At 44.2% G+C, this 144179-nt stretch overlaps 5 protein-coding genes, 1 long non-coding RNA gene and 4 pseudogenes across 6 annotated transcripts; 4 read left to right on the top strand and 6 right to left on the bottom strand.

Annotated features, from left to right (window-relative positions):
* Window positions 1–54643: 54643 nt before the first annotated feature.
* On the top strand, window positions 54644–57517 carry LOC136469147 (uncharacterized). Its single transcript, XM_066467458.1, has 2 exons — window positions 54644–55584; window positions 56638–57517. The coding sequence occupies exons 1-2, from the start codon at window positions 54644–54646 to the stop codon at window positions 57515–57517; spliced, it is 1821 nt and encodes a 606-aa protein (XP_066323555.1).
* A 5028-nt stretch (window positions 57518–62545) lies between these two features.
* On the top strand, window positions 62546–62912 carry LOC136478539 (uncharacterized). The gene is made up of 3 exons (XR_010764269.1): window positions 62546–62592; window positions 62679–62771; window positions 62864–62912. It is a non-coding gene; the product is annotated as an uncharacterized lncRNA (long non-coding RNA).
* A 755-nt stretch (window positions 62913–63667) lies between these two features.
* LOC136472220 (zingiberene synthase-like) lies at window positions 63668–66952 on the bottom strand. Its single transcript, XM_066469950.1, has 7 exons — window positions 66795–66952; window positions 66458–66710; window positions 65731–66094; window positions 65430–65648; window positions 64926–65061; window positions 64395–64646; window positions 63668–64173 (listed from the first exon to the last, which is right to left on the bottom strand). Exons 1-7 carry the CDS (start codon window positions 66903–66905, stop codon window positions 63883–63885), a joined length of 1626 nt encoding a protein of 541 aa, XP_066326047.1. The 5' UTR covers window positions 66906–66952; the 3' UTR covers window positions 63668–63882.
* Window positions 66953–91035: 24083 nt separating this feature from the next.
* On the top strand, window positions 91036–91798 carry LOC136475343 (uncharacterized). Its single transcript, XM_066472877.1, has 3 exons — window positions 91036–91139; window positions 91279–91352; window positions 91484–91798. Exons 1-3 carry the CDS (start codon window positions 91079–91081, stop codon window positions 91796–91798), a joined length of 450 nt encoding a protein of 149 aa, XP_066328974.1. The 5' UTR covers window positions 91036–91078.
* Window positions 91799–99451: 7653 nt separating this feature from the next.
* On the bottom strand, window positions 99452–105185 carry LOC136469145 (transcription factor MYB35-like). The gene is made up of 3 exons (XM_066467457.1): window positions 104928–105185; window positions 99651–100388; window positions 99452–99463 (listed from the first exon to the last, which is right to left on the bottom strand). Exons 1-3 carry the CDS (start codon window positions 105183–105185, stop codon window positions 99452–99454), a joined length of 1008 nt encoding a protein of 335 aa, XP_066323554.1.
* LOC136469144 (protein CHLORORESPIRATORY REDUCTION 6, chloroplastic-like) lies at window positions 100369–124248 on the bottom strand (annotated as a pseudogene).
* An 816-nt stretch (window positions 124249–125064) lies between these two features.
* On the bottom strand, window positions 125065–128373 carry LOC136469143 (uncharacterized; annotated as a pseudogene).
* A 2423-nt stretch (window positions 128374–130796) lies between these two features.
* On the top strand, window positions 130797–133765 carry LOC136475385 (uncharacterized; annotated as a pseudogene).
* Window positions 133766–135781: 2016 nt separating this feature from the next.
* On the bottom strand, window positions 135782–138730 carry LOC136472219 (protein CHLORORESPIRATORY REDUCTION 6, chloroplastic-like; annotated as a pseudogene).
* Window positions 138731–139504: 774 nt separating this feature from the next.
* LOC136469142 (putative UPF0481 protein At3g02645) lies at window positions 139505–140386 on the bottom strand. The gene is made up of 2 exons (XM_066467456.1): window positions 139709–140386; window positions 139505–139522 (listed from the first exon to the last, which is right to left on the bottom strand). The coding sequence occupies exons 1-2, from the start codon at window positions 140384–140386 to the stop codon at window positions 139505–139507; spliced, it is 696 nt and encodes a 231-aa protein (XP_066323553.1).
* Between the last annotated feature and the right edge of the window lie 3793 nt (window positions 140387–144179).

Raw genomic sequence — 144179 nt, 5'->3', positions numbered from 1 at the left:
GCCATTCTTAGAATGAAGTTTGCCATTCAGTTGCTCTTTTTTTCTTCCCTTCCTTAACTATAGTATGCGCCAGTCTTTCGTATGTCCTGAGATCAAGACATATGTACTTTCTCCAAAACCTCATTCTCTTGTTTACTTTGAGAGAACACTATTTCATCAACCCATTATGGATTTCTCGTTTGAACACCCGAATATTTCCAAGAAGAATATTTTGTATCAAAAGCGGTATGGCGGTGTAACTTGGTAAAGGTACTTGGTCAACAACCTCGATACCAGCACGTGCCGAGCAGCATCACCATGTGGCAGCTATTCCACAGGGGCCCTCGGTTTCATCGTGGCACCATAAGCTATTAGCCAGGCCACTTTACCAACTTACACACAGTGAAAAATAGTGGGGTCATAGACCACAAAATAAAAGGAGTATTGCAAGGGAAGATTCAGACAATAAGGGTTCCTTACACAACAAGGGACAATGAATTCAAATTCCACAACAGATTTGATTTAAAGAGATTCAAGTGTTCTGCTGGGACATCCACAATTAGTTGATACAGTGTTCTATGTTATTCCATCATGGCTGATCTGTCGGCATCTGAATAGTAACTTTTCTTGTAACCCACTTAACATCATCCTTGAAAACCCTAAGCACGTCTAACGAGACCTAAAGGTAGATGGACGCAATAAACACAGCAAAATAAATAAAATGCATATTCCCAAATGTCCTTATGCTGGTACAATATATAGGCACTCACTCTCGCATTCTCAACACATCGTTCACCTTCCCTACGATCGGACGATCGCAACAACTACGGACGAAATACAACGAAAAGATTACAATTGTAAGGAAAATGGACCCTAGGCCCATTTACTTTGGATTTTGATGTTTGATGACCAACACAACCAAATTGGACTAATGAATTTGCAAGTGTTTGCTTTGAAGTTCAATAGGGTGCAAGACGTGACTTGGACAAAGGCGATGTGATGATCCGATGATCAACACCACAAGCAAGACCTTAGGACCACAAGAGAAGACCCAAGATATCAAGCAAAGTCCAAGCACGAAGATAGGAACTAAGCCACACGCAAGATCACAAAGAAATGAGCTCACATAGTTGACCGGACGCTGGACCAGACGCTGAAGGAAAGCGACCGGACGCTCTAATTAGGAGGCTCAGCAACAGCAATAGTGAGCGGACGCTAGACCGGACGCTGGCGGCAAACCAATCGGACATAGGACATCAGCATCCGATCGAGTACAGAGAGGTTCTAGAGCGGCGAACTTGTGACCGGACGCGTCCGGTGGCAAGTGACCGGATGATGGCAGCGTCCGATCAGTTGTTCATGGCTCCAACGGTTGGGACGACCGGACACGTCCGGTCAGGACGTGATCAACGTCTGGTCAGTAGAAGAAAAGCAGGATTTCATCCCCAACGGCTACTTTCTCAGTGGGGCTTATAAATACAACCCCCAACCAACCATTTGAGGGGTGTGGAGCTGAGGAAACATACCAAGGATGTTGATACACCACTTTAGTGATCTCCACTTGTATAGTGCTTAGTGATTCATTAGGTGATTAGCGTAGGTGCTTTGTGAAGTGCTTAGGTTGATTAGACCACCACTTATGCCCTTGCTCTAGGTTTAGGCCTAGTGTTTAGTGAGGTTTGCATACCTCTTACCACTTGGTGCTTACGCGCACCATTGTTGTACATCAGAGGGGCTTGTAGTCTTGTGAGATCACACCAACCATGTTTGTGGTGTGGCCGCCACCGTGTACTAGAGGGAACAAGCCCCGCGGCGCTTCGATCGGAAGCTTGATAGTGAGGACGGCGGGGAGCATCCAGGAGAGGCTTGCCGGAATGCACGTTGGAGACCCACTTGCGCGTGCGGAAGGCCCGAGGCTATCCATGGAGTTACCCGACTGGGAGCTTGGCCCTTGTGAGAGATTCCTTGCGAGGGGCTCCAACAAGGACTAGGGGAAGCTTGCGCACTTCTCGATACCTCGGTAAAAATACCGGAGTTGTCGATGGGAGTTTGTATATCTCTACCTTGCTCTTTAGCTTCCGCATTTACATTGATTATATTACTTCTTTTGCGGTAGAGATAGCAACACACTAGCAAAACCTTAGTTGCACATTTAGATAGTTTATCTTTTGCATAGGTTTTGCTAGGGTTAGAAAAAGAGGCCATAGTTAAGTGTTAGATTTTTAAGATTGCCTAATTCACCCCCTCCCTCTTAGGCGTCACGGTCCCCTTCAATTGGCATCAGAGCCAGTTGGCTCAATTTGGACCTTTGGCTTAAACCGCCATTGAGCAGACGCTATTTAGAGTGGTTGGGATGGATACCTCTAGGCCTCCGCACTTTGATAGCACTAACTTCCCCTATTATAGAGCTAGAATGGCTTGCTACCTTGAGGCGGTTGATTTGGGAGTTCGGAGAGTCACTCGTGACGGGATGAAACCCATAAAGAATCCCGATAAACCCACAAAGAGTGATGAAAAGGAAATACATTTCAATGCTAGAGCTAAGAATTGCTTGTTTGAATCTTTTAGCATGGATGTTTTTAACCAAGTATTTACTTTAAATACAACACATGAAATATGGTTAAAACTCCAGGAGCTCCATGACGGCACATCTAATGTCCGTGAGTAAAAACATTGTCTAGCTAAGCAAAATTATGATTCCTTTACAATGAATGATGATGAGCTTGTTCGTGATATGTATTCTCGTTTGAATCTAATTATCAATGAGCTCCATTCTATAGGATTAACAAAGCTAGATGATGCGGATATTGTGAGGAAGATCATCTTCGTGCTACCACAAAAAAATATGCAAGCATCATTACCATCCTTCACAACATGGAGGACTTGAGCACCATGACCCTGCCCATAGTCATTGGCAAGATAGTGGCATTTGAAATGTCATGCAAGATGGGTCAAGAAGAAGCCTCTTCATCAAGCAAAGGCAAAGCTCTCGCATGTAGCGTGAAAAAGAAGATGAAGAGCAAGCAAGTTGAGACAAGCTCAAGCTCAAGCTCCTCTAGTAAAGAAGAAGATGAAGATGAGGATGATGAAGATTCAAGTGATGATGATCAATCTTCCTCCTCCACCTCCGACCTTGATGAAGAATCAATCAAATTAATCAACAAGGTGGAGAAGATGATCCAAAAGCTCAATGTCAAGGGTGTGCCCATCCAAATCCAAGATCTCATTTTTACAAATCAAAGAAACGAGCAAAGAAAGAGAGGATGCTATGGATGCGGCGAGTTGGGGCACTTTGTGGAAGCTTGTCCAAATAAGCCCACTCCCAAGACAGAAGAAGGCATGCAAGAAACAAGCCCTCACATCAATAAGGACATAGGATGATTCTTTAAGTGAAGAAGAACACCATCACAAGAGGCGAGGGCGCAAACACTCATCATCAAGCTTTTCTCGTGTGTGCCTTATGGCATGAGGTAACGAAAGCTCATCCTCTAGTGAGAGTGATAGTGATGATGAAATGCCTTCTTATGAAGAAATTGTGCAACAAAATCTTAATTATGCTAAAGTTTGCACTAGTCAATAAAAAAGCTAGGAAAGATTAAAGAAAAGCTAGATAATTCACAAGAAGAATACAAAACTTTGCTTGAACAATATGAGAACTTTGCTAATCTTAATATTGAACTATCTACTAAAATTGAGCGACTTGAGACTAGTGCAACAACAAATGCATGCACAATCAATGATGAGCAACTTGTAAAGAAAAAATGAAAAACTAAAAGAAAAGTTAGCTAGCTCACAAGATGCTTATAAAAGTTTGCTTGCTAAAATGAAAACCATGTGCAAATATTGTGATGAGCTAACTAATAAAGTTGCTAATCTTGAAGCCATTAGCACAACCCCTACCAAGGCATCAAAAAGGAAAAGTTCTATCATTAACATGTCTAAAAAGGATGCCTCCACTTCTTGTAATGATTTATGTTTAGACTCACCTTTGTGCAACCAAGTTTGTGTTAAGAAAGTTGTTGTAGATACATGCACACAAGAGGTTGCAAATAAGAATGAGTAACTCAAGCAAGAAGTAGCTCGCCTCACCAAGGACTTGACTCAAGTGAAAGGCAAGGCGAAGCAAGCCCAACTTCATCAAGATAACACCATCAAGGGAGTGAAGAAGCTTGATGAAGGACAAACCATGGTTTGCTATGTGTGCCACAAGGAAGGCCATAAGTCCTATGAGTGCAAGGTGAAGAATGGGGGAGGAGCAAAGAAGAAGGAGAAAAAGCAAACAAGCAAGCTCTCCAACACCTACACCAACAAGATGGACAAGAAGGCCTCCACACCTTATCTATTGAAAAAGAAGAAAAATGACAAGGTGGTGGCCATCAAGGTGAACAAGCAAGCCAACAATGGGGTCAAACGCTTTTGGGTGCCAAAGGAGATCATTTCCAACATGAAGAGCACCAAGAAGGTTTGGATCCCGAAAGGGAAGTGAGAAGTCCAATGGACTTCGGGGAATTTGGAGACTTGGCAAAGTATGGGTGCATTTCATGGGGTGCATCATGATGGTAAAAATCATTGCCAAGTGGGTTAGTGAATACTATGGACCCAAATTCCCCCTCCCATATTAGGTAACTAGATTGTATCTGCTTCAATTGGTACTAGATTTAACTTTCTTACAAATTGGTATCTTTAAGCATCTAATTACACTTCATGCCTAGGTTTGCATTTGCATGCTTATAATTTTTTGTCATGCATACACTAGGTATATCTTATGGTAGGCTTGCTCGGTTTCATTCTTATTCATTGGAGCAATTCTACATGGTTTAAAATTGTTTAGGAGCACGGCACATAGCTTGTCTTTAGATGGTTCATCTAATATGCGCCAAAGTCCAAATTGTAGATAATTTCTCCGGAATATTGCCTTCGAAAATGGCTCTCACATTTATGTGGTGTCACCTTTCAAGTGGTATTTTTTACTCTAAAATCAAATGTGCATGATTCCTACAAGTATTCCATGCTTGTATGCACAAATTTAGGGAGAGGTTACTCTATAAGTTGGATGCTTTGAGACTAACACTTTTTCAAGCTTATCATGTGTGTAGTAGTCTCATTGCAAGGAAAATGGAGTCCCCGGAGTTAAGCATCATACTTCAAATATCCACCACTATTGCAAGTGGTAGAAATCAAATTGGTTTCCACATGTGGTATTTCTAAACTGATATCATCACGTTGATTTCATTTTGATATTTATATGCTTTCTCCATGCATTATATAGATTAGATTCCCTTGAGCAATACTTTGTCAAATATGCATATGCTTTGCCTTCTACCATATGTATGCATATACTTAGGGGGAGCTTAATCTATATAATGTGAGAGTTAAATTTTGTGACCTATTCCACTCTACACACAAAGGATCACAAAGTTTGACCCTCCCTTGTGCTACTAATGTCTTTCTTTTTGGTGTTTGATTCCAAAGGGGGAGAATTTAGAGGACCAACAGCAAGCATTAATAAGTAGGACCAAAAGCTAGATCATTTACAAGTGGTAATGGTCTACAACTACAAGTAGTGTCTACAAGTGGTAATGGTCCGAGAAAGGGAGGATAGTGGATTATAGATTAGCCTATGTAATGGGAGAATTTATAGGAAGCAAGGCTAAAATCCATAATACCACATGGGGACATTTGTAAGGGCAAGATAAGTTCTTATGTAATCTTACAAGTAGTATCATTAGCATCATATAATCTTGTCCCTTGCATTGCATCCTAGCAAGTAGGTAGTTTTTGAATTTCAAAATTCTATTATTTGCTTGCTTTGGTCGTGTTGTCACCAATCACCAAAAAGGGAGAGATTGTAAGGAAAATGGACCCTAGACCCATTTACTTTGGATTTTTGGTGTTTGATGACCAATACAACCAAATTGGACTAATGAATTTGCAAGTGTTTGCTTTGTAGTTCAATAGGGTGGAAGACATGACTTGGACGAAGGCGATGTGATGATCCGATGATCAACACCACAAGCAAGACCTTAGGACCACAAGAGAAGACCCAAGATATCAAGCAAAGTCCAAGCACGAAGATAGGAACCAAGCCGCACGCAAGATCATGAAGAAAAGAGCTCACAGAGGTGACCGAACACTGGACCAGACGCTGAAGGAAAGCGACCGGACGCTCCAATCAGGAGGCTCGGCAACAACAACAGCGATCGGATGCTGGACCGGACGCTGGTAGCAAACTGACCGGACACAGGGCAACAGCATCCAACAGAGTACAGAGAGGTTCTAGAGCGGTGAACCTACGACCAGATGTGTCCAGTGGCAAGTGACCGAACGCTGGCAGCGTCCGATCAGTTGTTTCACGGCTCCAACGGTTGGGACGACTAGACGTGTCCGGTCAGGACATGATCAGCGTCTGGTCAGTAGCAGAAAAGCGGGATTTCATCCCCAACGGCTACTTTCTCAGTGGGGCTTATAAATACAACCCCCAACCGGCCATTTGAGGGGTGTGGAGCTGAGGAAACATACCAAGGGTGTTGATACACCACTTTAGTGATCTTCACAAACGTGCTTAGTGATTCATTAGGTGATTAGCGTAGGTGCTTTGCAAAGTGCTTAGGTTGATTAAACCACCGCTTATGCGCTTGCTCTAGGTTTAGGCATTGTGTTTAGTGAGGTTTGCATACCTCTTACCACTCGGTGCTTGCGCGCGCCATTGTTGTACATCGAAGGGGCTTGTAGTCTTGTGAGATCACGCCAACCGCGTTTGTGGTGTGTCCGCCACCATGTACCAGAGGGAACAAGCCCTGCGGCGCTTTGGCTAGAAGCTTGATAGTGAAGATGGCGGGGAGCATCCGGGAGAGGCTTGCCGGAAGGCACGTCAGAGACCCACTTGCGCGTGGGGAAGGCCCGAGGCTATCCATAGAGTTACCCGACTGGGAGTTTGGCCCTTGCGAGGGATTCCTTGCGAGGGGCTCCAACGAGGACTAGGGGGAAGCTTGCGAGCTTCTCGATACCTCAGTAAAAATACCAGAGTCATCGATGGGAGTTTGTATATCTCTACCTTGCTCTTTAGCTTCCGCATTTACATTGATTATATTACTTCTTTTGCGGTAGAGATAGCAACACACTAGCAAAACCTTAGTTGCACATTTAGATAGTTTATCTTTTGCATAGGTTTTGCTAGGGTTAGAAAAAGAGGCCATAGTTAAGTGTTGGATTTTTAAGATTGCCTAATTCACCCCCCTCTTAGGCGTCACAGTCCCCTTCAACAATACTGGAGGACTGTGATGAAAGACACCACTAACTATGACATCTTCCTAGGGCAACTAATCTACTTTGTCAGACCACACATCTTCATTCTTGGGCTCAGTGGATTCTTCTACCGCCCAGGCTATGGATCTACCTCCACTCTGGGCAGTGGCTGAGTGAGGGGAAGCAAGGGCTCTACTTCTGACACTTTCAAGGGTGGAGGTGCTAGCGGCACTGCAACACCGATTTTCCTTCTTTCCTGCAGGTAGACAGGGATTCCCTCCAAGATCAAGGGATCTTGCCTTTTAATAGCCAGTGTCCTATGCTTGGCCCTAGTGATAAGGTAGGCCTCTCCCAACTGATGGGCATGCCGATCTTTAGCCTCCTTTAGGGCTTTTGACATGGTAGTCTCCTGACTCTCTACGGCTGCCACACTGGCGTGTGCTTTAGCGAGCTACACCTGGAGCATCTTGGAGAAGATCTTGACTTCCTCGGCTCGCTAGAGGCACTTCTTCAGCTCCAAGGCTTGCTGGTTATACTACTCGTCTAGAGCAAGCAGGTATGTGGTCAAGTGCACCATGGTTAGACTGTCTTCTTGAGCATCCTACCCCTACAAAGCCTTCATATGAGCTCTCCATACCTATCGATTCTTTTCCATAGGTGGAAAGAACCTCATGGGGGTACAAGCAATGGGCTCTTCATAGATCTGGCAAAGGTACCTCAAGGCTTAGGTGTCGATGAAGCGAAACCCACTTGTGGTCATATTCCAGGCTTCAGTGATGTCGAGAAACTCCTCACTCTTTCCAATATAGACGGTAACTTCACACTGCTCAGTGCCATGCTTTTCATACTCACGACCCTCATACTCGGGATGATCCTTAACTTTGAGCTTTTGTAGGGTGGCATACAGGATTTTGGGAAAACCCTCAGTGTTCAGGCAGTAATTGCTAATCCAGGCTCCTAGCATCCCTAGCAGTGGTTGCAAGGAAGGGTTGAGCAAAAAGCTTGCTCAAAAGGAAAAGCTAGGAGAGCTGGAGAGCACCGGGTGGTGGTACTAATGGCTAGGCTAGGCTTTGCTTATAATGACAGAGCGATCAGTGGTCCTAACATAGTCTACTAAGGTTCCTACGTGGGATTACTACAATGAATCGACCAAATTTTTTGCGTGTTCAAGGCGAGCGATGTCCGAGGCCATTAATGACTAGTATGACTACAGGGCAAGGGTCCAACATGAATGCAGAAAGGAGTATGGAGAGACATGGGTCATGATAGATGTGAACTATAGGCGAACGTGAAGCACGAAGCCACAGTTCAGCAGTAACTCCTGAACAGGGATGAGTCAGTCATGCACCATATGACTCGCGTGACACCTACGAAGGGCGCATCTACCAGCAATACGGTCACGATGACTTAAAATAGTACCAGCGCGACCGACTTAAAGATTGTATACTACGCAAGAGTCAGTCCACCAGAGAGAACCTAGTTAAACCTATTCCGTATGTTCAACTATAGCAATAGGGCTACTTATATACTTCATAGTTAAATGCCCTAACTTTTTACAAACATAGGTTGTCAAATTTTAGTTTAGAAAAGGATTTTGAAGCTTTATTTCCTCATTTATGCTCTAATACCACATGTGACAGAACCGCCTAAAATAACTCACTTTCGGAGGTGCTTGTCTTCCATTAGACACTAAACACCCTAAGAGTGAGCTAATTTAAACAGTTCTGTCGAGCACACCCCATGGAAGAATCCGAAAATCCACATTTTTCAATAGGATCATAAATGGGAGAATAAAGCTTACATTATTTTAGCCATTTCTTACATCACTTTCCATGAAACATTAGAGTATAATATTTATTGTTTATAACAACAGAATATAACCATGTTATCAGAGTTTTCACGGAAATAAAATAATTTAATGACAAGTTAAACATTAACATGATGATCTGTTATATATATCATGACAGGTTATAAGTTTTTTCCATTATAAAACATTTTGGGTGGAAGTTTCAAATAAACTCTATGTCCGCAATGTTAAGGAAATCCTCGCTGAGACCACCAGTAGGTTTCCACACACAAGTGTCAGCTCCACATGTTCCTGTCACCTGCAATAGGGTAGAACAAACCCTGAGTACTCAATTGTACTCCGCACAGCTTACCCGTTAGGAGGAAAGAAAAGACTCCAAGGATATGCAAGGCTATCTGGTTTGTGGGTTATTGCATCTGTGGAAGCAATACTAAACATGCATCCTTATATTCAATTTCATTAGTAGTCATCATTAGTTCATTAATTAACCATTCTATGTAAGCACCTGTGCTACTTTCAAGCAGGTGGTAAGCAATCAGAAACATTTTATCATCTTTCATATTCCAGTTCTTACTACAGTGCTAGATCATAGCCAAGTCGTACCATATCACATGGCGATTCATGAACCAATGTATCCTAGCTAGGTACCCTGAAACACACGCCCCACTTGTACCCTAGGGGTCTAGGGCCTCATCCAAACTTGGACTCCAAGCCCCCACTCTGGAGTCCCGGACTTAGTGTGGTGCTTAGACCTCCACCATCTCTACCTCCAATCAATCGGTCCGAAAAGAGCTAGAACCCACGACAAGAGAGCAATGAGCCTTCCCGCTCCCATAAGCAAGTATGTGCTTAGGATAATAAGTCTATGACCTGACTAGAATCCAATGCAATGGATGGTCCTCAATTGACACAGGCGAGACAAACGCAACCAAAGCCTCGATCGGTTACCTAACCAAGTCCAAATCCAAATCCAAAGTATGGTCCCGCCTGGTCTCCAATTATTATCCACATATTCCATGTGATAGTAACATGATAATAGTAACAATAATATATATTTTTATCTCTCGTGAGTGACAGACAATCACTCAACTTCTACCAGAGTCCTGTAGCATAGCAATCTACACGATCTTGTCATACTAGTAAGGATATATATATGCAAGTGGGTTTCATTCAACTCCTTAAACTTAATGCACAAGCATAAATAAAGTGCAGAATAATAGGGGTTATGCACCAGGGCTTGCTTGGGTAAGATATAACCAAGTTAGCTTTCATCTTGGTGGCATGATCATCAAGTCACCATCTGCTTCCGCTACTCTCGATGACTCCGCGATCCAACATCGCTCCTATCATGAAATACGTGGATGCAATGTAGGGACGTAAATAATCAACGGCAACCGCAACTCTAAAATATGATTACGTCTCGCAAGCTAACAAGCTAGCTCTAATGACTAACATACTAAGCCATGTATCCAAGGTGTCGAACTAGGCGCTAATTTCCCACAATGTTTTAGTTATAAACTCCCTAGGTGTTTCTTTATTTCCTTTTATTTACTATATATATAAACTTGGGATCATTAGTTACCTCAGCAAACTAATTATTCTAAAGCTACAAAAATTATAGATGGCACATAATAATACTATGGAGCTACTATAAAATTTTCAAAGCTAACACTACCATCATTCTATCACAAAAATTCCCACATATTTGCATCTTAATAATATTAAGCATCTTAGTTTAATTTAAGAACTCCTACAAATATTATAGAACTTTGTGGATAAGATATACTGGCAGATGGAGCATGATTTTAGGAACCTAACAAGATTAGTTTCATAATTTTTGGTCCACTACACAAATTTATATTGAATTTACAATTTTAGCTTAGAAGTTAAATTAGCAAATACTTGGAAAAAAGAAAAGGGCCGACCTTAACCCAATCTGGCCAGACGGCCCAGCGCGGGGTACGGGCGCGTGCGCACCGCGATGGCCCAACGCGGCCCAAGGCTGGGACGCCCACGCGCGGTGGCATTCTTGCAAAAGAGACCCTATTCTTCTACGTAATAGCACAACCTCCCAACATACTATTCTCCTAGGCATCTTTTTTGCAGATGGGCCCCCGAATGTTGCTGACTTCACCATGGGGAGGTCCCTAGACTCCCCGCGCTCGCCACCAAGGCGGTTGACAGCAGAGGGCCGCTATGCCAGCTACCAAGGATTGCTAAGACAGGAGTAAGGGGCTGACCTCAATCCACGGCTAAACGCACACGGCTAGGTGGTGGTTAGGGGCTTGGGGACATAGTACTACGAGCTACAGCGGCGAGGGGCCATTTGTGACAGCGGCGTGGCCATTCCCCCGAACCTATGCGCTCACGGGAGAGTGAAAGTGGTGGAGAAGCATTAGGATCTCACCAGGGTTTGCGCTACGGTGGCGGTTAAAACGGAGGAGCGACGAGGTGACCCAGCCACGTGCACCCTGTAAGGTTGAGATGGCGACTAGAGGGGGGTGAATAGTCATTTCTAAATATAATCGCATCAGCTAAATGAAAACAAATGTGGAATTAAAATAATCGGTCTAGCCAAGACTACACCCCTCTATCTATGTTCTCTAGCACCATGCAAAGATCTTAATTAAGCAACTAAGGTGCCAGGCTAGCTAGATCTCACCTTACCAATTCTAGAAGCAAGGTCACACAAACCTATGTCACTAGTACTTCAAGCAATGAGGGAGCTCCTACACATGCTAGTAAGCAAAAGCACAAAGCCACCAAAGCTCACTAGCAATGCTCAATAACAAGGCAACCAATGCCAAGTTAGAGAGCACAAATACTTAGATACACAAACTAAGCAATGTGACTAACAAGGTTACACAAACCAAATTAGCCACGCAAGGGAGCTACTTCTATGCTACACAAGCAAGAAGATAACTAGTGAGCTACACAAGCTAACTAATTACAAGAGCAGCTACACAAGCATAATGTATATGAAAGTAATCACAAGCTTGTGTAAGGGGATTGCAAACCAACGAGAAGAACAATGTTGACACGGTGATTTTCTCTTGAGGTTCATGTGCTTGCCAACACGCTACGTCCCCATTGTGTCGACCACTCACTTGGTGGTTCGGCGGCTAATTGGCACCACCCGCCAAGCCCGCACATCGGGCACCACAAGAACCTACCCTAAAAGTGAGGGTAGCTCAATGACACGCTCAACTAGAGTTGCTCTTCACGGCTCCCGAGGGGCGAGCACAATGCCCCTCACAAAGCTCTTCTCCAGAGCACCGCATAAGCTTCTTGCGGGCTTCAACGGAGACCACCACCAAGCCATCTAGGAGGTGGCAACCTCCAAGAGTAACAAGCACCACCGGCTTGCAACTCAATCACCTAGTGCCACTCGATGCAACCTCATGATGCAATCGCACTAGAATCACTCTCTCACACAATCGGATGATCACTGTCAAGCATATGTGAGATGGAGGGCTCCCAAGCACTACCACACAAGCCACCAAGGCTCTAGTATGCTTAGCAACCAGCCCAAGGTTGAGACCCCTTTGATTTATAGCCCCCACAAAAATAGAGTCGTTGTACCCCTTCACTGGGCACAGCTCAGGGTGACTGGACGCTCCGATCAGATCAACTAGATGCATGACCTCAGCGTCCAGTCAATGGATGCTCGCCATATGTCGCCTCTGTTCAACCTCAGTCGCTTGATCTCAATGGTCAAATGATGACCAGATGCAGCACAGTGCCAAGATCGGACGCAGGACCTCAGCGTCCAGTCACTTCCAATATGCTCCCAGAGCTGCTCAACCACGACCGGACGCGTCCGGTCGGTCACGATCGGACACAGCATCAGCGTCTAGTCCTTTCTCCTTTTCTCTATGCCACCACGTCAGTGACTGGACGCACCTACCCAGCGTCTGGTCAAAGACCAACGCTTACGCCTTCACTGCTGCCACTGACCGAACGCAGGACCCAGCATCCGGTGCACTATGTGAAACCCTGTCTTTTCTGTACAGGGCGCCGGTGGCACCATCAGACTATCTGCACTCTATGGGTGGACACTCCACCGGTGAAGTTTCGAACCCTTGCTCCCAAGTGCTAAACACAATGTGTATCACCTATCATCTTTGTTTCTTCACCGAGTTGATCCACATCAACTCTAACTTGTTCTCCTTTGCAAATGTGCCAACACCACCAAGTGTACACCACCATATGTATGTGTGTTAGCTTTTCACAAACATTTTCCAAAGGATTTGCCACTCAACTTGCAACGCCACTCAATCCTAGCGATGATGCAAAGTTAGATCACTCGAGTGGCACTAGATGACTGTCGATGCGGGACCCATAGGATACCCTACAAGGGAGAGAGAAGATCTAGTCCAACTAGGATTCTTCCCATGTAATCTTAGTAGTAGTACTATTCAGTAATCCTACTAGGAAATCTCATTGTAAACCGACTAGGACTCTGCCCTCCTGACTATATAAAGGAGGGCATGGCTCCTTAGATCAGAAGAAGAGAGCAATTGTACAACACAACACTTCACAATCAATCCAACGCAAAAGGCTAACGCCGACTGGACGTAGGGTTATTACTCGATCTACGATCGAGGGCCTGAACCAGGATAAATCGACTGTCTCTTGCGTTCACCATCGAGTTCAGCATACGCTGAAGCCCGAACATACTGCCTCGGGTATTCTCATGGCAGGCTATCGGTGGTAAAACATCGACAGCTGGCACGCCAGGTAGGGGCTTTCGGCGACTTTGCATCCGAGAGCTTGATGGACCTCGATAACATGATCTTCCCGATGGGATCGACTTTCATCTTCGGCTCGATGGACCTCGATAACATGATCTTCCCAACGGGATCGACTTTCATCTTTGGCTCATGGATCTACGAGGCGGACAACTACGGCAAGCTTCAAAGCCATCTCCTCAAAGATCCGGATCATCATGAAGAATTTCCTATTTCGACAACTACGACGGATCAGCTCACAATATCCGATTCAAATAAGATTTCACGGCTACGCGCATCCGACTCGAATTCAAGTTTCGTGTCCAAGGTGAAGTCTTATTCGAGTACTTTCAAGAAACCGAGTTCTTTTGGGGTAGGATTCCAGAGCACAACCCAAAACAACTCGGATTACCCTCAGGGTTCTTTCAAGAAGTTGAGTTCTTTTCCATTTGGGCTCGACAACATGGCAAAATCCTATCAGGGACAGTTCGAAAGGTCTTTCAATCCAGTGCTTGGGATACCACTGGCAGGAGCCCAGGAGGGTCTCGTGCTAATGATAACATCGCAAGATTGTGTCATCCACTGGCCAGGTTCCATTCCTGAAGATAGCGGAACCCAACTAGTCGGCACAACAACAACAGCTATTCTACCTTACCAAGAAGGAGACTCGATCTACGACATCGAAACATCTACTGAAGTCATCAGCAACTCCGACAGTATGAAAACTAACACCAATAACAGAACGGCTCACGCACGGGAAGTACTCATGGTTCGACGTCCTCGGTCACCATTAAATCCCCCAGAAGCACCCGATGTCAGGTCATCGGATGAATCAGAATCCAACATATCACCCTTTGCCTAGGGCTACGATGGAGAAACCGAGAGTCAGAAACAAGCTAGAGAAAGGAAAAACAAGTTGAAGCAAGGGTGTCAACACCGTGCTAGGCAGCGTAGGGAAGCCTGGATCAGATATGAGTCAGAGTTGGCTGAATACGACAGAAGGAAATCACAACGAGAAGTCGAAGGAAGACGCACGGCGAATACGCCTTACGATAAGATTCAAGAAGCATTAGAAGAACTCAGGGCAACTTCATATCCCGGTGAGAAGTATGAATAGCTCCAAGACTTGTTCCGGTCGATGATCTTGAGAACGCATGAAGAGAGAGCCCAATCAAGACTACCCGCCAGATCAACAACCCATAGGCAAGAAGACCAAAATCAAAGGAAGTCCGCTTTCGAAAGACTTGGGCCAGGTGGAAGCCATAACGGAGGAAGTAGGAAGGAACATAATCAAGGCCACCAATTTGAACAACCAAGGAAGACCAGGAGTAGGGTGCCTACCTAGACAGCCTCGCAGACTTATTCCCATCAAAACAACAGTTGGCCAGAAGGAGGTGCCGAATCTGAATTCAAAGAAGCCGGAACACACGACAGATTCCCCTGTTTCGCGAACAGGCTTGTATCGGTACGATTACCTCACAAGTTCAAACCATCTAACCACTCCAAGTACGATGGCAAAACTGAACCAAGGCAATGGCTCAGAATATATTCACAATCAATTGAACTAGCCGGAGGAGACGACGATATCAAGACCCTATTCTTTCCCATGGCACTAGAAACGATGCCCCTCCAATGGTTCGATAAATTGAACCCAGGGTCGATCAGAAATTGGGAAGACTTGCAAAGAGCTTTCTGTGAAAATTTTGCGGGTATCATCACACACCCGATCACTCATGCAGAACTAAAAGGACTCAAGCAAAAGGGAGGCGAAAGTCTCAGAAATTACTATCGATGATTCGGCGAACTGCGGGCTTAAGTGCATGACATCACCAAACGAGAAGTAATTGAAGCTCACGCAAGCTTCGCCACTATTTCGAAAGCCACAAGATTACCGTGGTGATAGACTTCCCGCTCAGAGACATCTTACACAACAGAGATGCGACGGGACGCATATCAAAGTGGGCAGTTGAACTCGGAGCTCTTAACATCGATTTCACCCCGTGGAAAGCAATCAAATCTCAAGCCCTTGCCGATTTTGTGGCTGAGTGGACAGAGATTCAACAACCTTTTTTAGATACAATCCTTGACCACTGGAAGATGTATTTGATGGGTCACTCAAACTAGGCAGAGCCAGTGCAGGCGTTCTCCTCATTTCTCTAGAAGGAAAACAACTCAAGTACGTCCTTTAGATATTATGGCAAGCTACAAATAACGAAGCAGAATATGAAGCCCTCATCCACGGGCTACGAGTGGCAATTACCCTCGGAATAAAGAGATTACTCGTATATGGCGATTCAGCAGTAGTCATCAACCAAGTAAACAAAGATTGGGATTACACAAAAGAAAACATGGGTGCTTACTGTGCTGAAATACAGAAACTTGAAAAACATTTCCAAGGATTAGAAATTTTACATGTCCTGCGCGATTCCAACATTGCAGCAGATGTCCTTGCCAAGCTCGGATCAGACAGAGCGAAGGTTCCACCCGGCGTATTCATAGAAGAGCTATCAGTTCCCTCTATCAAACAACCCGGTGAAACAACCCATGAAATTTAGGCTAAAGGCATTCAGATCTTGGTAATCAACACTTCATGGAGCCAAGTTTTCATCGACTATATCAAAGAAAATAAATTGCTAGCAGATAAAGCAGAAGCCACCCAAGTTGTTCGTAGAAGCAAAAACTACGTTCTAGTAGGAGATAGACTTTACAGAAGAGCAGCATCATCAGGAGTACTCCTAAAATGTGTCTCATTTGAAGAAGGCAAAGAGATTCTAGACGAAATACACTCAGGTTGCTGTGGAAATCATGCCGCTTCAAGGACACTGGTTGGCAAAGCATTTCGCACCGGATTCTACTGGCCAACCACTTTGAAAGACGCAGAAGAACTTGTTAGAAAATGCAAAGGTTGCCAAATGTTTGCAAGACAAGCCCATGTACCAGCTCACAATCTTATCTGCGTCCCACCCGCTTGGCCTTTTTCCTGCTGGGGGCTAGATCAAGTAGGACCCCTGAAGAAAGCAAAAGGCGGCTTCGAGTACATCTTTGTAGCAATCGACAAGTTCACCAAGTGGATTGAATACAAACCACTCGCGAAATACAGCGCAACCAAAGCAGTCGAGTCCATCCAAGACATTACACACCGCTTCGGCATGCCCAATCGAATCATCACAGATCTAGGCTCCCCCTTCACAGCTACAGAATTTAAAAGCTGGGCACAAGACTGTGGTTTCAGTATAGACTATGCGTCTGTTGCACATCCAGAAGCCAACAGACAAGTAGAAAGGGCTATTGGACTCATACTAGCCGGATTAAAACCAAGGTTATACGAAGAACTAGTGGACTATGGGTCCAAATGGATTGAAGAATTACCGAAAGTAGTATGGGGGCTACGAACTCAAATAAGCAGAGCAACAGGCTACTCACCCTTCTTCCTAGTTTATGGGTCAGAGGCCGTACTACCTGCCGACTTGATCTGGACATCACCAAAGATAGAACAATATGATGAAGGAGAAGCAGAACACACAAGAAGATTAGAACTCGACAGCTCAGAAGAAGTCAGAGTAAACGCTACCCTCCAATCAGCCAGATACCTACAAGGTTTAAGATGACACTACAACAAGGGTACCCATCCTCGATCATTACAAGTCGGAGACTTAGTGCTAAGAAGGATACAAAAGACTGATGGACGACATAAGCTACTCAGTCCATGGGAAGGTCCGTTCATTGTCACAAAAGTCACCGGACCAGGCACATACAAGTTAATAACCGAAGATGGAAGAGAAGTCAGCAATACATGGCACATCAGCCAGCTAAGAAGATTCTACGCGTAAAAACAACTCAAGAAAAAACAGATATGCAAGCCACAAGGGACCAACGTTCACAATCGACGAAGGACAATATTCTTCGACAACATATGTATTAGTTTATATTCATGATCAATAAAGATGATATTCATCCACAGCATGTCTTGTCATGACTTTCAACGAGTTGTTTTCATGAAACAAAAAGCAAAATGGCTGAAAACATGCCTGAGCATCCTGGCCGAGAGCAAAATAGCTGAAAAGACGCTTGAGCTAGCCGATGAGGGTAGCTAAAAGCTAACACCCGAAACAAAAAGCAAAATGGCTGAAAACATGTCTGAGCATCCCGACCGAGAGCAAAATAGCTGAAAAGACGCTTGAGCTCGCCGATGAGGGTAGCTAAAAGCTAACACCCGAAACAAAAAGCAAAATGGCTGAAAACATGCCTGAGCATCCCGGCCGAGAGCAAAATAGCTGAAAACACGCTTGAGCCCACCGTTGAGGGTAGCTAAAAGCTAACACCCAAAACAAAAAGCAAAATGGCTGAAAACATGCCTAAGCATCCCGACCGAGAGCAAAATAGCTGAAAAGACGCTTGAGCCCGCCGATGAGGGTAGCTAAAAGCTAACACCCGAAACCAAAAGCAAAATGGCTGAAAACATGCCTGAGCATCCCGGCCGAGAGCAAAATAGCTGAAAACACGCTTGAGCCCGCCGATGAGGGTAGCTAAAAGCTAACACCTAAAACTAGTCGACCGAAATTGAGCTTCAAAAGACCCTCTAGCTCTTCGTTCCGAAAAGCAAGAGGCTCGGGGGCCACATCCAAGCGCCACTCAAAAAAGCACTCGGATGCTGAAGTTTGTCAAAGCAACATTCCATGCCGAGTCGTTTTACATAGCGCAAACGAAAGGTTGTCAACACAAAGATCTACATCTAACAAGTCATAGCGTGGACAAAGCACTTGATGGGTCACAAAAGAGGAAGAAAAGAAAAGTACTCGACAAATCGAGGGATTTCGTCAGGATAACGCACAGAGTTGTTTATAGAGCAGAGACGAAAACGGGACAAAGTACTCAGCAAGTCAAGTAACTCCGACCACACCCGAGCAAAGAATACATCAACGAAAATAAAGAATCTTCATTTGAAGAGGAGTATAATATTACAAGAGGCTGGTCAATTGGATCAGCCATTGTCATCAGGAAGGGAAATATCAATATTAAGACTATCTACAACCCTACTGGCTAAATCTTCGACCTCAGGCTCCATCCTCTCAACAGCATCAAGGTATTCTTAACTATCAGCTTCCTCCGCTATCTTGGATAGAGGCGTCTCTGGAGCAAGGACCCGGACCTGGGCTAGCACATTCTTGGTACATACTTGAGCGCACTTCTTCGTGAACTCTTGGAAACGAGTCAAAATCCGAGGAATAAACTGAGCCCAAGATTGCCCGTCATCCGCTAGAGTCCGGAGAACATCAGCTACTGAACAAAAGGATTTCCACAAAACGTTCCAATTTTCAGTAGCCGTCGCCAGCTTCCCAGACAAGTCTTCAATAGTTTTTTGGGCCTGCACAAGATCTTTATCAGCTCCACGCCTGATCAACTTAGCAAGTGCAAGTTCTTTTCAGCACGAGTAGTTACCTCCTCAGCCTTGTTATGACTGGTACGAACAAGAGTCTTCATTTCATCAATGCCCTCCGAGAGCTTTTTTCCTTCAACTCGGAGAGCTGGACAAAACACCAAACAACAAGTCAGTAGAAGGGAAAGGTTTGAATACTGAAAGAAACAAAAAGAACTCGGAATACCTTTACATTCTTTCTTCACGGCTTCCAAGCTCTTCATGGTCTCCGAGTTCTTTGAAGCCTCCCGGATAGCAGCATCTTTCTGTTTCTCCAACTCCTGGGCAGCAATATCTCTCTGTTTCTCTGCCTCTACCACCCGGGCACGGAGAGCTTTTTCCTCTTTTTGATGCGTCTTACGCTCAGTCTCCAACTTGGCCCGGAGGAGGTCAAGGTCAGTCTTCAGAGAGCTTACCTCGGAGGACAACTTCTTCTCGGTTTCAGACGAAAAGAAGAAGCCGGTATGGTCACGAGAGAAAGTCTAAACAATTAAAGAAAGAGAAAAATAAGGCGTAAGGACGAAGGCAAAACAAATGGACTAAGAAAGAATCTCAGAAAAACTTACGTGAAGCTTCTCCCCGAAAGAAGTCGCAGAGGACGCCAAGCTCCCCCAGGCTGCGGTCAGCTCCGATAGACGGTGGGTGGCATCGAACTGTTGCACCACGTCACCAGTAAAAGAGGGACCGCCGGAAGAAAGAGAAGGGGAAGGAGAGGCTGACTGGGGCGAAGAAGGAGCGACCAAAGCAACTTCCAGGGAAGTCGAAGCCAATCCCTCAGAAGGACCTGACGCGATGGCCACAGTCACCTCCGGGGCGGCCAAGTCCGTTACTTCGCTAGGTAGCTCCGAAGCCCCCGCAGCAACTTCACCAACAGTATGTTGCGAGTCCTGAGGCTCGGAACTCGAGGGCACGGTGGGAGGCTGAGAAGAAGTCGACAAAGAAATGAGAGAAGACGAAACACTGAAAATTGATAAAAGAAAGCACCGATGAGAACTAGAAGAAGGAAGACAGAAGCAAAAAGATGAAGCCAGAATCTACTCACCCAACCACCTTCTTCCTCGTGAAGCCAAAAGAAGGCCTCGCAGGGGGGACTACGACGGCGAAAATGTCCCCGCCACCCGACGACGGGAGCGGGATAGCAGATAACGGAGCCACGGAGGAAGCCGGGGCTGGAGCCATAGAAGAACTCTGCACTGGAGGGGCGGTAGAGCTCGGTGCCAAGGCTACCAAAGAACTCGACACCGGGGCTTCAGAAGAAGTCGGCGCGGGAGCCTCAGAAGAACTCATACCCGACGTCCGGTTACTTCAAAAAAGTTTAAGACTAAAAGTCAAGACAAAGAAGAGAAATTCAATGCAACAGGAATATGAAAACAACTCACCGTCGCATGATGAGGGGTACTTCGTCATCCTCCTCTCCCTCAGCCAAGGAAACCAGAGTACCCGCTGAAAAAAGAATAAAAAGTACTCGGTTCAAGAGAGAAACAGGAAAACAAAGGAACTAAGAGTATTAAATGTGCTCACCTAAGAGCATGCTAGCAACAACTGGAGTACCTGAGAGAGTACTTGGTTTGCGAGGCTTCTTGGAGACAGGCAGGCCAGATGAAGACCCATCCGTTCGCCCCCTCTTCTGGACACTACGAGGACCGCGAGGGACTAGACGAGGAACATATTCTTCATATACATCAATAAATCCAGAAGAAACTCCAGGAAGCGCTGTGGAGGGTGGGGACTTACTAGTTGCAGAAGTTCCAGCAAGTTTATCCCCAGTCTCCGCCACGGTAGGGAGAACATCAAGAGGGATCGGGTTAACAAAGTTTCGCCCAAGCTCCTACGAAAAAGGATAAAATAGCAAGACAAGGAAAAGCTAAGCAAAAATGGATGCAGCGAGAGTACATAAAGTATCCAAACAAAGAGATAAACAACTCACCGCTGGGGCAGATTGTTGACAGAAAACTCGGAGACAGCAGGAGGAATAACGCTCACTCCTTTCAGCATCTTCTGAAGACGCTCGAGTACCTCCTCATCGGTCAGCTCAAGGGCTGGGACCATGCGTGAGGGATCCTCGGCCCCAGAATACTCGAAGCCAAGGTGCTCCCGCTCTTTCAAGGGCTGAACTCGGCGACGAAGAAAACTCGAAATAATGCCGAAACTGGTTAAACCCTGCTATTTCAGCATGCTAATCCTATCAAGGAGTGGCTGGATCACTTGAATCTCAGTAGGCGAATCAAGTTTCTTGTCCCATCGGTCATTCACCACAGGACCAGATCCAGAGGGGACGACAAGGGAAGGGATCAAATTGGCAGCGTAAAACCAGTCGGCACGCCAATCTTTTACAGAATTGACTAGGTCATAGTCAAAAAACTTAATCTTAAGACCCTGGCGAAACTGAATCCCGCAACCGCCAAGAACACTGGTTTCTTCGCGGCGGGGTTGAGGTTTCAGACGAAAGAAATAGCGAAAAAGAGATAGAGCAGGAGGGATTCTGAGGAAGGCTTCACAGAGATGAACGAAAACGGAAAGATGGAGAACTGCATTAGGGGTTAGATGGTTCAGACGAACCCCGAAATAACCAAGAAACTGATGAAGGAAGGAGGAAGCAGGAAGGCAAAGTCTGGCGTGGACAAAGGAAATGAAGAGGACAATCTCACCAGGACCCAGAGCAGGAACCCGATGCTCGCCCGGAACTCTCCATTCAGCGATGACTTTGCTTTGGATCAAGCCGTCGCTGACGAGCTCGCGCAGCTGATCTTCGCTTGTTGTTGGAGCCGGCCAAACTTTTTGAGCAGCCCTCATTGCCACGAACTCTTGGTTCTCGATCAAAGAAAGGGATGACTCCTCGTCCATGAAGGTCGCCTAGGACTTGCTCGCGGTTTTCTTCCTACCCATGAACTAGCGGAAGCAAAAAGGTACTGGAGAAGATGAAGCTAGATGGTGGCGCTAAGGACGGCGGCGGCAACGGCGACGGCAGATGATTAAGAGCTAGGGTTTGAAGGCAAAAGAAAGGCAGTAAGGAAAAAGAGGACGATGGGTCTATAAATAAATTTTACAGCATTAGAAATGGCCCACCAGGCCCGTTAAAACACCGTGTGAGAACGCAACGGTCCATTTACCAACGCAGCTAAAACGACGGAGGGCACAAATCCACACAACGGTACAATCCAATGGGCAGATTTCAGACTTATCCGTCCAGCGCCACGGCAGGGTTATCAGATCACTACAAGAACAACCCGTCAAATAGGAAGAAACAAAGGGCTACTTCGCAAGGAACAAAAGAACCCAGTTATTTAAGAAAGAACTTGGTAATCTCATGAATGACAGGGATCACAGTAGAAAAGTAAAGGACAACTCAGAAGACAAGATTCGTTCCATTACAAGCGACTTCAAAAATAGAAGATTACAAATCTTACAAGACCCAACGAACTCGGCACCACGAAAAGCAAAGTAGCAAAGAGGAACATGGACACGGCTAGGCTCTGGAACGACTACGTGTCCCAAATTGCTACTCGGAAGGACAAACCGCCATCAACTACACTGTTTTCTTCAAAGGACGGACGCAGTGCATCCAAGGCGGAAATCGGCAGCACGGCAAGACAACATGGAGCAGAGAAGGCCGGCAGGCATCTATCTACCCAAGACCGATGTGATGCTGGATATGGTGTTGATCTGCACCGAACAGTCTCAAGACAGGCAACGAGGATCAACCCAGAACTGCCAGATGAAGAAACGAAGCCCACATCACAAGACTTCCTCCAACTACCACCACATACATCCTGGCACAATGCTATCGCGGGATTAGCCTACCTCTAATCCCTATCACAAGACTTCCTCCAGCTATGACAAGACACACAGGAACTACAAAATATGCCCGGGGGCTGCTCTACTTCACAAACTACCATGTTCATGACCATGAAAGTTTCAACAGAAAGTCCAATGGATGAAAACAAGCACTCCGGGACAGTATTTATAGATCAAAGGAGCGGTGCACATGGACTAGGAGTACCAATGAAATAAGCCTAACAAAGGACACAGTGAAAAGACAAGACTCAATAATGGATGACTCAGGCGAGAGGGAACGGTACTCGAAGACGGGCATATTCAGAAGAATATACCAGCACAGTACAACCCGTGAACAAAAGGCATTTACACTCAACCACCACCATACAACCACATCTGGCAACAGCAGACTATCAAAGAATACGCCAAGACCTCGCATCCGAGTTCTTCCTGAACAAAACAACAAGGATATACGCTCGGAGGCTGCATGCTGCGAAACTACTCGGATGATGGTTTAATCCAAGACTAAAGGGCTACTTTGGAAAGATGCCACAAAACTACTCAGATGATGATATAATCCAACTCTCAGGGACTACTTCAGAACACAAATTTTCAAACAACATAAAGATTCAAGACCCTCCAACTTTTTGTTCCAAATAGCAAGAGGCTCGGGGGCTACACTCAGTGAGTGCCCTTTTTCTTCGAAAAAGCGCACGTCACCAAAAGACTTCCTCAACGCAGACCACTTCAAGACATTACGACAAAAAGAACCCAGAACGAGCCATATTCGAGTTCTTTTTGATAAAACTTCAACGAACAAATAGAGCAACTTCAAGACAAGATCCTCCAGCTCCTTGTTACAAATAGCAAGAGGCTCGGGGGCTACAACCAGATGGATGTACTTTTTCTTCAAAAAAGCACTCACCACTCAAAGGTCCCAAGAGGCGCTACAAGGTTTCACTCCAGAAAGCAGTCGGATGACATTTGTTCCTACTCAACAAGACTTGAAGGAGCAAAACGAGACTTTCAGAGCTCAACCATGAAGTGCTCGGGGGCTTGTCGATGCGGGACCCACAGGATACCCTACAAGGGAGAGAGAAGATCTAGTCCAACTAGGATTCTTCCCATGTAATCTTAGTAGTAGTACTATTCAGTAATCCTACTAGGAAATCTCATTGTAAACCGACTAGGACTCTGCCCTCCTGACTATATAAAGGAGGGCATGGCTCCTTAGATCAGAAGAAGAGAGCAATTGTACAACACAACACTTCATAATCAATCCAACGCAAAAGGCTAACACCGACTGGACGTAGGGTTATTACTCGATCTACGATCGAGGGCCTAAACCAGGATAAATCGACTGTCTCTTGCGTTCACCATCGAGTTCAGCATACGCTGAAGCCCGAACATACTGCCTCGGGTATTCCCGTGGCAGGCTATCGGTGGTAAAACATCGACAATGACCGATATGAAAATAAGTTTGCCCCTCTTGATAGTACAGCCATCTATCCTAAACCCAGTCATCAACTTCTCTACACACCTATGACCGGTGAAATGAAATGCCCTAGGTTATACCTTTGCCTTGCCCATTCCATTCCATCTCCTCCAATGTCGATGCAACACATGCACCAACACGATCAACAATGATATGATTCACTTCATATCATCACATGATCATATTGGTTCATCGATCTTGACTTCACTCACTTTTCACCATTGCTTTCGTCCATCAGCGCCAAGTCTTGCTCAAGCTTCACTGCCATGCGGTCCATCGCTCCAAAGCCTCTGACTTGCCCTTCACGCTTGCAACCAGTCCATCAAACCAAATTATGTCTTGATCTTCTTCACCTTGATCACGTGACTTAATGTCATGTCTCATGTGCAATGAGCTCCTTCATTATCACATGTGTGAGCTTTGCAACATTTCCAAGCCATTTCCACCTTCATGGCATGTGTTGCTCACACACATGTACCTATGGACTAATCACCTGTGTATCTCATATAAACACAATTAGTCCACCTAGGTTGTCACCCAATTACCAAAACCACACAAGGACCTTTCAATCTCCCCCTTTTTGGTAATTGATGACAACTTTACAAAGATATACTCCCTCCGTTCCTTAATATAAGCCATATAGATTTCTAAAGAAAATTCCAAAATATAGGTACGTATCAGCTCCCATGCCGATTAGTTTAGAAATCTTCCCACCGTACATAGCACATGCCCCAACTAATCTCTTAGATTTAGGAAGCAATCTGATTGGGAGAGAGAAGATGGCCTGATTTTCCTTTTTTTCCTCGGTCTTACATCCTTCCCCAAGCCGTGCGTTAATATTGGTGCTAAAAACTATATGGCTTATATTAAGGAACGGAGGGAGTAGAAATTAAGCTCTTTTGGATTCATGTTGGTTGCCCAAACAATTTTACCATGTGAAAATGATTTTGGACAAGTACCACAAACCCGAGATGGTAGTATTAGCTCCCCCTACATATGTGCTAGAGTGTTTGGTTTGAAGTTCGCACATATGCATAGATTGGAAACATGGGAGAGCAATTACTACCAAATGATGCTAAGGTGTATAGAGTAAACCTTTGAAGCATGATACCAATCGGAGTTGCACCTTTAAGTTCATCCTTAGCACCATGGTTAGCTAGATAACACTTGGAAATAAAAGCACTAGATACCTCGTGAGATCAACATTAAAAGCAAGGTACTAGCATTACTTGAAAAGCATACCAAGTGTCTAGCTATCATCCTATGCATGCTAGTTTTCATTTCATCAATCAAATTCTACAACTAGCATACATCACACAAGCATGCATATTGAATTTAGGAACTTATGCAATGCAAGCAAGTACATGAATATGCACATATCAAATGCAATCAATCAAAGTTCATGAGCTTGCTCCCCCTACTTGTGTGCTTCTCTTGTCCAAGAATTTTGATCCATCTCTTTTCTTCAATTTTGCACCCTCTTTGTCCATGTCCATGTCCAACCTCTACTTCTTTGTCTCAATCTCTCCCAAAGCTTTCATATCTTATCTCTCCCCTTTGTACAATCTCAATCTCAAGGCTTTCATATCTGTGTACAATCTCTCCCCCTTTGTCATCAATTTCCATAAAAGGTGTGCTTCTCATTGATGCAAAGGTATGCATTTGGGGTAGATGGTTGAGGCTTGAATCTTGCATTTTTTATGGACATCACTTGATTGTTGGAATGACACCACTTGTAGATACCACTTGTAACTTGTACACTAGAGCTCTTGTAGGTGAGGGATGCATTCTTCATTTGATGATCACTTAAAGTTGAGGATCACTTGTGGAACCATCGTCTTGCGTGATTGATACCACGTGTAGATGTGATACCACTTGAAAGAATTTTCTAGTATAGAACCACTTGTTGGATTTATCAATAAAAACCATTTCTTGAACATTTGCTATCTTTATGAGTACAACTTATAGGATATCACTTATGAGTTGATCATGTGTGAATTCTTGATGAAATACTTGAGTCTAGATACCACTTGAAACAAATAAACTAGATATCCATTTGCATTGTTGTCTTGTGCTTGTACTCTTATCACTATCATGAGCTTCTATGGTTGACTTGAACTAAATTGATTTGCCTAAGCTACCAAGTCTGGTTTGAACCAATGACAAGCTTCTTCACACCTCTTGCAAGGGTTATCTTGCCAATGTTGTACTTGTCACTTGTTGGCAATCCAAATTAAATCAAGTACTTGGGTTTACTAGCTCATGAACAAAATTCATATACTAACCACTAGATCAACTAATCATTCAAGCAATAGTGGTAGACTATGAATTTAAACATTTCATTTGTTATGCATGATCCTATGAAGCATGTACTATATGCACTATCTGCATACTAGTAAGGGATGAAATGATCATGCACATTACAATGATACCTTTGCTATATTGGAGTAGAGGATAGTCACATAGATTCCAATTTATTACTCCAATAGCAATGTGAAGTCCGATTATAAGCTTGGTGAAGACCAATAGACACCATTTTGAATTCCATTCTTCACCCATATGGAATGAATACCACTTATGATCAAGTGTACTTTCTTATTGTGGTTGACTTGCTTCATCTTTTGATTAATGCTTTCATGAGAGCATCAAAGTGAGAATACCACTTGAAATAACATGATTAACTCTCTTTTGGGTGTTTCTTCTTTTCTTGATCAATCCTTTTGATTGCTTCAACTAAGCATCTCAAATGTCCCTCGGATCATCACTTTCATGTTAGCCTTCCAAGTACCACACTTGGTTTACCTACACATAGGCGGCAAGCCCCTACACTAGGGAGAAGGGACCTCTCTCCAAGAAACATCCTTGACACTCACTTGAAATGACTTGATTGATTGATCCAAGTGAAGGACTTGACTTGATGAGTAACATTGATTCCTTCTGTAAGTCCTTTTCTTTCTACTTGTTTAAGTCCTTTTCTTTCTATCAAATGATCTTCAATAACATCTAGAACTTAACTTTATCTTCATCTTGACTTTGATCTTGATCTTCCAATTTGAGTACCAAATGTGTGCAAAGTACACTCTACAATCAAATATCCTTGTACTCTTTGCTTGTCATGCTTTTAGATCATCTCAAAACCAAACTTAGGTGCCTCAATTACTTATAAACATATTTCCAACTTGAGGACCTTTCAATCAAAGTGACTCCAAATAAATCCAATAATTGTCACTTTTTTGGCAGATTCTGTACTCTTCAAAGAAAAATGCATATCTCCCGAAGTACATATCCAAATACCACTAAATTTGGTGGAGATGTGCTTTACTAAGTTATCTAGCAACTGTAAAAATTTGAGCTTTATTTTACTTCTGTATTGCTACTAGATTTCAATTCTTCCACCACTGCTACATGCTAAAAACTGCCGCACAATAGCTGACAAGATCCGGTCGAAAACTGAAGCATTTCTTATCCAATTCCCATGAAATTTGTACAGAACCTTATACCAAAAGTCTCGAGCATGTATACAATTTCTTATGCCAATCCAATAAGTTTTGATCACTCAATCATGGCTAAGATTATAGCTCACTCAGATTTTCAATATAGGACATATTTCAATCACTTGAGCTATACTTCATCAAATATGAATCAAACTTGAAACTAACTCGTTTAAATACTTTCACAAGACATAAATACATTCAATCCACTTACTAAATATCATCTTATGAACTTATCCAACACAAATCAATCCAAACTTGACTACTAATCAATTATCCATTCAATCATCTCATAGCAAGCAACATTGTATATTTATCCAATTCAATCAACTCATATGCACCCAAATAAAATGATCAACAAGAGATATACCTTGGATAGCTCATGATCATTAAACTAGCAAGCTTCAACTCAAATAATTTTGCAAGCCATCAAATAATCCAATAAATCACCACAACTTGAATATGACACTTGTATGTTGTAGCATATTTGGACTTCACTCAATTAGTCATGGCATTGGGATGATGATCATCACTTAGCAATACTTGGATCAACTACATGATCAACAAGATGAATACTATTTGAACCAAGGCTCCAATGGCAATGGTACCTACAAACAGTCATCCACTTTTTGATGGTACCTAAACAAGTTTGGGTCCTCTCAAGTTAGGAGCAACATACTTAGGCAAAGCCTTAGTATGAATAGTTGGATGTTTTGCAATTGTAACCAATGGGGTACCATTGCCATCCTTCCTAAGCATAGAATCATCATCAATTGAAATAGGCTTAGCAGTGTTACCTAGAGGACATGAATGTGCCATGTGTCCCTATCGATAGAATATCATCGGCAGTCCTCTAAGGGGTATCCCACGAAGGTAGATTGATCGGTTATGCATGTAATCGAGAACAAGAAGGCAATGGAGACACACGAGTTAGACAGGTTCAGACCATCAGTATGACATAATACCCTACTCCTGTGGTCTGTTGGATTGTATTGGCTATCGTATGATATTGCGTGAGTTTGGAGGGGGTCCCTGCCCGCCTTATATAGTTCGGGGGGTAGGGTTACAAGTCGGTTGATCTAGGAGATAACTAGAAAGTAATAACATATTATAGGAATCATAGGATCATATGTATCCTAATAGATCTCATAGTATCTTCAAGATATCTTCCCGGTGTCTTGCGGGAGGCACCAAGCAGCGTCGTACCCCGTAAGGCTTCGTCTTGTGGGCTAGGCCGCCCCTGGGGGCGCAGCCCATGTGATCTGCCATGGGTATCCGGGGTCATGCCCCCACAGCTAGTCCCCGAGCACCTTGTATCTATTGTGCAATGCTGACTTGAGCTTGTCCGAGCAGTTGCAAACAAAGCCGAGCACACTACTATAGAATTGATTTTTAGGAGCGGCTCATAACCCTTTGTAGGGGTGGTTTGGCCAGCCGCCCCTACCGAACCATCTCTACAAATCATGCATTTGTAGGGGCGGTTCCCAGGCCACCCCTACAAATCGATTTGTAGGGGCAGCTATAGTACCAGCCGCCCCTACAAATACCTGTTTGTAGGGGCGGTTAAATCTAGAACTGCCCCTACAGTACGTTTTCCCGCCAAAATTTTTTCAAATTTACAATTCACAATCGCATTGCCGAACGCCCCGCGACTAACGTTCCGAACCGCGTTCGCGTTGCCGAACGCCCCACGACCAACGTTCTGAACCACGTTCGTGTTGCCGAACGCCCTACAACCAACGTTTCGAACCGCGTTTGTGTTGCCGAACGCCCCGCGACCAGCGTTCGTGTTGCCAAACGCCCCATGACCAACGTTCTGAACCACGTTTGCGTTGCCGAACGCCCCACGACCGTGACTACAAGCACAAGAGTATTATATAAACTATAATTACAAGTTCAATTTACAAGAATATATACAATCCATCATTAAATATACAAATTCCATACACATTGTTATCAACGTCCTAGAGCTAGCCTTTCAGTCTCACGAAGGTGTTGGTACTGAGGATTTGTACCTAACTCAGACTCTCGGTCATGGTAGGCGCCTTTGACGTGTACAATCTAGTCCAATATGAAGTTGCAAAGGTCGTCGATGTGCTCTAAGAGTTGGTCATCCTTGTATGGGTCTCTTTTCATTCCTTTCTCTTCTCTCCACTACAAGAGAACAAGTTTTGGTTTAGTATTTCATACCATGTATGAAGTTTTTATACTACGGGTGAAGAGGTTCAAACTTACCCTTAAGGGGTGTCTCCTGTAGGCACCGGTGTTACTCATCATAGAACATATATAGTATCCACAATGTACACTCCTAGGCTTCTGCTTGGGGCACTATGTGTTTTGCATATGAAAATGTTAAGTAATGCTTTTGACAGCCATGTAACGGAGTACTGAAGAAGTTACACTTACCGCACATAGTGTTTTTATAGCCAGCTTTTCCTTCCTTGCTGGATCATGCCTTCCGTGATGATTAGTGACATAGAACCTAAATGCCCTGTTCGAATTATTTTAGCAAATACAACTTGTTAGAATCCAAAAGTGAACGTTACAAGTACATATACAAACATATAAGCTAATGAGGATTGTCGATATGTATAAGTCTTGAATCAATATGAAGTCTTTGTATGTCACCGGGTCCCTATTTATTGAATCAAAGACCCATGCCATGCTCCTCCCGACATCAACGGCTATACAAATCTAGTGGTTGCTGCATGGATTTAATCATAGAACTAGATAAGCTCTTTTGCATCGAATAAAATATATTGAACAAAGCTTTAAGTATGGAGTTGAACTTACTCAAAGTTGTATGGTAGCCATATAGTAGAGTGTTGTTGGAGAGTTTTGAAAGCCAGGGCAATGTATGCCACAACCTTAAGGGACTCTTCCCTTAGTTTCACCATACGGATGCGCTCTTTCTCCCGAAGAGTCTTTGTAGCAGCTAGCTCTTTGGAATCCAGTGTCCACCGTTTAGGGTATTTAAAATTTGTTTGGGCTATAGCTTGAGGGTCTAGATACCTGGCTTTCACACTTGGCATTTGTTTGACAATGTGCACTTGCATTCTACAAATCATGGCATGGGTTAGTTACAACAAAATTCAAAGATTACATTCATATCATATCGGAAGGACAAGGACTTATAGGCACCACGTGTGAATTAGATTCATCTCCATTTCTCCTAGGTGAAAGCATGTGTGCATGTCATTGAAGTCAAAGACAATTTTCCTGGTTGGGCTTCCAAATATGCCGGTGGGGAAGCATGCTTGTATGAGATCTATGCTCGTTGGGAGAACACGCAAGTACCAATCATGGAACCTTCTCATTCCAAGTGGTAGGCATTGGATGTCCCGGTTTGGTAGGAAGGGCTTGCCTCTTTCATATGTTTTTGGGAAATCCTTTGACCATTTGATGGCATCAACATTTGGATACTGCTTCGCTATTTGGTGGAGTTTGCTAGTGATGGCCTCCTCAGAACCCCATGATGGGACATTTTTAACTTGGTTCTCAGGCTTGAACTGGTCATGGGAAAACCACATGGACACTAATGAGACGTCTTTCATTGGAACATAAACTGGCCTTATGGTGATTGGATGCTTCTTTCGAAGTTCCCATTTAGGCATGTCCTCATCTTCTTGTGCATCACCTTCTTTAGGAGGCACTCATTGTTCATGTATCGGCTATGCTTGTTGAGAAGACTGTGGCATCTCATCATGCACTTGCTCGATACGAGCTGGAGAAGGTTGTGGCATCTCATTAGGCACATGCTCGCTAGGAGGCAGGGAAGAATGTGACATCTTAGTAATGTGGTGGTCATGAGATGGTGAAAATATCTCCTCGACCTCAACAACTCGCTCCAAATTTGGGAGAGGGGAGGCAGCGAAGAAGTAGTCGATATAATGTCCTGTTTGTGCCAGAGGATGAACTGCCCCATAACATTTTCGAGTAACACCAGCCCCTCGAGAGTTGCGTAGTCTATTCTCCACTGCATGAACTCGAGCTTCACTGTATGCACCTCGACCCTAGTATAGTCTGGCGGTATCTTATTATTGTGGTGTAAGCCACCGGGAGGATGTGCCACACCCATTGCCACCTCCATCACAGTGTTCTACCGGCCGCTGAGAAACACCAAGGTGCAACTAGTTGGTTCCCATATGCGATCGACAGGGGTTGTGGCTGTAGTGGAACCTTGGCTGCTAGGAACTTTCGAAGGGCTACCAACTAATGCTAGTTCTCCCGGCGGCGTCACTAATAACCGTGGCTCCGTAGACAGTCCTTGCTCCTCCAGCACCTTCGCAACTAGAGCATTCACTTGGAGCTCAAGACTAGTCTCCCAGTCTCTACCATGTCTCTTGTACATGTGCCTGTCCTCTTTGAATCCTTGCTTCCAGGTCGTCCTTTTCCCTAGCCCCCTAGTGCGGCCTGTGTGCTCCTTGTTTCTCAAGCCAAGGCTAAGCTCGTCCCTCTCTCTGGAAGGATTGAATGAGCCCTTCTCCTTGTCTTCAGTATATTTCAATACCCTTGATACTGTCTCTTGGGTCTCTAGCTTATCAAACTTAAGATTACCGCCGGATGATTCTGTACTCCTCGCATATATCCAATTCCTTGAGCATACCTTTAAATTTGTTACATCGATATTCCCAGTAGCTGTGGCCTCTTCGTCCATCTTTCTAAACTGCTCTTCCTTGGCATAGTAGCCACCAGGGCCTAGATGATGGTGGTGTTTGTTCCTTTTTGCCAGCTCGGTGTTACGGGCACTGAGCTCCAATGCCTTCGGTGAAGTCTTCTGAGCCACGAGCTCCTCCCATTGACTAGGAGTTATTTTGTCGAACTCGTTGAAAGGAGTTAACCCCTTTTGGATATACTTTGTGTTGAGCTCCGACCTCCAACGTCGGAATGACTCTCCCATCATCTTGAAAGCATTTTTTACCAGTTCGTGCTTACCCTTCGGAAATCTAAAATTGAGCTTCAGCTACCTATCCCATAGTTCATTCCTTTTGTTCTCTGGTACCTCTTTCCAGTTAGGGATTGCTAGGTTCAATTTATCTCTTACTAGGGCTACTTATTCAGATATATATAAAAATGAATCAAATTAATAATTACTTGAGAATAATTGTATATACTTTAGATATATATGAATATAAATCTAATATAATTACATGAAGCATACAAACACACCATGGTAGAGGAAAATTAATTAATGGCCCATTTATCCATAAATAATTAAAATACATATTTATTGATTACAATAAACAATTTCAAAGACAACAATTAGCAACAATTATACTTTACCCAATATCATTCATACAAACCCTAGTCCAATTTTATCAAACATAAATTTACAAAAACAAAATTAATAAAAAAACCAAACCCTAGATCTAGATCTACATGCACATGAAACATGCATAAAACTAACTAATTGTTCACTAAAATCAAGAAACATGGACCAAATAAGGGTATGATCTTGTTCTCCTCCCTAATTTACCCTAGTACATTTAAAACTTGGGTCTAATTTGCTTCATAAGTAGCTCAAGCACCATAGAAGAGAGAAAAACAAAATTTTAATTACTCACTAACCAACCATTAAAACTTCAAAAAAAGTGTGGAATAGCATTTTCTTACCTTCTACAACCTTTCCACCAAAGGATTTGAGACTAAAACCTTCCCCCTTAGTAGAGCAATTTTTGGGAGGTGCCCAAGGCCTCCCCACCTTTCTTTCACGGGTTGGAGTGAGTGAGCCGAGGAGGAAGAAGGTGCTGCAGTTGTGCTATATGTGGGTCATTTGTAGGGGTGGCTGGTGATTGAGCCGCCTCTACAAATCAGAGGTATTTAATATGGGGGCATTTGTAGGGGCGGCTCAATCACCAGCCGCCCCTACAAATAGAAATGCCGGGGGTGGCTGGTGAGTGAGCCGCCCCTACAAATCAGACCCATTTGTAGGGGCGGCTCATATCACCAGCCGCCCCTGCTATTCCATTTGTAGGAGCGGCTGGTGTTTGGGCTCCCGAGCACGCCACTGTAGGGGCGGCTCCATCACCAGCTGCCCCTATAAAAAATTCATCCCATTGCTAAAAATCATTTTCTATGTAGTGGCAGTCAAACTCATGGTCCGACCACTGTGATGAGTTGCCGAGCAGTTGTGAGCCATCGCTGAGCAGTGTGAACCATCGCCGAGCAGTGTGAACCGTTGTCGAGCAGCGTGAACCATCGCCAAGCAGAGTGAACCATCGCCGAGCAGTGTGAACCATCACCAAGCAGTGTGAACCCAAGTATGGCTTGCCATAAGGGTGTAAGGAGCTTAAGTTCAGAATCAAAAATTTCCTCGTGGTGGACCAAGTGTGCCCACTTAGTGTCCGACCACGAGAAAGGGAGATAATCTTCTTCAGCTTCAAGTGGCATGGAGTCTTCTAGATTAAAGCAAACACACTCACCACGAGGTGAAGTGTTCCCACTTAGTCCCCGAGCCTGATAGTAGGTGATGCAGTCATGTGGTGCTAGGGTCCATAGTAGGAGAAAAGTAGAAGACTAGCCGAGCAGGCAGCCAGTCTCCGAGCGTAGCCTTGAGATGAGAAAAGCACATTCACCGCAAGGTGAAGTGTGCCCACTTAGTCCCATAGCCTAACAGTAGGTGATGTGGTCACATGGTGCCAGGGTCAGAAACAACAGTCAACAAAAGAAAGTCCCCAATGTGGTGAGGAACCAAGACGTAGTGCTAACGCAGTCCCCGAGCCACAAGAGGAAATCTTGGAGAAAACAAATCGCGGAGAAAAAACCAGAGTAACGGCTGTATAGTAGTATTTACTGAGCCGTAACAGATGGCGGAGATGTCAGTGAATATTTGGTGAATAGTAACAACTTGCAGCGATAAATGGGCAATATGGGCTGTAGTTACATGAAAGCCTAGGTAGCGGCCCACCATGCCATTTCAAAAAATTTAGAGAAGCGCAAATCACGGAGCAGTTTCCCAAAAACCATCATATGCAAAGAGGTGGGGGAGTGCTTTATAACTGCGCCACCACACCCCACGCTCCCACCTTTGCCACTTTGCCACTTCATCTTCCTCCTCAGCTGTCACACTTCTAGATTCATACATGCTTCCGCCGCCAATCCTAAATCAGATCTGAGAAATGGTCCTAAAGAAGGGAGTTGTGAAACCAAAGAAGGCGGCCGCCGTAGCCAGCCGTGACGAGGAATGGGTGCCATCGAGGATGGACGAGGCAGAGATCAACAGGATGGTGGAGGCAGGTGTTCTCTCTGACCAAGTCACCGCTGAATGGTGGCCAGCCAGCGGTGAGCCCTTCCCAATGCCTCATACTGATGAAGTACTGGTGTTTGAGGATTATTTCTGGCGTGGGTTGGGATTTTCTATTCATCCTTTCCTGACGGATCTATTGGAGTTCTGGGTAATTAGTCTATGCAATCTCCACCCAAACACCATCTTGCACATCTCGATCTTTATCCACTTTTGCAAAGCGTATCTAGGGGTTCTTCCGCACTTCAACCTCTTTAGACACATATTCTGGTTGAAGAAGAAGAGCGGCAGCAGTTCCAAGGTGGTCGGTGGCATATATCTACAACTCTGGGATGGGACGGCGAGCGAGTACATCATTGTATTGCTGAATACTTTGCTGAAGGGGTGGAACGCTAGGTGGTTCTACATGAAGCAGAGCCACCTTGCAATCCGCTACGACGTCGACCACATCTCGGAGAGCCAAAAGAGTTGGTCGGAGAAGCCGAGCAGTGCTGACATGGAGCAGGTGAGGGAGCTCCTCAACCTGATAAAAGGCATGGAGATTAACGGTGGGCTGGTGGCGGCGAGCTTCATAGTACACCATGTCCAGCCATGCAAGGAGAGGGCCCACCTAGGCTTTGACTTCAAGGGTGACAACAACGGCACCCGGGAGAGCATTGGGAGGTTGTTGAGGGATGGCGTGCTAGAGCGGGCCATAGAGCTATTCGCTCCAAATGCCTTGTTTAGCGTGTCAAGGCAGACGAGGGCCTTCAACTATACAAATCTGCCTCCTCAGGTAACCAGCACAATTGTTTTGTTCGTGATTCTTTTTATCCATTACCATTGTCGATCAGTGAACTGATTCACTTATGCAAAGATCTATTCGTAGGAAAGAGCGGTATACTTCTCGAGCATGCTGAGGGGTGATTGGCCGCAAGCAGTAGACGCCCAGCCACTGGCTTGGCCTAAAGAAGATGAGGCTAGCACCTCGTTAGAGTTCAAAGGCATAGATGCTGGTCGGACGGAGAATACCCCCCCCCAGTGTCAGAGAAAGTCCGGGGGAAGAGGGTAGGGGTAGATGAGCCAGCCCGAAAGAAGAGGAAGATGGTGGGTGCTGTTCCCCGCAAACCGAGTGGCATCTCGCTTAGCGGTGACCGGACCACCCAGACATGAAGTGCGACAATGTTCGAGTGGTCGAATGATGATGGGGCTCTAGTAGCTCCTTCTCCAAGCATGGAGGCGCCTCCATGCAACACGCATGTGGAGGAGCAATCGAAGGAAGGGGAGGGAGTCCCCAAGCAACGGGCAAAGGGAGTCCCCAAGCAGCAAGCAAGGGGAGTCCCTGAGCAACAGGCGGAGGAGAGGCCGATGGTGGAGATCGTGAGATCTTTCCCCCAGGGCGTGCAAGTTGACCCTAGGACCATGCCTGGGGGCTCTAGAAGGCAATGCTGGTTCAAAAAAATATACCAGCAAGACGACACGTAAGTATCGTTGTCTTGAAGTTAATCTATTGTCAAATCCTTATCGCGGTGGCAATTGATGAGATAATCTGATGCAGAGCGAGGCGTACAGAGGATTTGAATCCATCCATCCAGACCGACGAGTAGCCAAGGGCTGGTCCTGACATGGAGGTGACATCGGTAGCTCCCTTCCTAGAGTCCCCAGTTGCTCGACAGCCTATAGAGGAGTCAATCGCCCCTGCTGGTGGACTTGGCAGCGGTGAAAGGTTGGCGTCGATGATAGATGGGTCGGTGGTAGTGCCTAGGGCAATGGTGGAAGTCGCCGAGTCCTCGGGAGTGGAGGCTGGAGTATCTCACACTGTGCCGGAGTCTAGAACAGAGAAGCCTACGGTGCCAGGGGAGCATATGGCGCTCCTTGAAGTGTCAGAGGGCGTGGTCGGACATGCTATCCAGACACCGAGCCCCCTGGTGGTGCCTCTAGCTGTAGAGGAGGACGAAGTGGAAGAGATTGAGCATGAGGAATCATGACCTCAAGCTGTCTGAATCCTCCACAAGCTAGGTGACGAAGTGGTGGTCGTTGAGGAGGAGGACACCACTAGGGAGCTTAGGAGGCTGGAGTCTGCCCTTTCCACAGTGATGAAGCAGATCAAGGTCAGTACTACATCTGCAATGGTCATCTTTGACGTTGGAGATCAGAGTTCTTCATAGTCTTGGTGCATTTGTAGGGGATAGCTCAGACTACTGAGCAGCGGCACCTGCTGATCAAGAGGATGACCTAAAGCTAAAGGAGGCGATGAAACTCATGGAGAAAAACATCCAGAAGGCCCAATGCGAGCGAGATCTTGCTGAATCCCACACGCGGGATCTAGAATACCAGAAGGGCATCCTATCCGAGCAGCTGACAACCACGTTCGAGCAGCTATGGGGGAAGTTCGAGCAGCTAGAACATAGTTCTAAGCAGGTGACGAGTCTATCTACACAACTGGAGTGGAAGTCTGAGCAGCTCAGGATTATCTCCAAGCAGAAAATAGGTATGGCATATCGCAAATGTGCTTTGTATTGTTGAGACAGTCATATTGTTGCTAACAACTGTTGTCCTTGTAGAGCAAGATGCGGAGCTCGACCAGCTATGCCAAACCATCGGGCAACTCCAAGAGGAGAAGGCAAAGGAATCAAGGTGAGCAGAGAAGCTAGCCTAGGAGCTGAAAGGTGAGTACTTCATAGTCGGAGTTACTATTGGAGTAATTTCCTTGCTTGATGGAACCTTGTAATTCCTATAGACTACCGTCAGAGGGTCAAGGCGTAGTTTGATGTGCTGGAGTAGGAGGCCAGCACCCAGCGTAGCAAGCTCGATGCCGTAGTTGCTGGAATCAAGTCGGTCTCGACTGCATCAACCTAGAGGTGGCTCCTCAGCCTGACAGTAGGCCGCCATGTTCGGACACCATCATCGAGAGGTACAAGGCAGTGTGGGAGAACTTCAAAAGCTCAACCACGATGCCATCATCACCATCATTATACACGCCCTAGGGGTGGTTTGGTCCCATTACCCTACCATTGACCTTCAAGCGATAGGGGCCAGATTCACTAGAGGGATGGGTGCAACGGAGCACTAGCAGCTGGAAGATGAGGTGGAAGACGCGGTGAAGAAGCTAGCCGGCGACGTCGACCTGTTCGGCGAGATGGACGGCGATGGTGGAGCCCGATGATCTGCTTGGAGAAAAGTCTCTAATAACTAGAGAGAGTAGTCAAATCGCGCAAGGGCACAGATAATCATTTATATATATGTATAAATGTTGTAAAATGTCATGTGCATGTTTATGTAGTTTGCTAGTTTTTCATTGAAGAATGGTTGTAGTGTTAACCCTAACGCAATTATACATAGTATAAGTAGCGTCTGGGCAGTTAGTTCATTACTGAACTCTTTGGCCTTAGCTAGCCCATAGTCCATAACATCGAGCGTGGAGCCCATGCGCGTGTAGGAGGAACAGGCATGACCAAGGAACCACAGCCGACCACCCATAACACAGAGTGTGGAGCCCATAGCACGTGTAGGGAGAGATCGAAGACTAGATCTTCTCCATAGAGAACAGAACGGAATGTGTGCTACTCAGCGTTTGGCGAATTAACTTGGAGATATACATAGTATAAGTGGCATCCGAGCAGTTAGTTCTTTACTGGGCTCTTGGCCTTGGCTAGCCCATAGTCCATAACATTGAGCGCGGAGCCCGTGCACATGTAGGAGGAACAGGCATGACCAAGGAACCATAGCCAACCACCCATAACACAGAGGATGGAGCCCGTAGCATGTGTAGCGAGAGATCGAAGACTGGGTCTTCTCCATAGAGCACAGAACAAAACATATGCTGCTCGGTGATTGGAGAAACATTTTAGAGATGTGGAGAAATGTGGTGGAGTGTTTATGGCGATCACATGTTGGAGATATGGAGAAACATGGCAGAGCATTTATGGCGATCATGTGTTGGAGTTCGTTAAAGGAGTAGCTTAGAGCTGGCGATCACAAGTGGAGATTAAATCATAACAGAGAAATAATGGAGATAAATTATAATGACCAAAACTTTATTCATCATGGAATGGAGAATACATATCTGGAGCATTTCAAGGATAGAAACATATAAGTGGCTTGATGTGCCATGAATTGGGGATGTCGATTCCATCCAAGTCACATAGCCGATAAGGCCCTGGTCGGGTAACCTCTTTGACCATGTAAGGCCCTTCCCAGGGGGAGGAGAGCTTGTGCATCCCTTCGGTTTTCCGTTTTCTATAGAGAACGAGGTCGCCGACAGCAAATGAATGACCTTTGATGTTGTGGTTGTAGTATCTCTGCAAGCCTTCTAGATATTTGGCTATGCTGACGCAGGAGACCAAGCGTTCTTCCTTGGCCTTATCGACGTCCTCTGTTTGAACAGCTGCGGCTTGCTCTTCATCATAATGTTCCACCCTAGGTGCTCAGAAGGCAATGTCCACTGGTAGTATGGCTTCTGAGCCATAGACCAAGAAATATGGAGACACACCAGTGTTGCGACTAGCTTGAGTGCGCAGTCCCTAGACCATAGCAGGTAGCTCTTTGAGCCATCTGCTTGGATGTTTTTCTTCTTTCTGATATAGCCTCTTTTTGAGGGCATCAAGGATCATGCCGGTCGCCCATTTGACCTGACCATTGGCTCTAGGATGGGCAACAGAGACGTATTTGATGGAGATGCATCGATCTTCGTAGAAGTCCAAAAAATGATGACCAGTAAATGAAGTTCCGAGGTCGGTGATAATGCTGTTCGGGAGACCAAATCTGTGGATGATATCTTCAAAGAGCTCGACTGCTTTCTTTGTTGTAGCCGAAACAAGCAGTTTGTATTCGATCCACTTGGAGAACTTGTCGATGGCAATGTATACGTACCGGAAACCACCTGGCGCTGGCTTGAAAGGCCCAATCATGTCTAGTCCTGAGCAAGCAAAAGGCCAGGAAGCTAGGATAGTCTATAGTTCTTGTGCCAACACGTGGATTTGCTTGGAGAAGAATTGACATCCTTCACAACATCAAATAAGGTCTTCTGCATCGGAGATGGCCGTGGGCCAGTAAAAACTAGCTTGGAAAGCTTTGCCACAGGAACCAGAGTGAATTTCAAGTAGTTTCAGTCCCTCTTCTTGGGTGATGCATTTCTGCAGTATCCCTTCCTTGCCACTTTTTCTCATCAAGTTGTCGTCCACCAGCACGTAATGCTTGCTTTGATGGATTAGGCATTCGGTTTTAGTCTTGTTGGTGGGTACTTTGGTGCTGGTGAGGTACTTGATGAATTGTTCCCTCCAATCGGCGGTCAGCGAAGGTACTGTAAGTACCAGCTGCTCGGCGGGGGGAAATTTCTTGAACTTCCTTCTCTTCCTTAATGGATGGCGCCAAAAGATCTTGAATGAAGACCCCAGGCAGAATCGCGGCGCAAGAAGAGCCTATCTTGGATAGGTGGTCGGCGAGCTAATTTTGATCTCGTACTACGTGGTGGTACTCGATACCATAGAATTTTCCTTCAAGCTTCCTGATTTTGGCATAATATGCATCCATCTTTTCACTAGAGTAAGACTAATCTTTGTTGAGCTGGTTGATGACCAGCGTGGAGTCCCCATATACCATGAGGCATTTGCCGCTGAGCTCAACGGCTATACGGAGTTCATGGAGACACGCTTCATATTCGGCAGTGTTGTTGGAGGCCAAAAAATGTATTCAGAGAATGTATCGGAGCTTATCCTTGGTTGGCGTAATGAACAGAATGCCGGCACCAGCACCATTGATGTTGAGGGCACCGTTGAAGTACATCACCTAGTGCTCGGGGCAAGTAGCAGTGATGGGCTCTTGGATCTCGGTCCACTCAGTAATGAAATCAGTGAGCGCCGGTGACTTGATGGTAGGCCTACTTCTGAATTCGATAGAGTAAGTGCCGAGCTCGACAACCCACTTGATGATGCGGTCATTGGCCTCTTTGTTGCGGAGAATGTCCCCCAAAGGGAACTCGGTGACCACGGCGATCTTGTAATACTCGAAGTAATGATAGAGCTTGCGTGACATGATCAGAATAGCATATATCAATTTCTGAACTTGAAGATGACGAGTTTTGGGCTCATTAATTACCTCACTGATGAAGTAGACTGGATGTTGCATCTTATAGGCATGCCTGACCTCCTCGCGTTCGACGACAATAGCTGTGCTAACAATGCGAGAAGTGGCGGCGATGTAGATCAGTAGAGTTTCATCTGGTCCAGGTGCCATCATGATCGAAGGCTTTGTTAGAAACAATTTGAGCTGCTCAAAAGCTGTATCTACCTCCTCCGCCCAGGAGAAGCGCTCGAAGGCCTTGAGGAGTTTAAAGAACGGTAGTCCCTTTTCACTGAGGCGCGATATAAAGCGGCTTAGAGCAGCCATGCAGCCTGTAAGCTTTTGTATGTCCTTTACACAGGTTGGACGTTTCATATTAGTGGCGGCAAAGACCTTGTCGGGATTGGGTTTGATGCCACAAGCACTGACGATGTAGCCCAGGAGTATACTGGACGGAACTCCAAAGATGCGCTTTGATGGGTTTAGCTTCCATCGGTACCTTTTCAGGTTGGTGAACATTTCTTCGAGGTCTGTGATGAGATTATCGGTAGTCTTGGACTTGATGACTACATTATCGATGTAAGCTTTGATGTTGTGGCCTATCTGTTGATCGAGGCACATCTAGATGGCCCTTTAGTAGGTCGCCCTGATGTTCTTAAGTCCGAAGGACATGGTGGTATAGCAGTACGCACCGAAAGGCATGATGAACGACATCTTGATTTGGTCTTCTTCCTTAAGGGAAATCTAGTGATAGCCGGAGTAACAGTCGAGGAAGGAGAGCAGTTCATAGCTAGTGGTGGAGTCTACAACCTCGTCTATCCGAGGCAGACCGAAGGGGTCTTTAGGGCAGTGTTTGTTAAGATTAGTGTAATCAACACATATTCTCCATTCTTTATTCTTTTTTGAACGAGAATAGGGTTTGCTAACCACTCAGGATGATACACTTCTTTTATGAATCCGGCAGCTAGAAGCAGCTTTATTTCTACCCTAATAGCCTCCTTCTTGTCTAGCACGAATCATCAGAGTTTTTGCTTGATCAGTTTGGCGGTCGGCGAGACATTCAAGGAGTGCTTGATCTTCTCCCTTAGTACCCCCGGCATGTCTGTAGGTTTCCAAGCAAACACACCGGTGTTGGCATGTAGGAAGGAGATTAGCGCGCTTTCCTATTTGGGGTCGAGATGAGCCCCGATCTTCACTGTCTTGGAGGGGTCGTTGAGGCCGATGCCGACTTTCTTGGTTTCTTTGGACTTGGCAGAGGCGTGAGGAGGCTCCAGCGATGGGATCTCTAGGTCATTGGCAGGCACCGTCTTGGCGTCGGTGACCACACTGGCCATCTGGATGGAGAGGTCGGTGGCTTCCGCAAGGGCAAGACTCTCTATCTCGTAGGCATAGGTGATGGAGAGGTTGGCCCATAGGGCTAGGACTCCTACAGGTGAAGGCATCTTTAGCACCAGATAAGCATAGTGCGGTATAGCCATGAACTTGGCCAAAGCTAGACGACCAAGTATGGCATGATAGGTAGTGTTGAAGTCGGCGACGTAGAAGTTGATGTGCTTAATGCGGTAGTTGCTTGCGATGCCAAACTGTACTGGTAGGGTTATCTCTCCAAGCAGTTTGGATGCCCTATCAGGTACCATGCCCTAGAAGGAGGAGTCGGAGGGTGTGAGATCTGTTATCCTGAGGCCCAACTCCTTTAGGGCTCCGACAAAGAGGAGGTTCAGAGCGCTCCCACCGTCGATGAGCACTTTTCTGAAAAGCACTTTCTGGACGGTTGCATCAAGGACAAGAGGGAAATGCCCTATGTAAGGGACGTCCACCCATTGATCGGCCCTGCTGAAAGTGATGGGGACCTCGGACCAGGGGCGATAGCTGGGGTTGGCGAAGCGTCTTCCATATTGACGGTGAGCACCCGGTGGGTGGTGAGCTTCTTTTCTCTTCTGCTCTCGGCGGAGGTGAGGCCCCCGAAGATGGTGGTGACCTAGAAGGCATTGTGATTGCCCCTAGGTGGTCGGTGGCCTCTAGAGCCATCGTTGTTGTCGTCGTCTGGCTTTTTGGCCTAGAATTCCTTAGCCAAGCCAAGGTAGTCCTTCATCTTATGCTTGGCATTCTTGTGGAGAGGGCACGGGCCATCGAGGATCTTCTTGTACTACTCGTCATAGTTGCGCTTGGTGCGAGGTTCATCAACGATGACAACAATATGGTCTAGTCAACAGCAGCGGTATTGACTAGACTTGGATCCTTTTGGCCGATCACGGCCGCTGTCCTGATGGTGACTACGGTTGTCATAGCGGCAGTCGCTGTGGCATCGGTCGTCGGGGCGATCGTCGCTGTGGTGAGTTGGGCGATGAGTGCCCGCATCCTCGTTGAAGCGCTCCTCGGCTTCCTCGGTGTCGACATACTGGTTGGCGGTCATGATCATCTCGCCAATCCCCGTGGGCGGCTTGCGGTTGAACTTGGAGCGGAGATCGCGGTGATGGAGTCCTCAAACGAAGGCGGTGATGACCTCAGCTTCCATGATGTTGGAAATAGAATTCCTCATCTCAAAAAAGCATCTGATGTAGCTTCGGAGGAGCTCGGATGGCTTCTGATAGATGCGGTTCAGATCATGCTTGGTGCCCAGCCGAGTACACGTAGCCATATAATTGTCGGTGAATACCTTTTTCAGCTTTTCCTAGGATCCGATGGAGTCCGGGGCAAGGATTGTGAACTAGTTCATCTTGTCGGCATGAGCATGATGGGAAGATAGCTCGCCATGACACTGGTATCTCCTCCGACGGTGTGCACAGCAATGGCGTAAGCATGTAGCCACTGTGTGGGGTTCATCCTTCCCTCGTAGGGCTCGACCCCAGTGATTTTGAAACCACGGAGCACTGGAGTGTTTGGAGTGCCCTAATGAATGTTGGGGGCCCTTCGGGGTTGTCGGCGCCATGATCTACAGCGTTGCCGGCATTGAGCGGCTTGAGAGCTGAATCCGGGTTACCAAACTCTTGCTCGTACTCTTGACGACGGTGCACTTCTAGTTCATGTCTACCGAAGCGGCACTCATTGATATGTCGTCGCACGTCTCGGAGATTATTGAGGTGGACTCGGACGTCCTAGTCGACCTCCTGGTCGTGTTGGCGAGGGTGTTCAATGCGGTTGCCCCCAGCTCCCCCTAGAGGGGTTGCCTATCATCGTGGTTCTGGTCGGTGAAGCGACTTGGGCGGTGATCAGATCTTGGTGTGGCTGATCGGTGAATCGAGCTTGTGGAGTATGAAGGTCTCTGATCCTAGTGGATCTCATTGACTTGGCAGTGCGCCGCTTTAAGCATAGCGGTGACCTTGGCGACCTCCAGTGTCTACGGGAGCCGAGCAAGCTCGTTGGCTGCCACGGCCAAGTTGGCGCTTGGGGTCTTGTAGATGTTGTGGCTGTCAACATGGACAAATTCATCATCGAGGCTGCATTAGAGTTGGCATGGCCTTCCTTGTGAGTCAAGCTAAGCCTCGGCCATTGGAAGGGTAGCCTTGTTTGCTCGGCGCTGCGCACGGTTGACGTTCTTGTTGACGTGGGTGGTGTGGTCCTCCTCAGTTTCCCCTTCCCACGAGGGGTTGTCGACGCTGACGTTGAAGATTACGCCCCCATGAAAAGGAGGGAGAGGAAGTTCTTCGGTGGTGGTTTTGGTGACAGTCTCTGTAGAGCCCTGGGACTCAGAGTTTGGATTCTCCTCCAAGATGGTTTGGAGGGATGCTCCGAGGCATCGGGCGACGTGTAGCATGTTGACTGTCGGTGAGGGCTGGTCGGCGATCTAGTCGGCGAGAGGATGGACATCTCCAGCCTGGTCGGCAAATTTGCCCCGTAGGGCATCTTGGTAGGTGGCGGCGATGTTGGTGATCCCAAAGGGTAGGGCCGTAACCCCTGGAGTTTCTCGAGCAGCCTCCATTAGATCTGGATCGAAGAGTGGTCGACACTGAACTAGAGTGATCAGAGCTGATTCTATGATGGAGAGGCAATCGACGAGCTTCTGGCCAACCTAATTGATGGATGTGATTAGATCATCATTGTTGATTCACCTCCTCTAGTAGCGGGGGAGCGGGCGGTGAGTTGTCGGTGAAGACGATCTTGGAAGTGGTTCTGAGATCGGATATGTAGTTATAGGTGTTGGGGTGATCGGCGTAGTATGGATCTACACCGGTTCAATGAGCTCTCTGACTCCATCAGTGTTGATGATCCACGAGATCAATCTGACCGTGAAGATCTAGCCAGGCTGTGGGAGGGACGAAGAGCCTACAGAACGTACCATCTTGTTCAATATAGAAGCAGCACACACACCCCTACCTAGCGCGCCAACTGTCGATAGAATATCATCGGCAGTCCTCTGAGTGGTATCCCACGAAGGTAGATTGATCGGTAGAGATGCGTGTAATCGAGAATAAGAAGGCAACAGAGGCACATGAGTTAGACAGGTTCAGGCCGTCAGTATGACGTAATACCCTACTTATGTGGTCTGTTGGATTGTATTGGCTATCATATGATATTGCATGAGTTTGGAGGGGGTCCCTACCCACCTTATATAGTCCAGGGGGTAGGGTTACAAGTCAGTTAGATCTAGGAGATAACTGGAAAGTAATAACAGATTACAGGAATCATGGGATCATACATATCCAAACAGATCTCATAGTATCTTCAGGATATCTTCCAAGTGTCTTGCGGGAGGCGCCGAGCAGCGTCATACCCCACAAGGCTTCATCTTGCGGGCTAGGCTACCCCTAGGGGCACAGCCCATGTGGTCTACCATGGGTATCCGGGGTCATGCCCCCCACAGTCCCCTTTCCCGGTATGAGTAGCACTTTCTCTTTGCTTGAGCGCTTTTTTCCTTGCTTATGTTGTGCTTCTCATTGCCTTGCTTCTCCTTGTTTGCTTGAGCCTTCTTCTCAAGCTTGTTTGGACAACCCAAAGCTAGGTGGCCCAATGTGTAACAACTATAGCATCTCATGTGAGCAATCTTCTCCATTTTCTCTTCTTTGTTCTTGCTCATTTGCTTTGCATCTTGATTCATTCTTGGACACATTGCACTTTCTCTTGCTTTTCCACCCCTTCTAGTTTTCTTCTTCTTTTTCATCAAATCACTACTATCCTCATGGTTGATCTTGATTTGCTCTTGGGGTGTCTTCTCTTGCTCAACTTGTGGCTTTGGTTGAGGCTCTTCTAGTTGCTTCACCAATTGCTTGGTTGGGCACATTGAGGTAAGGTGACCCCAAGTGCGGCACTTGAAGCACTTCACATGCTTGAGCTTCTCTTCTTCTTTTATCTTCTTGAGCTTCTCAATGTTAGGGCAACCATTTGCAAGGTGTACCGCTTCATGACACCAGTAGCATATGGTATGAGAGAGCTTTCTTTGTTGTAGCTTCTTCATCTTTCTTTCTCTATTTCTTTTGCCCTTTGTCATTTCCTTCTTGAAGCCAAGGCCACACTTGTCACCATAGTTTGTTTGAGTCTTCAACATATGCTCAAAGGTGACTTGAGAGTTGTAGCACCTCTCTAACTTGTTGCTCAAATTCTTCACTTTATTTTCTAGCTCATTGTTCTCCTTCAAAAGGTTAGTCTCACAAGACATAGAAGTAGAACAAGCATCTATATGTGAAGAACATAGCATTTCTAATATATCATCACAAGAGGTGGATACATGCTTCTTGCCTCCATCACAAGGGTTAGCAACAATATGTGATTAGTCAATTGACCCATGTGATGAGCTCTCACTAGTTTTAGTTTTTCCATTGGAAATCTCCTTAGTGAGAAAAGCATGGTCTTGTACCAAGTTATCATGAGCAACACTAAGTTCCTCATGAACCAATTTTAGCTCCTCATGTGAACAAGTAGTAACATAAAGTAGATGCTTTTGTTGTTCACATGTGTTCTTTAGAAAAGAGTTTTCATTTTTTAGGTTTTTGGTTTTAGCCATCTCTTTTTCTAAAGATTTGATCATGCAACCATATCTATCTAGAAGCTCCTCATACAAATCAAGATCAATCACATTAGCATTAGATACCTTAGTGTCACCTTGTGACATGAAGCAATGTGATGTAGTTGGAGAGCTTGTAGTAGCATCATCAAGATCACCATCAAGTGTGCTTGAGGTAGAATCTTCATGTGCAACACTTGTGGCATCATCATCAACCTTGTCAAGTGATCTTGTGGTAGTATGATCAACATCATCATCACTTGACCATGAGGTGGAGCAATCTTCCACAATCACCAAATTGTGGTCATGCTCAACATCCTCATGCACCTCCTTCATGGGCTCATCATCATCATCGAAGACCGTCCCATATTTCTCATTGAGATAACTCCAAATTTCATGAGTGGTCTTCATGTCAATGATCTCACCAAATATGCTATCATCCAAAGATCTATACATGATGTCAATAGCTTGGGTGTCGAGATCTAGGCATTTCTCTTGTGCTTGAGTTAGATTATCTTCATCCAACACATGAGAAAAGCCTACATCTACCATCCACCACATTTGAGGGCAAATAAACTTAAAATTGCATATCATCCAATTTTTCCACCGTGCAAAGTGTGTTCCATAAAAAATGTGTGGACAATCAACATCTAGCCCATAAGTTGCCATCCTCTCGGGTCGGTGAAGACCACAAATGAGAGACCTAGCTCTGATACCACTTGTAAGGTTGAGATGGCGACTAGAGGGGGGTGAATAGTCATTTCTAAATATAATCGCGTCGGCTAACCGAAAACAAAGGTGAAATTAAAACAATCGGTCTAGCCAAGACTACACCCCTCTATCTATGTTCTCTAGCACCTTGCAAAGATCTTAATTAAGCAACTAAGGTGCTGGGCTAGCTAGAGCTCACCTTACCAATTCTAGAAGCAAGGTCACACAAACCTATGTCACTAGTACTTCAAGCAACGAGGGAGCTCCTACACATGCTAGTAAGTAAAAGCACAAAGCCACCTAAGCTCACTAGCAATACTCAATAACAAGGCAACCAATGCCAAATTAGAGAGCGCAAATACTTAGCTACACAAACTAAGCAATATGACTAACAAGGTTACACAAACCAAATTAGCCACGCAAGGGAGCTACTTTTATGCTACACAAGCAAGAAGATAACTAGTGAGCTACACAAGCTAACTAATTACAAGAGCAGCTACACAAGCACAATGTATATGAAAGTAATCACAAGCTTGTGTAAGGGGATTGCAAACCAACAAGAAGAACAATGTTGACATGGTGATTTTCTCTTGAGGTTCACATGCTTGCCAACACGCTACGTCCCCATTGTGTCGACCACTCACTTGGTGGTTCGGCGGCTAATTGGCACCACCCGCCAAGCCCCCACATCGGGCACCACAAGAACCTACCCTAAAAGTGAGGGTAGCTCAATGACACGCTCAACTAGAGTTGCTCTCCACGGCTCCCGAGGGGCGAGCACAATGCCCCTCACAAAGCTCTTCTCCGGAGCACCGCATAAGCTTCTTGCGGGCTTCAACGGAGACCACCACCAAGCCATCTAGGAGGTGGCAACCTCCAAGAGTAACAAGCACCACCAGCTTGCAACTCAATCACCTAGTGCCACTCGATGCAACCTCAGATGCAATCACACTAGAATCACTCTCTCACACAATCGGATGATCACTATCAAGCATATGTGAGATGGAGGGCTCCCAAGCACTACCACACAAGCCACCAAGGCTCTAGTGTGCTCAGCAACCAGCCCAAGGCCGAGACCCCTTCTATTTATAGCCCCCACAAAAATAGAGCCGTTGTACCCCTTCACTGGGCATAGCTCGGGGTGACCGGACGCTCCGATCATATCGACCGGACGCAAGACCTCAGCGTCTGGTCAATGGATGCTCGCCACATGTCACCTCCATTCAACCTTAGTCGCTTGATCTCAACGGTCAAATGATGACCGGATGCAGCACAGTGCCAAGACTAGACATAGGACCTCAGTGTTCGATCACTTCTAGTAAGCTCCCAGAGCTGCTCAACCATGACCGGACATGTCCGGTCAGTCATGATCAGACGCAGCATCAACGTTTGGTCCTTTCTCCTTTTCTCTGTGCCGCCACATCAGTGGGACCGGACGCACCTACCTAGCGTCCGGTCGAAGACCGTCGCCTGTGCCTTCACTACTGCCACTGACCGGACACAAGACCCAGCGTCCGGTCACTGCGTGACCAGCGTCCGGTGCACTCTATGAAACCCTATCTTTTCTGTATAAGGTGTCGGTGGCGCCATCAGACTATCTGCACTCTACGGGTGGACACTCCGCCGGTGAAGTTTTGAACCCTTGCTCCCAGTGCTAAACACAATGTGTATCACCTTTCGTCTCTATTTCTTCACCGAGTTGATCCACATCAACTCCAACTTCTTCTCCTTTGCAAATGTGCCAACACCACCAAGTGTACACCACCATGTATATGTGTGTTAGCTTTTCACAAATATTTTCCAAAGTATTAGCCATTGAACTTGCCACGCCACTCGGTCCTAGCGATGATGCAAAGTTAGATCACTCGAGTGGCACTATATGACCGATATGCAAACAAGTTTGCCCTTCTTGATAGTACGGCCATCTATCCTAAACCCAGTCATCAACTTCTCTACACACCTATGACCAGTGAAATGAAATGACCTAGGTTATACCTTTGCCTTGCGCATTCCATTCCATCTCCTCCAATGTCGATGCAACACATGCACCAACATGATCAACAATGATATGATTCACTTCATATCATCACGTGATCATATTGGTTCATCGATCTTGACTTCACTTGCTTTTCACCATTGCTTTCGTCCATCGGCGCTAAGTCTTGTTCAAGCTTCACCGCCATGCGGTCCATCGCTCGAAAGCCTCCGACTTGCCCCTCACGCTTGCAACTGGTCCATCAAGCCAAATTATGTCTTGATCTTCTCCACCTTGATCACATGACTTAATGTCATGTCTCATGTGCAATGAGCTCCTTCATCATCACATGTGTGAGCTTCGCAACATTTCTAAGCCATTTCCACCTTCATGGCATATGTTGCTCACACATATGTACCTATGGACTAATCACCTATGTATCTCACATAAACACAATTAGTCCACCTAGGTTGTCACTCAATTATCAAAACCACACAAGGACCTTTCACACCCGTACCTCACGACGGCATGCCGAGCGTGGCACCAGAGCGTCACCGCACCGATGGTGGGCCTCCTAGACAAAGCAATGCGAGCGCCAAGTGGAGGGGGTCAATGCGAGTTTAAGGTCTCAAGCAATCGAACTTCCATCGCTCCAATCCTACCTCTCTCCCCAGTTCCAAGTCACAGCGGCGACCAAGGCCCGCGATGAGCAAAACGCCCAATTGACCATTGATAGCCCATGGCCGGAGGTGGAAGAGATGGAGCGCCAAGTGGGCTTCTGGTGCCCTCTACTAGCGCAAAGAATCGGTTTGTGGAGGACCAGAGCTAAACGAATTGGAGGGCAAAAAAGGCGAGCTCTGGTTGTGCCTTGCCGTGGAGAAGCACACGTGCAGGGGCAGAAGGCTTAAGACGGCCAACCCTGGTCACTGGCTGCAACACGAGCAAGTCCATGCGACGGACAAATAGGAGACTTGGCACGACGCTCTTAACTCGGAGTGACCGAACCCGAGCCATGCTCTCCATGGCATCTAGCGAGCAAGGCAAGGTAGGGAAGCATCCCATTGCTTCTGTGGTTGGGCCACCGTTGCGACACGATGGCAGGGCTCCAAGGCATAGACTAGCACGGTAGGTAGAATGAGGGGTGGGGTGAGTGCCACATCGACCAAGTGATGCAGCCACAACCTCAGCAAGGCCCAGCGGCTGGTCAATGTGAGCGCAATGCGCACGCAGCAGGAGGACCAGGCCATGGCTAGCTGGGACTGGCCATCGCCAAGGGCAAGGCTATGTGGTGCCAACCAACGCAAGCTGGCTAGCGGCCGCAGCCCGGTCAAGACGTGAGCCCGACGCCAGCAGCGCCCACGCACGCGGCGACAGCGGCTCAGGCCGAGTGGCAGCAAACTGCGTCGTGCATGCATTTTAAAGCTAAACAAAAACAGCTAATTATCTCGTCTAAGGTTCAACCACTTATGCTAGTTTAAAGCCAACACTACCCCGTTCCTAACGAAACAATCGTTATGATCACAGAGCAGCTAGGGGGAAAGATAAACGAGTGCCAAGGTAAGCTCATCACTGAAATGCCGGTTCACGAACAGAGAGCCAACGACATGGTTCACAATGCGTTCCAACGTAGTTCGGGCAATTTTTACGAGTTCCACGTGACAACCAACATGACTATAACCTACACCATGCCCAAGTGCTCGTCTTGATGCAACCAACTGTACAAAAACATGGATGTATTGATTAATCATTTTTGTTGAATTTTAAATGCTAAAATGGCACTGTCTAAATTCTTTTCTGACTTGGACAGAGTAAAGGCTTGGTTAGAACTAACAACCTTTAGCGCTTTTGCCATAATTTTTAAAGGGTCTAAACCTTGCCGGTTTCAACTAACAATTGTACCATGACCCAACCCATACTACATACTAACTCGTAGGAACAAAATATTAAAGCACTATTTAAGTATGTTCCACTATATAATTTACCAAAGATAGCACTTTAAACTTAAATCGTTTGTTTACCGACTTAACCGTGAAGAGTTGATTTAATTTCAATTTGATTTCCAAGCTTCCTAAAAATACTAGCTGGTATTATTATTCTCCAAGATTTAAAATTACATGCCCAACTACGTAACTTGCCCTCAAATATTTATTTCCACACTATACTCTAGTTATAATTGGTCGTTGTTCATAGAAATTGTTTTCATGCCAATAGTTAACACAACTCATTCTATTCTTTTTGTTAGGAGTTTTTATCACCACCTCTTTACGCTAAGTAAACGAACTCACTATATTATTAGATCTATCTCTCAGGCCATAATCTCAGTGCTTAGCGAGCTCGTAACACTAGAGGTGTTACACTGAAGAAGATGATCGGCATAGTGGAGGTTTTAGGGTTAGCAGCAAGATTAGGGGAAGAATTGTAAACTAATCTGCTGTTATCCCATGTGTGAACGCGCGGCAGGGGCAGACGCCGAAAGGCTCCCCTGCCACACTATAGCCGTGGCAGGGGCAGGCGCCGAAAGGCTCCCCTACCGCACTGTAGCCACAGCAGGGGTAGACGCCAAAGTCAGCCTGCTATCACATCTAGTCACTGTAGCAGCATAGCAGCCTGACATATCTGTGTACTAGGATTAGATGGGTAGAGTTGTATTTATAGCTTTCCACTGTAACTCAGTAAAGAGAGCGAGTTCAGTTTTGCCATCTCCTCTGCAGAGCTCCGGCCAACACTGGTGCTTGTGTTGTGTGTGCGCGTTCTGTTATCCCTCCCTTCTTCTACCTCTAGCCATAGTGTGTGGTTGGCAACGCCAGTGAACGGTCGGCTCACCCGTGCGGGAGATTCAGGGGCCAACAGAGATTGCACTGCCTCCACCTGTAAACATTCCTGAATAACAGACCTCTGGTGTTCTGTCTTGTATTTGCACTCATTACCCTCTCTAATGAAACACGTGTCAACGGAGGTGGAGGTGTTCTCAAAAAAATATTTGCACCCATTACATTCTATTCATTGACCCCAACAATGCATCTGAGACTATGGGAGTTACCTATATTCCCATATAATGTCAAATAGGCCAATTACATTATAATTGTTTCCCTAAACAAAAGAATGAACATCCTTACTGGGACTCATGAGGATGATATACAGCAAAATGTGATAATGAACACCTCCTCATGAAAAGCATTTTAACAAACCTGGCATTGTCATGTATTTTTGCATCACCAGTAGTTTTAGAGAGATTGAAACACTACTACAGAAATCATTTTTGCTGGCACGTTGTTTTTTTTTCATAGGCGGTTCACAATTTCATGACGCCAGTACAAAAAATAGGGTGGGCCCAGCAAGAGAACCGCCTGTGTAAAACAATTTACACAGGCGGCTCTCCTATCTCTACCGCCTGTGTAAATACGTGTATTTTCACAGGCGGTTTAAAATGACAACCGCCTGTGTAAATACCATTTACATAGGCGGCTGACATTATAAACCGCTTGTGTAAATACACGTATTTACACAGGCGGTAGAGATAGGAGAGCCGCCTGTGTAAATTGTTTTACACAGGCGGTTCTCCTTACCAACCGCATGTGTTAATGCTGCTATAAATTCCCTTCGTCCACCTCCAGACAAGAACAGTTACTCGCGTGCTATGTGCATAGTGGCGGACAGAGAAGTGGCGATTCCAAGGGGGGGAGGTTTTGAACTTCATTTCTTTGGTGAGAAACTTCCAAAAGGTTAGTTAGTGTCGTTGCCGCCATTTTTTTTAGTGATTCTTTGGTTCAATTCTTGTATTGGAGGTGCTCTAAATCTAGGGTTAGGGTTAGGGTTCATAGCTAGGGCAAGGGAGAGAGTTTTAGCTTTTTTTTTTGTAAATTCATAGTAAATTGTATCTTGCTCGGATTATAGAAAATAAATACTTTTTAGAATTCTTGTGAGTAGATCTATGTAATAGAATAATGATTAACACTTTATAAAGTCTTGTCAATTGTTATACTTATTTCCTGTAATTATAAACTGTGAATTAATTTAGTTTTTTAATCTACGTACTTAGGGTTTATGAATTAATTTAGTAGTTAATGTTTTGTTAATTAGGGTTAGTTATTATTGTCTATACTTAGGGTTTGTTAAATAGGGTTAGTTATTATTTCATGTACCTTAGGTTTTTCAATAATTTTTGTTAGTAATTGATGGTTTATTATTTAGGGTTAGATATTTCATGTACTTAGGGTTAGTTAATTAATTTAGTTAGTAATTAATGGTTTATTAATTAGGGTTAGTTAGTATTTCATGTACTTAGGGTTTGTTAATTAGGGTTTGTTATTTTTGCTTATACTTAGGGTTTGTTAATCAAGATGCCATCTCCGTTTAATTAATTCTTATAATTATAAAAATGAGTTTAAATAATTATTTAAATTTTTTATTTTGTAAATTCTGTAAGAGGTAGGTTTTCATATCTATTTAATTGATGGAGGATAGAATCTTAGTTATGAGGGGTTATTTTCGTTTTGTTTTTAGAGTGACATACAATATTTTCCTAACTAATTACAGATAAATATGGAGAGGTCATTATGGATGTACAACTTATCAAGAGTAGACCCATCTTATGTAGTGGAGGTCCAAAAATTTATTGATGCCATGAAGATACATGCTCAGAGAACAAAGGCGAAGCACATATGTTGTCCATGCGCAGACTGTAAAAATATTGTGGTATTTGACAATGTGGAAGCAATCACTTCTCATCTGGTTTGCAGAGGATTTGTGGAGGACTACTTGATTTGGACAAAACATGGTGAGGGTAGTTCTACACCTTATATGCGGACAACTGACAATACTGCAAGTAACATCAATGTGGAGGGTCCAATGCCATATCTCAATGAATGTGATGCTATGCCAGATATCAATGAAACCCATCATGCTATGCCAGATGTCAATCAAACTCATAATTCTACGTCCGATGTTAATGAAACTCAGCATGTTAACACTGATGCCATTGAAGATGCAGATTTCTTAGAGGCAATAATGAACCGTTGTGCGGATCCATCAATATTCTTCATGAAGCGAATGGAAGCCTTGAAGAAGGCAGCAGAAGAGCCTTTGTACGACGAGTCGAAAGGTTGTACCAAAGAGTGGTCGACACTACGGGCTGTTCTTCAGTTTTTGACGATTAAGGCTAGATATGGTTGGTCCGATGCTAGTTTCAATGATTTATTGCGTATACTTGGAGACCTTCTTCCTAAGGAGAACAAAGTGCCTGCTAACATGTACTATGCAAAGAAGCTAGTCAGTCCACTTACAATGGGTGTTGAGAAGATCCACGCATGTAGAAATCATTGTATTCTATATCGGGGTGATCAGTATAAAGACTTAGACAGTTGTCCAAACTGTGGTGCTAGTAGGTACAAGACGAATAAAGATTATCGAGAGGAAGAGAATGCAGCCTCTGTTTCTTTAGGGAGGAAGCGAAAGAAGACGCAAACAAAGACTCAACAAGACAAACGTTCAAAGCCCACTAGCAATATCGAAGTGGACTATTATGCGTTGAGAAGAATTCCTGCATTGGTGATATGGTATCTCCCTGTGGTTGATCGTTTGAGGTGTTTGTTTGCAAACCCTGATGATGCGGAACTTATGACTTGGCATGCTTCTGATGAAAGGAAAGATGATGGAAAGTTACGACATCCAGCCGATGCAAAGCAATGGCAAGAATTCAATAAGAAATATCTAGACTTTGCCGAGGATCCACGAAATGTAAGGTTTGCTCTGAGTACTGATGGAATGAATCCATTTGCCGAGAGGAGCAGCACGCATAGCACATGGCCAGTGATCATGACAATATACAACCTTCCTTCATGGTTGTGTCAAAAAAGAAAATATCTTTTGCTAACCATTCTTATTTCTGGACCTACACAACCTAGAGTTGATATGGATGTATTTCTAGAGCCCTTAATGCAAGAGATGCAAATACTATGGGAAGTGGGTGTGAAAATGATCGATGCGTTCCGCAAAGAGACATTCACACTGAGAGCAATTATTATTGTCACAATTAATAATTATCCTGCTCTCTTCTCATTATCAGGCTAGTTCAAGGGAAAGGTTGGTTGTGTAGAGTGCATAGATGGAACATGGCACGTGTCTCTTCCTCCATCTAACAAGATAGTGTACATGAGGCATAGGAGGTGGCTACCGGCAGGCCATAAGTACCGCTTACAAAAGATGAATAAGTACTTTGACAATATGGATGAATCAAAATCTACTGCTCCATCAGGTTATAGTAAAGGGCACAGAGTGTATAAGATAGTTGAGAATGTCAAGTTTGTGTTTGGAAAAAAGACCAAAGATGGGAAACCAAGAAAGGTTGTGAAGGCAAATGAGGGGGACACATTCAAGAAGAAGTCTATTTTCTTTAAGTACTTATCGTACTGGAAAGACTTAGACGTACGACATGCGATCGATGGTATGCATGTTCAGAAGAATGTGTTTGATAGCGTAGTTGGAACTTTGCTAGACATAAAGAGCAAGACAAAGGAAGGTCTCAATTCACGTTTGGACATGCAACATTTAAAGATCAAAAAAGAACTTCACCCTGTACTCCTAGAGAATGGGAAGTACCATCTACCGACAGCAAGCTATAACCTGAACAGAGAGGAGAAACATGCAATGTGTGTGTGGTTGAAGAATTTAAAAGTTCCATCTGGTTTCTGCTCCAACATAAGGAGTCTTGTTTCGATGAAAGACCTTACACTCACCAACTACAACTCACATGATTGTCATATAATGCTGACCACTTTTCTTCCTATTGCCATCAGGGCTATAAATCCAGTGTTCTTAAAGATGGCAATCACACGGTTGTGCTACTTCTTCAATAAGATATCTGAGAAGGTAATTATCGGTGATGAGTTAGAGTCCCTACAGAAATTTGCTGCAGAGACATTGAGCCAGTTGGAGATGTGCTTTCACCCATCATTCTTTGATATCATGGTACACCTTATTGTTCATTTGGTGCCTCAAATTGAGGCATTGGGCCCCATGTATTTCCATGAAATGTGGACGTATGAGCGTTTCATGTCAATATTGAATGGCTATATGTCAAATCGTGCTCATCCGGAGGGTTCCATGATAGAGGCATACACTACAGAAGAGGCCATTGAGTCTGGAGGACCATTATGTAATAATCTCCTAAAAGACCAGGTATCAATTGGTTTGCCTCCGTTGCGACATGAGGGAAGGCTTGGTGGACGAGGGAGGATGGGACGGAAATCATTCATCCCGCTAGATTACAACATAGTCCTAGAGGTACATTACAGCATACTACAACAACTCATAATAATGGACCCATTCACCAAGCAGCACATGAAAGAGCTTCATGAGGAGAATCCAGGATGCACAAATGATTGGGTACACAAGGAACACAAGCGTCGGTTCACCGCATGGCTAAAGAATTTGGACATGACAGATGAATCAGAAACCATCAAGATTTTAGCATCTGGACCATCAAGCCAGGTCATATCATGGCAGAGCTATGACATTAGTGGCTTCACATTTTCCACCAGTTTTGGGGACACCAAGCGCATGGCACAGAATAGTGGCGTTCGATGTGAGGCTGTAGATGAAACAACTGGTGAAGAAACTACATACTTTGGATTCATTGATGACATATGGGAGGTTGAATATGGTCCACGCCTGTAGATTCCAGTGTTCCGATGTCGATGGGTTCAAGATAAACATGTCACTGTGGATAACTATGGCCAAAGAGTTCTTGATCTAAGTAAAGTAGGTTACAAAGATGATCCGTGGATCCTTGCTAACCGTGCTGCACAGGTGTTCTATGTGGAACAAATTCTATCTACGAATGAAAAGAAAAGTACCCAAAAGCCAAAGCACGTAGCAATCCCTGGAAAGCAACAAATTGTAGGAGTTGATGGTGTAATGGATTTAGAGGATGTTAACCAGTTCAGCGAGATGTCTCTTTTTACAAAGTTTGAAGAAAAGATAAAAAATGTGGAGAAAAGTATCCCGCAAACCTCTTTGCCCTGGGTGCGCCATGATGGACAAGGAAGGACTGTAGCACGCTAGATTGTTTATCATGTAACTAATGTATCACTTATCATTTGTACCTAATGCTACTCTTTCTTATTAAGCAAGATGTTTACATTTCCCCTTGTTGTATACCTTTGGACTATGATATTATTTTCTAACTTAATTAAACAAATCTTAATTAAAACTTCTTTCCCCTTCTTGTATACCTTTGGATTCTATATTATTTACTAACCCTAGGTACATGAAATATTAACTAACCCTAATTAACAAACCTTTAATTAAAAATCTTTTCACAGGCGGGCGTCATTGACCGCCGCCTGTACTAATATATTAGTACAGGCGGCTGTTGATGAGGGCCACCTGTACTACAGGCGGCCCTCATCAACAGCCGCCTGTACTAATATATTAGTACAGGCGGCGGTCAATGACGCCCGCCTGTGAAAAGATTTTTACAGGCGGTGGTCAATATGGCCCGCCTGTACTAATGTGCTCCAATATAAGTTCCCGCACGTGGCCCGCGAAAATTTCTAAGTTCCGAAGGCGCGAGTTCAGAAATTGGACGCCGTCAGGCTGCCAAAATCCGTCGCCGCTCCTCCACCGCTCACCGGACCGCCACCGTCGTGAGCTGCCGCCGCCACGCCGCCGAGGGACCTCCACTCCGCCGGCACGCCTCCACGCCGCCGCCGAGGGAGCTCCGCTCCGCACAGCGAGCCGCCGCCGCCAGCAGCTGCCGCACCGTGCACGGCCTACGCGCCGCCGCCGCAACCTCGCCGGAACGCTGAGAGGTAGGCCGTGCACACCCGCCACCGCCGAGCTCCGCTCCGAGGCGGCTCCGATCGATGCGGCGGCGGCTGCCATGTGCGCCGCTGCGCGCGCCCCTCCAGCGCCGGCGGCGTTGCCTGCTGGGCCTGGCAGGCCGCCTTTCCTTTTTTTTTAATTAATTAGTAATGTTTTATTAGTGTTTGTTAGGTAATTTTGTTAGTAATTAGCTAATTTTTTTTGTTAGGGCTTACTATGTTTTTTGTTAGGGTTTTTTCCATAATTTAGCTATGTTTTTTCCATGTTAATACTTATATTTCATGCATAATTAGGGTTTGTGAAATAATAATTAGTTTGTTAAATAGGGTTTCCTATTTAATATTCATTATTTAGGGTTTGCAAATTAGTGTTAGTTAATTAGGTTTGTTAATAATAGGTTCGCTAATTGATTAGGCTATGTAATCCATGTTAATACTTGTATTCCATGTTTATACTTATATTCCGTGGTTATACTTATATTTCATGCAGATGAGTACTCCATCAAATGCTGAGCAGGCCGATGCCCAGATAGGTACACGGGGATCTGACTCCTCTGGATCCGAACCTTATAGGAGCCCGAGCGTATCACCACGTGAATCTCCTAGAGCTAAGAAGGCCCGTCTTGAGTTGGAACGTGACCCTAATTACAAGCCTGAAGATGAGCCAAATGATGATGAGGTATATATGCTCGTAGATTGTCTATACGAGAGAATAATGCATGTGTATGTATGTACCTAACAATTGAATTGACAGGAGGTGTTCTCTCAAGTTGTTGCCGAAATGGAGGTAGAGTCACAAGATGTTCATAAGGACACGGCGCCTCAAACGACCGGGACATCCTCCGAGCAAAGAAGTACAAAGAAAAAGAGTGATCGGGCACGAGGAGATAGAGGAAGGAATAGATTTCCAGAAGAAGTTTATAGGATTACAGAGATTAGCCCGAGCGGAGAGCCCTTAGCACCTCTAGAGGCGCTACCCAAATTTAGGGCCGCCATTGGATGGTTAGTAAAGGAAGAATTTGATATCACCTGGAGTGATTGGAGTATGGTGCCTGAAGGAAAGAGGAAGAATTGTTGGACTCGATTGTGCACTAAGTTTATTTTCCCGAAGGGAACAGAAGGTTTGGTCAAGGGTCATGTCATGAAGCAGTTAGCAATATCATTCCGGGGCTATAGGCACGATATGAATAAAAAGTGGCTGCAGAAGGGGCGGGACCCAACGAAGCGGTACCCTATCACAGCAGAACAGTGGGCACATTTTAGTGTCATAAAAAACTCCGACGACTCCAAGGCTAAGAGCCAAGCCGCCTCAAGACTTGCGAAGAAGAACAAGTACCACCACCACCTCGGCACTGGTGGTTACAAGACCAAGATTCCTAAATGGAGGCCAGAAGACGAAGCAAAGAGGAGAGAGGGCAAGTTGGCATTGATAGATATAGTGCCAGAACGAAGTGCGAATTGGCTTCGTGCTCGGAAGGCAAACACTGAGAGCGATGAGATCTCCTGTCCCGATGAGATCAAGCCAGTTGCCGAGAAGGTTTTGGAAGCAACAAACCTAGAAAAGACAGGTGCCTTCAAGTCACAGAGGGAGAGGGACAGCCTTTCCCATGCTCTAGGTAACAAAATTATATTTTCCATTTTGTTCGAGTAAAATAGAAATCGACACTGACATTAAATATCATGTTGTAGGTAACCCCGAGCATACAGGTCGTGTACGGGGCATCTCATCCAAAACCACCTGGAAAGAAGGGTTTGGTGAAGAGTGGAAAGGCATGTATAAGAAAAGAGAACGACATAAGGAGCACATGAAGGATTTTTTTGAGCAGCAGGCTGCCAAAAAATTTAGGGATTTGATGGAAGACTTCGTTAAAAACCCTGATCCTGAAGTGATGAAGCAGTTGGCGGGAGCAGTGTCTGCTCAACAGATGTCATCACAAGCTCCTTCATATATGCAGCATGTCCCAGCTCAACCCTTGGGTAGCCAGGAGATGGCCACACAATCTATGCCCTTTCCAAGCAGTATAGCATCAACATCAAATCAGGACCATTATCCAGTTGACGATATTGATAAACCTTGGCCTTGCTCATTGTTAATTGGATATGGCCTTAGGAATCAGCATACAAAGCAAGTGGCCACAGGCAATGCCATCCCTGGACGTAGGTTCCATGGTGTCGAGATGCAAGATGCATACTGTAGGGTGGAAGTGTTGACGGTCGAGAGTGGATATGAAGACGACTTCATCGACATCCCGACCTCTGAGGGTATAGAGAAGCTTGGACAAGCAATCAAGAACTTCATACAATGGCCGAGGCGGTACGTAAGGTTGATTGATCCACCAACGGCAACCTCTCCACCAGTGCATCAAGCATCCCAAGAGGCCGAAACAAGTCAACAGCCAGCATCGCCAATGCATGCCCCAGCATCCCCGTATATTTATGAGCCACCGTCGTCATCCCCAATACATGATATGTCATTCTCGTTGGATGAGCTCGAGGGGCCAGCCAAGAACATGCCTGAGCAGCAGACTCCGCCAGCCAAGAAGGACACAACACCAGAGAAGGAGGTAGAGCAAACTCCCCCGCCACCACCAAAGCAGAATGAAGATGAGCAAACTCCCCCGCCACCACCAAAGCATAAGGAAGCAGAGCAAACTCCCCCACAAGCACCGGCCTCCAAGAAGGCAAAGAAATTTCCAATTCCAAAATTGGTTTCTCCCTATGAGCCAAAAAAGGGGAAAGCAGCAGGCACAGTTCTATTTCTGAAAGGGCTTGGAAAGCAGCGGACGGCACGAGTCGTTGAGCTCGAACCGTCACAGAATAAGGAAGCCACCGGCCAAGCAACTGAAGCCATGCCACCAACAAAGGAAGCCCCAAGTGGCGATGTACATGTCGAACCGCCATCAAATACACCATTGACCCTTAAGGATATAAGAAAGCCAACGGTTGATGATTATGTCAATGTCCCCAGTAACTATGTGCCCGGAAGGCCTATGCTGCAATGGACGGTGCTTGAAAAGGGTCCATGGACGATAAAAAGGTTTCATGACTGGTACATGAGAGCAGTGAATGCTGGCCTACATGCAGTTAGTGTTGACATACCAGCAGACGTGTTTGCTACTGGCAAGGATAAAAGCAGGGCATTTGTTACCTTCGAGGACATGCACCTGCTGTTGAACTATAGGAAACTTGACGTCCAACTCATTACAATCTGGTGCCTGTAAGTATCACTCATGCACACACATTGTTATTATTAAATTTGGAATGTGATAAACTCTAATATGTGGATGTTGTATGTAGTTTGCAAGACCACGAGCAAAGATCGTTAACTATAGGATCGATGGTCGGTTACCTGAGTCCAATCAGGTTACAAGAAAATATGCACAAATTTGTACTTACAAATGAAGATAGAGCAAAGATAGAGAAGGACAAAACACCAGAACAAGTTGCAGAAGCTGTAAAGGAATTGCAACGAAAATACGAGGACAAATATGCCCTCTATCTCGGTAGAGCAATGCTGAGATATAAGTATAGGGATTTTATATTGGCACCCTACAACTTTGGGTAAGCGTGACCTCGTATACGTACTTCAAATTATCGTGTTAACCCTAAGTACATGTGTCGCTCACTCGTTTATTCATGCAGTGACCATTGGATTGTTTTTTATATTTATCCATTCGAAGGGAAGGTGCTTGTCCTAGACTCCTTACATTATCCTCCTCAGTCGTATCAAACATTCCTGATTCATTTAGAAAGGTGAGCCAACATGCAACCATATCCGTACTTATATGAATTAGAGTTTCTAAATAACTATAGTGTTTTATATTCGATATCTACAGGGCATGGCGGTTTTATAAGAAGCAAAAAGGACCGGTCGACGTCGCCCGCTCAGATCCTAGTGTGCCATTGACGATACAACACCATTATCCGGTAAGTTGTCCGAACACATATCATCATATAAATAATACACAAGGCATGACAATTTTAGTTTAATCTTTTGCTCATTAATTACATAGTGCCACAAGCAACCACCTGGATCGGTCTACTGTGGATACTATGTGTGTGAGTTCATAAGGCAGCGGGGACGATACGTCAGGGACAAAAATATGGTAAAAAATATCTATGTATGAAGTTTTCTCATTAAAGTTGGAAATATTAATATTGGACATGTGTCAATGATGCTTTTAAACTTTGTTTCCAGCCGAGAAGCAAAGGAAAGGACGTGCCATTCACTCCAAAAACTATGGAAGATATAGTAGCAGACTTGTGCGGTTTTATTATGAGAGAAATAATTCCAAGTATCGGATCATATTTTGATGAAGCCGGTGATTTAGCAAGTGAAAGATTTAGAGCGCTGACAGACCTAGCAGGTCTAAACTTGAAACGAAATGACATGTAAACACCAAATGGTTGAACTCATAACATGAAATGACGTGTATTATATGTAATTTTATGCTTGATGTTTGATTTCATGTGTACACATCTGTAATATTTATATGTGTTGTATGTATGATGCAATTTTATGGTTCATGTTTGCATATCTTATATATATATATATATATATATATATATATATATATATATATATATATATATATATATATATATATATATATATATGTGTGTGTGTGTGTGTGTGTGTGACAAATATAGTACAGTGTGGAGGCAAATATTAAAATTTGAAATAAAAAAAAATAATTACATAGGCGGCACACAGAGTGAGCCGCCTGTGAAAAATGGGTTTTCACAGGCGGCTGACAAAGTGAGCCGCCTGTGTAAATAACTATTTACACAGGCGGTTGACAAAGTGAGCCGCCTGTGAGAATCCTTTTTTCACAGGCGGCTCACAGCCCGCCGCCTGTACTATGGGCCGATTAGTACTGACCCCTAGTACAGGCGGTGGACTTGGCCGCCTGTATAAATGCCTCTACCACCGCCTGTGAAAACGTTTTCTGTACCAGTGAAACAGAACAATGTATGCAAAAAGAAAAAAAAAAGGCACAGATATTACTTGGGAGGGTAACACAATACATTTATGTAATGAGATAACGATAGTGTTTTGTACTTTACCTATTACAACATTCTTACACTACCTTAACTGCCAAGATTTCTGAACACAAGTCTAGCAGTCACCACTTTATTCTATACTGATGAAAGTAAATAAACACTATATTTCGAAGTATGATAGCTGGTAAATGGGTCTTGTCTGATCTCTGCAGCTTAGAACAATATTGGCTCCACATACAGTAATGCTATCATATCTTTGATTGTATGGGAAAAAGTGAATGCATCAGTTTTCTTGTACATGTAATCCCCCGTCCTTGCAAAGTCAACGACTGTCTGTGCCACAACCTTTGGCTGTTCTGTTGGTGTAAGATAGAGTTGCATCATATCCTTCCATGAATCTTCAATTAAATCCTTTATCTTCTCACATGCACCATGCATCGTTGTGCTATGCTGCAACATATAACATTGAACAGTAGAAGCATGATGCCCTCCAGTTTGCTCGCGCTGCAAAATAGTGAAAAAATTAGACTGACTAAGTGAGCTTTGTGACCATGTTTGCGTTAAAAAAAAAGCTTTATGATCATGTGTTTCATTAGTTTGGTACTGTTAAGCCAGTACTTACTAAATTATCTACTTATATCATGTGGAATTTGGTTACAAGATTATAATTGTTGGTACTATAAGGTGTAAAATATACATAAAGATGTGTCAAGATAGAGAAAGACCTCTGTTGATGTAATATCATTGGATAGTCGTACAAACGTTGTGAAACACTTGAGAAGTTCTGGATATGTCAAAAGCCAATCGAGAACTCCCTTTGTTATGATGTCACCCATCCCAACAAATGAAGAACATGCCAATTGAAAAGCTCCAACAGTCACTCTTGAAATTTCAAGATGTTTATCAATTGTTTCAGGAACATAATGTTCATCACGCCATTCTATCTCCTGAGAGTATCCTTGGACCAATATCTTTAACTGCAACATATAAATTTGTGGAACATATTACATAGTAATATCAGTGCAAAGCCATAGCGATTTCTTGAAGAAAGTTTTGCAATGAAGATTTTTAGTTCATGTTGTTGTGCTTGTGCATGCCTGTCACATTCTCCATGCACAAAACTGGGGGGATCTTTACTTAACAGAATTTTGATCATAGAAATCTGAATGATGAGTTGAAAGGTTGAAGTAGTAATTGTGGATATTGAACTAAATGCATGTGTTTGCTAAGTAACTTGTTGGCTAGTCAATACTTGCCATTTCTTTGAGATAAAACACCCGATATCTTTTGTTTGGTCCTAGCTCCTCCTCACAAGAATCAAATGTCTTCAATAAAAACAGGTAGAAGTCCTTCATGTAGTCTGGAAGTACTTCAACCGCGTCTTGACTGCACCTGCATTTTACAATACATTGGGAACATTTCGAGTATAGTTCTATTGTGTCTGCTATCATAACAATCCAATCTAAATAAAATAATACAAGAGAAAAGATCCTAAGTTAGGTCAATTATTAAATATAACTTCCTAACTGACCTAATAGAAATTAGGCCACCTAATCCACTGCTTTCTTATACTACAGTAACCATGGTGGAGCCCGTGCTGTGTTAGCTGCTGTATGCTGAACATGGAGCCCTCACAATGTCCATGACAGATGTTTAAAATATACAAAAGATGGCAACTACAAATGCATGTTACAGACTTACAGTGAAAACTACATTATCAATATGGATTACTAGATTGCTAGGGAAACATTTAGTTGTACCTGTCTATCGCTTTGACAAGCAGCTTGCCCTCCTCTGTTGTACTGTGGGTGTCAATTATATCATCTAGTATGGTGATAAAGGCTGTCATTTTCGTTAGTATAACTCGTGAAAGAGAATATTTGGGCTCAGAGCATGCTCCTGCCATCCAGAAATGCATTTCAACTATTCTGTCTCGAATAAAACTTAAATCTGTTTCAACATTAAGCTGCTTCCACCACCTGTAATGGTATAATTGTAAATATCTGATGTATAATTGACTAATTAATAGGACAATAAAATTCAAAGTCTGCACTAGCTTACGCTGTGACTGTTTTCAACTCCTCGCAATAAAGAATTTGAAGGAGGTTGAAGTTCAGTTTTGCAAACTCTAACATGGCTTCATTCCGTGAGGGCTCCATTTCGTAAATAGGGATATAGTTCCTTGTTTCCAGTATTTTAACCCTCCGGAAGAGAGGCGTTTGAAGGGACAGAGAGACTTCATCTGCTAATTTGGATTCTAACGAGGTCAATGTGGCTTCAAGGTGGCTTCTAGTGAATATAATGGCTTCATCAAGTACTTCCTCGCCATGAGTTCTAAGGTATGATGCATTATATAAGCTCAAAAGACTTCTGATATCATCAGAAGCAAAATTTCCTTCCTTGTCTTTGAAATTTAGAAACACATCTGCAAAGTTGATCAAATAAATCATATTAATTATACACATGAAACCCAACATATCAATGACAATCAGATTGCCCTTTATTCTTTCAACTTAAAAATCAATATTTCTTGCATGGCTTATGTTATTTATTCCAGGATCAGTGCACATTAGCTAAACATATCAACTATGGTGTGTCTGTACATATGCATATTAATGGAGATCTACATGTTGAGAACAAAACCAATTCTCTTGTACTAATCCCCACCAAAAAGGAGCTGCTGAAGTCATCAGTGAATGATGCCTTTTAATGCACGTATATGTGGTTTTTACTTTGAATTCTATTATTTCCTTTCAAACTATTTTTTATACTAACAGTATGGCCTTACCAGATGACACATCATAACCATGCTTCCTTAGAAGATAAAAGCGCAGTGAAACCAAATTCAGATCTTTAACGTCGTAACAAGAATTGTAAACAGAGCACAGGTGCTCATCAATCTCGATCTCATAGTGGTTATCTAGTCCAAGCCGTTGCAGTGTGACTATAAGATCCAGTATTTTTGGTAGTTCATTTGTGCCCTTTATAATCTCCCTAACTTCTTCCTTTAACTGCCCAGCTCGCTCTTTCATGTATGCATGCTGCAAGAGGCAAGTATCAGTTCATATTTTCACAGCATTCAACCAGGCATGCTCCCTATCTTCAGTCTCTAATGACACTGTTACCTGAGGTGCAGTTGGCGGCTGGTATGTCAGGAAGAAATCACCCCACAGGCTCGGGTGGAAGGTAGGAGCCTTTGCAAGTCCCGCATCGCAGTTGTATTGAAGCGCTGCCATCTTTTAGATATGGTGGTGTTCTTGCTGATATCTGGTCTGAAGCTAGATTGTTTGGTGGCTACGTCTACTCCATGCGCACAGGTATTTATAGGCCATGCAAGAGTTATGAATGTGATTTAATTGTGGTTACGGTTTAAGTGGACCTGCAAAAGCTTTTACCTCAGCAAGGAATCGTAGTGTCAATTTTGTTGACCTGGAAATTTCCAGGCTGGGTTTGGCACTCGTCTAGAAAGGTTGGGTAAATGAAGAAATCAAAAGTGGCATGTGTGCCATTTTTTTCCTCCTAATGTGGCGAGAACAATGTATACCCATTTGTGATTTTTTTTGTACTAACAAAAACGGATGCAGTATCAGTGCACTCCTGATGTAGCGAGAACAATTTGTACCCATTCGTGATTCTCTTACTAACAAAAACGGATGAGCCTACACTGTGCATTGATACGGTAGGCTCATCACTTTTTGTTGGATTTTTTTTCACAATTTAGACCTATTTGTAATTTACTCAGCGTGCAAAATGGACATGAGTCATTTAGACTATATGTAGCGTGACACCACAAAAAAACCCTAACCCGAGGCACAAGTTTCTGTGTTAATAGAAAGTGGAAAAAAAGACTCCCAAATTATTGCCCATTGATTTTTTTCACCCTCAACCGATCTCATAGAGAGGCAAATCGACAAGAGTGGTGTTCGGTGCATGGAAACTTTTGTGATTCTACGTCCTCCGTTCCATAAAAAAGACTCGTGCTGGTTAACTTTCTTAAATTCGACTAGATTTATATAAAATATTAGTAACATTTGTATCTCCAAATAAGCTTATTATGAAAATATATTTAAAAATTTATCCAATGATACTAATTATATACCATCAATTTTAATATTTTATTATATATATTTAGTCAAAGTTAAAATAAATAACTTCTTGGAAGCGATAATAACTCTTTTATGGGGCGGAGGGAGTACACGTCAAGCGATGAGCAGAACTGAGATGGGCAACCGATATACTGGCTCATCTTTGTGCCTCCACACACAAAAGGCGATGGCATGGTGACAAATAGTGTTTCCCGCGCTGAGTGGTGTCTGATATAGTGAGACGTTGTGATGCAAGCAAGCAGTCTCGACTTTCTAGGTTAGGAGATTAGGTCTCCTTTTCTCCTTAGGCAAGTATGGCAAGACACAAAAAATATGACTAGAAAATTCGAAGCATATTTTGTCACGCCTAATGGAATCTTGCCATACTTTTTTACTCTACGTAGAGCCTAAAAAAAATCTAAGTTTAGTTGCTCATCAAATACTTGCCAACTTAGTTTTTTTTAGGGGACAACTTAGTTAAACTTGACAAAGGTGAAATGTGCCAAAGTATGGCTAGCAACCAAACATCCGCAAATACATTCTTCCTCGAACTATTAGCCATGCACGATTAGTCCATTTTTTGGACTAAAACTTTCAAGATGTTTGTAAGACCTTATTAATAATTTACCGTGGTCTGTTTTTGGTAATTTCTACACTTTATAATCACTCGTGTTGTGTGTTAGCATGATACATTTTATCTATTTGTGTGAAGTTGCACCACTCAAACTCATACCAAATTCCTGATACGCCCACACGGAGATGAGGTGTGACGTCGTAGTGATACTTCTTCTTTTTTACCAAACTACCAATGGGTATCGCTAGTAGCCTAGTAGTGAGAGTCAGTGGAGGTCAATGAGCCTGACAAATCGACAGCCCCACGTTTCTGGATTTTCTTTTGAAATACAATTTAGGCTGGGTTTAGTTCGTGAAATTTAAGAATTTGGCTATTATAGCATTTTCGTTTTTATTTGTCAATTAGTGTTTAATCATGGACTAATTAGGTTCAAAACGTTCGTCTCGCAATTTTCAACCAAACTGTCTAATTAGTTTTTTTCGTCTACATTTAATGTTCCATACACATATCGCAAGATCCGATGCAATTACTGCTGTAGCACTTTTTAGAAAACTTTTTGAAAACTAAACACACTTATCCATCAATGTTCCGTGCATGTGTTTTACTTTACGGAAGTTCTATGCACATGTGGACTCTGACACTATTGTTCTGCCACGCTTGACCGGAAGTTCTATGCACATGTGGACTCTGACACTATTGTTCTGCCACGCTTGACCGGAAGTTCTATGCACATGTGGACTCTGACAATATTGTTCTGCCACGCTGGACCGCTGAGTTTCGGTCGTCTCTTCAAGTCTTCACCAGTACAGAACCATTGAAAGAATAAATCGCACTTGATCTCCTATCACGGAAGGAACTCTATAATTATTCTGCCACGCTTACTACTACTTACAGTGGCTCACTATTGACAAGTACGTTACCTACCGATAAAAGAGTACCATTAAATCTTAGAATAAGTTCAGAAAAATCCAAACACCCACATCTAGTTAAGAATTTGAATCCGAATAGAGAGTTTTTTTTCTCAAGAAACCCAACTAGCTGAGCTCATCCTCCATCGGTGCTCAAGCCAAATCGTACATTGGATCATCGCTGAATTCTTTGTGCTTCTCATCAAGCCTTTGCCACTGACTACAATCAGTCAGGTGTGCAATCTTATCATCATCCCCCTTGCGCTCATCATCCCACCATGTCATGAGTGCGGCTTCTTTAGGGTTTAGGAAGATACGTCTCAAGCGGTCGGTCATTGATAGATACCACATTACCAAGGCAAGAATTCTTCTCTGCTTTGCATCGTTGTCTAATAGAGTGTCCTTTAGGAGCTGAGATTCTTGTACCACCTTTTTTTGTACCATTCTTATTCATCTTTTTCCCGATTGAGGGTTCGTCCCCACCGTAAAGGTCATTATTCTTGTATCGGCTGGCCCCACACCGGGGACATTTATCCAGTGACTTGAACGTTTCACCACGAAAAAGTATATAGTGGTTGGGGCATGCATGGATTTTTTCAACTCCCATTGTCAATGGACTTATGACCTTCTTCGCTTGGTATGTGTTGGCGGGAAATAAGTTTGGTTGTGGCAGCACCCATGACAGAAGATGCAATAGATCATTGAAACTACAGTCTGACCAGCCGTACTTAGCCTTCAGGATGAGCAGCTCAAGCACAAAACATAGCAATGTCCAATCTGTCGGACAGCCCTTTTCAACACCATACACAGTCTCCTTCGATGCCTTTGTCACCCTTTCCAAATTTTCTAGACCTTTCGGGCTATTTAGGAAAATTTCTGGTCCAAAGGCTCGAATCATGTCCTCCAAATCGTCTTCATCCTCGACACGTGCTCTACCATCATTATTAGCACCACCTTCGTCGTTACCATCCAACCACCAGCATCACCACCTTGTTCATTGCCAAACTCGAAATCCATCCGTGCATCAAGCTCTGCTGAATATTGGGACAGGGATTCTATGGTTTCGTCGTCGTATTCCTCCTCATCTTCGTCGTTAACAATAATCGTTTCACCATGATGAATCCACACTGTGTAGTCCTCAACAAATCCTCGCATAATCAAATGTGATATGATGATAGTCACATCTGTCCATGACATACGGTTCTTGCAATCTTTACAGAGGCAAATAATTGTATCCTTATTCTCTTTCAATGTCGTTGCATGCTTCTTTGCGGCTTCAATAAATTTATCCACCTCTTCACGGAAATCTGCCTTGAACCTTAACGAACCATACATCCAAGAGTTCCTGTACTCCATCTTTTACAACAACAACAAAACAAACATTAAAGGATTACTTATTTAGATTTATATAAAAATGAATCAAATTAATAATTACTTGAGAATAATTGTATATACTTCAGATATATATATGAATATAAATCTAATATAATTACATGAAGCATACAAACACACCATGGTAGAGGAAAATTAATTAATGGCCCATTTATCCATAAATAATTAAAATACATATTTATTGATTACAATAAATAATTTCAAAGACAACAATTAGCAACAATTATACTTTACCCAATATCTTTCATACAAACCCTGTCCAATTTCATCAAACATAAATTTACAAAAAACGAAATTAATAAAAAAACCAAACCCTAGATCTAGATCCATATGCACATGAAACATCCATAAAACTAACTAATTGTTCACTAAAATCAAGAAACATGGACCAAATAAGGGTATGATCTTGTTCTCCTCCCTAATTTACCCTAGTACATTTAAAACTTGGGTCTAATTTGCTTCATAAGTAACTCAAGCACCATAGAAGAGAGAGAAAAACAAAACTCTAATTACTCACTAACCAACCATTAAAACTTCAAAAAAATGTGGAATAGCATTTTCTTATCTTCTACAACCTCTCCATCAAAGGATTTGAGATCAAAACTTCCCCCCTTAGCAGAGCAATTTTTGAGAGGTGCCCAAGGCCTCTCCACCTTTCTTTCACGGGTTGAAGTGAGTGACCCGAGAAGGAAGAAGGTTCTGCAGCTATATTATATGTGGGTCATTTGTAGGGGAGGCTGGTGATTGAGCCACCCCTACAAATCGGAGCTATATATATGGGGGCATTTGTAGGGCCGGCTCAATCACCAGCTGCCCCTACAAATAGTAACTCCAGGGGCGGCTGGGGATTGAGCCGCCCCTATAAATCAGACCCTATTTATAGGGGCGGCTCGTATCACCAGCCGCCTCTGTTGTTCCATTTGTAGGGGCGGCTGGTGTCTGGGCACCCGAGCATGCCACTGTAGGGACGGCTCACCAACCGCCCCTACAAAAAATTTAAACCGTTACTAAAAATCGTTTTTTACGTAGTGTGTTTTTGGTAAATTCTACACTTATAATCACTCGTGTTGTGTGTTAGCATGATACATTTTATTTATTTGTGTGAAGTTGCACCACTCAAACTCATACCAAATTCCTGATACGCCCACACGGAGATGAGGTGTGACGTCGTAGTGATACTTCTTCTTCTTTGGCCCAGTTTAGACCCGAAAAATTTGGCAAAATGAGCACTGTAACGTTTTCGTTATTATTTGGTAATTAGTGTCCAATTATAGTCTAATTAGGCTTAAAAGATTCGTCTCGTGGATTTCGTCTAAACTGTGTAATTGGTTTTATTTTTTATTTATATTTAATGCTTCATGCATGCGTTTTCATATTCGATATGACGGGGAATCTTGAAAAATTTGACGTTTTAGGAGGGAACACAGGGCCTTTACCAAAATACCAATAGGTATCGCTAGTAGCCTAGTAGTGACAGTCAGTGGAGGTCAATGAGCCTGACAAATCGACAGCCCCACGTTTGTGGATTTTCTTTTGAAAGACAATTTATCCATCAATGTTCCATGCATGTGTTTTACTTTACGGAAGTTCTATGCACATGTCGTGGACACACTATTGTTCTGCCACGCTTGACCGCTGAGTTTCGGTCGTCTCTTCAAGTCTTCACCAGTCCAGTACCATTGAAAGAATAAACGGCACTAGATCTCCATCATATCGTGGATACATCACTATCACTGAAAGAACCCTATAATTATTCTGCCACGCTTACTACTTGCAGTGGCTCACTATTGACAACTACCACTGAAAGAGTACCGTTAAATCTTAGAATAAGTTCAGAAAAATCCAAACACCCACGTCAAGTTAAAAATTTGAATCCGAATAGAGAGTTTTTTTTCTCAAGAAATCCAACTAGCTGAGCAGTGCCTAGTTCATGATAAAAAGGGTAAACTTTATCTGAAATACTCAGTTTCCAGCAAAAAGTTAGCACAAACTCGATCAGGGCCCTGTCTTGAGTTTTTTTATTAAGTCCAAAGTCATACTAAAACATGTGACTCTTTTTTATAGATATGAAAATAATAATACTCAACATGTACATATACATATATGAATGTAAAATTTACCAAAAACTTCTTCTAAATATTACTATACTTAACATACATCCAAAAGCAATATTCATATCAAACACATTATATATATTAAATTACTTTAAAATTTTCTTCTAACTTGTTTAATACAAAGCTTTACAATCACAACTTGTAATGACAATGAGATTGAACACAGAGTACTAGATTGAGGATTAGTCTTCAGGCCAAAGGATAAAAATCAATTAGACAATTCACACAAATCACAATTTAGATCAACTCTTATATAACTGTAAGGATTGTACCCAATATTATCCTAAAAGTAAAATGGTAAACAATCGTCACTCTTTGTTTAGCATTTAGACGGTGTTCAAATGGAGTTAAACGGCCCTAATGGTTTTGTATAGTAACACTAAAATATACATATTTAAGTATGTAAAACTCAAATATTCTAAAAGGTATACATATTTAATTTATGCATGTAAAAATAAGAATTCTTTCAAATATTTTTTGTAAGAAAATTAAATCCCACTCCGCCTCATATACTTACGATGATAATTAGTTCGATGCCAATGTGGTACTTTTAATCTTCCTATTGACTACAGGTGAATTAAATGGTCATCTGGATCATTTAATCATATTTACTCGACTTTGTTTAAACCGTTTAGATGGTTTTTAATGGTTTAAACGTTCCATCTTTGTAATTTATTATAGGGCCTAACGACAGAGGTGACCTGCCTTTACCGTTTATACGCCTTTAAATAGACTAAACAATCATTTAGGTGAACGGTGACTTACTCTAACGGATAGATTTCCAATTTGGAAGTTAGAACATCAGAAATTACAGTAAGGAAGAAAGAGAACTTATGGTGTATCATCCTTATATGTGGACCGGCGTCTGGTCTGGCAGCCTATAGTTTGCAAGACTATTTCTCTCCTTGGCCATCGCTTGTCTGAACGTAGTAGGCTCTCAGCAGATCGCTGAGTCATAGCATGGAGTTTGAGGGAGATTTAGTTGTACTCATATCTACCCTAATTCACATATAGGTTTGTTTGGTGAATTTCCAGTACGAGAGAGTTTGAGGGAGATTTTGATTTATAGCGCTGGGGATTAAATGCCCTCGATCTCCTCCAATGCCCTCGGGTTGGAGATTAACCAAAGAAGCCATTTGGGGTGGATTAGGATGGGAAATTAGGGCCTGATTGGCAGAGCTTCGCTCCTAGATTCTGTAGTTCTGCTTCTTGATTCTTTGATGGAGTGATTCACATGATTCTGGTGAAAGAGCGAAAGCAGGATGGGAAGCAGGTGAGAATTAATTTTAGAGTGATTATTGTGGAGATTGAATATAGAGTAGTGCGGAGTAGATCTTTTTAACTTCCAGCACAGTAAATAGAGAAGTGATTCTTGTATGCTACTTTGCTCCCCTCTAGAGTCTGTGTGTAGTTTTGCTGCTCGGTGAGGAGGAGCCAGAGAATCTACTCAGTGGAGCGCTTCCAAACGACCTCTTAACTATACTTCAATTCACTCTAATACACATAGATTGAGGTGGATATGAGTACAACCCAACCAGTAATGGTATTGTAGGGAATTACAATCCGCATGTGTGTACGAAGGAGGCCAATTGTCGCAACGTCTCATGGGCTCAGGCAGTGTCAATTCGTCTAGCTGTGTTGGTGTTACCTTTTGGGGTTTTTAGCCATGCCAAACCGCGCTAGCTCGCATTAGTGCATATCACGTATAGTACCTAGGAGGGCCTCTTAGTTTAATTCGAAGGGCTTGAAGCGGCTAGCCCTCTCAGCCCTATCCTAGAGCTGGCCACGATAATTCCTATAAATTCTATAGGAACTTCAGAGGTTTTATATCATGTTGATATCTAAAAGTTTTTTTTTTATATATAAAGACACTCAAATGAGTGTCACATCTGATATGTCTCAAGAAAAACAAAGGTTGGTAAAGAAGATGAACAAAAAGACACAAAATAACTTCTAAAAATAAGAGTACATCAGATCAAATCGGTCGTTTTGTTCCTTCGAATGTCCACTGCTCGTCAGAGTTTGAAGATCACATTGTGAAGACAGCAAAGAAAAGAAACACCTGCAAGTTACCTTCTATCCTTCTGAGAGGAATTCTAATACTTTTACTTTTGATTACTTTTGTTGTGACGTTCTCTTTTTATGTGGTGCAAGGAAGAATCTCTTTGGGTGACAGAAAGATATTTAAGGTAGAAAAGTCTCGTTCAAATAAAGAGGCTAGCAATTGCTGGTTAAAGTGAAGTCGGTCAAGAGAGGCAGCAAACCTATATCATATTAACGACAGGATCCACGAACAATCCGGACCGGACGGCACGTCGTCTCTTGGTTTCCCATCCATGTGCTGTGGACTAAAATACACATTTCTCCTGCCACGCGTGAGTCGTGATCGTGACCACTGAATCCATCAGTGGCGGAGGAAAAGGCAGGCTGAGGGGCCAAGCACGTCCAACATTTATATGTACCCTATAATGCATTCCCTTTATTAACTATTTAATAGTTTAATTAGCTAGTTTAATTAGTCTGTAGAGAGGTGACTGTTAATATCAGCTGTCTCTAGAAATACGACCATTTCCAGAGGCAACTACAAATAATAGCCGCCACTGGATATATAGTTCCTCCATACAGTATACTAATAATTAGTGATTTGCTTGTTTGCTCTCTCCGAATAGATAGTCATTGACATCTATATTATTTAGGATTAGTCTTCCTATTATCTTCTTTATCTCCTTTGTTCCTACTATTTTCATAATTCTTTTTTGGTCTAAGAATTTGATCGATGGGTCAACGTTAGAGATCTGCTAATTATTGTCCCCATTTTCTCTATAATATTCAATAATTTTTTTTTAGTTTTCAGTTTTCTTTCATACCGTCAAGTTGGATGCTTTTTAGAAACAAATTATACATGAAGAAATACATGTTCACAAAAAAATACATGAAGAAATACATACACGGCAAGAGTATCCATAACATGAAGTACTTACACATAATTTTCAGTTTTCTTCAGGCATGATTGTTTCTGTCGAGTTGAACGACGCCTATCCAAATTATGGCTCTGCCCCTGCATTGTCTTCAGGACGATAAGCTTCTACTGAAATACTTATTTTCAATAAGGGTCTTTGAATTTGAAAATTGGGACATTTTTTATGAAGACTGAATCCGACTGGAATTATGCTAAACCATTCCAGGCAAAAGAAAACAAATACATAGTGCAAAAGTATTTATGGACCTCCATGGGAAATTCCGAGCATTATTTCTAAACTGGCCTCAAACTAGGTTTCATTAAACATTTTCCCTCTTTATAACTTAATTTCTAAAATAGTTTACTTTCATTCACAACGTACATTACATGACTGCATAAGTATCTTAGAATACAGCTTATCGGGCTTTCATTGCTGCTGAAACAACTCATAGAAATGCTCCAATTCGATTTGGGTATAGCGCTGAAAGTAGGACAGATAAACAAAGTCCAGCTTTTATTTCTCCTTCAGGCCCAATAATAATTCTTGGTTTTTTTTCTTTTAGAGGGAGCCCACTAAGATGGAGTCCATTCAAAATGGATCTGGGGGATGTGTGATGTTTTTTTATGACATATATATCGGCGTGGCTAGCGTCTGGACGCCTGCGCAGTCCGCCCTAGTCCACCATCGCTCCACCCTTGTCCGCCTTCGCCCCGCCCCGCGCGCGCACTCCGCTCTGCGCCTGCCGGTCATACCACAGACCCGCTCCCCTCTCTCTCTCTCTCTCTCTCTCTCTCTCTCTCCACGCGGGCGGCACTCGAGAGCAGGGACCCGGCGTGCCCCGCCCCGACCGGAGCACCCGTCCACTCTCTCTCTCTCTCTCTCTCTCTCTCTCTCTCTCTCTCTCTCTCTCTCTCTCTCTCCACACGGGCGGCACTCGAGAGCCGGGACCCGGCGTGCCCCGCCCCGACCGGAGCACCCGTCCACTCGCCCCCAGCACCTTCGTCTACTGTAACACCCTAAAATTTGCCTCTTTCGAAAATAGGTTTAAAATGATTTATTTCTGAATTTTGTGCACATGAAAATATAGGAAAATAAAAATTTTCATTAATTTAAAATTTATCATAAGGTAGAAACATATTTGTTGCATTCATGCCAGTCGCACCTCATGTTTCTATGTGCAAAAGTGTGTGTTTTTTATACGTTTAGGAGACGATTATCTATCTCTAGGAATTATCCAGCTTCTTTCTGGAATATAATTCCTACCTCCTTCACCTTAATCTTTATGTTCCAAGTTCCCAACAATCTTTATATGAGCTCCAAATACTTTATTTGGGTTCATCATGTTCCAAAGTGTCTCTGGGAATTTTCCCCAAATTTTCGGAAGTCTCGGAGTATTTTTCGTGGCTTAAATATTAATTCTGGACTTTTCTAGAATTATTTTATCCATGAAATTAATTAATTCCGAAAATAATAAATCTCTCATTTTTTCCAATGCTCAAAGCCCAAGTGCAATAATCCTAATAAATCCTAAAGGCCCATGCATTTATTTACTAATGGGCTTTAATGATTATTTAGGCCCATTAGTAAATGTGGAGGGGGTAACATCAATTAGTGCCATATCGTTAGTTGACGTGGATGTGGGGAGTTTTTCTTCCTATATATATCAACCCCTTGGGCAAAGCACACCAAAACTACCATATGGGGAGCCCCTGGTTTGGGAAATCCCTCGTGTAGTAAATTATATTCTTCTCCTCCTTCTCTCGCCGTCGTCGTCGCCGCCGCCGCCGCCGTCACCGCCGTTCGCCACACCGTTGCCGAGGTGATGAATCTATCAACGTTTCCCTTCCTTCCTCTTTTTGCCCTGTAGCTCACACAATGCACGATATTGCTGAGCTCTTGTAGAAAGCCGTCGTCACCGTTTTAGTTGGATGAGCCTGCAAGCGGTCAGCTGCTGCGACGTTGGTCTAGCTCCAAGAAAACGCCGCTGCCAACGAACCTGCCCGTCGACCAGTGCTGGTGAGCCTCTACAAATACTCCTTGTTTCTTTGGTTCATGTCCCGATGTCGTTTTAGCCGTTGTTGCTGCTCGTGCGTCGTCTAGTTTGGCCATAACCGTGGGTAGTACTGCAAGTTCTGTAAGGCATGCTACCGCTCTGTTGCATTGCCGCGCACCGCTGTTTTCTACTACCTGGGCACCTATCCCTCTCTGTCCCAGTCAGTTTGAGCGAGCTCAGCTGCCCTTGCTCCTGCTGCGGCCGAGAGACCTGCCATTCACCATGTCCACATGTGTATGCCTACGTACATCATGCAAGGCATGGAGGCTTACATGCATATGAGCAATTAACGTCACCCGTGCATGCATCTGTTAGTTAGCTTGATGACGTCATATGAAGTCATGCATGAGTTTTGTGGCCGTTTTCTTATAGAAAAACAAATCCAACAATACTATAGAAATACACCACTTGCAATCAACAATGGATCCCCACCGTTTCTCCGTTTTAACTCCGATTTGATCCGTTCAACTTGCGTTAGGTTCGTAATTTCATAATCTACGTGTTCATACTACTGTTCAGTATGTTTTTAACTTTTAAAATTCGTGATTAGATTTAATCTATTATTTTAATAAAGAAAATCTTGTTTATTTCATATCTTCTACGTTTCAACTCCGTTTTGAGCCATTCAAGTTGCGTTAGATTCATAGCAACGAGATCTACACGTTAGTAACAGTGTTTATCATGTTACTATTTCTAAAATTTCATGGTTTAAATCATATCTTGCTTAATAATCATGCAACTGGGTTTTATAAATAAAATATAATTTGTTTTACTTTAGTTTTATAATTCAAATCTAAATTTGATTTAATTCAATTCATATAAGCTTTTATATAGTTAAAATAAATGGAGCATATAGTATTCTTTTCCGCGTATTAAGCAGATCTATCGGTAGATGTATCTTTTTCACCGTAGCTCCGATTAGTGTGCTTTCATGTCTGTGTGTTCGTAGCGAGACGTAGATTCGTTTTACAAACTTATCATCTTGATTTTATGTTTGGTGTACTGTTCTAATTTAGGTCTATTGTTTGCTTCGTGTATGATTGTATGGATGCTTGTGTGGTGCTTTATGATCTCGTCCAGTCAGTGAGATATACGTGGTGATCAAGAAGAAAAAGAAGAAGAACGTTGAAGATTAAAGCTTACCGAAGGATCGGTGTTGTAAGGCAAGTATAGCATGGGATCTTCCTTGTTGTCATATGCACCTTTAATCATTTAATTCATGCTGCATGTGTCTACCTTGACTACCACTAAGGATATCCTAGTCTTTTGTACTGGTACCTTGATACCTTTGGGTTATTGCATTGGGTAGCTTTGCTAGTGCTCAACTACAACCATGATCTTGTAACTTGACTAATGGTATATGCAATAAACACTAAAAGATGCTTTTTAGCAACATGGAACAAGGGGGCTAGAGCATTGGGCTATTTATGATGCCCTAGATTCCTCTCCCTAAGGACTTATCTATAAGTGATCATCCGGGACTTACAGTACAGCTGTGAGGGCTACATGGCTCTGGCTTTAGCTCAGTATGAGGACCTTTTCTAGCTTATTAGTGGTTACCTTTATTGGCGTAAGAATGGCTTGACGAATCGGGTATAGGACAGCCTCTACTCTTATGTGTATAGCCGTGATGGAATTGTGCCATTCGACAGGGGGGTTCCTACATCTGTTTGCCGAGTGAATCTAATGGCCCTAACTTGTTAGACGAACCTTTGAAAGGCTTCATAGTGAACCCTGCCGACCTTCCTTGGAAGTGGGTCAAGAGATTAGCTACCTCGGGCGAAAGGGTAAATCACGACTCACAGTGAAAGTGTACAACCTCTGCAGAGTGTAAAACTGGTATATCAGCCGTGCTCACGGTCACGAGCGGCCTTGGAACATTTACGGAATAGATGATGGACAATAATGATATGGATGATGAAGATGCTCACTAATGGTTAATTGTTTATGCTATTCATTATCTATGTTTACCTGATCATGTGTTTATGGGCTTGTGGATAAACTTTGTTGCTACTCAATTGCTAAAATTGTGATCATTAAAAGCTAATCGCAGTGAACCAGTGTCAGCTTTTTGAGCCTCATGAACCCCATGTTATATTTGTTGAGTACGACATGTACTTACGCTTGTTTTATTTTTCACATATTTGGATAAAAATCCCGGATGGGTACCAGATTAGTAGAGTTTGGAGGAATTAGGCTTATGATCCACCAGTCAGTTGTCCCTGTGGTATTGGAGTCTTCGCCTGAAGATCGGAGTTGTCTTTACGCTGTCTATACTCTGAGGTTATAATCTTTATACTATTTATGCTATGTATTTAAGCATTGTCTTTTGATATTACCTTTATTTGTAGCTATATGTGAGATTTGACTTCCTGGGCTCACATATAGTTAGTACTCGGTTTTGTCTTTAAAACTGGGTGTGACATCTACAGCCCCCCGGCTCGCCGCGCGCACCGTCTACCTACCCCTCGGCTTGCCCCTAGCCAAACAACATAAAACACTTGCAACATGAAAATTTTTTGAATGCAACATATGTTTGAAAACAAATAAAACACTTAGAACAAGTACTTGCAACATGTGTGTGGACACATGAAATATCCAAAAAATTACACTCGCAACTTGCAATATGAAACCACTTGCTGCAACATAAGACTAAAACAGTTGACATATTTTGGAATATACTGTTGCAACATATGTGTGAATCATATGCAACATTTAGATAAAAACGATTGCATCATATGTCTGAAAACAGATAAATCATTTTGTACAAACGCTTGCAACATGCATCTAAAAACACTTGCAAGATGGCAACGGGGACCCGATACCCGATTCCCCACGGGAAATTCCCCTATTAGGGGACGGGTTTGGGACCAAATCCAAACCCATGGGGAGCTAAACGGGGCCAATCCATCCCCGTCGGGTCTGGCCGGGCCGGGGATGGGGGAGTTGGCCCCGAACTCGCTGCCCGCGGAGCCCCGTTTAACACTTCATCATCTATGTGCATCCGGCTATCTGTCTACTGTAGAACCCGATCTATACGTCCATTCCCTCCAGCAAACCCTAAAATAGTTTCACCCGCACCTGTCTCCTGAGTGAGTCCCACCCAAGCCCCGCTATCCCCTCACCCTCCAGCGTTTCCACGTGAGGCGCGACCGCACTAGAGCGCTCATGCCCCTCTAGTCTCCGACTCGCCAGTACCCCACTCGAGTGACGCCGGTGCCGCTCGCAGCCAGCACGTTCTCCATGCAAGCGTCCAAGCACCTTGCCCTCCCATCTCCAGTCTCGAACTCGAGTCCGTCGGCTACCTGCACATGCAGATCTTCATCCTGATGCCCGCCCGAGCACTCCACTTTGCTAGGGTTGAAAACGGTCGGGAACGGTCGGGAAAACACCGTAATCATTCCCGCTCCTGCATTATATGACCGGGAACGGTGGCAGGAACGGGAAAGCCGGACGGGAAAACGAATTCGATATTACGGGATATTAGGAACGGAATACTTCGATCGGGAACGTGTCGATTACGATCGGGAATCGATAACACAAAATGGAAACATCAATATACATGTAACCACTTAAAACAGTTAGCTCGACGCAATAATTGCAACCATGCATTGAAGCATATACGGATGAAACTATGAAAGCAACACAGAATCAGAATGAAGCAACCACACACAGTACATCATAGTTCGTCAGTTCACAGGCAATGAGGCAACAATCACATAGCACACAAGTCACAGCCGTACATCATAGTTCACATGCAGGCAAGGCAACCACACACAGGCAATGGTCCAAGTCCAACACTCGACTCACTCATAGTCACAGGCAAGAGACAACGAGACAACCTACTGGTCCAACACTCAACTCACAAGTACAAGTCCAAATTAAAAATAAAACATGCCCAGCGACCAAGTGCCAACAGCCAAACACACAATCGATGAAGGAGCATAAGCAGACAACACTACATGTCAAAGAAGCCCAGATCATCTCCATGTGGTCCATCTCCTTCATCATCGCTGTCCGCGACATCGTCGTCCTAAAAAAATAGGAGGCATCAGTGTTGGAAAGAACTGATCTGGCCACAGCCCAGTTATCAACTAATATGCAAAATCATAGACAAGGGTGAAGCTCTGTCCCTCTGTTATTCTGAATCAAGATATATGTAGGAAGCATATGTAGCACATGCATGACACATAAAGTTCTTAAGTTTAATAGAATCTTTATTTTTAAGTTGCTTTAATTTAAGGGTGTTAATTCACTTCTAGGTAAGTTTTTTTTTGTTTTCATGCTTACTTGATTTCTAAGTTGTGCTTATTTAGATTTCCCAAAAACTCCTAACAGTTTGTTTCTTACTTTGAACTTTTCTGCTCAGTTACCAACTCACAGTTGCTTGAAGCTAACCTTTGGTTCAGTTGCTAATAGTCTATCAAGTGATGTATAAATACTAGAATTATTATCCTTTCCTCTAGATTAGAACTCTAGAGTAAACACTAGTAATCTAGTACACTACACAGCCCCAGCCACATACAACTGCAACATATATATAACAAACAATGTAGCCAAATGACTAGATAACTCAATTGACAATACCTCAATGTTCAGCTTTGAAACAAGGGCCTCAATAACTTCAAGATCACCAACAATAGAACCAATCTTCTTATCTGAAATTCAAAGTAAGCCAAGACTCATATATCAGCAAACATGATTATGATAAAATATTGTACAACTAAAACTAAGATGCTTTTCTAACCTCTTCTTTCTGCAGCAACCCAATCTTTCATGCATATCAAAGCTTCAACCATTTCAGGGTCAAGGCGGCTACGGAAAGGATCAACAACACGTCCACCAGCGCTAAAAGCAGACTCAGAAGCCACAGTTGAGACTTGTACAGCTAGCAAATCACGAGCTATTTTTGAAAGAATAGGATACTCATCGGTCTGGTTCTTCCACCATGCCAAGATATCAAACTGACCACTGAGCCTCAGAGGTGGATCTGCCATGTACTTGTCTAGCTCATTCATATCATCAGCACCATGCCCACTAGACTCATACAAGAAGTTCTCTAGTTCATCATCTCCACTGTCCACTAACATGTCATCTGTATCCTTAGCATCATTTGATCCACTTTTAGGCCTTGAAGATGAAGGAGCAGCAGCAGCATAGAACTGGTACAATTTCTTCATGACATCAACAAGTTCATCAACATGAACTTGAGATGAGATGCCATGGAATTTTCTCATGTAGAACTCAATAAGCCTTTTCTTATATCTAGGATCTAGAAAGCAGGCAACAGCAAGTGTAGTGGATGATTTCTTCCAATATTTTTCAAACTTCCTACTCATAGAAGTAGCCATTGCACTAATAGTGATATCTTGACAAATAGACCATTCATCTAGTAAAATCTTTATCTCACAAAACCCTCTATAGAACAGATTTGCAGTTGGATATAAAGTACCAGACAACAGTTCAGTGAGATCAAAGAATTTCTTCAAGCATTGGAACAATTTAAATGCCATGGCCCATTCACCAGGAGAAGGAGTGATTTTTTCATACCTACGGCGATCTAATGATTTAAGCCTCATGAATGCATTCTTGTAGTACAAAGCATCTCAAAGCATCAAATACGTGGAATTCCATCTGGTTGACACATCAAGTGAAAGACCCTTGTTTGTATCTAGCCCACACTCAGTTGCACGCTTCATGAGCTCCTCCCATTGCAATGGGGATCCCTTGACAGCAAGAACTAGTTGTCTAATATTCTCAATTGTGGGTGTGATTACACTCAAACCATCCCTAGCAACAAGGTTCAGTATGTGACAAGCACACCTCACATGGAAGAATAGTCCATCACATATCAAAGCCATTGAACTAGCATTGGCCCTTAGATCAGAGATGATGTCTTTGACTGCTACTTCATTTGCTGATGCATTGTCCAAGGTCAGAGCAAACATTCTCTTGTCAATATACCACTTAACCATAAGTTCAGTAAATGTCTCAGAGAGCTTTGTACCAGTATGACGGCCCTGTACATGCACAAAGTTCACAATCCTTTTCTGGATATACCAATTGTCATCTATCCAATGTACAGTTACACACATGTATGACTTGTTCTGATTTGAAGTCCACATGTCCATGGTGGCACTAAACCGACAAGAGACATATTTGAACATGCTATACAACCTCTCCTTTTCAGCTAAGAACATGTTCATAATTTCTTTCCTAATGGTAACACGAGATCTGATTGGAAAGGTAGGACGCAGGGATTTGATGAAATCAACAAAATACTCATGCTCAGATATATTAAATGGGTACTCATGCATGACTATTGCCAAGTAAAACTTTCTCAAGCTAGCCTCTTCATCATACCTATATGGTACCATAGCAGTCATGTCTTTCCCCCCATCTTTTTCCACTTTGAGCTACTGCTGGCCCTTCACTATACTATGTGACACCCTCAGATGGGTCCAAAATCCAGTTGTTCCATAGTTGCTCTCACATCTGCCCTTGTGATTGCATTTGGGCCAATTGCAATAAGCCCACATCTGAACATATGTCTTGCCATTATCCTCAACGACCACTCTCTTCTTGGTAAAGTACTGCCATACATTGGATGTACACCTCTTGCGCCTCTTTCCACAAGGTACATCTCCCTCTTGCACAGGCTCATCGCCGTCAACGCTGATTGCACTTGCAGTACTTGTTCCAGCAGCAACAAAACCTCTATCACTTGCACTAGTAGCCCCTATGTCACTTGCAACAGCAGCACCTAGATCACTCGCACCAGCAGCACGTATGTCACTTGCAATGGCAGCACCACTGCCACCAGCACCTTCTAGGCCAGCACCACCTAAACCACTGCCACCAGCACCACCTGAACCTGAACCACTGCCACCAGCAGCAGCACTGCCACCTTAACTTGGACTAGATGCAGGAGTTGCACTTGCAGACGATACAGACAGACATATACCAAGATCTTTACCACAATTACCAGGGCTTTCACTTGACCTCTTAGATCCTACCAAGACAAGAATAGAACACAACAATATGAATCTAAGACACCAGTATGAATCAAAATGACCAAAGTAATTGGACCTTACTCAATTACTTTTACTCATGCATCTGTTGGTTGCAATTGCAATATGAATCTAAAACATTCATTTGGGAATCAAAATGACAGTAGCAATTGGACCTTACTCAATTACTTTTACTCATGCATCTGTTAGTTTGATAGTTTCATCTAACACACAAGCAATAAAACACAAGGGGACAATATTCATCTGTTAGTTTCATCCCTAACAACAAGCAATCCCATGTAGTGATTCACACATCTAACATCTTTGCCAATAAATGAAACATACACTAATTCACACATCTTTACCTGCCGTTGGAAAAGGCGTGAGGGTGCTGCTGTTCACCGGTGGGGGTGGCTCCAGGAAGAGGCGGCGCTTGGAGGTGGATGAGGCAGATGCAGAACCAGAAGCTTGCTCACTTGGTGGTGGCTTCATCTTGGCGTCCGGCCTGCCTCCCTAGCCCCCCAAGTCGTGGATCTGTTGTCGCCTCGTCGGACGGCCAGGCCGCCAGGCAAGGCACCAGGAGGGACCGAGGGAGGCCAGGCCGCCAGGCGCCAGGAGCCTAGGAGAGGAGAGCTGGAGACGCGCTTGAGAGTTGAGAGAGACTGAGAGTCTGAGAGGGAGAGCCGGAGAGGAGGGAATGCAGCGCGGGCGAGTTGCGGTCGGCGGCGGCGTGCGGGCGAGTTGAGAGAGACTGCCGAAGCCGAAGAGGCGAAGATTGGGGATTTGGGTGCTTAGGGTTGAAAGACTGCCGAAGATGGGGCGAGTTGAAAGACTTGCGGCAATGCGGCGTGGGGTTTCAGGGTTTGGGCGACCGGCGACGGATGTGGCCGCGCGGCGTGGGGTTTGGGTGGGCCGGCGGGGTGAGTTGGGCCGTTTGCCTAGAGGCCTTGAAAACAGGAATTTCCTACGGTAGTTTCCTGAACAAATACGGGATCCGCTAATTCGGTCAGGAAATCACTCTAACCGATTTCGACACCGGATTCGCCGTATTTTACCGGATTTCTTCCCGAATCCGTTTTTCCCGAGAAAACGATATTCGGTCGGGATTTTCGGTATTCGGTGTCGGTCGGTACGGGAATTTCCCGTTCCCGTTTTCAACCATACACTTTACGGATGCAGATGCTTCGTCCTAGTGCCAACCTCTCATGGCTTCACCTAACTTTGAGGTAGGTGAGCAAATGTAGATGTAGGGAGCTGTGACACACCCTATCTTCTTCGTCTTTTGTCTCTAGCGATTTTTAACACTTTTTGTAAACAAATTTTAAATATAACACTATTTATTTTTTTCCAAAACTAACACTTTTACCCGCGCCTATTTCCCTGGCGCGGCTAAACGCCTATGCTGCGCCATGCATGATGGCATGGCGAGAGGGATGACGTGGCAACGACCGGAGCGCTGACCGGTGACGTGGCAGGGTCTGCCACGCCACCGATCTTGGCGCGGCACTGACGCGCCCTATTCGATAGCGCGACAGAGCCGACTAAAGGCCCGCGGTCCAGTCCCGCCGCGCCACGCCCTGCCCACCCGCTTGCCCACATGCACCTGCCGCGCCTACCCGCCTGCCTGTCACCGTGCCTACGCCGTGCTCACTGCTCAGAAGAGCATTATCGTTGCCTAGCGCATGATCGTCCGTGCAGCCCACACGACGCACTCGACAGATGTACCACACGGCCCACACGGTGCAATCAACTAATCAGGGGATGGATAGACCATAGATTATATTGTTCAGCACTCAATAGAGTAAGCTGTACCACTTTGTTCCCTTATCTAACAAAACAGAGTAAGTTGTACCCTTGCCAAGCATAAAAGCTTTAATATCACTACTACAAAAGTTGGCACCAATGGCTGACACACATGACCATAAGCGACTCTTATCAAACACAAAAGCACAAGTCGAAAACAGCAGCAGAAAGCACTTCCCAAATCTCACTCTTTGCGAATGATACGCACAATCATCATGTACTTCTTGGTCTTCAGTGGCTCAAAGAGGCAGATATCTCCCAACTCCAAATTGTTGTCACGTGCAAACCGTGCCCACCCTTTGGAAAGCCTTTTAACTTTGCGTTGAGCTTTTGGAACCTGAATACGGCAAATCACTTCCCAACTCTTGCCATGACACTGAAGAATCAACACTCTGCTTTTCAATGGAAGACATACATTAGAGTATTTCCTGGAGAATTCCTGGTTATAGAGGGAAAGGGTTTTCAGTGTTCAAAAGTCAAAACAGTTGAAGTTTTCCATCGAACTTAGCTTGTAAATTTCTTCAAGGAGTCTAGGAAGCTAAACAACCTGCTTGCTGAAGGACGTGCAATTGAAATGCAATATTAATATCAATCTGGAACCAAAAAAAGAGAAAAACCTAACTCACCATAGCTTGAGATCTTCCAGAAATGTTTGACTTCTTCATGACACACACAGAGATGGGGATTTCAGAACAAATAGCTAGGAGTCTCTCTTTCAGTTTCTTCTTTTGCATGCTATCAAGGCTGGTGCCTCGTGGGAGCATGTAACTCGGAATAGAATGTGATTCATCGCCCTCTGAAGATGTCATTCCTCCTATGACCAAATAAAACAATGATGTCATGATCTTGTAGATATACATAGATGCTACTAGGTTTGATGACATTGTGACTCAACTTGATGAGTTGGATAGGGATCTTGATGAACTAATACTGATCCTACTCTTGTCCCTTTGCTTCAATGATTTCTTTTTAGTTTCTGGTGTTCTCATGGGAAGATTAGCATAGCTGCTTGAAATGTCAATGGGTTCTTCTCTCTTCCGTCCACCACTAATAGCATTTTTCGTGACAAAACATGGTGGTACTTTCTCGCAACCACTAGGATCAAATATCAGAACCTTCATCCGAGACATCCCATCATACTTGAATACCAAGAAGTCCATCTTTTTCAAGTCATGGGCACTAACAAATGACTTCCACCCAAATTGAAGCACTATTCTGCCCATATTCTTTGCAACTTGAACATCAAAAGTATAACCGCCAAGTGATTTAAGAGTAATACTTCCTTCTATTTTGTCTCCGAAATGTTTAACAAATTTACCCGGTATGACCTGCGGCAGCAAGATTAACGTAGAACAAAGTTTAGATGAGGTAAGAGAACTGTATAAATTCTACATCGCTGTATTGCAAGTTGGTTGATACAATCATAGCTAATTATCTTTAAACAAGTGATGCACACCATCATATGATGAAACACTAAATTGATTCCTGATTGCTCTAAAATAAAATTGCCAAAATAGTCTTGTAAGTGATGCTATTCCATTCATGGCTACCAACATAGATCTTTACATTGACTAGTAATCTTAGGGACAACATGCTAATATTAATTGGAAACACTACCACAGTCCACAGTATTGAATTAGTAACAAAAGTTAGGGTGCGTTTGAATAGCGGCCGCGCCGTGCCATAGCTCGCCACAACTCTCGCACCAAAGCTTCGGTGGCCGTTTGGTTCGTCGCTGGACTTATGGCGTGCCGCAACGTAGCCACAACTCGCCAGTTCATTTGCTCGCCACAGGCTGCCAAAAGTCTAGCGCCCGAAACGGCCACCGCATTTTTGGTGCAGATGCAGCTTACTTCACTTCACTTCTTAGATGATAATGACCACATTCCAATATTCCACAAGCTAAATAGCTGGAAACACAGTGTGCAAGAAAATTGCTCACCAATCTTTTATGAAAATCACCAATCAATATCTTGAAGAAATGCTTGCCATGGTCATTTGTGTGACCATTCTAGCGGTAATTCGCATTCTTCTCCTTGCATCCCTTGGAAGGTTTTCTCATCTTGGTACCGTACCTACATAAAAAAACTTTGCTTTTTGCCGTTTCTTTGTGCTATGACCTGTCCAATTTCCTCCAATCCTCCCCCTTTTAACAATTCGATATTCTATTCTTTAAGAAACTTAAATGCATTATAGAGGGAAAAAAACTACATGAACGATCATCTCACACACACAGAGAGAGATATTAGAAAAAAATGGAACTAACAAGGGGACAGCTAGGTTACGGAAGAAACAAAAGCACGAAACTCTAACGATGTATAGGTTAAAGGAATTTCCTCGACTATCTAAATAAAAGAAATCGATAGAAATCACCAGAGGACAAGGAGAGCTTACAGTGATTTGCGCAAAAACATTTTCTACAGGAAAGGAGAAGAACAAGATGACCTTCCACCCGTTCCTCTTCAGAGACAGAGACGAAGAATGGGAGAACTTTTATTTGATATATATGACCTATATAGATGGAATGTGTCATTAACTGCTATTTCTCTCTTCTCTAGTGAAGCCACGCCATCACTAATATTTCAGCCATCCAATCTTAAGTAACTGTGTTGATCCTGGCCATCCGTCCTCTCAATCCCACTAACACTCTATTTAATTACTTTTGCCATACATGATAGAGATGACGTGGACATTTTTTGTAATTAATAAGGAATCATATGGGTTTAGTGGGAATAATGTGATCTTGCATGAAGAGATAGAACATTCAGTGAGTGACTTAGTGAGAAATGACGTGGACACCTTGCATGAAGAGAAAAATTATCTAGTGAGGTTTAGCTTTATATAAGAATATTATAGATATAGTACTCCACACCAAAGGAATGGGCACAAGCCTTATTAATGTTGCATCCAGGTCATGCCGCGCCGTGGGCCTTGGCGCGTCAATGCCGCGCCAAGATCAATGGCGCGGCAGACCCTGCCACGTCACTGGTCAGCGTCCCGGTCGTCGCCACATCATCCCTCTCGGCGCGCCACCATGCATGGCGCGGCACAGGCATTTCGCCGCGGTAGGGAAATAGGCGCGGACAAAAGTGTTAGTTTTGGAAAAAAAAAATAAAACAGTGTTAGATTTAAAATTAGTTTACAAAAAGTGTTAAAAAATTCTCTCTAGCTACGTCGGGCCCGGGGACCCGTCGGGTATGAATCCTCGTGCGGGGGCGAGGATGGGGAGGAAGCCTCCCCCGCGACGTTAAACGGGGACTGGGACGGGGAATTCTTAGCCCCGCGGGGACAGGGATGGGGAGGCGTTCCCCGACGGGGAATTCCCAATTGTCATCATATGTAACATCTCCGGTCTAATTTTGCAACATCAAAATAGAACAACTGCAACATACATCTTAAATATCTGAAACAATTGAAACATACATATGCAACATAGGGGAGAGGAAGGCTGGGGCCGGTCAATTCCAGCCGCCACGGTCGGAGCCGGCAGGGAGCGGCGGCGCACGAGCACCACCGCCACCAGTAGTGGGCTTGGCTCGGCCGGGCGAACGCACTAGCACCAGCGGCGCACGCGTGCACCAGCACCACCAGCACCAGTCTTGGCTCGTCCGGGTCGGCGGTGCGCACGATGGGCGGAGCGAGCACCACCAGCACCAGCACGTGACGGGGGCGTGCGAGCGGCGCCGGATGGGGTGCGTGCGACAGCAGCGAGGCAGAGTGGCATCTGCGTTCGAGATGGGACGGACGGAGTGGCAACCGCAAGGCGCTGTGGTGGAGAGGAGGGAGCAAAAGAAATTAGAAGGTTTTTTTCTTTTTTTAGAATGGTTGGGGCGAGGGCGAGTGGATGAGTGGTCGTTGGGATGCGTCGCGGCCCATCATCGGCATTGTCCGGGCAGACCCAGCATTACCGCATATATATTCATCAATCAAGATACTGTTGTACACTTGTACACTTGATACTTCCTCTTTATAATTACCATCAGTCACAAGTTGTTCATATAACCTTAAATTTATGTCTAGGTCCACACATCGTGCAACTTCATTATGTATTTTGAGTGGGAGAGACAATCTCCATGAAATGAATTCTCCATTCTTTTCCCTTACTGTGTGGTCTAACTATCCAAGGCTTGGAACCTAAGCCTCAGAGTAAGGACATGAAGAAGGGGACGGAGCAAAACAAGGGCCACATTTCAGGGGAACATCCTCCCTTAAAGGCCGTGGCATGCACCTTATCTTGAGATTCACATCAAGATCTCATTCTTTGTAGGTTTGTAACCCAACTTCAGGGAAAAGAATATGTCATATGTGATCAGAAACTCTCTCACCTCCTCACTAGCTACAAGACATGCATATGCCTTCAGAATATGTGTTCGCAAGGATTCTATACGCATGCATCAGGGGAGCTCATTTCATTCATATATATGCATCCAAAGCCAGCTCTTGGCCGGGAAACTCTCTTGTTTGGAGATTTTAACCAGCTTCGTATAACACACTCTTATTAGCACTTGCAATGTGGAGCTCCGTGGTGTTTGTCTCTCTCATCCTCCTCCTCCTGGCTACCAGAGCTTATGGTAATGAATTCAGTGGTGTACTTGATCTTCCATTTTATATTTCTCTCGTTTCGTATAGCATGATGATGATGGTCTTATATTAATTAAACTGAGTATGTACATACTGATTGTAAATGCATTCCAATTTCATCTTCTATAGGACTTGGGAGGCTGGACATGCAGCTCCACACAGCACAACATCAACAACTGCAGAGGAAGGTCGATAGCCAGAAGGTTAGTGACGCAGTTCTTTCTAGCATTCTCCATTAGTTTCGTCTTCATCATGGCCATGTCGCACAGACAGTGGCATCTTGCTTGCATGTAACTGGCCACATGCATGTCTGTGTCTCTGATGTGTATTGCAGGAGGAGATACTACCGGATGACTTCACGTGGCGACGACCACCATCATCACCTTCCGGTCGGCGGCCGGTGGGCGTGCGCGACGACGCATCCGACAGCCGAAACGGCTTAGGCGGCAGCACCACACCGGAGCATCGCCTGACGACGAGCACGGGACGTGCTGCTGAAAAGGACGGAGAGATGAAGAAGAAGATGAGGACTCATCGTGGGCCCCGTGGGGTGGTGGCGCCCAGATTAATCCACGAAGATTACGTCGGGCCCAGCGATCATTCACCCAACCACCACCGGGCAATACCATGCGGCCCATGCAAGCATTGAGCAGCCCGGCCTATTTCAGTTTTCTCCGGTCAACACATGCTGCTTGTGTCCGGACATGCGTGTTATAGGTGGAGAGTGGCCCACTGGTAGCATTTAGGAGTTCAAGTTGGTACACATTGCCAGTTTTGGCCTTAGTTCAAGTTAACTTTTTTACATCTCTGATTAGTTCATCTTGATGAATTTTGGATCGACCCAATTACCTGGAACAGATATAACACCCTGAAATTTGCTTTTCTTTGAATAGAACTAAAATTGATTTAATTATGTATTTTTTGTGTACATTTAAACATAGGGGAAGTAAAAAATTTTATTGAAATTAAAATTCATCATAAGTTTAGAAAACTTGTTCTTGCATTCATGCTGTTGCATTGGATTTATTGAAATGAGTGGTTTTGACTTAAATTCAAATGATTTGAACTTGCTTTAGAAAAGGATTTTGAAATTAAAGGAAAACACTCCTTTCTCCCTCTCCCTCTTTTTCTCTCCTTCTGGTCCGTAGGCTCAAAACAGCCCACTCCCCCGGCTCACTCACCCTCTTGCCCGCAGCCCAGTCGAAAGGCCCGTTCGGCCTACTCTCGCTGCCTCTTGGGCCCGTGTTCCCCTCCCCGCACACACAGGCCCAATTGCGCAGGCGGCCCAGGCGCCAAGCCGCGCCCTCCCCTCTCTCTCCTGTCTCACTGCAACACGGCCCCATACGTCAGCGGCACCCCCTTCTACCTCGTGCACAAACCGGACACCGAGTCTGTTCATCCGACGCCACCACATCCTGTGTTTCCGAGGATTTGTTGCCTGCGGTACACGCCGAGCGCCCCTATAAAGAGCCGAGGCCCCGTCCGCACCCCCGTTTCGCATCTACGAGCCGCCGCCTTTGCCTTAGCTCCGCGCTGCCGCTGTTTGGATCTTGCCGAGGAGCAAGCCGCCGCCGCCACTGTCGGCGCCCTTCGCTGCCCCGCCGCCGTTCCGGATTCGTTAACGAGGCCCCAGTGCTGGTCATAAGTTTTTGAGGGCCCTCTGGCGAACTCGTCGCGAGGGCCCCTCTAAACTATATAGAAATCTTACAATATATATAAGCACTAATTTTTCTTGCTAAGCGAAAATAAATTCAGTGATATATTTTTAATTTAACATATTTGATAATTATGAGGAACAATGTAGACTAAAACTAATATGATTACCTTAAGGAAGAATAGAACTCCATAATATCCATTGCTTCTCATAAAAAGATAGTTCTTCAGGCATTTCTTGATGTAAAATCATCAAGGACGGTATTGAGATCAATAGTGTCCAAGATATCACTCTCGATGGTGCACATAGCCAATCCATTTAACCTTTCCTGTGACATAGTTGATCTCAAATAGTTCTTCAACAACTTCAATTTTGAGAAACTTCTTTCAGCCGAAGCTACAGTCATAGGTACAGTGAAGAGGATTCGATAGGCAACTGAAACATTTGGATAGCAATCAGCAGCTACAACAAACTCCAGAATCTCAAGCGCTGACATCAAAGAATCTGGCAAAGTCACTTGTAGTACCTTTAATTCTGAAAAAAAATCATTGATCTCAACATCGGATGAGTTATCTTGAGAAAATATTTCCACAAAATTCTTGCAGTGCAACCAAAGATCAGCGTCATCCAAAGATTTCAAATTTTTTGAGTTGAACAAGAACCCAAAAACATTATCAAATTTTTTCATCTGCTCAAATCTACTTATCAATGAAGCAATTGCATCATCAATCATAACATTGAAGTACTCTACTCTAAATGTGTCCACAGCAGACTGTTGTATTTCCTCATCTTGGTCATCTCATTCATCAAAATGTTTCTTTCTCATTCCTTGACGTTTTGTACGAAATTTTGGGTCTATATCTATTTCAGATGCAATGTTTTTTCCTGTATCCATACTAGAAGTGAAACCTTCATCTCTATACTTCTGAAAATATGATATGATACCTTCAATATGTTTGAGAGTATCATCTATACTCACAATTTTAGATTGCAACTTCTTGCTCACCTTATTTATAGAGAATAAAATATAGTGCCAAATAACCAAACCAACTAAAAATTCAAAATTCTCTAGTGCACCCACCAAAGATTGAAAATTTCGCCTTCGGCCGGCGGTGCACGCGTGACTGTCCCGTCGTCCCGACTCCCGAGTGGCCAAGTCTGACCCTCTGTTCGAGTGGGCGAGTGGCCCAAGGCCTCATACTCTGACCGTCTGGCCTAATGGGCCTCTGACTCTGACCCTCTATTCTCTCTATCCGTCTGTCGCATAGTGCAAAGGCCTAAAGGGTCTAAAGGTCCGGCCGGGGTCTCTACTCTCTCTCAGTCTGTAGTGTGCAGTATCGCATAGTCTAAAGGCCCGCTGGTGCTCTATACTACCTCGTGTCCTAGGCCTAGGCCCCTCCCTCCCGTGGGCCCTAGGCCGTCGCACCCGGTGCACCCTTGCAGGGCCGGCACTACGAGGCCCGCACCAAGGTGACGAAGCTGCGGGAGCCATTTTATTGTTTCCCTCGATATCTGTCTCGCTCACGTCGCCGCTGAACCCTGCAGGAAGGCCGTTGCCGCTCCGTCGAGCCATACGTCATCACCGTTCGTTTCCCACCGTCGAGAACGTCCTTCCCATGCTGCATCTACCAGTACTGATCCCATCGCGATCCATGCCCAAAATTGCCCTTCCGGTAAACTTCCAGCGAAGTGCTCGCCACCGGCCATGGCGCCACTGCCGGGCTGCCCTCGCACCCCTTCGGTCCACCACGACCCATGGACGGAGTCCACCGCAGCTGGTCCACGCCACAGCGCACCCGGTCCACCGCCCCAGCCAACAAGCTTAAGCCACATCACCCGCTGACTTGGTCAGTAGCCATCGCCACGTTTTTGCAGAAAACCCCTCCAGTTTCTAGGTTTTTGAACCCGCCATCCCTGACCGGTTTTAAAAACTAATTTTATTTATTTTAATCTAAAAATAGTTTGCGTTATTTATGAAACTGCCATCTAGACCTTAAAATAGCCATATCTCGTCCGTTTTAACTCCGATTTGAGTGAGTCTCGCGCCCGTGTGCTCGTAGCATCGCGTAGAACAGTTTTTAAACATTTTTAACGTCTATTTATACTGTTTGGTGTATTGTTCTAATTAGTTTATATTTGTTTACAATGCATGTATGTATGGATGCTTGTATGGTGTTGTTTGATCTCGAGTAGACATTGAGTTGTATGTTGGTGATCTGGAGCAACCCTTTAAAGATCAAGACCAGCAGCGATACTTTGATTGAGGCAAGTATAATATGAGGCTCCTTGTTACCTGTTCACTTTAATGCAATCTCAATTCATATGCATATGTTAATGAATCGCCTGGAATCTATTTACCTTGATGTTGATTATCCTATCCTTGATTTACCTATGGGTTTTGCATATGGGTAGTATGCTTAGCTTGCTTCAACTAATATTGAGTAAAGAATACAATTAAAGATATATGCAACATGGCATTAAAAGATGCTTTTTAGCAACATGGAACCAAGAGGGCTAGAGCATTAGGCATTTTCTTACGGTGCTCTAGTTTTTCTCCATAAGGACTCATCTTTAAGTGGCAACCCCGGACTTACAGTACAACCGTGAGGACTACATGGCTTTGGTCTTAGTCCAGTACCTTGCTCTTTCTAGTTTGTAGCAGCTTATCGAAACGGCAAGAGGGGCATACCAGGCTGGGCATGGGCCTCATCCCCAAGGTGTGTACTGTACTACGAGTATTAGTGCCATTTTTGGAGATGACTCCATAACACTTGGGAGATGGAATCCTTAGCAGCTGCTTCTTATTAGAACGACTGGGGAAAAGTTTCGTAGTGTACCCTACCTACTCACCTTGGAAGTGTTTTGGCAGCAATTAATCCGGGCATATGGGCAACACGACTCATGGTGAAAGTGTACAACATATGTAGAGTGTAAAATTAGTATATCAGTCGTGCTTAAGGACATGAGCGGCCTGGATCCTTACTGAATAGTTGGTTACTCAGATGGTTTGGGTTATGATTAAAATTGTTGATATCTCTAATTATTTATATTTGGGAGCCTATGCATAACTTAGCAACTTATGTTTAATAATAAAATATGATCAACTAAAAGTGCTTACCACAGTTCAGCCGTGTCAAGCCTTTTGAGCCTGCATCTCCTCATGTTATGCTTGCTAAGCGGTAGTAGCTTACGCTTGTTTTATTTTAATTCTTTGGAAAATCCCGGATGGGTACCAAATGGAGGTTCTTCAGTGAAGTTTCCCAAGAGGTTTAGGCTTGTGATCAACCAGTTGACGAATCCTATGGTGTTGGAGGCTTCGCCAAAAGAATAGAGTTGTAGTACATAGAACATAATGTAATGTAAGACTATGTCTCTTGTGTGTGAATACTTATACGCTATGTAATAAAGGCATTGTCTTTGATATTACCCCTTCATTTGTAACTATATGTGTGAATTGAATTCCTGGGCACACATATAGCATGTACCTAGTTTTGTTCTTAAAACTGGGTGCTACAACAGACAAAAAACATGTATTCCAAGATGCAATACATGTAAACAAGGGACAAATATAATGAACTAATTGAGTTTCAAGTTGTGCCCATCAAGCTTGCACTTTTTGGGAAAAGTAAGGTGAAGTTTGCCATTCTTAGAATGAAGTAGTCGTCCATCATCAACTCACTCTTTAGTTTTTTTATTTGGTTTGTGAAATAGAATGAGTCGATTCATCACCACCCCATCCCTCAGAAGATAATAAATAATATTAGTATGAGGAATAAGGTCATTTCACTAATTTGAGAAAGACTCATCATGTATCACTCCATCTAAAATGGTTTGATTCCCGAAGTGAACACTCCATTAATTTATTCTTGTTCATTGGCATGCATCACTCCATCTAAAATGGTTTGATTCCCAAAACGAACACTCCGTTAATTTATTCTTGTTCATTGGCATGCATATAAACATCGTCAGGTTCCTAAAAACTATGTGCCATTTCCAATCATTTTTGAGTGATCGTCCAGACAAAAAAACTAACATACAGATTAGACAATTAATATCTACCAAAACATAGATTAGACAATTAATATCTTATTATGGAGATGTAATCTTCCGCTGCCTTTTTATTGTCGCACAAACTCCCTCTGTCATCGTGTAATACAATGTATTTCAAAAATTTTAAGTTGACTTAAGAGAGTAGTCAAATGACGCATATACCATAGATTAAACAAAATTAAGGAGTTCCTCCTTAAATTATGGCTTCCTTTTTAACAACTTTTGCCAAACTTGGGTATGACAAATTATATTTTAGTACAAATTTTAGAAGCGCCAATGCACTATATTTCAAGATGGGGCGAGTAGTATAACAAATAAGAAGACAAATATACTTTAATTTAATCTACTCCCTTTGTAGCATTCAAAAATTGTATCCGAATATAAGAGATTCTAGGGACAAGAGTTGTTTTGCATTAAATAGTCACACAAATTTGGTATGCACTATGTCGTTACTTGTTATTTATCAATCAATCTTCATTAAGCACGCTAATGATAGTGTCAAATTATGAAATGATGAAGTGAGGGCACATAAGTGTCCTAAAATCTCTAGAATACACTATATTAGAGGATATATAGATAAATAAATAGATAGCTAGGTAGAGAGATAGATAGATGGATAGTCACGTGATTTTTCGCGCACTATGCGGTGTTGGGATTCGAAGCTGTGCCCTCATGCATAGCTACTCTAACCACTCTGCCCCTAAGTCTCTCTTGTTTCCGTACGACATGTATATTCCTTTGGTACTAGCTTCTTATGATTTTAAAATGAATATTTAGAACCCTCAATGACTTCACATAAAAAAGTCATCAACTACAAAGTTGTTGTTTTGATCGAGATCTACAGCGTTGATGTTGGTGGTTTCGCCATCCAGGTCGTTTGACAAATTTGAATTTCAAATCGTCATAACTTCAGCCATACTGTTGGGACATCAAATAATTTCAAATGAAAAAGTCATCAACTACAAAGTTGTAGTTCTCATCGAGATCTACAACTTTGGTTTTGGTCGATTTTCCATCCGACGTCATTTGTAAAATTTGAATTTCAAAATTTTAGAACTTCAGATACAAATTTAAGACCCTAAATGATTTATAATGAAAAAGTTGTCAACTACAAAGTTATAGATCATAGGGAGATCTGCAACTTTGCTTTTGATCATTTTTCATCTGAGGTTGGTTGTATAATTCAAATAAATTGAATTTTAAAATATAAGAGCTTCAAACAGAATTCAGGACCGTAAGCAATTTCAAATAAAAAGGTTATCAACTACAAAGTTGTGGATCTCATCGAGAACTACAATTTTGATATAAAGTTTGTTTTCTTCTGACTTTGTTTGAAAAAAAAGTTTTGAATTTTATTGTGCTGCAGCATAAATCATCACTGTTGGTTCGTATCATGAACCGTTAGTGAAATGATTTTCACCACCGGTTGGTACCACAAACCGGCGGTAAAAATGGGTCGACCGTCACTACCGGTTGGTAACACAAACCGGCTATAAGGATTGGTTATCACCGCCGGTTCGTGTTACCAGCCGGTTATACTAGCCCAAATTTTTCACCAACGGTTCGTAACACGAACCGGTAGTGAAAATCATTTCACCAACGGTTCGTAATACGAACCGGCGGTAATGAGTATCTCCGTTGGTTTTTAGGAAACCGGCGGTGAAAGTGGCGGCGGTGATTATCAGTTATGTAGTAGTGCTAGACACAGATAGACAATAGAGAGATAGATAGACAGACAGACAGATGGATAGATATATAGATCGACAGATAGACAGATAGACATATACAGAGATAGTGAGATAGACAGATAGAGAGATAGACAGATAGAGAGAGAGAGATAGACAGACAAACAGACAAATAGATAGATAGATTGACAGAGAGACAGACAGACAGATAGATAGATAGGCATGCAGGTATATATATATATATATATATATATATATAGAGAGAGAGAGAGAGAGAGAGATAGATAGATAGATAGATAGATAGATAGATAGACAGACAGACAGACAGACAGACAAACAGATAGATTGATTGATAGAGAGAGAAAGATAGGTACATAGGCAGATAGAGAGAGATAGAGGGATAGATAGCAAGATAGATAGATAGATAGATAGATAGATAGAGATATCGACAAGTACAGAGATATACATATAGCCAATAGAAAAATTTCTAGTGGTATATTAAGAACCAAATAGAATCTACTTGCTGGAGAAGAAAGGGAAGTGGTAATATAGGGCCTGCTGGTTCCTCGCCCACACAGGCCATGCTCAGTTGTGGTGTGCCGCAGCTGCGGCAGAGAAAACGGCCGCCACACTTGTGGCGAAAAGCTAGCACATAAATGAACTAAAGAATCGTGTGTGGCCGCCTTAACTTACACATGAACCAAGCAGGTGCAAACTTTTGGTGGCAGCCACATGCATGGCGTGGCAAAGCAAGGCGGGGAACCAAACAAGCCCATATACTGCACACGGTTCATCAATTAAGGACACAAAGAAGCATATCTCAAGATGTGGCATCTCAGGTTCTTGGGCTCGAAATTCTTATGCGACGCATGTGTCACACCACAAAAGCAATAATCAAAAGGAAACATAAATTTCACGCCGATGCCTGAAAGAGTCTTGTACAACAACAGTTCTTAAAATAACATCCATGGTTCACAAAGCAAATTCTAAATCATGTACGAGTGTTCATGCCACTCATGCACCAAGATATTCTTACCATTATGTAAATAAAATAGCTAAGCAATCGGAGCCATCTGTCTGCCTCACTTGAACCTAGCTAAGCCAAGACTCACCTCTTCACTGGAGGGCATCAAGAATTCCCTTGATGCCAACTCAAGGACAGTGTTGGTATCATCACCTAGGTCACCACTGCCACCGATGTTGCTTGGCCCTACTTCATTGTAGCATCCATTTGCACCAATGTTGCTGCAAGATTCACCAATGTAGTTGGATGGTGGGCCAGTTGTATGCTCTCTGTTCAACGCCGTGAGAGGTTCCACAAACGGGAACCAATTGAAGCTGGCCTGTTTGGGCTCTTCGTTAACTAGCTGCAACTGCAGCGTTGACACGGGAGGGTACATAGGATAGCCCATATAGTGTGTCTCCTGCGGATCACTGCTGCTGTTCAGGTCTGGCAGCAGCGAATTGTTGAGATTGATTGTCCTAGGCTGGTGGTGCATTGGTGTAGCATGGTTGGCGGCATTGAGGTGCATTTCCATCTTGGGCGCCGATGTCTGGACTACCCTCGGATCGATAACTGGTGGGTGTGGTGCTGCGGATTGGAATTCCGGTTCCACACTGCGGATGTACTCCTCCAGGATGGAAAGTTGCCCAGGTGGCACTTGTTCACTTTTCTTCTTCTTCAATCGACGCTTTGACTTTAGGCTGCGCTTATTTGAGTTCCAATGATTCTTGATGTCATTCTCTGGCCTGCCTAGGAGGTACCTAGCTATTGTTGACCAACTCTTTCCATAGGTTTTGTGAGCTCGAATAAGCACCATATCCTCCTCCTCCGTCCATATGTCATTTTTCTGTGACAAGTCAATATGCAAGAATATTTAGCATAACATTTATAAACTTGAAGAACATACATACTCGCTCCGTCCCAAAATAGAAGACGTTTTAGGATTCAATTTTGTCCCAAAATACTTGACACTCTCACTTCCTAATACACCTCTCTTCTTTCAATACACCTTTTTCTCTTCCCAATACATATCTATCTCTATTTCTCTATATCTCTCTCCTTCTTGTTTTCTATGCACAACACCTTTTCACTTTTCCTTTGTTCCCATGTCCAGCCCTAAAACGTCTTCTATTCTAGGATGGAGGGAGTACTAAATATCCGTGCTTTCAATTGCCTAGCCATATGAAATAGCAAAAACGTTCAATTGCTAAGGGATTTTCCATGACTGTCATGCATGGAAGAGATCTAGAGGATTCTAAACAACAAAATGGAGAAAGAAGGGATATGGGTGGCCAGGTGGCAAGGCCACTACCAATGAGGGAGGTGGAGAATCAATGGTGTGTAAACTTGGGTTGTTTAGAGGTAGTGATGGTGGCAATGTATCCTATGACATGGAGAGCCACAAGAGGAAAGATTTCGGTCCATGTGGAGAACGTTTCTTCATTTATGAACAAGAAGTTACCTAGTGGAAAGATTTTCGAATATGTGTCTATAAAGTTCTTGATACAATATTAGTAAGTTTTTTGTGCCCAACTTTTGGATTTGCATGTGCACAGTTATATATCAACATGTGATTACAAAGATTTGTTTCCAAAATTATAAATCTATTGTATAAACCAAAAAATTTTGTATCCAAAATTTTAAACCTATTGTAGAAACCTTTATGTGAGGTTCGATAATTTAAAAATATCATATGCATAGTGTTTTGAAAAGTAAAATGAGGCACTTGAGGATAAACAAGCTCATTGGAATTGATGTGAGAGAACAAGGAATCTAGGAGAGAGAGAGAGAAGGAAATCAATTTGTTTGAATAATAGTGCAAGATAACATGGGCAATTAGATCAAGATCTAATGGTAGGAATCAGTAAATAAGGTTTAGAAAATAAATGCATTGTCTAAGCAATAATGATTTGGGTCTAAATCTATATAGTATACAAATAGGCCCTAAGAGCATCTCCAGCAGTTCTACCTAAAACAGACTACCTAAATATCTGTTTAGGTAGCCACCTATTTTTTAACTACCTATATTTTATCTCCAACTCCAGCAGTACTACCTAAAACATGGCTCCTAAATTTATTTTAGCAGTCAATGACACAGGGGACCCACATGTCATCCCCTTCCTTGTAGCCATCGACGAACTCGGCCATCGGGAGGTGAGTTGCCGGCAGAGGCCGCCGTGCTTGGGAGCTCGCGCGCCGTCGGGAGGGGAGGGGAGCCGGAGGAGCAGTGCTGCCGCTCGGCCACCACACCTGGGAGCGGGCCGGTGGGGAGGAGGTGCGCCCGCGTGTGGTCGGGAGGGTAGGAGAGCCGGAGGAGCGCGCTGGAGGAGAGGGGAGCCGGAGGAGTGGCGCTGCCACGCTGGGAGCAGGACAGGCGGGGAGGAGGGTCGCCGGGGCAGAGGAGGGTCGCCAGGAAGGGCTAGAGCGCCGCCGGGGTGCAGGGCCAGCGAGCAGGGGAGCAGCGCCGTTAAGCAGTGCGGGGCGGCTCGCGAGCGTACGAGTGCAGAGAGAGGAGCGTGGGAGGGAAAAATAGGTAGGCAGATTTGTTAGGCCAACAAATGTAGGTAGTGGGAGGGGGAATTTGTTGGGCCAACAAAAGTAGGTAGTCTAGTAAGTAGCCTGCTAGAGTGTGTTTTTTGACCTTCACTACCCAAATATAGGATAGGTAGTGGGTTTAGGTAGCCTGCTGGAAATGCTCTAACAAAAATATGGTAAATACAATTTTATTGATTATGTAATATCAAATTTTAGCATGACTTCATCTTGTGCCTATCGACAAAGTCTTATTTTCATTGAACATTAACTTTCACAATCATACCATTATTGTATAGGTGTGTAAAATGAGCCTTTCCATCACAATTCAAAGCTTATGTTCAACCAATGGACCAGCCAACACTTGAACAATTCAACTCAACATTTTAACATATTTCCTCCGGCTAAAAAGTATGGTTGCATGATTTAGTAGCTTGGGTGAGGAATTCTCCATGTCAATTACCAAAAACAAAGGCATGCTTCACCAGGACTATTCCTTTTTTATAAATTTTCTCCTTTAGAATGGTAAGGTAAAACATTCAACATCGTCCGCGTATAAAGCTCATAGGAAAATCCTTAATAATCCTATGGATCAAGTAATCCACCAAAATTAAACATAATATGACCATGTTTGTTTCTACAGATAACGATAGTATGACGCATCTGAGCAAACATGAGATCGGGGCTGCATCATGCGTCACACAATTCAAATATCGCTTTTCGTAGGCAAGTGCGGCGCTGGGACACGTGGTGGACACAGCGCATTTTAGGGTGTTCTTTCCGTGTTCCCGGCTTAAACGCAGCGAGAAACTGAACCAAGCACGCCTTACATATGAGCAAACTAAGAAACAAGAAAGAAAGGGATTTGACCTTGATGTTGGGGTTCAAATGATTGATCCATCTTTCACGACACTGCTTGCCAATCCGTCCGGGCAAAGATTTTGCTATTAGGCACCACTTCCCTTCACCAAGACGCATTACCATATCCCTCAAAATGCTATGGATTGGAGAAGCAAACGATTAGATCAAGAATGCAATTAAGAGGCTGATGTTAAGAAGGGGAAGGAAAAAGTTTGATTTTACATTGTTACATATCCTCTTCCACTGTCCATGATCCTTTGGAGGACATTGGTTTGTTGTTGCTTCCGATTTGTAGCCGTGGAGCTGCCGCAATGTCAACTGGAATGCCACTAAGGGCGTTGTAGCCACTGGTTGTATAATCGCCCTGTCACATTCTTTCTTGGGGGTGGCTGGTTATGGGCGGTGGAGCGGGCTGTAGGGGCGGAGGCGCTATTGCATCGGCTGCTGCTAGTGAAGGCGGCGGTGTCGGCTTAGGGCAGGGAGAGGACGTGGGTGCAGAGAGAAGGGAGAGAGACGGCGGCGTGAGAGAGAGAAGTGATAGAGGAAAGGTTTCTATTTCTTGCTTAAGTTGAAATAGTTCCAATGCCCTATATTTATAGTCCCAATTATACTTAGCCCCTAAGCAATCTAGATTTAACCTCCAAGAAACTAAGGAAAGAGTCTTTATAGATTTGGACTGCTTTTATTACAAGCAAAACTATTTATTTCTCAATAAATCTTGATCTATTATATTTAACCAAATCTCTATTTATTTTCCTACTTTTTTTTTTACTTTTCCTTTTTATTCCAGACCTCCTTAGATATCAGGAGATTTTGAGGCGGCGGCAGCGTTGCCCCCCTAGCCGCGCGCCTCTAAGGCCGTGTGCCGAGCGGCCCTGTGGCCAGTTAGGGCTCGGTCCTAGGCCTTGCCTGGCCCATTTGCCCCGACGTGGAGGGGGTCCCATTTAGTAGCATGACATATGCCCCTGTTCTCCGCACAACACGTCCTCGTGTTGTATCCTTGCTCGTTTTTTGATGTTGCTGGGGGAAGAAGGCTCCTCCAACGATTGCCGTCTCGATGCCGAAGATGAAGTGCTCGCGCATGTTCTCCGTGTGGATGTCAATGAGCTCGGAGTAGGGCTAGAGGTTGTGGACGTAGCTGAAGACGAGGTGTTGTGTCCCGATTGTTGATGTCGCGTCTCGTGCAGTTTTGAGAAAGAGACGGTAGATTATGACATAGAGTATCTGTATGGGGCATGTGGGTTTCCCATAGCCGTATACCTGAATGTTGGCAAAGATTGCATCTCTGGACTCATATTTGGGGCAGCGACCTATGTGGATGTCCGGAGTTGTCGTGCTTGTTGATGGAGATGTACTCCATATATAGTTGTTGGTGGAGTGCCGGAGCCCACAAGGATTTGCAGGTTTGTCGACCACTCAATTAAGATGGGACTGTGGTCTGGTGACGGTGGTGGTGGTGCCTGGCAATAGAAGCATTTGTAGAGGCTAGCAATGATTTCTTGGCCAAGTGACCAAGCCGATGATGTAGTTCTGCCCATGGTGATGATGATGGCCTTACATGCTGGTGTTGATGCCTATAGTTGCTCAGGTGGTGCCGTGACGATGGTGTTTGGGGTTGGACCCATGACGTCTCTCCCCTTTTCTCTTGTCAGTGCATCCTTCTACTGTGTTATTGTTAGTGTGGAGGTGACGAGGAGTAAGCGGCCTCCTTCCTAGAGACTACCACAGCTTTTGTTGTGGGCATGCCTGATGCTGATGGTTCTGAGTAGCATAGATGCTGGTCCAGTGCTGCTATAGATGCTGGTAACAGTAGGTCGTCTCAGTCTTGTCCAACCCTGCTATGCCGAGGATGTAGATGATGATGCTGCAGTTGGTGATGTAGTTGAAATCGTAGTTGTATTGTGCTGGTGGAGATGGAGCACCCTGTGTTGCTTCTGCAGCGTCTATCGGGGAGTGTGGAATGTCGAGATCCATCCAGATTGGAGTTTTGTACCTGTAGCCTGTTGCCTGTTTTTGCATAATCTGGCAATCTCCTACCATTGCAGATTGAAGGTGCCCTATACAGGAGTCCAGACTTCTTTCTCATGTTGGTGCTGCAGGATCTGGTGATGGCAGTAGGTGTGACGTCGGTGGTGTAGCTGGCACCTGTAGTCGTATTTTTTTTGGGCGTGCCCCGCTGCCCCTTTGTTGGGTTGATTAGGATTTCCAGTGTTGCGGTGTTGCTAGTAGGGAACCAGGCTTCGATGCCCATTGTCAGTGATGGTACCCTGTTCACTCTCCTTTGCAATCATGGTGAGGGTGGAGTTACTGACCGTGGTATGGAGGAGTGTGTAGGATCCTGGTGCTGTAGTTGTAATCCACGTGTTGGGTAACATGGTCGACGTAGGTGGAATTGACGTTGTTGCCGCTGGTGTCGATGTGGGCGCCGAGGTGATTCCAACTGAAGGCACATTCAGATGCACTCTCTGTAGGCGAGGAAGCAGGAGGGGTAATGTTGCCGTAGGTATTATCTCGTCCTCCAGTTTGGTAACGAACAGTTTGTTCATCATTTTTTTTCTCGATTTTTGGGTTTGCTGACAATTTTGGGCTTTCAATTTTCTCCAAGAGGAAGGACCGTTCTGCCTTCTCCATGGCCACGAATTCCTTGGCAGCAATTTCCTATTCCTGTTTTTCTTTGGTCATGGTGGCTGTGTTGTCATTCTCCTCTGAGTCTCCACCATGCTCCAGGTTGCGAGTGTCGGAGTTTGCGGTGTGCTGTTGTATGCTGTCCATCGGTTTGGTGGCACTGGTGGTGGAATCTCTCTATTTGTTGCTAGATGTGTACCTATTGTTGACGATCCGGGAGGCGTCACTCTCTCCTGACGGTGTTTGAACTTTGGGCGCGATCGGTGCTTCTAGTATTTTGATCTCTGGTTAAATTGGATATGAATTTGTTGGAGAGATCTCGAGCCCATCGAAGAATCCGTAAAATTTCTTCCTCCGATTATCGGTGACCTTGCTGATGTCATTTTTGGCGTCCTCCTTGGATCATGTATGCTCTATTTTGTCCAAGCAGGCGTTGGCCTTGATGAAGTACTCGTTCACCTCGTCGAATTGTTTGTTGTGGGTGGTGGTGAGGACATCAATCTACTTCTTCATCTCATGGATCATGGTGGTGGCCATCCAATCGATCTGGTCTTTGGATACTAGGTGTCACCGTCTTTCTTGGGAGTGGCCGGTTAGGGGTGGTGGAGCGGGCTGCAGGGGCAGCGGCGCTGTTGCGCCGGCTGCTGCTGGTGACGGCAGCGGCTTAGGGCAGGGAGAGACGTGGGCGCAGGGAGAAGAGAGAGAGACAGCAGCGTGAGATAGAGGAGAGGTTTCTATTTCTTGCTTAAGTTGAAATAGTTACAGTGCCCCTATATTTATAGTCCCTATTGGACTTGACCCCTAAGCAATCTAGACTTAACCTCCAACTCCGACCATAAGAACTATGTTTGTTCTCAAGCAACCTATCGACTCGCACTCCTAGATCTCAAGAAGAAGTCTCCCGAATGAGAACTATGTTTGTTCTCAAGCAACCCATTGACTCCCACTCCTAGATCTCAAGAAGAAGTATCCCGAGTGATGGTCAAATCCCAATTGAAACAAGACCAACCGACATCGGATGTAAGACTAAGATATGGAAGAACGCCAGATTAAGAAGCTCATTAAGGACTAAGTGACTCTTGTGAATGAAGAAGTGTCCTAGAGACCATCTCTTCTAAGTTTGGCAAACAATTCAGGACTTTTTATGAATCCACAGACTGTCTCATGATACCTCTTCAATTATACATCAATCTGTAGTCAGCCCTAGTTGACTTGTCAGCACAAAGAAGTCCGCAAGGACCGAGTGGACTAGTCGACAATTATTGATGGACTATCCTACAGGACACTAGTGATTCTAGAAACATGCAAATGTTGTGTTGTCCACTTCATACTCCATTTGTCCCCACCTGTCAGCTCGTAACTCACCCCAAATTACTAGCATCGGCTCTCTCCCACTCATATCACCACTCTCATCACCATCTCACTCACTCTAAAACAAGAACAAAAAACAGAATAAGTAAGGATGGCAAAGGATGGATGAAGGGTTGAAGGAAGCTCATGCTTTGGATGGAGAAGAAGATGAAGCTCAATACCTTGATCACTAGATCAATTCCAAGCATAAGCTCGTAATCTCTCCCTCTGTCAACTCCTTGCTCTCATATCAATCTCTAATTCACATGTTCATGCAAGAAGGAGCTCTTCCCAATTTCCTCCCAAGCTTGAAGAAGACATCCTCCTTATGAGTGAATGAAGGTTAAGAAGATGAGGTTGAGCTTAGTGATAGGATATTCCTAGACCTCAAGGGATATATTCATCACCATCTCTCTCAATCTTGGTATAGAAATCCACACATAGGGAAGAACATCAAAACCAATAAAGATTTATATGAGACTCAACATAATTTCACAGCACTAACACCTTGCACATGCACCCCTATGAAGTCCTTAGCACATCCTAGTGAAAGTCCCGATTTAGTTTTGGTAATTGAGTAACAACCTTAGGTGGACTAATATGTTTCATGTGAGATGAACAAATACTTAGTCCACACACACTAGGTTGAGCAGGACATAGAAGCTATGGAGAGAGATGGCTTGTGCATGTGATGCAAGTGCTGAAATATCAAAGATGAAGGAGATTATTGAATATGAGACATGCTGTAATCTCATATGGCTAAGTGGAGAAGATCAAGGCAAGGCTTGGCTTTGAAGGACTAAGTGTGGGGATGAAAGGCATGCTAGAGGATCGAGACATGATGGACCGTCGAGGCAGTGATGTGTGAGTAGAGGGCTTGGCGCCAATGGTCCAGGGCAATGGTGAAGAGCAAGCAAGGCTATGATCGATGGACTAACAAGGCTATGTGAAGTTATGAAGTAGACCATATCATTCATGGAAGATTAAGCCATGTGTTGATCATCAAGTGGTTTCATGGAGGAATGATGTTGGAGCTTCATGCTATGGGCAATGGTAGCGTGGTTGGTTACACATATGGATGACCATTATTCATTTGGAAGATGAAGATGGTGTCGATGTTTTACCACCGATAGCCTGCCACGGGGGTACCCGGGACAGTTGTTCGGGCTTCGGCGAATAGCGGAATTCGGCGGTTACGCAAAGAGACTCACGATTTATACTGGTTCAGGCCCTCGACTTGGTCGAGTAATAACCTTACGTCCAGTTTTGGCGTTAGCCTGTTTGCGTTGTATTGCTTTGAGTATCGGGTATGCGTTCTCCTCTTACAATGGGTACCCTCACCAGCCCTTTATAGTCCAGGCGCTGAGAGGCGTTGTTTGTGTCCTATTCGGATACAAGGTCAGAGTCCTAAGCTACGCTTCGGGCGCCTTTCCTTGTATAGTTTGAGTTGGAGTTTCGGTTTTGCACGTTGCTTTGCTCCGCGTTCTTCTTGGCGATTGGGCTGTAGGCCTTGTTACCAAGGCCTACCTCCCTACAGTATGGTCTATGGGGGGCCCGTAGGGTTCCCCATCGACAAGCCCCCGAGCATTTCATGATTGAGCTTCAAGGGCCGAGTTGTTGTAGTCTTGATCCGGGTCCTTCTTGAAGTGAAATCTTGAGATGGTCTTCTTTGATTCTTCTTTTGGCTGATGTGCACTTTTGCTTGATGTCCTCCGGGTTCTTTTTCCTTTGAGTGCAGCGAGTGCAATTTTGCAAAAATTGCACTCATTGAGTGTAGCCCCCGAGCCTCTTGTTTTTTTGGTACAAAAAAGCTAGAGGGTCAAAAAATTTGAAAATATGTTTTTCTGTGGTAGGTACTTGCAGCCCCTCGAGCCTTCTCCGGGTTCTTTTCTGTTGAAAGGAAGCCGGAAGAAGGGTCTTGATTTGTACTCCTTTGGTCTTTGTCTTTTGCTGGTCACGGATGGGTTTTGTATAGCCATGAGTGAGCGTCTTCTTTTACTTTTTGTCAGGAATCTTGCTTTTGGGCACTATTCGCCTTTGTTGCTTTGCTCTTTTGTTCTTTTCCTCTCTCTTTCTTGTGATCTTTAGCCTTGTTTACCTCTGGTTTGCTATAAATACCTTCTTTGTTGGTTGTGGTTCTGCCTTGAGTAGGAAAATTCTTCTTCAATTCTTTCTTCATTCGTAGATATGCTGGTGTGTGAGGTTGAGCAGCCCCCGGGCTTATGCTTGCTTGGTAATGATCATGCTGCTCTATCTGTTCTTCTGTGTCCGGAGCTGCCGCTGCTGCCGCCACTAGGTTCCTTGTTGCAATATTTAAGAATCTTGTCTCTATCTTATGTCTGAGTTTATCCGGTCCTGTTTGGCCGTCTGTAACCTTTGTATTTGTCTTCGATCAATGAGATTTATAATTTTTCTCTGTCCGAGTTCTTTTTCAACTGTAATCCTTTGACACTGTAATTTTGTATGTGATCCTTCACACGTCTCCGAGTTGTTTGTTCGGCTGCTTATTGCTGCTGTCATTCTGGTTGTTGGAGAATTCAATGTGTCTTCACGGGTTGTATTGCTGCTGTGGAATATTCTCTTGGATATGCTTTATCTTGTACTAGTGGTTGTTCTGGGTATGTACTGTTCCTTCGTGATGGTCTAGTCACATCTGATTTTTTACTGAAGTCCTGGCTCTGCAGTGGTTCACATGGTTGTCCTTTTGGAGTTCTTTTTTCTTCCATGAGTCTGGCATATGTGCATCTGAGTTGTGCTATAAATATGGCCTGTTGCTGATACCCTGCTGTGCAGTTTCTTCTTCTTCTTTTTGTAGTCATGGATATTATAGTTTGGGAGCTCGACGAGCCCCCGGGCCTGTTCTCTTTCTTCTGTTTTCTTCTGCTAGTAAATGGTGTAGGTCTTGTGATAGAGACTAGTAGCAGGCTAGTCTCGAGGTGGTATTTAGCTGTAAGGGATATTGAGGCAAATGGTGTAGGACTTGTGATGTGAGTGATGCATGTTGCGTTGCCTCATCTTCCAGTGCCTGCCCTTTCTTTTTTGTTCTTCTTACAGTGATGATTGGCGCGTGTTCCGGCTTGTTCTTCGACAGTCCGTTGTAGATCAGCCATTATTCAGTCTTCTGCTGTGCCATTTAGGTTCAGTCCAATACAGATCAGCACGTGTTGAGAGATGGTGCCGGGTTCTTCCATATTGACGTGGTTGTCGTTGTCAATCTTGGATGACTTGTGGGTGCCTTCTCTGTCACCTATAGCAATCTTGGATGTGCGCCTTTCCTTTGGAGAAAAGTACGTTCGAGTTGTTTTATCCTGCCTGGTAATATCGAATCTTGGTTCGAGGGTTGCAACCTCGTGCTGAATGATTTCCTTTGCTTTCTTCGTCGAATTCATCAGATCTTGTATTCTGTTGTAATCTCAATGTACCTTTGATGAAATGAAAAAATATTCCTTTCTGCTCTATGACCGAGTTGTTTATTGATGTGGCTCGAGCTCTTTTGTATGTTTGTACTGTGGTGTTTTGTCATGACTGACTTGTTGCATCCTTCTTTCCTGGTTGCCTCCTTGTGAATGTGTTAATTCGTCATGTATCCAGTTATAGTCTGAACGGACCGTTGCCTTTTCGTTTTGTGTGCACGGTAATTGTGGAACGGTAACTTTGAAGGGCCTCTTCGGGCAATCCGCGTGATTTTGGGCCTCGTGGGCCGCGTATTTTTCTTGTATAAAGATAACTGCTCTGTTACTGTTGGCTTAACTTGCCTTTGCAGTAAAAAATTCCCCAATCTCAGCCAAAACCCTAGCTCCGTTGTGCCTTCGATCTCCTGCTATTTCCGTCCAAATCTTGTCTTTGTTTTTCTGAGATGGTGGCGAAGAACAAGAGCAAGAATAAGGGCAAATCTATCGACGAGGAGGCGTCGCTCAAGGTGATCGAGAACACCGAATTTGTTGCGATGCGGAAAATGCAGAGGCAACTCCCCAAGCCGTCGACTTCGGAGGCGGAGTTGGATCTGCTTGTTGCTCATGGCCTTCTTCAGGAGAAATGTCTCTCTAATTTCTCTGGTCCTGGTGAGCACGATGTCCCTTCTCCCACTCCTGAATCAATCTGTTCTTTTTGTTCCTTTTGTGCGGGCGGGGCTCTGTTATCCCCCGTCCGATTTCTTGCTTGAGTTTCTTGGATCCTATGGGATTCAAATCCATCATCTTACCCCTAACGGGGTTCTTTTTCTTTCTACCTTCGTGCATTTTTGCGAAGTTTTCGTTGGAATTCCTCCAAATCTTCTTCTTTTTCGTCATTTTTTCCAGTGTGCGTTTGTCAGACGGAAATAATACTCCTTTTCTCGGCTGCTGCCTTATCCAATCCCGTCAGGGAGTTTCTTTCCCTTCTCTTACCCTTTCTGATTCTGTCAAGAATTGGGCGGAGAAGTGGTTTTATATTTCAAAACCTGCTCTTTCCTTTTCTCATGATCTTTCTGTTCTTCCCGTTCCCCTCTCTATTTGGAAAGATAAAATCTCTTCTGCTAGCGTGCTGCTCTGAAGCCTGTACTCGCTCGAGTTGTAGTGCTTAAACAGGCAAGCTTAAGTGGCAATTGTATAGTTGCCAGTTTCTTGCGTCGCCGGGTGCAACCTCTTATGCAGAGGGTGCATTACGGCTTTGAATATACTGGGCCCTCAGATCCTTCCCGACTTGTTCCTGATGTCGAGTTGCCTGAGGAGGTCATTCTTGAACGCCTGGGGCGTATTCTGGGTGGGGTCTCTGTGATGCCTGCTCAGTGTTGAAGAGTATGATGCTGCTCATCCTCCTCCTGAGGTAAGTGGTAATCTCCTCCGAGTTCTTTTGGGTTTTTGTAATTCGTATTCTGTTTTTGACTTCTTTCTTCTTCTCTTGCAGGGTTTTGGTCGGGCTTTTAAGCTTGAGATAGCTGTTGCTGGTGGTGGCGGGGCTGTTGTTGAAGAGCCCGCCGAAGAAGGAGATGAAGATGATGATGCTGTTGCCGGTCCTGTGGTAGTTGCTGCTACCGGGCCGGGTTCTTCTTCTGCCAGGTTGATTACTGGCTTGTTTGAAGGTCACCACTCCTACGTTGAGTATGTTCCTGATCCTCGAATTGCTCAATATATCTTGTCATCCAGGAAGCGGAAGTCAGAGGTTGCTGCTAAGCATATTTTACCCAAGAGGCAACGTTCAATTCGTCAGATTGCCTCAACAGGTAATGTTCTCGTAGGTGAGCTTGTGCTTTCTCCTATGTTGTTTTTGCCTCTGTCTTTTGGTTTGCTTTGTTTTACTGATCCTAGCTTTTGTTGTCTTGATAGAAGGCCGGTCTATTGTCTTGAGCGAGGTGGAGACTGAGGATGAGGTCCCCTTGATCACTCGACCGTAAGTCTTCCGCTGTAAATTTTCTTGTGCTTGTCTTTTTGCTCTTTTCCTAAATAACTGAATTGCTTTTTTCATTATAGTCGGAAACCGGCACCTTGTGCCCCTTCTGTGACAGTTGTATCTGCTTCTGTCCTAGGAGGCCCTCCCAATCCCCTCCTTTGAGGTGGTTGAGGATGATTTGTTCGATGTGCCTCTCCCGAATCTTGGCTTCTCAGGGGTGGCTGGAAACTTTAAGAAGGTTATCAAGTAAGTATATTTATCTTGTCTTCTGATTCGCCATTTTTGCTTTTGTCTCTGACTGGCCCGAGCTCTTTTTTCGAATGTAGGCCTTCGGAGGATACTTCTTCTTCCCTGGCTCTTGATGCTGGTGGACCTCTACAAGATTTTACTGCTGGTAAGTTATTTTCCCGTTTATGCTTGCTTTCTTGGTTTTTTCTTTTCTGTCTGACGGGTTGTTTTCTTTGTAGCTTCTCTTCCACGTATTGCCTCTCCTGCTCCGTGTGTTGAGGAGGAGGCTATTGGAACTCCGGTGTCTCCTCCAATGGAGCACCGAGTTGAAGTGAACTTAGGCAGCCCTTTTGCTGCTCCTATTCTGCCGACCGGGTTGTCCCTGTTGGACAACCTCGAAGCAGCTGCTCGGGAGGATGCAGTGAATGGGGAGCCGGCTGATAATAATCCTTCGTCTGTTGCTACTGTGGATGCTGCTGGTACTTCTAGTGCCGGCCAGCCTTTGACTTCTACTCCAAGTACTTCTCCTGTTAACTCAGGGTGGGGAGGAGTTGGTCCAACTCGGTCGTGTTGAGCGGCTGTCTGAGTTGGTTTCTTTGTGGGAGAATTTCTCGGGCGCGTATGGCGCCAAACTCAAGGTATTCGAGTTCTTTTTAACTTTCGATATTGGTTTTTTCTGCTGCTGTCTCACATACTTTTGCTTTGCAGTCTTTATTTCAAGATCAGGATGTCTTGTTCGGTCCTCATGAGGCGCAATTTACTGCCATTGCTGAAGCCAATTTGAAAAGAAAGGAAGATGAGCTGGCTCGGACTGAAGTTGTCCTGACTTATGAGAAGGCGCAGCGTGCTCTGATGGAGTCCGCCCTCAATGCTAAGGTGCTTGAGGCTGAGAAGGTGCGCGACTCATCTTTGCAGGCTGTTACTGCTGCTCAGAATGAGGTCTCCGCGTTGAAGAAAGAAAAAACTGGTGGGTTCTCCTTTCTTTGCATACTTGCTTTTTCTGCCTTGTTTTTTCTTTCTTTCTTTGAGTTCTTTGTCTGCTTTCTTTTTAGCTCTTGTTAAGGATAAGGAGAGTTGGCAGAAAGAACGAGAGGAGATGGTCAATACCCTCCGTACTTCTCAAAATCAAGCCGAGTCTGTAAGTTCTTCTTCTGATATCAAATTGAAAGAGGCCCAAGATTTATTTGCTCAGGCCAAGCTGATTAGATCTGGAGCTGACCGTGACCTTGTTCAGGCTTTGAAGTCAGTGCAAGATTTGCAGGAGAAGTTAGCAGCTGCCCATGATCAATTCTGGGCTCTCCAAACTAAGCTGACAGGTGCCCAAGATCAATTCCGGGCTCTTTATGAAGCTGTGAAGCCTATTATTGCTGCTGTTTGTCGCCAGGAGGACTTTGCTCAAGGGTTGAGAGGCATTATCCCGGTGTTGTCAACTCGATTTTTTGAGTTTGTCAAGGGTGGTTTTTACCAGTTGTGTAAACAATGTTATATCCTTCATCCGGGTTGCCACTCCTGATGCTCCGCTTCAGCAGATTGTAGATCCTTCCGTGACTAGCAGAGTTTGCACAGCGATGGGATGAGGCGAAGGTGGAGCTTGGTGGTCTTACAGACCAAATCTTGGAACAGATGGATGTGCTTCCTGCTGTGCCTCCAGCTCCTTAGATGTTTTGTGTAATGAACTTGTGGTTTCTTGTAATATATACTTGTCTCTGAAAATATGATCAGGCTTTGCCCTGCTTTTGAATTTGTCTTTGACTGAAATGAGCAGGCTTCGACCTGTCTTTCTTTTTCTTCTGAGATGTCTATGAATAATATGGAAAAGTTTCGCCCTGTCTTTCCTTGTGGCTTTTTTCTGCTTTGCCATAGCTTGTTTCTTCTTGTGATGTAGTAGAGTTGATGGAGTTGATTATACTTTTCTTGGGGTAATCAACCGATTTGTACTGTAGATCGCTCCTTGGGCGAAGTAGTCGATCGTACCGCTCTTTGGGTCGGCGATCGAGTTGTTTGGAGTGTTTGTGCCGCTCTTTGGGCTGAAGTAGTCGATTGTACCACTCTTGGGGTAGACGATCGAGTTGTTGGAGTGTTTGTGCCCCTCCTTGGGCAACGTAGTCGATCGTGTCGCTCTTGGGGTAGGCGACCGAGTTGTTGGAGTGCTTGTGTCCCTCTCTGGGCGAAGTAGTTGATCGTACCACTCTTGTGGTAGGCGACCGAGCTGTTGGAGTGCTTGTGCCGCTTTTTGGGCGAAGTAGTCGATCGTACCACTCTTGGGGTAGGCGACCGAGTTGTTGGAGTGCTTGTGCCGCTTCTTGGGCGAAGTAGTCGATCGTACCACTCTTGGGGTAGGCGACCGAGTTGTTGGAGTGCTTGTGCCAGCTTCTTGGGCGAAGTATTCGATCGTACCACTCTTAGGGTAGGCGACCGGATTGTTGGAGTGCTTGTGCCGCTTCTTGGGCGAAGTATTCGATCGTACCACTCTTGGGGTAGGCGACCGGACCCGTATAGCACAACCGTTTCTGGGTTGGCTGTTTGCAGGGTAAGTAAGCAATCGTACCAGCTCTTGGGGTAAGCGATTGCGCCCGTATAGCAACAACCGTTTCCGGGTTGAGCTGTTTGCAGGGCTGCCCCTTTTTCCCCAACCTGATTACGGGTTGGTTCTGTCCGTTGGACAGGGCTGTCAGTCGTACCATCTCTTTATGGTAGAGTGACAAATGCTAGCTTGGGTCTCCTTACCCAAGAAGCTATTTGGCCGTTGGCCGTCAGTCAGACCATCTCCATATGGTTGAGTGACAAGATTGCCCGTGTAGCGCAACCGTTTTCGGGTTGGCTGTTAACAGGGAAGCCCCTTTTTCCCCAACCTGATTACGGGTTGGTTCTAGTCCGTTGGACAGGGCTCATATTTGAAGCTTGTTCTTCTTGAATAATCTCTGTTTTATTTCTCTTGAAACTTGAGTACAATCTGTTGTACTTAATTGTAGAATCTTTTGAGCTGGCTGATATGCCAAGTGTTCTTTACAGGTATTTCATCTGGAGTCATCAACTCGTATGTGCCGGGTCCTGTTGCTGTCTTCACGATGAAGGGTCCTTCCCATGGACTGAGTAGTTTGTGTCGTCCATCTTTCTTCTGGATTAGTCGTAGTACTGAGTCCCCTGGCTTTAGTGATCGGGGTTGAGTACTTTTGTCATAATGTCTTCGTAACCCTTGCTGATATCTTGCATTTTGTATGATTGCACTGTCTCTTATTTCTTCTATTGAATCAATTTCTAACCGCCTTGTTTCTTCTGCTTCGCCTTCTTCATATTGTTCTATTCTTGGAGATAGCCATATTAAGTCGGCTGGTAGTACTGCCTCTGATCCGTAGACCAGAAAGAACGGTGAGTATCCAGTTGCTCTGCTGATCTGGGTTCTTAGACCCCATACTACTTTTGGTAATTCGTCGATCCATTTTCCACCATAATCTTTCAAATCTTCATATAATCTTGGTTTTAAACCTTGTAATATGAGTCCATTTGCTCTTTCGACTTGTCCATTGGCCTGCGGGTGTGCTACTGATGCAAAGTCGATTTCTATCCCACAATCTCTTGCCCAGTATTGGAATTCTCTTGCTGTAAATGGTGAACCAAGATCTGTGATTATTCTGTTGGGCATGCCGAACCTATGCATGATGTCTTGTATGAATTCCACTGCCTTTTCTGCACTGTATTTGACCAAAGGTTTGTATTCAATCCACTTTGTAAATTTGTCGATTGCCACAAATATGTATTCGAAGCCTCCTTTTGCTTTTTTGAGTGGTCCGACTTGATCCAGCCCCCAGCATGAGAACGGCCAAGCCGGCGGTATGCATATTAAGTTGTGAGCCGGCACATGTGATTGCCTAGCAAACATTTGGCAATTCTTGCATGTTCTGACGAGCTCTTCTGCATCTTTGAGTGCTGTTGGCCAATAGAAACCGGTTCTGAATGCTTTGCCGACTAGTGTCCTAGAGGCTGCATGATTTCCACAGCATCCTGAGTGGATTTCGTCCAAGATTTCCTTTCCTTTATCTGTCGGAACACATTTAAGCAGTACTCCTGATGATGCTGCTCTTTTGTATAGTTTATCCCCCACCAGAACGTAGTTTTTGCTTCTTCGTACAACCCGAGTTGCTTCTGCTTTGTCTTCGGGTAGTTTCTTCTCTTTGATAAAATCAATGTATGTTTGTCTCCAATCACTTTGTATGACCATGATTTGTCTTGACTGGTCTGGTTCTTCTGCTTGATCTATTTCCATTGGATCTGTTGTCTCCTTCTCTTTTTCTATGTTTCCGAGTTGTTTGATGGATGGGGCTGTGAGTTCTTCCACAAATATACCGGGTGGTACTTTTGCTCTATCTGATCCTAATTTGGCTAGCACATCTGCTGCAACGTTGGAATCTCTTAGTACATGATGGATTTCGAGTCCTTGGAAATTTTCTCCAATTTTCTGACTTCTGCACAGTACGCATCCATGTTATCTTTTGTACAATCCCAATCCTTGTTGACTTGATTGATTACTACAGCTGAATCACCGTAGACAAGTAGTCTTTTGATCCCAAGCGAGCTTGCAACTCTTAGACCGTGTATTAATGCTTCAGTATTCTGCCTCATTGTTAGTTGCCTGCCAAAGTATTTGTAGCACATATTTTAACTGTCTCCCTTCTGGTGATATGAATAGTACTCCTGCTCCAGCTCCTCCTAACTTTAGGGAACCGTCAAAATACATTTTCCAATGATCAAGTATTGGTTCGGGTTCTTTTTGACTGATTTCTGTCCATTCAGCAATGAAGTCGGATAATGCTTGAGATTTGATTGCTGTTCTTGGTTTGAAGTCTAGGTTGAGAGCACCGAGTTCTACTGCCCATTTTGATATCCGACCTATTGCATCTTTGTTGCGTAGAATGTCTTGAAGTGGAAAATTGGTTACCACTGTAATCTTGTGTTCATGGAAATAATGTCTCAGCTTTCTTGATGATATCAACACTGCATAAAGTAGTTTTTGCACGTGTGGGTATCTCACTTTTGATTCTGTTAGTACTTCGCTTATGTAATAGACTGGTCTTTGCATTTTGTATGCGTGTCCGGGTTCTTCTCTCTCAACCACAATTGCTGTGCTGACAACGTTCTTGGTTGCTGTAATGTATAGCATCATGTCCTCTTTGTCTTTTGGTGGTGTCATTACTGGTGATGATGCCAAGTATTCTTTTAACTTTTGGAATGCTTCTTCTGCCTCTTCTGTCCATTCAAAATTTCCTGCCTTTTTCAATAATTTGAAGAAAGGTAGCCCTTTTTCTCCTAGTCGGGAGATGAATCTGTTGAGTGCTGCCATGCATCCTGTAAGCTTCTGTATGTCTTTAACTTTCTTTGGAGGTTTCATATCCATGATGGCTTTAACCTGCTTTGTACTTGCTTCAATTCCTCGGTTACTGACTAGAAACCCGAGTAGTTGTCCTGATGGTACCCCAAAAACACACTTTGTGGGGTTTAGCTTCCACTGCCATGCTTTTAGATTCTTGAAAGTCTCCTCGAGGTCTTCTATCAATGATCCGGGTTCTTTTGTCTTGATTACTACATCATCAATGTATGCTTCTGCATTTCTTCCGACTTGACTCCCCAAGCAAGTTTGAATTGCTCTTTGATATGTTGCCCCTGCATTTTTTAGCCCAAAAGGCATTGATTTATAGCAATATGCCCCAAAGGGTGTAATGAACGAAGTCTTGCTTTGGTCTTCTTCTCTTAAGGATATTTGATGATAGCCTGAATAGCAATCTAGAAAGGATAACAGAGCTGATCCTGCTGTCGAGTCGATGATTTGATCAATCCTTGGTGGGACATATGGATCTTTTGAGCAATGTTTGTTGAGGTCTGTGTAGTCGATGCACATGCGCCATTCTTTTGAATTCTTCTTCTCTACTAGGACCGGGTTGGCAAGCCAATCCAGGGTTGATTATTTCTCTGATGAATCCTGCTGCCATGAGCTTGGTGATCTCTTTTTTGATTGCTGCTTTTCTGTCTGGAGCGAATCTTCGTAACTTCTGCTTAACTGGGTTTGGACCCTTTGTTCACATCAATTATGTGCTCAGCCAACTCCCTTGGGACCCCTGGCATGTCTGCTGGCTTCCAAGCGAAAATATCTTTGTTGTCCCGAAGAAAGTTGGTGAGCGCGAGTTCCTATTTGGGGTCGAGATTTGCACTGATGATTGCCGTCTTCTCTGGATCACCAGTCAGTAGGTCAATAGTCTTGGTAGCGGCTTCTTTTGGTGGTGCGAAGTTGCTTGGCTTCTTAGCCGGTATCTTAATCTCATCTGGGTTCATTTCGTTGGCCAGTATTGCAATCTCCTTTCCTTCCTTTATATCTTGTAATCTTTCGGATATTTGTACTGCTTGTACGTCGCAATCATGTGCTTTCTTTAGATCTCCTTTCAATGATAATACGCCCTTTGTTGTTGGCATCTTGAGCAGTAGGTATGGATAATGTGGTACTGCCATGTATTTTGTTAAAGCTGGTCTCCCAAGTATTGCGTGGTAGCATGATTCAAAGTCTGCAACTTCGAATTTTATGAATTTCCGTCCTGTATTTGTCTGGTGTGCCAAAGGTGACGGGTAGGGTTATCTGTCCGAGGGGCATAGCTGCTCTGCCGGGTACTATTCCGTAGAATGGTGTGCTTGTGGGTGTCATTAGACCTTCACAATCTAGATTCATCCTTTTGAGAGTATCTGCGAAAATTATGTTAAGCCCGGCTCCTCCATCGATGAGTACTTTAGTTACTGCTACTCCTGCGATAGTCGGACCCAGTACCAGCGGGTAGCATCCTGCGTTTGCTGCACTGGTCCATTGGTCTTCTCTTGTGAAGTGGATGGGGTACTCTGACCAATCTAGATATCTTGGGATGGCTGGTTCAGCTGCCATGATGGCTCTGTGAGCTAGTTTCTCTTGTCTTTTGCTTCGTGTGTTAGGAACACCTGAAAATATCACCGCTAATTGGCGTTGGGGTTCTTGATAATCTCCTTCAGCTCTCTTTTCCTCCTTCTTGGATTCTTCTTGCTTTGGCTCCGAGTTGTTTTGATTCCTGTTTTCTCTCTTCATGAATTGCCGCTGAAAAGTGCTGCATTCAACTAACTTGTGTCTGGCCCCTGGGTGTATGTGACACGGCATGTTTTCTATGTTTTCCTGGCGCTCTTCCTCGGTAGTTGTTACTCTGATAGTTGCTATTACTGTTGTAACCGCTGTTGTTACGGTTGTTGCTATTGTTGTAGTTGCCATTGTGATTGCTACCATTGCTATCATTGCCGTTGCCATTGTATCTTCTTTTGTTGTCTGTGGTTGCCACCATATTGTCCTGCCTTGGTCTTTTGTCTTGCTGTCTGTAATCGGGTCTTCTATTCTCTGGGTTGTCCCTAGCAAATCTGTGCCGAGTTCTTTCTTCTGACGAAATTAGCTTCTCAACAACCCTCTTGAAGTCTTCATTTGTTCTTGGGTTCTCATTGAAATAGTCCTTGTATTGCCAGTTTGCCCAGATTCCTTCTGCAAAGGCCTCTATCACCTCCCTATCAGTAATGTCGTGGACTTGAGCCCTGAATTCTCCAAATCTTCTATAGTATTCCCTTAGACTTTCTCCTCTCCTTTGCTTTACTCCTTTCAATTCGGCTACAGTCATTGGATGGGTAATAATGCCTGCGAAGTTGTTGCAGAAAGCTTCTTGCAAGTCTTCCCAATACCTGATTGATCTTGGCCTCAATTTGTCAAACCATTGCTAGCGGCATTGCTTCGAGGGCCATTGGGAAGAATAGAGCCTTGATGTCGTCGTCTCCTCCAGCTAATTCAATAGATTGGGAGTAAACCCTTAGCCATTGTCTTGGTTCGACTTTGCCATCATACTTGGAATGATTTGCTGGTTTAAACTTGTGCGGTAGCTTTAAAGTTTGTAGTCTTCCTACGAAACAAGGGAATCTGTCGTATGGTTCCGTTCTTCCATAATCTAGCGATCTTGCCCTTCTGTAATAAGACATGTCTTCTTTTAACTCAGACTCTCCGTAGTCATCTTCTTTGTCAAATCTTCTTGATATTTCTTGGTAGCATTGGCTCAATTCTGGTTTGTCTCTTTCTTGTTGCTTTGAGTAGTGTTCCTTCCTTCCATTGATATCAGCACTTTCTACTGGTCCTATCCTTTGAAAATTCAATTTTTTGGGTGGCTGCTCCCTTTGTGGCTCCTATGGAATTTCTTCGCCGGGTTGTTTTTCTGATCCCCCGACTTCTTTCTTCTGGTCTTCCTTTGCTTTCCCGTTATTCGTGAGGGTGTACAACTCCTTTGTTAATTCTTCAATTCTTTCCCTTTTTGTATTTTTTGTGGCTTCTTTTTCCGCCTTCTTTCTGTTGTATTCCGTTAGCTCCGCTTTGTATTTATTCCAGACTTGCTTCCTTTGTTTAGCCCGGTTCCTCCTTCCAGCTTTCAATTTGTTCTTCTTTAGCCTTGCTAGTCTTTGCTCATCATTTTTGTTGCTGTCGCTTTTCTCATCTGGCGAGATGTTGCCTTCTGATTCGTCTGAAGATTTTATATCTGGTATCTGTGGTGGTTCCAAAGGTTGTTCTAACTGCTCCGCCATGTATACAGTATACCTCTTCCGAGCTCTTCTTGTACGGTATTCCATCCTTCGTTTGGTTGAGCTGTCTGTAGCTTCTGAACTGGATCCGAGTTCTTTTCCCTCTTGATAAGGTAGTTCTTCAACGCGCATGCCAGTCTGGACTTTGCTTGAGGTGAAAGAACCTGGCCAATGCACCACACAATCTTGCGGGGTCACTATCATGATCATCCCTTCTTATGCTCCCTCCAGGAGTATTCTTCTTGCTGAGTTCATCTTGTTTTGGGTAAAGTGTTGATAGACTGATGCCGCGTTGCGCAGTCCGTAAGTTCCCAAGTTCTTCTTTGAGTTGTACGGGTCGTATCCCTTCGCGATCGTTGTTGTGTCTCCGAGTCCAATTAGGCTTGGCTCTTGTGCTGTGAAGATTGTCTTGGAATCGGGTTGTATCTCTTTTTCAGAGTCGGTTTCGTATCCGCTTTCTTCCTTATTCCGAGTTGTATCTGAAGTTGAGAGTTTCGTCATCTTCTCGGCGAGTTTGTATTGAACTTCGTCATCGAATTCTTTTTCTTCTCGGAGACGGGTACGAAGCTTGCCGTCGCCGTCAGCCTTGCAGATCCAGGATCCGAAGACAAAGGTTGTTCCCGCCGAAAAGGTCATCTTGAGGTTGAGGTCCGCCGAACTCTCGAGAAAAAATTCGTCGAAAGCCCCTACCTGGCGCGCCAGCTGTCGATGTTTTACCACCGATAGCCTGCCACGGGGGTACTCGGGACAGTTGTTCGGGCTTCGGCGAATAGCGGAATTCGGCGGTTACGCAAAGAGACTCACGATTTATACTGGTTCAGGCCCTCGACTTGGTCGAGTAATAACCTTACGTCCAGTTTTGGCGTTAGCCTGTTTGCGTTGTATTGCTTTGAGTATCGGGTATGCGTTCTCCTCTTACAATGGGTACCCTCACCAGCCCTTTATAGTCCAGGCGTTGAGAGGCGTTGTTTGTGTCCTATCCGGATACAAGGTCAGAGTCCTAAGCTACGCTTCGGGCGTCCTTTCCTTGTATAGTTTGAGTTCGAGTTTCGGTTTTACACGTTGCTTTGCTCCGCGTTCTTCTTGGCGATTGGGCTGTAGGCCTTGTTACCAAGGCCTACCTCCCTGCAGTATGGTCTATGGGGGGCCCGTAGGGTTCCCCATCGACAGATGGAGATTGGATGCTTGAGTAGCGTCACCGAGATGGAGATGCAATGGAATGCGCAAGTCAAATGTATATTTGTAGGGCATTTCATTTATTCACCAGTCTAAGGTTGAGTAGAGAAGTGTTTGACAAGGTTCAGGATGCCGTACTATCAAGAGGGAAAAATTAGTTTGCATAACAGTTATCTAGTGCCACTTGAGCGATCTAACACTGCATACATGCTAGGGTTGAGTGATGGTTTGAAAATGAGTTTAAAAACCTTTGCAAATTAAAATTATTTAAAAATGCATACTTGTGCTAGATGTGGTGGTTGTCTCGTGAGACAACACTTGGAGTTAGCAACATTTAAAAAGGTTTGAAAAGGTGTTCAGAGATGTGTTTAATGTGTTGTTTATAGCACCACCTGATTTATCCGGCCTTGGGCTGTGCTGATTTGGATAGTTGGCTGCTATACTCAATTTCATTTTCCCATCCATAGACTTCTGAAAGTCATCCCACGGTAGATGACACTGTTGTTTTCTAAAGCAGAGACAAGCTAGAAAGAGACTCTGCGGTCGCAGGAGCAGGGGCACCGGCCCTCGTTTGCTGCAACTGAGTTCAACAGAGCGAAAAGGCCATGAGCAACACGACAGCATTAGAAGAGCTCCTGGAAGAAAGCAAACGTACCTTTCTGTACAATTCTGTAACTAATTCTGTGTGGGATCGGATCCCCATTTTCAGCTTTGTATATTTCATCACGAACGATGGACAGGGTACTTGTCGATCAAGTCGAACAGATCATCTCCGACACCAAAGCCGAGCATCCTGGCCATGTCTGCCGTCTTCAACCTCGGCTTCGGGTGGTTCTGCTGCTTCAGCCAAGTCTCCACAGCAAACACTTTCTTCATCACGAACAGTTCCAGCGCCTCCAGGTTGAAGATCACACCCATTCGCATGCTCATCTGCAGACCATCCATCCACAAAACTTGTTGTACACTGTAATTTTTTAAAGGGTGCATAAAACCACTTTTTCTCTGAAATTACCTGGTGAGGGACAAGCGTTGCAGCGTATCTGGCAAGCTCGCCGGCTCTCCAGTCAAGTACAACCGGGAACCAAGGGTAGCAGCATCAAGCCTCACGAACCATAGCCGTATGTCCGGAAACTCTGACAGCTCCCGCGTGTCGTACTCATCCTCTCTCTCGTAGTTAACGGTAAACACAATGGTTCGATCCAACAGGGTTCTTGAATCAGCTGAACAATGCACATAAAGTTCTTGTCTGATCACAAACTCGGTGAAAGCTAGTTGAAACTAATGGTATGGTGCTCTAGGTATGATTGTGAACCTGCTGCTAAGGAACTCAAGTCACCAAGTGCTCTAGTTATGGTGGTGTCGTTGTTGATAATGATCTCAAAACGCCCTTCGGTAGGTGGCGGTGGAGGTTGGACCTGTGGGGTCTGTGCACAAAACACAAACAAATGATTACTTATAAGTGCAAATGTCAAGGCTCAAAAACTACTATGGTGCCATGATATGGATATTGGAGACACTCAAATGAAACTTAGAGATAGTGACCTGGCATGGCTGACGAAAACACATAACCACTTGGCATCCATGGGAAAGTTCTTATAGTTCGCAGATGAAACATAAGGGAAAATTAGCGTCATCCATTGCTAATTGCCTAAATCCTGTCTTTGCCAAAGGTGAGCCCTATTTGCCAGTGACACACCGATGGCAAATAAAAAGGGGGTTACAAAAATCTTCAGTGTCAAATATCTGATTGCATGTCTTTATAGTGTGCGAGTGCGATACTGGTGCTCATAGCATAAGCGGATCAAAATATTCTTGGAGAAAATTAGTACTTGGTCTGAAGCAGCAAGTTGTCGGTTTAAGGCGAGGGAGACAGACAGTGGTAATAACCCCACACCACACACCAATTAAGAAGTACACAGATCATGCACCGTTGGCGCTGAGACTAAACGCCACGCCATGGGCAAAGCCGCAGTTCAGATTTGAGTCGTTCTGGACATCCATGGAGGGCTTCAGTAATGTCGTTGCGTCGGCTTGGGCGTTCGGTATTACAAAACAACGATTTGGTGATCAGTCATCATCTAGCAACATATTCATATTGATATCGGTATGCAACATAAGAACGAGCTCATTTTATATTCAATGGTTGTATCACTAGATGCCATGTCCTTTTAACAATACCTTTGGTTCATTTTTATATTGTGGTGATGAGACATTAATATTGTATGGCCATTGGATGGTTGGTCGTACACAATAGCAAATCTCCAATTTATTCTTTGTGAATGATATGTGGATGAATGAAATTGTGACAATCGTCTATGTAATCACAAATTAAAGCAAAAAAGATTTGTGATACCGCTTGAATTGAAAATGCTACGCTCTATCTGGTAGGGTGCCCATGATGCGCAAAAGTTTCTAGTGCTATTAAGAGCCAAAGAGAATCTACTTGCTAGAGAGGAAACGAAAGTGCTAATATATACTCCACACGGTTCATCTCAAGAATAAAAAGACTCATATCTCACAATGCAGCATCCTAGGTGGTTGGGTTCGAAATCTTGATCTAACGCATGTGTCACACCAAAAGCAAGAATCAAAAGGGGGGCATAAATTTCATGCAGTGAAAGAGTCTTGTACAACAACAACAGTTCTTAAAATAGCATCCCTGGTTCACAAAAGAAATTCTAAATCATTCAGGTACGAGTGTTCATGCCACTCATGTGCCAAGATTTTCTTACCATTATGTAAAATAGCCAGGCAGTAGGAGCCCTCTGTCTACCTCACTTGAACCTGTCTAAGCCAAGACTCACCTTATCACTGCAGGGCATCAAGAATTCCCTTGATGCCAGCTCAAGGACGTCGTTGGTGCAACCAGCTGGGTCACCACTGCCACCGATGTTGCTGGGTCCTGCTTCATTGTAGTTGATATGCTGCTGCTCCCTGCCCCTCACCGATCGGAGGTTGTACGTGTGGACGATCGGTGGGCATGGTTTGAAGGGTGATCGGCGGCGAGGAGCCAGCGATCGCGAGAGAAGGAAGAAGAGGTGGCGGCTAGGGTTTGACTCCCGGCTCCCTTCGGGAAGCCGGAAACAATATGTTTCTGCTTGCCATCTCAATAATGTTTACAAGTATTTATATGTCTCTCAACTAAAATAGGAAATATTCTAATAAATATTCTAATAATATGGAAATCAAGCTAAGTATGGGCTTTTAGGGTCCTAGCCACTAGCGGGCTTGCGGCGTGAATAGCCCACGCCGGTCATAACAGTAGTATCCATTTGCACCAATGTTGCTGGAGGATTCACCAATGTAGTAGGACGGACCAGTTGTAAGCTCTCTGTTCAGTGCCGTGAGAGGTTCCACAAACGGGAACCAATTGAAGCTGCCTGTTTGGGCTCTTCGGTAACAAGCTGCAACTGCGGCGCTAACACGGGAGGGTACATACGATAGCCCATATAGTGTGTCTCCTGCGGATCACAGCGCTGATGTTCAGCTCTGGCAGCAGCAAATTGTTGAGATTGATTGCCCTATGCTGGTGGTGCATTGGTGCAGCAAGGTTGGCGGCATTGAGGTGCATTTCCATCTTGGGCGCTGATGTGTGGACAACCCTCGGATCGATAACTGGTGGGTCTGGTGCTGCGGATTGGAATCTTGGTTCCATACTGCGGATGTACTCCAGGATGAAAAGTTGCCCAGGTGGCACTTGTTCACGTTTCTTCTTCTTCAATCAACGATTTGACTTTAGGCTATGCTTAGTTGAGTTCCAATGATTCTTGATGGCATTCTCTGGCCAGCCTAGGGAGGAGCCTTGCTATTGTTGACCAGTGTTTTCCATAGGATTTGTGAGCTCGGATAAGCATGATGTCGTCCTTCTCCATCCATATTTCATTTTTTTGTGACAAGTTAGTAATATGCAAGAATGCTTAGCATAAGTGAAGATCAATTCTAAACTTGAAGGACATACATACTAAATATTCATGCTCCCTATTGCTCACCTGTGTGAAATAGCAAAAACATTCAAATTGGCAGAGATTAGGGAGACGGGTTTCCAAGGCTTAGCATTTCAGGAATTTTTAGGGATTTTCCACAATTGTCATGCATTGAAGAGATCTAGAGGAGCCCGAACAAATGGAGAAAGAAGGGGATATGTTGGTGGCAAGGTGGGAAGGGCACCGGCATTGAGAGAGGTGGAGAATCAATGGTGGCTGCTGTTGGTGGCTGCGAGTGTAAAATTGGGTTGTTTAGAAGTAATGACGGTGGTGATGTCTCCTACCACATAGAGAGCCACAAGTGCAAAGATTTGGGTCCATCTGGAGAATGTTCATCTATGAACAAGTTTCCTAATAGAAAGATTTTTGAATATGTGTCTATAAAGTTCTTGATACAATATTAGTAAGTTTTTTGTGCTTAGTTTTTGGATCAACATGTGCAGGGTTATATATGGACATGTGCTTACAAAGTTTTGTATCCAAAATTATAAATGTATTGTAGAACATAAAGATTTGTATCCAAAATTTTAAATGTATTGTAGAAACCTTTATGTGGGGTTAGATAATTTAAACATATCGTATGCATAGTGTTCTGAAAAAGGAAAAGAAGGCACTTGAGGATAAACAATCATTTTCAAAAAAGGATAAACAACCTCATTGGAATTAATGTGAGAGAACAAGGAACCTAGGAGAGAGAGAGAGAGAGAGACGGAAGTCGGTTTGTTTGAATAACAGTGAAAGATGACAGGATTACAAAATAAATGCATTATCTAAGCAATAATTATTTGGGTCTAAATCTATAGTATACAAATATGCCTGAACAAAAATATGGTAAATAAAATTTTATTGGTTCTGTAATATCAAATTTTGTTCCTGTCAACAAAGTTATTTTCATTGAAACCTTAATTTTGACAATCATACCATTGTAGTGTGTTAGGTGTAAATGAACCTTTCTGTCACAATTCAAAGCTTACGTTCAACAAAAGGATGAGCCAATGCTTGAATAATTCAACTCGACATTTTAATATGTTTCCTATGGCTAAAAAGTATGGTTTCATGATTTAGTAGCTTTCATGAGGAATTCTCCATGTCAGTTACCAAAAACAAAGGCATGCTACACCAGAACTATTCCTCTTTTATATAATTCTATCCTTTAGAATGGTAAGGTAAAACATTCATCATCGTCCATCTATAAAGATATGATCATAGGAAATTCCTTAATAATCCTATGGATCAAGTAATCCTACAATATTAAAGAGACTCTGGCCCTGTTTGTTTCTATAGATAATGGCAGAGTGTGAGCAGACACGTGATCGGGGCTGCATCATGCGCCACACAATTCAAATATCGTTTTTCATAGGCACATGCGGCACGGGGACACATGGTGGACATGGTGTGTTTTTGGATTTTTCTTGTTTTCTGCCTTCAAGGCATCGAGAAACTAAATCAAACATGCCTTATATATGAGCAAAAAGTAAGCAACAAGAAACATAGGGATTAACCCTGATGTCAGGGTGGAGATGATAGATCCATCTTTCACGTCACTGCTTGCCAATCCGGCCTAGCAAAGATTGTGCAATCACCGACCACCTCCCTTCACTAAGCTGCACTACCATATCCTTCAAAATGTTATGGATTGGAGAAGCAAACAGTTAGATTAAGAATGCAATTAAGAAGCTGAAGTTAGGAGGGAAGAAAAAAGTTTGATTTTGCATTGTTGCCTATCCTCTTGCACTGTCCATGATCCTTTGAAGGATGCCGGCTTGTTGTTGCTTCCAATTTCTGGCTATGCAGCTGCCTCAATGTCAACATGAATGTCGTTGATGGCGTTGTAGCCACCAGCTGTAATTGCCCCCTCTAGCATGTAACACTTTTGATTTAGGATGTAAGACTTTGATTTTGGATGATGTGAATTCAAAGCTTTAGATTCATATGCAGAATGGAGAGAGGGAGGCTCTGGTAGTCATAGTCCTCATGCATCTCCTCACCGTAAACTAGAAGAAGAGGAAGGGAAAGGAAACAATAGAGGGGGTGGAAGAGAGCCATTGACTCCCTACCCTGACATGTCAAGTGGTTCATACCCTCCCACACATTGGTCATCTAGCACCTTATGGGGACTCAATAAGGTAGTTGCCCAAAAAATCAATGTCATTGGAGCGGTCTAAGAAATTATATTGATCTATCCAATTTCCCTACATCAATTATTAGAAGACAAGGCCATATTCCTTAAAAAAGATAATAAATATGCCCAATGCTTAGTGAAACAAAAATGTTGTGTGTAGGGTGTCCGAGATGTTGGTCCACAACATAGCCAGATCAAAGCACCAACACATTGAATTAAAAAATATCCTTATCCGCTCATCCGTCCACTCTAGCAGCCATTTCGCACCATACTTTTCTTCTTCAACATATCATCCTCTTCCCCATCCACTTCTTCTATAGGCCCCTAGAAGATATAGGCCTTTGTTTGGGTTTTGGTAATTAATGACAATGCTTGTGGACGGACCATTCTATTTGAGTGTTTGAAGGTAAATTGGTTTAGTTCACAAGAAGAGTTGGGCACTGACATGTATATGATTGATAGCATGTTGGAAAGCTCAAATCAAGCATAGCAAGAAGAGACCAAGGCAAGGCTTGGCTAGAAAGGACTATGTGCGAAGAGATGGTGAAGGGCAAGCTAAAAAGGCTCAGTCACGATGGACCATTGAGGCGGTGAAGTGCGAGTATAGAGTTTGGCACTGATGGAGTAAGGCAATGGTGAAGGGCAAGCTAGAAACTCGGAACATGATGAACCGTTGAGGCGGTGAAGTGAAGGTAGAGAGCTTGGCGCCGATGGACCAAGGCAATGGAGAAGAGCAAGCGAGGCTAAGGTTGGTGGACTTGAAGTCTATGTGATGGTTTGAGTGATCCACACCACTTATGAAGATCAAGCCAAAGAATCAATAATCATATCAAGTGGCTTGGTGACCATGTCATACAATGTTTCCTTGCGAACATCAATTTGAGAGAAATTGGATTCGTGCAAGGCAAAGGTATGAACATCAGGTGTTACATTTTGCTAGCTATGAGGTCTTGTAGAGAAGTTTAAAATGGCTGAGTTTAGGATAGATAGCTATAATTTTAAGAGGGGCAAATGTGTTTGCATATTCGTTATCTACTGCCACTTGTGAGGTCCTATCATTAAAATTAGAGACGAGTGGTGATTCAAAAATGAGATTGAAAACCTTTGCAAAATGATTTGAAAAATGCTAACAAGTGCTCATGGTGGTGGTTGTCCTGTGGGACAATACTTGGAGTTAACAAATTTACAATGGTTGAAAATGATTTTGAAATGAGACAATTTGGAGTTTCTTGGGCTGCTAAAACAGCCTTGGCGGTCTAACTGCTGGACCTAGAGATTGGACCGCGGGCGCTGTTCACGTGGGTTGTAGCCATGCTTAGTCTGTCGGTGACTTGGACCAAAAGATAAGAGCAAGTGGCCTAGCGACCATGGGAGTACCTGGTGGTCACGGAGTCGAGGACAATGGCCTAGCCAAAAGGTCCAAAACGTTGAATCTTAATTTTTCCTTCAATGAAATGTTTCACCCATTGAGTTTTATGTTTTAAGACTTCAATATGGTGTTCCCAACAATTCGATAGTTTTTTTGCATCAAGTAAACATTCTTGCTATCTATTCCAAAGTTCCTGGTTATGAATTTTTAGAAACTATCAAAGGATTAGTGATGGAGTTGTACTTGGAGTTCAAGGAAGACAAAGTGGAACTTAGAAGAAATGTTAAGGGCTTGAGGAAGAAATAATGGGGAAATGCCACGTGACAAGCAGAATGGTTGACCCACATCATAGAGGTGGACCATGTAATAGGGGCAACCCGTTTGGACTAGCTCTTTCCGATTATAACAGTTCGACTTCTGTTCCCTCCATTACATGTTATTAGGCATGCGTTGTGAACTTCAACTAATTGTGTTCAAATCAGAAATTGATTTCTTATGGTTATTTGTGCTACAAATGTTAGTGTAATACGGATATGTGTCAAGACTGAGTTCTAAAGACCGTGCCAAGTCAAATTGTGCATTATATTTTGAAATGGATTAGAGGGACTACTTTCTTTGGCCTACATTAATATCTCGGTATTGCAATAGTTGAGATGATGGTTCATTACATAGATCTCTAGGCTACTTATTCACAAAGGAACAAACTTGGGCCAAAAACTTGTTACTCCTTATGTTGGGCTTGGTTGACTATTTTTGGCCCAACTAAAAATTGTCCCAATATAGCCCACAAGTGTAAGAAAAACAAGAGGTGGAATGTCATGTTTTTGCATTGTTTATGTCCATTGGATTTGAAAGTGGTTCAAGACAATGAATGGTTGATGTTTCATCCTTGTTCTCTATATTAGGAGGGGATTGGGTCTCCATCGTCATCCTTTCCTCATCATGCTCCACTTTCCCCAATCTCACCCACCTTAAAATTTTTAGCCTCTAGAGTTGATTCTGTTGCTTCCAACCTTGGATCTTGATCTGATCATGGCGTCTGATGAGTCTGCCTTCATCAACGACATGCTTGCGCCACCCATGGCAGCGGATGGGAGGACGGAGACGAACCTTGCAAGCTCTAGCCATGGGCATATCATGTTTGAGCATGATCTAGTGGCTCTTGGTTCAGTGCAAGCTGGTGGTGCTCAAATCATGGGCGACCCCCTCAATGTGAGCTCCCTTGTGTCTAGTATAGGTATGACTCCAGCAGGGTTTGAGATGCCAAAGGGGGAAGTTATAGCCCGTGGCTACAAAGACCTTAGTTGTATTCCTGTTGACATTGTTGCAGCTCCACAACAACAAATTAGAAACAACTAACAACAAGCCAACATCCTTCAAAGGATCATGGATAGCGGAAGAGGATAAGTAACAATGTAAAATCAAACTTGTTTCCTTCCCCTTCTTAACTTCAGCCTTTGAATTGCATCCTTGATCTAATCATTTGCTTCTCCAATCCGTAGCATTTTGAGGGATATGGTAATGCATCTTGGTGAAGGGAGGTAGTCCCTGATAGCACAGTCTTTGCCTAGCCGGATTGGCAAGCAGTGCCATGAAAGATGGATCAATCATCTGCACCCCAACATCAAGGTCAAATCCCTTTGTTTCTTAGTTTGCTCATTTGTAAGGCGTGTTCGGTTCAGTTTCTCGCTGCGTTTAAGCCGGGAAGGCGGAAAACCCACCAAAACACGTTGCGTCCACCGCGTGTCCTAGTGCTACACTTGCCTATGAAAAGCGATATTTGAATTGCATGACGCATGATGCAGCCCAGATCTCATGTTTGCTCACATGCGACATGTTGTTATCTGTAGAAACAAACAAGGCCATAGTCTCTGTAATTTTGGTGGCTTACTTAATCCGTAGGATTATTAAGGAATTTCCTGTGAGCTTTATACATGAACGATGTTGAATGTCTTAGCTTACCATTATAAAAGGAGATATTTTATAAAAAAAAGGAATAGTTCTGGTGAAGCATGCCTTATTGACATGGCGAATTCCTCATCAAAGCTACTAAATCGTGCAACCATACTTTTTAGCCATAGGAAACATATTAAAATGTTGAGTTGAATTGTTCAAGTGTTGGCTAGTCCATTTGTTGAACATAGGATTTGAATTGTGATGGAAAGGTTCATTTTACACCTACCATATATACAATAATGGTATGATTGTGAAAATTAAGGTTCAACGAAAATAAGACTTTGTTGATAGGGACAAAATGAACTCATGCTAAATTTGATATAACAGAATCAATAAAATTGTATTTACCATATTTTTGTTAGGGTCTATTTGTGTGTATATATATGATTTAGACCCAAATCATTACTACTTAGATAATGCATTTATTTTCTAAACCTTATTTACTGATTCCTGCCATTAGATCTTGATCTAATTGCCCATGTTTTCTTGCACTGTTATTCAAACAAATTGATTTCCTTCTCTCTCCTAGATTCCTTATACTCTCGTATCAATTCCAATGAGCTTGTTTATCCTCAAGTGCCTCATTTTTCCTTTTTCAAAACACTATGTATATGATATTTTTGAATTATCTAACCCCACATAAAGGTTTCTACAATAGGTTTGGATACACAAGTTTCCGGTTTCTACAATAGATTTGTAATTTTGGATACAAATCTTTGTACTCATGTGTCAATATATAACCGTGCACATGCAAATCCAAAGTTGGGCACCAAAAACTTACTAACATTGTATCAAGAACTTTATAGAGACACATTAAAAATCTTTCTACTACGGAACTTCGTGTTCATAAATTAAGAAACGTTCACCACATGGACCCAAATCTTTCCTCTTGTGGCTCTCCATGTCGTAGGAGACATAACCACCGTCACTACCTCTAAACAACATAATTTTACACTCTCCATGAGCAACATTAGCCACCATTTATTCTCCCACCTCCCTTATTGGTAGTGCCCTTGCCACCTTGACACCACAAGCCCCTTCTTTCTCCATTTTGTTGTTCGGAATCCTCTAGATCTCTTCCATGGATGACAATTATGGAAATCCCAAAAAAAATGCCCAAAATGCTAAGCCTAGCTAGGAAACCCATCACCTCTAATATTTTTGCCAATTTGAATGTTTTTGCTATTTCACATGGTTGAGCAATTGAAGGCATGAATATTTAGTAGTATGCTCTTCAGGTTTAGAAATGCTATGCTAAATATTCTTGCATATTACTAACTTGTCACAAAAATGACATATGGACGAAGGAGGAGGATATGGTGCTTATTCAAGCTCACAAATCCTATGGAAGGCACTGGTCAATAATAGCAAGGTTCATCCCAGGCTGGCCCGAGAATGCCATCAAGAATCATTGGAACTCAAAGCGTCAATTGAAGAAGAAGAAGAAAAGTCAATAAGTGCCACCCAAGCAACTTTCCATCCTGGAGGAGTACATCCTCAGCCTGAAACAGGACTCCAAATCTGCAGCACCACAGCCACCGGCATCCCTACCAATTATCAATCCAAGGGTCGTCCTACATCGGCGCCTGAGATAAAAAATGCACCTCAATTCCCCAAACCTACCTGCACAATTGCCCCACCAGCCTAGGGCAATCAATCTTGGCAATTCGCTGCTGCCAGACCTGAACATCAGCAATGATCCACAGGAGAAGCACTATATGGGCTATCCTATGTATCATCCCGCATCGACACCACAGTTACAGCTGGTTACCCAAAATCCCCAACAAGCCACCTTCAATTGGTTCCCGTTTGCTGAACCTCTCACAGCGCTGAATAGATAGCATACATCTGGTCCATCGCATTACGTTGGTGAATCCTCCAGCAACATTGGTGCAACTGGCTACTACGATGAAGCAGGGCCAAGCAACATCGATGGCAGTGGTGACCCAGCTAGTGACACCAACGACGTCCTTGAGCTAGCGTCAAGGGAATTCTTGATGCCCTCCAGTGACAAGGTGAGTCTTGGCTTAGCCAGGTTCAAGTGAGGCAGACCGAGGGCTCCGATTGCTTAGCTATTTTACATAAAGGTAAGAATATCTTGGTTCATGAGTGGCAGGAACACTCGTACTGGAATGATTTAGAATTTGTTTTGTCAGCCATGGATTTTATTAAAAAACAGAACCATCGTTGTTGTACAAGACTCTTTCAGCATCTGCATGAAATTTATGTACCCTTTTGATTCTTGCTTTTATGGTGATTTCAAGCCTAAGCACTCGAGATGCCGCAATGTGAGATATGCTTCTTTTTGTCCTTGATGGACCGTATGGAATATATATTAGCACTTCTATTTCCTCTCTAGCGAGTAGATTCTCTACTCTTTGGCTCTTAATAGCACTAGAAACTTTTGCGCGTCATGGGCAGCCTACCAGATAAGTCGTATAACAAGTCATTTTTTACCTAGAAACTTCTTTTGAAGCTCAGCTCGGAGCTACGCAGGTCCAATATAGACACAAGAAGCATTCTTTCCTTTGTCTAGCATAAATGTTTACCTAGCGTTCTCTAACTTGCGGTCGGTGAGCCGTTCATCAACCCTCGAACTCAATGAGAGGTGCAGCGCCATCTCAACATGTGAACACCTCTAGTTTGCAAGACTCGCAATTATTTAAAATATAACTTCATTGGAAACTTCTCTAGTCGAGCTTAGGTGGTTGAATCAGTCTGCGTGCCTTAGCTTGTTCATAATGTATGGTTTCTAGCAAATCAGTTCCAATATTTGCCATGTAAGAGTGCTATAGAATGGATATAAACAATTAGTCATTAGAACATATAACTATTTGAGAGGTGTATCTATTTGTGAAAAATGTATAGTAACACTTTATATAAATCATTTGAATTTTTTATGGAAAGATTATACACCAAAAACTTGATAATAGAAAAACAATGCTATTGGAACTGATTATATCACAGACCGCTGTTCCCCGCTGCAGCAGCTGCTCCCATCTACTCCTCCCCCTTTGCGATGTCCCGAGGATGACGGCACCGTGCTAGCCGCAGACCGCTCAGCCTCGCCGCGCAATGCCATCTCCAGCCGTCACCTTCGACTCTTAGGGGGTGATTGGTTGATTTGGTGATGGGGAGCCGGGATGAAGAGCCGGTCCAAGATGGTGAAATGCATGCTCAAACCGTGCACTCAATCATGTTTGGTTGTCTTTGTTGTTGGTCCAGTACAAGATAAGATCTTGTTTGGTTGCATGCATGAATGGAAGTTTTGAGTGTATGACACATGGACCTCTGTATCATGGGTGCATCGCGTCGTACTACATCGCGAGGGAAGTAGGAATCGAGAAGACGGATCCATGCGGGATGGAGGGGTGAAGATGAATGAGATGGAGCAGGGAAAGGATGCGAGGCAGACATCCAAACACGGCCAAGTGCACCGAGCGGTGCTGGGATGGGGCTCAGGATGGCCTCCTACGTGCAACCAATCACCCCCTTAGTAGCCGCACAAGCCGCCACCGATGCTCGTCTCGCGCACCGAACCTCGCCGCGCGGTCCAATCTCCGGCCGGCCATCGTCGGCCACAGCAACACCATGGAGGTCGCAGCTACCCGCGGCCACGCCGGGGCGGTCGTGAGCTGGTTGCAGCCTCCTGCTCATCCCCGGCCACGTCTGCTACGCGCCCAGCTTCACTCAGCCAGCCTAGTGGCCTCTGGCCAACTTCAGCCACCCCAGCTGGCGGCAGCCTAGCTACAGCCCGCCCACAGCTACCACAGCCGGCCATATATCCTCGACTTAACACGGGTGCTTATATTTTTCTAGATTTATTCTAAAATTTAACGGTATTATTGTTTCAGCGGTAGAGGTCTGGCAACAAAACTATCATGTGAATATAATATTGTTAAATACTCCCTCCATTCCAAATTATAAGTCATTTTAGGTTTTTTAGATTAATAGCTTTTGCTGTGTACCGAGAATGCATAATAAAGATTATGTACCTAGGAAAGCCCAAATGATTTATAATTTGGAACGGAGAGTTAACACGCAAACAAATAGAGAAGACAATGAAATACATTTGTGCACCAATTTTGCTTTGTGGTCAAACAAAATTGAAAAGTCACGCTGGACAACATAAAGTCGTCCTTCCTATCCCTGAAGAAAGACAATCCAGAAATTGTGCACCGGAGGAACCACATTTCAAAGTCGTCCGCTTGGGAACGATTTTCTTTACTATTTCTCCAGTAATCGATTTCCTTTCAAAATCGAATGTTTTATTTATGCAAAAGCAAATTCATTCTACACCAAAGGATGACATAAAGTAAGTCATCCCACTGTAGACCACACTGTTATTTTCTAAAGCAGAGACAAGCTAGCGACACTCTGCGGTCACAGGAGCAGGGGCACCAGCCCTCGTTTGCTGCAACTGAGAACAACAGAGCGAAAAGGCCATGAGCAACACGACAGCATCAGAAGGGCTCCTGGAAGAAAGCAAACGTACCTTTCTGTACAATTCTGTAACTGATTCTGTGTGGGATCGGATCCCCATTTTCAGCTTTGTATATTTCATCACGAAGGATGGACAGGGTACTTCTCGATCAAGTCGAATAGCTCGTCTCCGACACCGAAACCCATCCTGACCATGTCTGCCGTCTTCAACCTCGGCTTCGTATGGTTCTGCTGCTTCAGCCAAGTCTCCACAGCAAACACTTTCTTCATCACGAACAGCTCCAGCGCCTCCAGGTTGAAGACCACACCCATTTGCATGCTCATCTGCAGATTATCCATCCACAAAGTTTTGTACACTAAAATTTTTAAAGGGTGCATAAAACCACTTTTTTCTCTGAACCTGGTCAGGGACAAGCATTGCAGCGTATCTGGCAAGCTCGCCGGCTCTCCAGTCAACTACAACCGGGAACCAAGGGTAAGCAGCGTCAAGCCTCACGAACCATAGGGGCCGTATGTCCGGAAACTCTGACAACTCCCGCGTGCTGTACTCTCATCCTCTCTCTCGTAATTAATGGTAAACCCAACAGTTTGATCCAACAGAGTTCTTGAATCAGCTGAACAATGCACATAAAGTTCTTGTCAGATCACAAACTTGGTGAATGCTAGTTGAAATTAATGGCATGGTGCTCTAGGTATGATTGTGAACCTGCTGTTAAGGAACTCAAGTCACCAAGTGCTTCCTGAACTGGCGATAGGTCGAGTTTCGGATGATGTCAGTGTTGATAATGATTTCAAAACGCCCTTCGGTAGGCGGCGACGGAGGTTGGACCTGTGGGGTCTCCGCACAAAAAAAAAACAAATGGTTACTTACAAGCGCAAATGCCAAGGCTTAAAAACTATTATGGTGCCAGGATATGGACATTGGAGACACTCAGATGAAAATTAGAAATGGTAACCAGGCATGGCTGAAAACACAGAACACTTGGCATCCCTGAGAAAGTTCTTATAGTTCACAAATGAAACACAGGGTTAGTCAGTTAAAAGGTTGTACCTCAGGGAAAATTAGTGTCATCCATTGCAAATTGCCTAAATCCCGTCTTTGCCACAGGTGAGCCCTATGTGTCAGTGACACACCGACGGCAAATAGGTAGGGGATTACAAAAAAAAAAGTGTCAAATATATAACTGCCTATCTTTGTAGTGTATGATATTAGTGCTCATAGCATCAATGGATCAATTCTTGGAGAAAATTAGTACTTGGTCTAAAGCAGACAGATGTCGTTTTAAGGCCGGGGAGACAGACTGGTAAACCCACAGGACAATTAAGAAGTACATGAATGGCTGCTCTTGCTTGGGCAAGTCACATATTTTCTGGGCAGAATGGCTGTCAGACATGTACTAACATGACCTACATAAATAAACGTAACTAAACACGGAAATCTGAACAAAATTGCTACTCCTACTAGTTAGCCCTTTCAGCATGCAGTCAATTTCAGATGCACTGAAACGGATGAACCAGGAGAAAGCGTCATCTAGTTCTGTTCTCAGTTCATTTCATACGATTGTTTAGTTGATTTTTCCCTGATGGCGTCACTTTGTTCAGTGCTAGTAGTACATTCAGATTCAGAGAGGATCAGTATGCCGCTGATTGCTTAGTGGGAGGGGAAAAGAGAAAAAAATCACCGTATTCGCCCATGGAGAGGGAGAGGTCGTAGTTCCCGGAGGGGTTGAACGCGATGCGTGCGGCGAACCCTGAAGCCCGCTCTGCCCTCGCCGGCGCCGCTTGGAGCTGGACGGGTAGCTTCCCCGTGGCGGAGCAACGGGGGGCCGGATGCGGCGTCGGCGGGCTGCTGCAGATGTGCCGCATCGGCGCAAGGCGGTGCGGCACAACGGGCAGGTGGTGGGCGGTGGCGGCGGCTGCCATGGTTGGTGGGCCGCCGCCCCCTCCTGCCTCCCCTCCGGCCGCCGCCGCTGCTCTCCGGCGAGCGGCGGCGGCTCCTCAAAGCGGGCACCGTTCGCACTCCCTCCTGCATATCCTCCCCCCACCTCCTCTTCCCTGAGACCCCACCTCTTCCCCTACTGTTCCGGCGTTTGGGCCGGCCGGCGGGGCGGATCCGGGCCCTCCGGGGCCGGATCCGGCGAGCTCCTCCCTCCTCCTGGCGTTTGAAGCGGCGGCGGCGTCTGTGGCCTCTGGTCGGAGCTGGGGCCTCCCGACCCTTCCCTCTGATTTGAAGCGGCTCGGCGGCGACTGTTGGGTAGTGGCATGCAGGGCGGATTCGGGCCCTCGGGGCCCGGATCTCGCGTCGGCACCCAGGTCCTCAGTCGGCTCGTGTTGGTGCTGGCTCGCCTGGGCTGCTGGCCGGCGGCCGCCTGGCTGGCGCTGCTGGCTAGCTGGCTAGCTGGCGATTGGCTGCGGCCAGATCTGGCTGGCTGGCCGGCCGGCGCCCGGCTGGCAGGTTACCTGGCTAGCTGACTGGCTGGCTAACCGGCAGCTGCCACGGCTGGCTGCCTAGGGCCTGTTTGGAATCATGGTCCTACCCAACACGGCCGTCTGGCATGGCTCTGGCCAGCTCGAGCACGGCTTTCATGATGCAATCTCTTGTGTTTGTTTTATTGGTCCAGACAAGTCTGGTCGAGCAGCGATCGTGTTTGTTTGTCTATACAAATAGATACGGTTACCCTACGTCAGAAATCTAGTAGAGTTACCGCCCCCATCTTCTTCCTCCTCTCCTCGTTGTCATTTCATCAAGCACTCTGCGGACGGCATTAGATAACCGATTAGCAAACAAGAATGACCGTCCTGATAGTACGTCAATCTATCTTAAATCTGGTCATGCACTTCTTTGTACACCAATGGTTAGTAAAAAAACACCCTACAAATACACCTTTGTCTTACGTATTACATTCCATCTCCATGTTGGTGGTGCCCCACAAGCATCCAATATTCATCTTTATCAACATGTGATAAACAATGGTCATGAACAAGTGTAGCTAACCATGCTACCTTGACCATTGTCCATAGCTAGCATGAAGCTCCTCCATCTTCACTCCATCAAGCCACTTGATATGCACATATCTTCACTTGGCTTGATCTTCATGAACAATATGATCCAATTCATAGTTTCACATGGCCTTCACAGTCCATCGGTTTTGGCCTTGCTCGCTCTCCATTGTTGCCTTGTCCATCGGCTCCAAGCCCTCTACTCACATTGCACCGCCTCGACGGTCTGTCATGTCCCGAGCTTCTAGCTTGCCCTTCACTCTCGCACATGGTCTTGACATATGAGACTATGTCATGCCCCAATACATATTCAATAAGCTCCTTCATACTTAATCACATGTCTATGTTACAGTAACAATCTAATTGAGAATGCAATTGCGAGAAGAGAGGAACACACAATGATGTTTTTTAAGAGATCAGATTCTGATTTGTATTAACAACATAACTGGAATATCTTATAAGCAAATTATAGAATAAATCGCACGCACGCGCACCCGACGTGGTTCCCCCCTCGTCCATCTCTGCATGCCTTGACCAGCCATTACCGCATTAATCCCCCACCCGAACCTGCTCTTGCACGGGTACACGGAGCAAATGGTCTCCAACGCCGTCATGAGTAGCAGCACGACGGTGGCCAACAGCGTCAGGATCCGCCACGACCTGAACACGTACTTCTTGAGCAGCTTCTGCGCCCGCGCCGACTTCCGGCGGCTCCGGTGCTCGTTCACCTCCCGTATCACGGTGTCCAGCCGGGGCACCTTGCTCAGCCGCGTCGCCCGGCACATGCCGTTCCACATGTCGGCGGCGTCCTTGTCGCTCTTGAGGTGGTTCACCACCACGCCGCTCTGCCGGAGGATCTTCACGTCCTTGGGGGTGTCGATGATGCCGTTCATTAGCTCCGTGTATCGCGCCAGCACCAGAGGGCCACGCACGGCCACGGCCTCGTAGGCCACCAGGTTGCGCAGGACCACCTCTGTGTTGCCGTCCAGCGTGATGATGGGCAGGCTCAGCGTCGCCGTCGCGGCGTCGAAGGCGATCCCCGCGATGCCCTCGGGCACCGGCACGAACCGGACGCCCCACCGCGCGAGCTGCGCCACCGACGGAATCTTGATCTCCCGCGCCAGTGGCGAGTTGACGATGCTGTCCAAGTTCACACCCTTGAGCTGCGCGGCGGCCTCCGCGTTGGTGGACGTCGTCATCTTGGTCACCAGCGACGCCACCATCGATAGCAGCGGCACCTTGCGTTCATATTTAATCCTAACTAATTGCTAGTTTCTAGTGAAATTAAATAGGATAAAAATACATAACATATGATCACGTAAAATTTTATACAGTATTTTTGTGCTAGGAGGAAAGTAAGAAAAATATTAAATCTGTTGCTTGACACTTTTCACTATGCTAAACTAAGCATATGTAGCTTGTCATTTTTGTAGAGGTGGCTATACTTATCCAAATGGGACGAAAATTGTACAATAGACTATTAGGGTCATTTGTAGGTTACTGTAATTTTCTCAGAATTTATTGAACACTGGAAATATTTATCCTTTAAATCACCTTATTATATAAGGAAATTGATAAATGAATATAAATAAAATTAGTTAGGCATAACCATGATGTTTTCTATGATGCTTATGATGCATATGATCTGTTGGTGCTATTAGTTAGGCTTAGAAGTAATTGGTTATAGGCAGCTAGTTAATTATTACTTTATAATTCAACTAGATAGTTGCATTTATAGTTTCTGCTGTGGTGGTAAATTCATGATGATAATGATATTTTATGTGAAACTTGTTAATAACAAAGTTGTAGATAACTTACTTATATACCTTGTGTTAAATTTTCATAGTCATAGGCCTTATGGTTTGAGAATTATAACTATTAGAAGTCTGCTGTCAGAAATACTTGTTCTCTAGACAGATCTGAAAGATGGAATTGTTTGGCCTCGATAACTACTTAATCACCTTAATATGGTTAAAATAAAGTTGTAGGAAATTTCATAAGGTTTCCAGAAAGTCTACAACCATATTATTTAGATATGCATAACTCCAGTTATGGTCAAAACTAGTGGCTGTTGTCTTACAGTCCAAAAAATTGCTTTGATGAGAATTTGTTTAATTACTAGAGAAAAGATATACACATACTCAGTAAAAGAAAATTTCTCTTGTTATCATCTTAATGCAATGCTGTTGAGAACACTTATGAGCATGCATTTTATCACACCATATCACATCATGCATGTCAGTATATATGCATTCGTGATATCTTATTTCATACTTATGCATATAGGATCGTCCGAGGGGATCACTCTATTGGAATTTAACGAAGAAGAAGAGGAATATCAGCAGGCACCTCAGCCTATAGCTCTAGAAGGCGAGGAGCAAGCTCTTGAGGACCTACTCGGGTGTCCGAATCATCGGTCAGCTTCTTTTCTTAAAGGCAAGTCCTAAAGCATTTTAAGCCTCCCATGTTTTATAAAATATCACTTGAGTCATTTATGTTTGATGTATTAGGTTATAAGAGGTGAATTGGAAACACTTGATGCATAGAACTAACTTGTCCAGATAAATATACCTTTAACCCTATATAGGTCCAGGATTGAATATATGCTTAGCCATGCTTAGACCGGTAGAAGTCAGGTGATTTTCCTGTCACCTGCGAGATATAGGTGGATACCGGAGCACGGTTGGCTATATTTGCTATCGTGGAAAAGAACCATGAGATAATGTAACTGGAGGTCAGACGGAGACTATGCGTAGGTGGGCTTATGTGATTCTGTCTCTACCGATTAAGGACTGTACCATTGTTGGAACTTCTGTTGAGATTGAACGCATGCCTCTCACTTAGCTGACCGGATAACTCGTTCCGACTGCGAAGCCGAGTAGCTCAACTCAGGGCGGACCCCGTTCTTTTAGAGTGCGCACTCTAAATGATAGTAAGGATATGCGGGGAGCCAGATATGAGTCCAAGGGCAGGGTAGTCCTGATCGTCCTGACAGCTGATTGTCCCTGGTTATGCGGCACTGATCGAACCCGCGAAATATGTACCTGAGTTATACCAAAGGTAACCTAAGGTGACCGTTGATCTGGTCTGTCTGGGTTTGTGTTAGGAATAAATTTTTAGCTGGTTGAAATCGATTCGAATCGCCGTCTCTTCCGGACAGTGAGAAATTTGGCTAGCTCCAACATCGTAGTAACTGGATTATGGAATAATGGTTGTGGTGAACTTGGAACTTTTACACCGGCTATGGTTACTACTGTATGCTACTAAATGATATACCACATGTTTGGCACAGGTTAGTTGCTAATTTAGAGATGAATAGCTATAATTAACTTGATGACCGAATTATAAATATATAACTGAATTAGTAGCTTTTCATGCAAAATATTGTCAAGCTAGCTCCACTTATAAAGCCTTGCATGATCCTTGGAGTCACTTTCTTTTTGGTTTATGACGGATAAGTCTAGCTGAGTATCTTCTCGTACTCAGAGTTTATTTCCCACTTGTTGCAGATGGTACAGTCTATCATGGCTACTGTAAGAACTGCCTCTCTCCCGCCGTGGATGAGGAGTAGGGCCCTGGGCAAGGCGTCTCTCGTTAATTCCCTCTATCATGCTTTTGTGGTTATGATCATGGGCTGGCACTGTATTGGAACAATGATGTGAGGTGTTGGTTTTCAAACTTAATTGCTTCTGCGACTATTTTATTTGAACATGGTTTGTAATAACTCTTAATCGTACTCTGATGTATGACGTTGTATTTGTGAACTGATGTAACCTGTGACATGTCTATTGAATCATGTTCGATCTTGGTTGTATGTTGATGGTTAATCGAGACCCTTCGTGGTACTCGATGGACTACCGGGTTTATATGAGCTCAATTATAATAGTGTGACCGCTTGCGGGCTGTCATTGTGCTTGTGCTCTTATAAATTGGATGGTTCTGCTACAATTCGCCTAGCAATTTTGCTAATTCTCCCGAGCAAAATAGCAAGATAAGCTAGATGTTGCTAGCCAAGAAGTAGAAGGAAAGATATCGATTGCACATATCTGCCAATACACTCGGCATCAACCATGAATGTAAAAACATCTTTTCGATATTTTGAATACGAACGAAGCAATAATCTAGTATCAAATCAGGGGCATCTTTTCGCTAACGAGCGTGCGTCTTTTCGCTAACGGACGCACCGAGGGGACGGCGTCTTGTGGACACAAAACGCGTCGAGGGGCTGGCACAGAAGTCTCTCACGCGCTCGTATATTTGCCAAATCCCCTCGCCACTCAAGGTTGAGGGGACGGCGTCTTCTCGACACAAAATGTGCCGAGGGGCCGGCACAGAAGTCTCTTGCGCGCTCACATATTCGCCACTCAAGGTTGGGGGGACGACGTCTTCTCGATACAAAATGTGTCGAGGGGCTGGCACAAAATTCTCTCGTGCGCTCGCATATTCACAAATCCCCTCGTCATGCAAAGTTGGGGGGACGACATCTTCTCAATACAAAATGCGCTGAGGAGCTGGCACAGAAGTCCATCGCACTCCGGCCTATTCGCTATCCCCTTACCACGCAAGGTGGGGGGACGGCGTCTTCTCAATTCAAAATGTCCCAAGGGGCTAGCGCAGAAGTGTATCGCTCTCCTGCCTATTTGCCCATCCCCTCGCCTCATAAGAGTGAAGGGACGGCACTCTCTACTCGAAAAGCGAAAGACGGCGCTTGTTTTCCAAGAAAAACAACTAACAAAAGTGCGTACCTAACAAGACTAATATTCTATATAGACAAACAGTTTTACACAGCAGCAAGACAGGCGAGGTTACAAGCACGACACATCGCCCACACACTAAACTACGCTTTGCCCCCAGCGGGGCGAAGATAAAACTTGTATCGACGATTCTCCAAATCCAGCGTCATTTCTTCGATAGGCTCTTCTCTGGGATCCTTTAGACCAGACGTCGAGGGCTCCCCAGGGCCTCACCTAGATTGTTCATGACGGGCCTTTCGCTCCTCCAAAACTACTGGATCAA

The sequence above is a fragment of the Miscanthus floridulus genome, chromosome 8 (genome assembly GCF_019320115.1).
Source record: "Miscanthus floridulus cultivar M001 chromosome 8, ASM1932011v1, whole genome shotgun sequence".
NCBI lineage: Eukaryota > Viridiplantae > Streptophyta > Magnoliopsida > Poales > Poaceae > Miscanthus > Miscanthus floridulus.
This window is presented reverse-complemented; position numbering and strand designations above follow the sequence as displayed.

What these genes read in the sequence shown, in the direction of transcription:
- LOC136469142 (XM_066467456.1), bottom strand. Translation starts at nt 140,386, where the DNA reads ATGGTGGCGTCGCTGGTGACCAAGATGACGACGTCCACCAACGCGGAG.
- LOC136469147 (XM_066467458.1), top strand. Translation starts at nt 54,644, where the DNA reads ATGCGGACAACTGACAATACTGCAAGTAACATCAATGTGGAGGGTCCA. An exon ending in GAGGATCCACGAAATGTAAG is followed by an intron (nt 55,585 to 56,637) that starts GTTTGCTCTGAG and finishes TATTGCCATCAG; the next exon opens with GGCTATAAATCCAGTGTTCT.
- LOC136472220 (XM_066469950.1), bottom strand. Translation starts at nt 66,905, where the DNA reads ATGGCAGCGCTTCAATACAACTGCGATGCGGGACTTGCAAAGGCTCCT. An exon ending in AGCCGCCAACTGCACCTCAG is followed by an intron (nt 66,711 to 66,794) that starts GTAACAGTGTCA and finishes TGCCTCTTGCAG; the next exon opens with CATGCATACATGAAAGAGCG. An exon ending in GAGTTGAAAACAGTCACAGC is followed by an intron (nt 65,649 to 65,730) that starts GTAAGCTAGTGC and finishes ATACCATTACAG; the next exon opens with GTGGTGGAAGCAGCTTAATG.
- LOC136475343 (XM_066472877.1), top strand. Translation starts at nt 91,079, where the DNA reads ATGTGGAGCTCCGTGGTGTTTGTCTCTCTCATCCTCCTCCTCCTGGCT. An exon ending in CCTGGCTACCAGAGCTTATG is followed by an intron (nt 91,140 to 91,278) that starts GTAATGAATTCA and finishes CATCTTCTATAG; the next exon opens with GACTTGGGAGGCTGGACATG. An exon ending in GGAAGGTCGATAGCCAGAAG is followed by an intron (nt 91,353 to 91,483) that starts GTTAGTGACGCA and finishes TGTGTATTGCAG; the next exon opens with GAGGAGATACTACCGGATGA.
- LOC136469145 (XM_066467457.1), bottom strand. Translation starts at nt 105,185, where the DNA reads ATGGGCATCGAAGCCTGGTTCCCTACTAGCAACACCGCAACACTGGAA. An exon ending in AAACAGGCAACAGGCTACAG is followed by an intron (nt 100,389 to 104,927) that starts GTACAAAACTCC and finishes GACTTGTCACAG; the next exon opens with AAAAATGACATATGGACGGA.